The sequence below is a fragment of the Rhinatrema bivittatum genome, chromosome 9, assembly GCF_901001135.1.
Source record: "Rhinatrema bivittatum chromosome 9, aRhiBiv1.1, whole genome shotgun sequence".
In the NCBI taxonomy this organism is placed as follows: Eukaryota; Metazoa; Chordata; class Amphibia; order Gymnophiona; family Rhinatrematidae; genus Rhinatrema; species Rhinatrema bivittatum.
Window position 1 is genome coordinate 46640928 of NC_042623.1, and position 144179 is coordinate 46785106.

Genomic DNA, 144179 nt, shown 5'->3' on the forward strand with positions numbered 1-144179 from the left:
TTTCTATATGGTGATATTTTGTAGGGATTAATACCCCTAACTAGCTAAATGTGCCGGTTGATACCTTGTAGAATTATATATAGTTGTATAATCAAATAAAATTTGTACCGGCCTTAATTACAGTCCCATCTGGTTTTTTGGGTTTTCCTGGCCTGAAGGGAGGGGAATCCTATCTATTAACACCTTCTAACCCAGGTGGAGGCACCAGGTGCCAAGCACACAAAGACTGACAGGGTCCGCCCAAGGTGGGGATCCTGCCAGATCGGTACTGGACCCAGGAACACTCCTGCAAGGTAATTGGGCACAGAGGCGCTACTAAGTGTTTCATCTCCTTTCCTTAGGTTTCCCATCCCTATGCCAGGAAGTTGTGCAAAAGAAAATCTATCCTGCCACTAGGTTAGCATTTTCCCCAGTGGTTGGAGTGAATCCACCACGCTGCCAGATGAGTGCAGCTTTTCAAAAGAAAACAGCAGCAAGAAATCCCACTGCATCCACCAGCATCTAGTGGTGGATGCAGTGGGATATCAGTGACAAATCAAGCAGTTCAAAATTGTACTTTTGCAGTTTTGAGGAAAAACAATAAACTATGTGTAGTCGCGGCACCCAGACCAGTTAAACAGCAAATCTTTTAGTTTCAGTTTGTTCCCATGTCTCAGCACCTCAGTAGAAGAGCTAGGGGAGGGAAAGATAGAGAGCCTTGAGGATTATTTTAATTCTCAGAGAGATAGGGAGGCGGAGGAGTGGAACCAGCTTGGAGTTAATGAGGGGAGGAGAGAGGACAGAGTGTGAGGGGAGGAGAGAGCACAGGTTGAAAGGGGAAGATGAAGTAAAGAGGGGAGGGGAAAGGAAATGAAGAGGGAAGGTAGGATGAGGGAGGGTGAGTGAAGAGAGGAAGGGGGTAGAGGGAATACAACGGGGAAGGACCCTTTTCAGCCACTCCCTCAGCCACATATCCAAACACAAGCCACCCTAGCTACATACACTCAACACATCTCTCATCTCCTCAGCCACATACTTCACCACCTCCTAGCCACACCTATACATATCCACCCCACTGCCATCCCCTTGCCACATATACCTGCACACACTGCTACTCCCTCCAGCCAGATACACACAATCACCCTGTCAACTCCTTTAGTGTTCGACTGTTGGTCGCAGATGGCTGCGCCCTCTATTGCTCACCTTTTTTCTGCCTAACTCAGTTCCTTTTGGGAAGTTGGCTGCCTCCGCTTCTCTACGCTGACCCCTCCGGCGTCCCCGGTCCGGCATGGGCGATTGCGTTCGCCATCTTTCTCCAGGAGTTACCTAGGGCACGCGCGTGCAGCCCCCATCCTTTACGTGCATCATGGCGGGAACCTTGGGGGCGTCCCCACCGCATGACGTCACTAGCGCTGGTATTTAAACTCCCTTCACGATTCCTAATACGAGTTAGCAAGGAATCCTCCATGCTGATCTCTCTACGTTACCAGACGCTCCTGCACTGTGTATTCTCGCTCCAGGAAGACTTAGGTACCCGCTCCTCGGGGGCCTTGCCTCACTCCTCTACGCCCTCCATGGTTATCTGCTACCAACAAGGACACCTAAGGTACCCGCTCCTCGGGGGCCTTATTTCGTCTGGGACCTCTGCTCCTCGGAGTTCTCTCTTACTACAACCTCCAGCATCAGAGTGAGTACTGCCACTCCAGTTCTGACTCTGCATTGTCTCATCTCTCTCTCCATAGATCCTCGGCCTACCCCCCACCACGGACCACTACCGGACCCATCTCCCTCTTGGGACCTGGTGAGACTGTGGAACTGCCTTTTCCACCCAGCAGCCTGCAGACGGAACTTTACCATCTGATATCTCATCTCTCGTTCCTCGGGTTACCGTCTACGCTGCAGTATAATAAAGCTATTTTTCTGTGTCCATCTCTGCTTGGAGCTAGCCTATCGCTGCAAGTCCCCGCAGGGCTCCGCCCTGTGGGAGGTGCCATCTCTTACAGCGACCAAGGGCCCACGACTCAATGTCCAAAGCACAATATTTAGCTATGCAGCTGGGAACCGTTTGGATTTGGCCCACACACTGGGAATTCCAAGGAAATTGCCGGGTCTCCAGGTTAACCCTGAAAATCTCTGGTTACAACAGCAGAAGCAGACCCCATTTGAAAACGTCGGCATAGCCGCATGAATGGGCAGGAAGGAGGAGGAGCCTCAGGCTACCGTGGCTGAAAAAGAGAGGTAGCGTTAGGCCCACACCGGGGAAGGAAGGAGGAAGAGTTCCATCGGGCTGTCCAACCGGAAGGAGGAGGAGGAGCCTGGACCCAGTGCAGCACAAAGAAGGAAGGTGCCTGGGTCTCACAGCTGCAGGAAGAGAGCCGTCAAGTCGAAAGAAGGAAGAGCCTGATTCCCTCCCCCTCCCCCTCCCAGCGTTAAAAGGAAGGAGGAGATCCATCGTCTCACCAGACTGGAGGAGGCGGGCGCTGTCGCTGGTGGGTGCTAGGTGAGGAGAGAGAATGAGTGCGTTGGTGGGTGGGTATGATTGTGAGAGGGAGAGCAGTGAGTGTGTGTGTGGATATGCATATGTGCGGAAGAAGGAAACATCCCTACCACCACCACCCACACTCCCACCCCTTCCCTTCTGACACCCAGGCATCTCACCTCCACCCCAATCCTTGTTTTGTTTTGCATTTGTGGTAGGCTTTTGTATGTTTTCTTTTACTTAACAAAATTGAATCGACTTAAAAATGCCCCAGAGGTATTTTTCATGATGCAAAAGCACCAATAAACACCTGCAACTTCACCCTAGCTGCCTGAGAAATAAGCACTTAAATTTGCAATATTTAAGCACCTAGGATTAGAAACCCTAGTTACAAAATGACTCTCTGGAAGGAAAATTCTGAAAAGCTGTTTACACAGGTAAAAGGGCTATTATGAAAATTGCCCATCCTATGTGTAGACCTGTGTGTGTAAAAGTGTACTCATAGTTCCACAGCGCGTTTAGTTTGGTATTTTCAAAATCACGTTTTAGTTTGAAAAACTTGCCCACAGAAAAAGCAGGTGTGAGTCTTTGTTGGTGTAACTTTTTTTTTCCCCCAAGGCAGTTTTCAAAGGGAATGCATGCAGGTGCCTTCACTTTGAAAACTGGTGCAGGTAAAAATGTCCTTGGGAACTTTGCAGCCATGTGGGGAGCTTGAAAATTTCCCTCTAAATGCAGCGATATATTGGGAGGACAATTTGCACAGGGATCTGAGTGCATAACCACTGAGTTAAGTGTCTAGCTTGGTGGCTTATAAAACTGCCCTGGACACAATGACTAAATCTAGCCGCTTTGCAAGCAGACTGTCACGGTACGGGTTGGGGAGGAGGAGTGAGGTGTTGGGGTCAGGGGAGACCTATGTGCGATAACTGAATTTTCAATTATACGCATGTTTCTCCACCTGAATTCCAGACACAAATAGCAAAGGCAAAATGTGCAGGAACCTTTGTACCCATGTACCAGGTAGCTTCTCTTTGAAGATTGCTGAAGGGCATGCTGGTACAGAAATACCTAAACAATACAACCTTAATACTGAGAAAATTACTAATATCAAAAAATCAAATGAATTTCTCACGAAAAACTTATATAGTGGACAATACAAAATCATATGTGCTACCAAGTGACCATCATAAAGCACTGGGTTGAGTTAGTATGCCTTACCCGCAAATATTTTTATGGGCTTAAAAACTTTTAATCATCAGTCACTTGGCTCCTTTTATTCTTAATTTCTAATATTCTTTTTTACTTTTTTTTATTTAAAAAAAAATATATATATATCTGCTGGTATTCATTAAATATTGCATATGTAGCAAATGTTGCTTTCTGCCTATTCCAACGAATTATGCTCTTAAGCTTTAAGGAACTTGCATGTTACAGTGTTGACACTCACGACACTGCAGCGTTTCGGAGGGTTACTCCTTCCTCAGGGGTTGCAACGGCTCCTCAATTCGTGAAGTGGTGTGCATTCTACACCCTTGGTGAATAAGTCTGGCATTTTCTGCCAGCAGATATATATTAAAAAAAAAAAAAAAGTAAAAAGGAATATTAGAAATTAAGAATAAAAGGAGCCAAGTGACTGATGATTAAAAGTTTTTAAGCCCACAAAAATATTTGCGGGTTATACAATAAGGCATACTAACTCAACCCGGTGCTTTATGATGGTCACTTGGTAACACATATGATTTTGTATTGTCCACTATATTAGTTTTTCGTGAGAAATTCATTTGATTTTTTTGGTACAGAAATACCCGCATACTTTGCCACAGTGTGGCTTACTCAAAATTGCTCCCTTCATGTAGAACTTGCTTTATGCTTATTTTTCTCTCAGTGTCTTTTATTGTCCGTTTCAAATCTCTCTGAAACATAGGTTTCATATTCCCCATTTAGCAGTTTCAGAACATGAATGATTAATTAGATTAGCAACAAATGACTACTAAATAAAAGTTTTGTTGGTTGACCAGGTTGTATGTTTGATTTATAAAAGCTTATATTATTTAAATGCTCCAGAGTATCTGAAGAGATTCAGCCAGTATCATATGCTCTATTGCACCTTTTCAAGATCCACTATGGGGAATCCTTTGGTCATTCTTTGACGCTGGTTGACTTGGATATTCAGCAGAGTTTCATCTCTGTAGCAGATTCTGGAAATCTGTCTCGGGACCTAAGATTGACCATCTCACACAAGGACATGGTATTTAAATACCTCTTTGTTAGGGCTTCAGAAAATTTAGGGAAATGGTGGAGGACACCATCTCAGACTTTGTGGATTTCCATCCAGGGCAGACCATGATACCACCCTTTGATGGGAAACATTAAAAGTCTATTTGCATGGGCGCATTATGCATATTCATAAGCAGCGCATGATAACGTTGCCCGTTCTTGAGATTACAATTAAGGAACTGGGAATGAAGCATAAAGAGGACTGTTTGCCAAAAACTCTGAGAAATCTTGGAAATGTGTGAGCAGAACTGAAGTCTTCAGAGGTAGGAAAGATTGAGATGACCCTTAAATTCACTAGGCTTAAATACTATGAGCATGGGATCAAAGCTGGGGTGTTTCTGGCAAGATCAGTCAAGAAATGTGTAGGTAGTACCCTTATAAAAGATGGAACGGGCAGACTACGGTATCTTTCACAGATATTGAGCCTTTCTTACCTGCCCCTCCAAACAAGTTTGGGATGGGATACAAGAGAAAGCATACATAATGATAAAATCAAATTATTACAAATGAAAAACAAATAAAACAAAATTACAGTCAAACAAAATATAGCAAAATGTGGTTCAAATAATGGCTTATTGGAATGCCTTAGGAAACTGCTTGGAGTCGTGTGTAAGTCAGAGTGGTAAAGAGAGGGAATTCCACAGAATGGGACCGAAAATTGGAAAGGCTAATCTGGCGACCCTGGGGGAGGAGATATCTAGCAGTTGCTGGCTGGAAGAACCAAGGGAACGAGCAGGGGGGTGAATCCAAAGGGTAGAGGTGATCCACGGAGATGAAACATGGTGGAGAAGGAAATGAATAATGGTTGCAGTTTTGTATTTGATGCTTGATGATTTGGGTAACCAGGGTAGTGCTTTCAATAAGGGGCTGATGTGTTCTCTAATGGATGTTCCAGTCAACAGACGAGCAGTGGAGCTCTGGAGTATTTGTACTTGTAGATGCCTGTGCCTAAAAGTTCAATTTGCACTCAGAGAGTTGAACCGATGATTGCGTTGTTACACAGGACATACCGCACACCACGCTACTTTGCTGCAATATATGAAGGAGTGAGTCCCCGCTGTTGGAGGGGGATGTGGTGCATTAGGCATATACTTACACATGTGGTGGGAGTGTCCTGGGTTTATCGATTTTGGTCAGCAATGACACAAGAAATCCCAAATATTCTCGACTGTCCTTTTCACTTGTCAAGAACCCTAGCTCTTTTGGGTAGGTGGATGGGATCCGGGGTGTTGGTCAGACATAGGGCGCTGGTGTCCCAGCTGCTCCTTGGCAGCCTGATTCACAATTACTACCACATGGAAATCCAATCCAAGTATAGATTACTGAAAGGCACAAACCAGAGACATTGCTGATATTGAAAGGCTGCAATACCTCCTGAAGGGTCAGACGTCTAAATACAATGTATCTGCCTGGGTCCACTATTGTAAATACCATCCAGCCTGGCAAGACTGCTGAATATTATATTTGTGTGTTGTTCCATTTTGTTATGCTTTGCCTGTCTTGCCTTCCTACTCCTATCTCATTGTATTACACTCCCTTTTTTATTCGGAGATCAGCTGTGTCAGTTTATGAACACTGATATCTTGGTATGCGACTTGTTAAATAGAAAGTTAAAAAAAAAAAAAAGATTGATGGTCTCACTCTCAAGCTTATATTCATCTTTTAAATTATTTTGCCCACAAAAGCTGCATTGCAGTTTCTGTTTGGTTTTGCCTCCAGTTCGTTTTAATTGAATTGGTGTTAAAAATGATTGTTTTTAATATTGTTCACTGCCTTGGGACATTAGGAAACTGGAGGTAAATAAACATATGCACTAATTAAAGAAATAAGTTTGCACCACTTTAAGTGTTTCTCACTTTCATGAAAGCACAACAAACAAAGTAAATTCTTTTTTTCACTTTACTTTACTTACATGAGCATTTTTTTAAATTTCATCAATGCATTGCCTTGAGGACTAAGATGTTAATTAGTAAATTGATTTATTAAATGATATGGTAATAATTTGAAACATTTTGATTGGCCGCTGTCAAAGACCATCGTTTAGTCTAGACCCTTGGGACTGGTAGACAACATTTGCTCATGAGCTTTGAAAGAATGTGAAGACGTGATCTGATCCCTTGCAGCTTGCTGGAATTGCTGTGATACTGTGACGTGTCTGTCCTCCGCCTCCTGCCTTTTAAATGCCAGGTGAAGAAAATATAGGGGGCCAATTTTCAAAGGCTTTACGCCCCTAACTTTTGGAGCTTGGCCCCTAAGTTGGCCCTTTTGAAAGCAGGGATGCAGTTAGAGTGGGTGTGGCAGTTACTACCTTTAACCAATAAGCCTTCATACTGTTGATGCAACTCCATCATGGCTTCTCTGCTTCAACAGCAAGAGGTAACAGGGAATTGGACTCGGACAGCGACCAACAAGGGCCCTGACTTTGACAGTTTGGGTAACTAAGTATGGGGGAGACCTGTATGGCGTGGCAGATTCTACCATTATGGGGGAGACCTGAATGGCACAGCTGATGCTACCATAAGCTTGCTGGGCAGGACTGGATGGACCATTTGGCCCTTTTCTGCCGTCATTTCTATGAAACAAAGTTAGGAGCTTAGCAGTGATTTTCAGAACTGGGCACCTAACTTAGGAGCCTGAAACTGGGCAAATAAATAGCAGCCCTAAATGTAGGTACATTTTTAGCTGAAAACTCAGGCTCCTAAGTTAAGAAGAAAATAGGTTCCTAACTTAGGGGCCTTAATTTAGGAAGCCAGGTTGTGTTGGAATATCAGCCTCATGGTCTGCAGTTGGCCTGTTTGACAATTGGATTGCACTACTGCTGTGAAGCTGTCTTGAGTGCCGGGATTATAGATTTGGAAAGGTCTGTTGAACAAGATACTTATTCTTATGTGAAAAAGGTCCAATAGCCCAAACAAAGGTAATTGGTGCTATTTAGAACTCACCTCAGTCATTGATAAACTTAATTCAAAGGTCATATGGGGGAGCTCACTATTCCACCCCCGGAGCGGCTAGTTAAGGTAGCCGGATATAGCTATCTGGCTAACTTAACAGGGATATTAGAGGCATGGCCATGCCGCTGGATATACCTGGCTAAATTTAGGGCAGCCCGACGGCATGACCAGAGTGAGCCACAATGGTTAAGGGACTAACTCCGAATAACTTATGCAGCTAACTCTGGCCTGCCCCAAAATGCCTCCTTCCTACCCCCGGCCTGCCCCTGAATTTGACCGCACCCGGCTTCAAATATTGCCGCTTTCAGTTATCCGTCTAAATGGCTTCTGAATATCGGCCTCATGGATTTTATGAAAACTTCAAAAAAGAGCGCAGAAGTAACAGCTCGGCTCCCCTGTTTCACCTGCTGAAGAGTGAGCTGCAGTGGAATTAATTAATTGCTCAGGCCTTCGAGGAAGTCGAATCAGAACGCAACCATGCTACCCTAAAGCCATCAGATCTAATCAACCTATGTATTGTCACATGTGATGCTTTTAAAGTGGCTTTCAGATTTGTCTTGAAACAGTTTCACAAGAAGAGATGCAAATGGACAGTGTCATTTGAAGCAGGAAATTAAATGCCAGAGAGATTAAATGCTCTACCACAGAGCAGAAATGTGTGTCAGTGGCAGAGGCCCCGAGGATATATCAGTCATATTTATTAGGAAAACCTTTCACAGTTTGTACAGGTCATCAAGAATAGCAGTGGATATTAAAAAGGGACGGTGCGTTAAGATGTTTCTGGAGATGGCTGTATAAATTATAAGAACATATACATTCATAATCCACCAATCCATAGCATGGGCATTAGGTGTTTTCTCGGGATATTCTATCACACTAAGGGGTAGATTTTAAAAGGTGCGTGCATCATTCCCGGCGTGCGCATGTTATAAAATTTGGTGGCTGCGTGCACATGTGCGCCTAATTTTACAATCCGCACGCACACGTGCAGGGGGCATGTGCAAGGGGGGGGGTAAACTTTTGCAATTTCCGTGCGGCGACGCAATTGGGCCTTCCCCAGTTCTCTCCCAGTCCGCTCCAATCCCAGAGCCCCTATTTTTTAAAGGGCTTGGCCAATCTCTGAAGTCCCCCCAGTGCCAGGTTGGTTATCCCTGGTGATCCAATGGGCCTCCCCCCCCCTCAGACCTTGTGACCAAAAAATTGAAAAGTACAGAGTCCTTTAAGACTCCTGAGCTGCCTCCTCACCCTAGCCCAATCTCAGAGCCCCCAAAGCTTTCTTTAAGTCTCTAGGGCCTGGAGGGAGGGGGACAGAAGTAATGTCCATGCGCTCCTTCCCCACCAATGCATTTTCCGTAATGACGCCAGTTGACTCTGATCTTCCTTGGCTCCTTGCATAGAGAGGCAAAGGAGCATGAGGGGTGAACCAGCACCGTTTTGGGAAAAGACACCAGCAGGTTAGGAGCAAATGGATATCGCCTCTGCCACCTACTAAACCCCAGGGGCATTGAAGTGAGCTTTAGAGGGGTTCCAGCTGGGATTAGTTAGGGCAGAGCTTTCCAAAGTGAGTGTCGCGACACTTTAGTGTGTCACCTGCAGTGTGCCGGTGTGTCGCGCAAGCCCGGTGCACGTGACACACCGGCAAGTGGGAGCCAATGCGGCCGCCGGTGGACCTCATCCTACTGGCGGCTTAGTACTGAAGTATCGCTGTGCTGTGTGCCGGAGACACGCAGCAGGAAGATCGGCAAAGCCATGGTGGAGCTCACGTCACCACGGCCTGAAGAAAAAGGTGACATCTAAACGTACAGGTACTCTTCCTCCTTCCTGCCCATGCGGCCCCGGAAGAAAAATGTTGAAGGAGCCGCACGGGCAGGAAGGAGGCGGAGCGTCGGCCACGTGCAGAAGAGGAGCAGCGTTGTTGCTGCCAGCTGAGAAGAGGAGGAGGCCCGGTAGCAGGGTCCCCACCGCGGATCGTCCCGAGAAGATCAGGGTCGCCGCTGCCGCGGATCGGCCCGAGAAGATCAGGACAGCCGCTGCCCGGATCGGCCCGAGAAGGTCAGGACTGCCGCTGCCCGGATCGGCCCGAGAAGATCAGTGCCACCGCTGCAGAGCCCATCCTGCAGCGACCCGTGAAGAGGAGGCCCAGAGGTAAGAGAGAAGCTGAGGGCCCGTAGAGTGGTGTATGCGATGAGTTGAGAGATTGTGTGCGTGTATGAGATGAGCTGAGAGATTGTGTGTGGGAGTGAGGACCTGAATGTTTGCAGAGACAGCATGTGAGAGACAGCATGTGACAGTGAGAGCCTGTGCTTGAGCAAGACAGCTTGTGGGAGTGAGAGAGAGCCTGGGTGTGTGAGTCAGACAGCATGTGCAAGAGAGAGACTGTGTATGAATGATTGTATGAGAGAGAGCATGTGACAGTGAGAGCCTGTGTGTATGTGTGTGTGTGTGTGAGAGAGAGAGAAAGCATGTGAGAATGAGAACCTGACTGTATGTTTGAGGGAAGAAGATAGATGGAGAGAAAAGAAATAGAAAAAAAGACAATATGAAGGGAATTGGCAAAACATAATAAAGGGGAGGTGGAACAAAGGTAAAAAAGGGGAGGTGGACAGCAAAGGTAAAAAAAAAAATAATAAATTACTTTTTACTGATTGGCACATGTAATCTTTGATAATGTGCAAGAGTAGCACTTTCTCTATGCGGATCTCACAATGTACGAGATCAACATGGAGGAAGTGGAAACCCTCGGGGCCTGCACAGAGGAGGCAGCAGAATGGGTTTCAGTGCCAATAGCAGCAATCAGCGCCTCCCCAATAGCCATGCGGCATCAGAGACAGTGGCAGCAGAGGAATGAGAGAGGCTCCGAGGTTGCTGGCAAAAGAAAGAGAGGGGGTCTGCCTTTAGTGTGTGCATGTGTATGAATGGGAGTCTGCCTGGGGGTGTATGTGTGTGAATGCATGGGTGCCTGCCTGAGGGTGTGTCTGTGTATGAGAATGTATGGGCATCTTCCTGGGGTTTGTATGTGTGAGAATAGGTGCCTGCCTGTGTGTGGTGTATGTGTGTGTGAGAATGAATTGGTGCCTGCCTGGGGGTCTGTGTGAGAATGAATGTGTGCATCCCTGGGGGATGGTGAGGGATTAGTGTGAAAATGAATGGGAGCCTGCCTGGGGGTCAGTTTCAGTGTGTGAGAATGACTGGGAGCTTGCCTGGGTGTGTGTGTTTGTATGAGAATGATTGGGAGCTTGCCTGGGTATGTGTGTGTGTGTATGTGAGGGAGCCAGAGAGAGTGAGAGCATGAGTGTGTATGAGAAAATCCAGGGGAGTAAGTTTGTGTGGGGGATGTGTGTGGAGGGGAAGAGAGTGTCTTAGAGCCTGAGAGTGTGTCAGTGTTTGTGAGAGCGAGAGGTTATGGTGGATATAAGAGCATGAATGTGTATGTATGTGACAGTGTATGTGTGAGAGAGAATGGACATGTGAGTATGTGTGTGAGAGAGAGAGGATAACCTCCTAATCCTTGACAATATCAGGGTGACTGGAAATCAAGAGCTCCAACATATGGACAGCAGGGGCTTTTTAAAATCCTTATTAGTTTTAATTATTGGGTGTTATTTGATAAATGTGCTGTTTTGAAATATTTTATTGGTGTTTGGGAAATTGTAAAAAATGTATATGATTTTAATTAATAGAAATTCTATTTATCAGTAGTTTTAAAATATTCTTTTATTAGTATGGTTTTACTATTATAACTGATGCTTTATGTTTCTTGATTTTATTTGTTTTTTGAGGAATGGTGGTTCTGTTTTTCCATTGTTAATACACAGAGTCTGGCTTCTTGGGGTTTCCATTTCAGTTTTTGTCTAATTTGTGCTCCTTTATTTTGTATTCTGTATTTGGTGAGGGTCTGTCTCTGCTCTGTGTGTGTGACCATTATGAGAGATTCTGCTAGCATAGGGATCTACTGCAATCTGGTTTGTTTGTTTCCTCAGTAGGTGGTGTGTTGGTATTCTAGGACCCAGTGTAATATTTATCCTTGCTTTTTCACAGGTAGGGTTATTGTTGTTTGAGTCCTTGGTGTTATTACTGTTGTATTACAATGGGATTGCAGTATAGATTTTGAGTGTCTTTTTTGCGAGGCTTTGTGTTAGTTCACAATGTGCCTGGCAGTGGAAGGTGTTTGTGCTGCTGTTACTGTGAGGTGACACCAGAATTTGAAAATATATCTTTTAGTATGATGAGCTGTAAGGGAAACATCCAAGCTCCATTGTTTGGTGGAATTTCAGTGGATGCACAGAGTTACAGAACTGGAGGTGCAGGATTTATATTGACATTCTGTCCCTTCCTATAAATTCCAGACTTCACTCTCATAGCCATATAGAATTAGTTGAATGAGGCTATCAAATAATTATATAGTGTGAAACTGGCCAGCTTTTTAAAATTACGCAGAAGACCCTTTGGACTTTATTAACACCAAATATTCAAAAGCTGTGTTCATCCCATCAAGCTCATATATCTCATTAAAGAGGAAAATTGAATAACACAATAACTTTGTTTTATTATTGTTATTCATAAATTATAATAATATTAATCTTGGAATATTATATATATATTTAATATAAATGAAAGGTTTTCACAACATAGGTTGTGTCGTGAAATATTTTATTATGTATATATTTAAGGAAACATACATAAATTGTCAAAATACATTTCGTTCGTTTAACCTTTAACCTCTGGTTTGCTAGTAGATGAATTACTGTGTCCCGAAATTATGTTTGTCTAAAAAGTGTGTCACCAACATGAAACGTTTGGAAAGCTCTGAGTTAGGGTGAAGAGAGAGGATTCTGGGGGGTTAAAGGGGCAGGGCTTCTACTCTGGGGATAGGGCTTAAGAGGAGAGAGGGTGCCTGGGGGGACCCATTAGATCACTAGAGACAGTGGGTGCTGGAGGAATTCAGGGGCTGTCCAGCACTGGGGGTTTAGAGGCCAGCCAGGCTCTTTAAGGGCCCACCCTGGGAGCATCAAACCATGCGTTTACATTCTGCTGCTTCCTGAAGAAAGTTAATTACACCTTTTGACATGTACTTAACTTCCCCTCAAATCACACAGCTTATCAACTTTAATGCAAGCCATGTTATTTGATTTACATAGTAATGAACTGCTTTATTTTCATTTGCATGCAAATCAGTTCATTAACACACATTGCATTGGGTTTGCAATGTGGAATTTCAAATTCTGACCCAGCTTCATCAAGCCACTCTGTTTTTTACAGGAGGGTCCCACTGTTGCGGGGTGCTGTCACCAAGTTAGTGGAGCCCCTCCCCTGACAACACATTACGGCTCGAAGGTGCATTTCTTTTGCGTTGTGGCCAAACACCATGACACAAAAGAAGGTGGTGAGCGGCCCTTTAATGTAATGGTTGCCTCAACCTCATGGGACTGTCATCGTCTTAAAGGGCCACTGACCCCCCCAAAAATAAACTGCGGCCATACAGGGAGGTTGAGTGGGGGTCAGTGCTGACCACTGTTTCAACCTAGGGCGGCCGGTTGAGGCAGCCAAAACTCCCCCAAAATAAAAAAACAAAAAGCTTTAAATATGCATGTGGCGATGGCGGTGGCTCCCAGATGTCCAAGCCCCCCACCCCCGGCCCCTCAATAGCACAGTAACACCTTCCCTGCCCCCCCAGTCCCCCTATAGCTCAAAACCTCCTCCCCAGCCCCCCAATGCACAATAACCCTGCCCCAAGCCACCCCCCCCCCCCCCCCGAACACTTCAGTATCATCCTCCCCTTGGCCCTCCTGACACATCAATACCCCTGTCTCCCTGCCCCCAGCCCTCCCCTTGCTCACTGGCTTCTGACTCCTGGCCCCCTTGATAGCACAAGCCCCCTCCCCCCCACTCCCCAGCCCCCTATACATCAAGACCCTCCTCTCCCCCTCCTCCAGCCCCCCATAGCTCAAAACCCCATCCCCCTACTCCCCATCCCCTCCAATAGCACAATAACCCCACCCTTGACACTTCAAGAACACCCTCCCCTGCCCTCTGACACGTCAAGACCCCCTCCCCCATCTCTGGAGCCTGATGTGCAAGCCCCCCACCTTCCACACAGCAAAACTCCCCCTCCCCACTCCCCCCGTCTCCCACCCCTGGCCTCTCAAGACCCTCCCCTTACTTCATCCAGGATCCCACGTCAGGGAAGTGTGCACCCTCGCACCCGCTGTATGAAGGGGTAAGGCCCAGGTATCACGTGGCCTGGGGCCGATACCCACACTTTACCCCAGGCAAGGTGCACCCGACCCCAGGGTGGGATTCTGGATAAGGTAAGGGGGCTCTGGAGGAGGCCGGGGTGGGGGTTGGGTTCTTGTGCTATTGGGGGGAAGGGACAGGGAGAGAGTGTTTTCAGCTATCTGGAGCTGGGGAGGAGGGTCTTTATGTGTTGGGGGGCTGGGGAGCGTAAATAAAGACATTTATTTTTGAAGAGCTCAAATATCCGTCAGTGTTTAGCCTCCTTCTCTCTCTCTCATTCTCACCCTCTCTTCCATGGGGTGTGAAAGCTTTCTTTTTTTGTTTTTTATTGGGGAGAGGAAAGAACAATGCGTAATCACTTATCCTGGCGGGGGCTGCTTTTGTGACTAAGTAGGCCTGAGCCTCCCACAAGAACTGCTATTCATGAGCATGCTTCAAGCGCTCACTGGCTAGAGCAACCACAGCAATGATAGCAATGATCCTGATAATCAAGCCAGTCCCTTGGAGAGTGTTTTCATACCACTATGAAACTTCTGGGCTGTGTACACATTGTAAGGTGATCTGCAACTGTCATCCTCAGTTTTGCCCTCTTACGCTAGAATAGAAGTGGCTCAGGCTTGCATCACCTGATCCAAACGTCACAAGAGAGAAGAGAAGCAGCTGGGTGGGGAGTGCTTGAAAGGACTTGAAGCAGAGGAGATTGGGAGAACTCAAAAGATGGGAAGAGAAGGGGATTCAGAGAGGTCTGGAGACCATTCAGAAGGGATAAGAAGGCTCAAGAGAGACAGAGGCGGAGTCGGCTGAGGGTAAGAAGGGGGAAAGAGTGAGGCAGGCTGTGCTAGATCTAAAGAACAAGGATAAATCAAACCAAACACACACAACAAAGACTGGAGACAGATTATTTTATGGTCAAACCTTTATTATTTTCAACAGTAAAATATAACAAATTGCTGGTTCACTGGCATATTCTGCTCCGTGTCCAGCACATTAAATGAACAATGAACAGTAGGTTCCCTGCTCTATTCCTCATGGGCACCCCCATTTAACATCTCCCAGTGCTCAGCAGCAAGAACATAGGATTGGCAGAGAAGATTCTTACTAAATATCTAAAAGTAATTTAAAATCAGACTCCGTGCTCTTGGTGATAGAGGTTGCGTGTATGGACTCCAGATTTGCAAAAAGATGTTCCTTTTTAGAAATGCATCCATTTTCTTCACGTATTTCTCAAAAATGCAAATCTGGTGAAGCTGATTCTTCCATAATGTGATCGTTGGAGGATCCTCTACAAGCCAACATTGTAATATACATTTTTTAGCAATCAAAAGCACTTTACGGACCCACAATCTGTGAAAGCAGTTTGCAAAAGCAATGTCATGAAAGCTATCGAAAAGGAGCATTTTCACTTCAAAAGGTAATGTAACCCCTATTATTGTGCAAATATAGTGCCCTATCCATTTCCAATAGATGATAATTCTTGGACAGTCCCAAAAGTGATGACCCAACGCTCCAGTGGTAATGTGGCATTGATCTGAATGGGAGAGTTTTATAACAAATGCATTGAAAGATATATTAACACATCAAGAATTTAAAATGCAGCTCACAAAGAGTTACATTACACATTATAGAATGGATTCTTTTAAATAGCTTGGAATATTGTTCTTCCGTAAATACTAAGCCCAGTTTGTGCCTCCAAGACTGTAACATGGATCTTAAGTTTTGATTTTTTGATACAGGTATGAAATAGTATGACAAGAAGGATCAGTGATATTATACAGGTCTAAAAATATTCTAGTATCCTGTTGCTAGTTATCTATTTTTAATGAGTTTATATAGTGTCTTGCCTGTAAATATGCATAAAATGTTTGCATATTACCTGCATCATCAAAGAATTGATAAATATAATACAACCCCTTAATGACCCAATGTGAGAAAACAGATATAGCCATCCCAAGAGGAAAAGTCCTATTACTTGTAAAAGGCAAAAATCGGGAAATTGAGCTTTTTAGCCCTAACATCGAGGAAAAATATCTCCATGTTTTAATCCTCTGGTGATCCCATTGATTATCTCTGATCTGAAATGGTAATACAGAGAGCGGTGCATGTAACACATAAATAGGGCTTAAAGGAGACAGGAAAGCTTGTTTCATACCTATAGGTAGCTAGGAGCCAATTTCCTATATGCCAAAGATTGAAGGCTACATTCTATAATTTCAAATTTGCTAATCCTATACCTCCTGTTTCCCATTTACCCATCAGCTTAAACATAGCTAGTCTAGGTTAGGCTTTCTTTCACAAATGTCTAATAAAATCTTCCAGTGTATGTAGGTCCTTTTTCAATATATAACATGGAATAGTTTAAAACAAGTACAGACATTTTGGTAGAATTATCCTTTGGAAAAGACCCACCCTACTGCCAGGGACAATGGAAAATCAGTCAATGCTTGTAATAGAGACTTAGTATTAGTAGATAGGTGCTGGAAATGTACCTTATATAATTGGGAAGGATCTCTATGCATGATAATCCCCAGATATGTAAAAGAATTTGCAGCCCATTTCATTGGAAAATGTGACTCCCCCATACGTGATGAATATGCTCTTGCATGGGTTGCGCTTCAGACTTATTTAAATTGAGTTTATGACCCACCAACCACCCATAAGTTGTAAATTCACCTAAAATGGCCTGCAGAGATGACATTGGACATACAATATGGATCAAAAGATGGCTAACTTAAAAATGCGTATGGTAGAGGCATCCACTGGAACCCCTTTAATTGCCTGGCTATCTCGAATTTTTTTAAGTAAAGGGTCTAAAGACAGTACATATAGGAAGGGTGATAAAGGTCATCCTTGTCTTGTCCCTCTATTCAGATTTATATCTGTAGACAGGAACCCATTGACTAAGATCGTAGCTATTGGGTCTTTATATAGCATTTGCAACATTTGAATAAAGAAGCCTTCAATTCCAAAAGTAGTCAGTGTCTCAAACATAAAAGGCCACTCCAGCCTATCAAAGGCCTTTTCGGTATCTAAGCTTAACAGCATAGATGGCAACTGCTCCCATCTGTTGGCAATGGAGGCTAAAATATGACGCATATTCATTACCACACAGCAGCCTTTTACAAACTCCACCTGATCTACATACATTAAGGTGGGCAAAACCGCTGCCAGCCTATTTGCCATGATTTTGACCAACACCTTAATGTCAAATTTTAACAGCGAGATTGGTCTGTAGGAGTCTGGGAGCAATGGCTCGTCCAGCCTTAGGTAAAACCACTTTTGTGGCTTTGTTAAGTGTCAAAGGGAAATGGCCTAAATCAATTAGCTCTTGAAACATTTGCCCTAAAGGAAGATAAATTTTAGATGCCAAGATTTTATAAAACACTGCTGAAAAAACATCTGGGCCTGGAGCTTTCATTAGTTTAGAACCCTTGATTACTCTCTGAATTTCAGAAGCTTGAACAGGCTGATTTAAAGCCTCAAATTGCAGTGAAGATATTTTGGGGAGTGTGACAGACTGAGGATATTTTGTAATATCACTCAATTCCCCTGGGGTACCCATATAAAGTTTTTGGTAGTAGTCTCAAAATACCTCAGCTATCTCTTTTCCCAAGTGAACCACCTTGCCGGTAGTATTTCGCATAGCTGGGATGTTTTTAGATCCAACCCAGTTTTTGGTCAAATTTGCAAGTGTTTTACCAATCTTATTTTAATAGTGGAAAAACATTTGTAATTTATTTTATTTATTTATTTATTTATTTAAGTTTTTTAGATACCAACATTCAAGACAAAAGTCCCATCATGCTGGTTCACATGAAACAGGAGTGCAAAATAAACTTAAACTTGAACAATAGTGCGGAAAAGCAGTTACATGTAACAAGGAAAAATAGAACTTGGAGTGAGAAGGAAAAAGGAAAGGAAAACCAGCTAATTACATATAATTACATTGTAAGAGGTAGCTAATAGTGATATTGATGGTGATGTGTGTTGATTGTTAGGAGTTAAATAATATTGGAGTTAGGAAAAGCCTGCATGAACAGCCAGGTCTTGAGTCTTTTCTTGAAGGTTGAGAGGCTGGGTTCCATTCTAAGATCTGGGGGGATGGAGTTCCATAAGGTAGGACCGGCTGTGGAGAAGGCCCGATTTCTTAGCGTAATGTGTCTGGTAGTTTTGGCTGGGGGTACTTGAAGTGATCCTTTGTAAGCATCTCTTGTAATATATTTTTCCCTTCTGAGCAGGGGCATAGGATGCCTGTTGAAGTTAGTGGTGCATCTGGAAATTTGCTACTGCCATGTTACCAATCCTCTGAGCTGCCTCCCACAGCCTGACATCATCAATAAAGACCAGGCCCAAAATATCTCTTTTGATATGTTAATGCGAGCAACATTGAGCTGGCTTTTGATGATGTCAGGCTGTGGGAGGCAGCGCAAAGGATTGGTAACATGGCAGTAACAAATTTTCTGATGCACCACTAACTTCAACAGGCACCCTACGGCCCCTGCTCAGAAGGGAAAAATATATTACAAATGTTTTTCCAGTATTAAAATAAGATTGGTAAAACACTTGCAAATTTGACCAAAAACTGGGTTGGATCTAAATACATCCCAGCTATGCGAAATACTACCGGCAAGGTGGTTCACTTGGGAAAGAAGATAGCTGAGGTATTTTGAGACTACTACCAAAAACTATATATGGGTACCCCAGGGGAATGGGTACCCCAGGGGAATCAGAATTTTGGCAGCTCAGAGCAGGAGCATAACTTTACTTTATTGGTAACCAGTGCTAGCAGTCAGGAACGGCTCATGGCAATCTGGTGCTTGAGGTGAAGGATGGGATAGGATGGAATGTTCCCTCCATCGCCCCTGCTAAGGTACCCACCATAGGCCCGCACCAACTCACCATAGGAAAATAAAATTCAGATTCTAGTGTCACCTTGTTAACAGCCACAAAAAAACATCTTTCACTGCCAGAAACATTTTGAAGGAACATAAAATCCTTTAAAAAAGATATTCAAAACCCATATAGAAAGCCTGCCAAACCATAACAAACTTCCAGGACTCCAAGAGCAGCCAGAGGATGTGGTTAGTGCAGTTAGTGTAGCTGTGTTTTAAAAAAGGATTGGATAAGTTCTTGGAGGAGAAGTCCATTACCTGCTATTAATTGAGTTGACTTAGAAAATAGCCACTGCTATTACTAGCAACGGTAACATGGAATAGACTTAGTGTTTGGGTGATTGCCAGGTTCTTATGGCCTGGATTGGCCACTGTTTGAAAAAGGATGCTGGGCTTGATGGACCCTTGGTCTGACCCAGTATGGCAGGTTCTTATGTTCTTAACTGTACCTGGGAAGGGGCAGCGCTGCAAATATTACTATAGGCCCTAGAACACCAATACACCTTCTACCAGAAAAACAGAAAAGCCAGACACACATGCCAGCAGAATCCCTCACCTCAATCACACACAGAATACAAACTGACCCTTACCTAGCACAAATTTAAAAAAGGAAAATGCAGACAAAAGAACCTACAGTACCTAAATGTAATCCACTTTGAAGTGCCCAAAAAGCGGAATACAAATTAAAAAAAAAAATCCTGAAATGGAAACCCCAAGAAAATCAACTCTGCATGCAGTGCAACGCTAGAGAAAAAGAAACAGAAATGCATTTCCTCCTAAACTGAGCAAAATGCAAAGATATAAGAAATGCACATTTCCAAAGCTGACATATTCCACATTCTAAAACTATTTTCTGACTTTGCTGTCTGGGCATTTTATTTTTGTGAGTGAGCCGTCTCCATTCCACTTTCCATTTTTTCTCTCCTTCTGTCTTCTTTCCTTCCTTCCCTACATCTGTCAAGACATTGTTCTATCCCTTTCGTCTTTTTCTCCATTTCTCTCTTCTTTGCCTTTCTATCCACCCATAATTACATTTCGCTAAAAACTGAAAATTAATGCATTTGTTCCTACCTTTTCTGAGCTTTTTATTTTTTGTAATCAGGGTAGTCCTGGTCTTTCTCTTTTTCACTTTCCTCTTGTTGGTCTTTGAAGTCCTTTTCATTTCCTCTCTCCTCTTGTCTTCTCTTCTTTTCCTATATCTGTCTCTGATATTGAGCTTTCCCTTTCATCTGCTTTCTCCATTTCTTTCTTCCTTGCTTCTTTATCCTCTCATAGATAGATTTCACCTCTCCTCCTCCAGTCCCCCATCTCCCTCTTTTCACCTCTTACCTACCACTATCACCCCTCCCCAGTCCTCCCATTCCCCTTCCCTCCTCTCAGCCTTATATTCTCTCTCATTCACCCACTCCCTAGTCCTCTATTTCCTCTGTCTGAACACATCGCCCCTCCCCAGCCCTCATCTACCTACCTCACTCATCCCTTTTCTTCTGTCCCTACCCAGCCTCCTATTCCCGCTTTCACCTCCTCCCCAGTTCCCCCCTTGACAGATCTGTCCCTCTCAAGATAAGCAGTGCCATGCTGGTCAGGCCAATGGTACTGGTTCATCAAGTCCAGGATCCTGCCTCTGATAGTGGACAATCTGGGTCTTTTGGAATTAGCAGGATTATCACTTCCTTCTGCTCGTTCCCAGATTCCCTGTCTCTCATTCCCTCCCTTTCCACTGCCTCTCAAACTTCCCCAGCCCCTCCAGGCTCTTCACATCATTTCTTCACCCTTCCCCACCTTTTCGAACTCTCTCACACCCCTAGCTCATCTAACACCTCTGTACTCAAACCTCCCACCAAATCCCTGAGTCACTGCATCCCTGCGTATCCACTGCAATCCCTGAACCCTAAGTTCCACCTAATCCCTGAGTTTTTCTGCCCTCCCACACAATCCTCTCTCATCTCTCCCCTCATCCTTCCTTTCTTCATTTTAACTCTCCCTCTCATCATTGATCACTCTCCATCCCTCCCACTATGAACCTTCCCCCTCCCATCTCTCCCCTACCTCCTATAGCCATATAATTTCCAATTTATGGCGGTAATAAGAAATATTTAGGAATAATGGGAAGAAGTCGCATCTATGTAGCCATCTTGGTGCCTAGCGCTCAATATGCAGGGTGTCATGTATTGTCAGTACATTTAAGGCCTTAGCTAGTCACGATTCTAGGAATTCTACCAATAGTCGATCCTCTATCGTTTCGGGTAAGCCAATTATTCTTATATCGCTGCAGCATGATCTATTTTCAAGATTGTCCAGTTTCTGCTCAGCATTTTCTGCTGTGGATTTGACCAAAGCCAGCTCAAACTCTGAAACTTGTACCCGATTAACCACATCATAAATTTGTGTTTCAAATCCCTGAACACACTTGGTATTGTCAGCAAATAATGCATGAACCTCAGCAAATTTTTCATACATTTTCTCAAATCTACCATCCAGGGCTGTTACTACCTGCTCTGCAATATCTTTTTCTCCCTCAATAGAAGCACTCAGTGATGGGGGATTACTGGCGCCATCCACCCTTTTAACTGCTGCAGGTTTAGCTTTCTCCCGTCGGTTCAACTTAGACATCATAAATGTTCTTTCTATGTCCATTTTGTTCAAAAATACCAAATTCTCTGGTTGTTTTCTTAGCTGAATAGAGGAAAATTCTTTACCCCAGGATCAAGGTGTGATCAGATTGGAGAGTGGGGCCCCGGAGCTGAGAAGAAATACATCTTCACCCTCACATCACATCATGTGATTTCCTAAACAGATTATTTTGGTTCAGCTCAAGAGGAATCTAAGCAAGAAATCGGATCTGGCCACGATATATTACACCACTTTTGATGACAGCTTTTGAGACTAATCTAAAGTAGGGATTTAAGAACATTTATATGATCTTTTGCAGTCTGTTACTTAATAAGATTTATTCTCTTTAAAATAAAGGGGGTGGATGGTGTAATGGAGAACCTTTCTCTGTGTTCAGAGTTTATAATTTATAGGTTCGGTTCTTGTTCATGCAGAGTACTGTTGCTCATGTGACATGTTGTTAGTTCTCTCCATGTTAATAAAGTAATCTCGTGGCATGATCCTGGACTTTGATTACAATTCAGGGCCTGAGATAGATTGTTTTCCGTGGTGAAATACAATTTGTTGTTGTTCTGCATGCTTCTCTGAGCTATCACAGATATCTGAAGATGGGACCTAATTTATCTTAAAAGATCATATGTAGCAACATCTTTGGATGATTCTTCTATTGCAACAAAACCTGCAAAAAGCCCAATCACTGCAAAGTGCCCTGATGTGAGTAATCTGAAAAGAGCTGAATCCAGTCTACTCAAGTCTTTGCTACATATGCATGCAGGTATAGAATCCAGTTTTCTTCAAGAAAAGCAAAAGCAGAAGCTTCACTTGCCAGTCATCATCATCATCATCGTTTTTCTATTACACACTTTTCCGACTCAGGAGGTCAAAGTAGGTTACAACAAGTTGGAATCCAATGATGATGGAAGCAGGTGTCCTGCCAATGGGCGGTTCTGATGAAGGAATTCAGGCAAGGTACGGAAACCTGGCACCGAGTATAGGCTATGTGGCATACGCATTTACTATGAAGACTCAATGCAGAAAGCAATCTCTCTCTAAACTTCCAAAGGTTTGTCTATTTTCTTCACCCTGTAGCTGTTGGTGGGGCTTTCCTTGCTGGAATATTCTGTACGCATCCTTTTAAAGAGTACAGTTTTCTATGTTTAATGAAGTGTCTTTGATTTAGGTTGCTAGCAAACTGCTTCATTTTGCTTCAAAATAAAACATTTATTCCCTTGTTGAAAATTCAGAAAGCTACCCAGAATCTAGCTGTTTTTAATTGTGTATTCCTGCTTGAATTTCAGATAAATAGTGGAGCTTGAAGCCAGAAGCCACTGTTTGCTACTCTTACATTGTTATAGCTTAGTATCTGATTATATTAGCTTACCTAAAGGTTTGGAGTAAGGGTGCACAGAACTGATTTAAATCTAGCATAGATGGCCACATCCAGAAGCTGCTAACCTTTCCTTTTAAAGAGGGCAATTTTCAAATTGTCTGCCCAGTTGCAGAGTCCGCGGATACTTTGTAACGGCTGAGCTTGTATCTAGTTGTCAAAGATGCATGTACTCTCCCTGTGAAGATTGCCATAGGTGCAAAGTACCTACAGATTTTTGCCCCTGCCGTTTATGTGGGTCAAGTTTCCATGGACAATAGCATGCATAGATTTGAAAAGTACAATCTGTGTGCATTATTTTCTGATCCTCCTGCTCCAAATGCCCCCGATAACGTCTCCACTCGGTCGGGATAAGAGTGAGTGTGCTGAGGAGCACTGCATGCACTTGTAGCTGGATTGAGGGAAGCCAGTTTTTGGAATTCAGATTTACCTGGATAAATGGCTTTGACAAATGCCCCCCCCCCCCCCCCCGAATGATGTAGCCAGTTCTAACCAAGGAATGCTATTGCTAATTCTTAATATTAACTAAGCTAAAACAATATATTACTTCTCCAAATAAACTGTAACTATATTATTTATCTTTTTATTTGCTTGAACTTGTTTTATGGATTATAGAAAAATAAATACCCATTTTCAGTCCTACTGTATGTATCTTGTTTTAGATTTTTATAGTGCTGGGAGAAGAGCAGTGTGCTAATTTGTAGATAATATAAAAGTAATAGTAAGTCAAAAATCAGTGGCAAGCCCATTTGTATACATTTAACTATACAGGTGATCATTCAGTTATGGATTGAGTTTCTGCTGCTCATCATTTAGATACTCTGAATTAATCAAACTTGCTATATAAAGGAACTTGTCTAATATCAAGCGACCTTCATATAGCGCCGCATACAGCTTATGGCTTTTATCATGTGATAAGCCCTGAAAAAGCACTAGGGCTTTATAATCATAAGGTCACTTGAAATGCGATTTTTTTTTTGTGATTCTTCAACATGAAGTTATCAGTTGCACTTATCTGAGAATAGTCCATTGGTACTTTCTTTACGTTGCGTAGTCAGGCCGACACTGCAATGTTTCAGAGCTCGGTAGCTCCTTCTTCAGGGTGACTCGGCGTCTGTATACATGGACAATAGTGGACTGGTCTGTGCAAGAAAAGTATGAGGAAGTCCTTAAGTATTGTTTACACAATTTACAAATGTGGCTAGTAGATATGGAAGGAACACCTACTTTCTGTACATGATGCTGGTGAATGAATCGTTATGCATCTAATGAAAAAGTCTTTTGGCGGTGCGGTCAGCTAACGCTAAGCATAAATTACTGCAACATAATTAAGTGAAGTTGTTACAAAACTGTATGTTACATTTCTATGCAAAACAGTATCAAGTGGAGCCAACTTTGGAATATGCTGTTCTTACATTGTCGGTGCTGTGAGCTACCGGTCACGGCTAGGGTGCTGTGTCCTTAACTGACAAGCGGCTGCTCTCTGAGCGCCATTTTTAAAGGGAATTCCTCCAACTGACTGCATTGACAGCCGGATGTGATGTCATGTTACGTCACCAGTGGACTATTCTCAGAGAAGTGCAACTGATAACGTCATGTTGAAGAATCACAAAAAAATCACATTTCAAGCGACCTTATGATTATAAAGCCCTAGTGCTTTTTCAGGGCTTATCACATGATAAAAACCATAAGCTGTATGCGGCGCTATATGAAGGTCGCTTGATATTAGACAAGTTCCTTTATATAACAAGTTTGATTAATTCAGAGTTTTCTAGTTCATGCTATTTTTGGGGTGTTCTACTTTAAAGCATCATTTAGATACAGCATGAAACCAACTTTATTTAGTTATTCTGAAATTTGGTGCTGTATTTGTTCTGATAGTGATAACCATGTTGGTTATTTATTTATTTGTTGATTTTTATATACCGACATTCGTCGGAACATCATGCCGGTTTACATTGTAACAAAATAACGGTTGTGACATTTCTCATTGGACTTACCTGAAATTTATCCAAAAGAGTAAAAGTGCAACATTTTTCATGGATAATTTTTCCATCTGTCCAATAAAAGGTAAAAGAACCCACTGTACCAAAGAGATGAAGACATGGCAGAAAATTACATTTCACTTACTCTCCTTTTGTCAGCATGCATGGATGATGGTGGAAAGGTAGAGTCTCACAGACAGCTTCTCATTCCAGGCACATGCCATGGGAATGAATATTGTATTGCTGAACTTTCTTAGCTGTGCAGGATAGATATGCATTATTGTGTGACTGCAGTATGATACATTTTGGAGTGAATTTTCAAAAGCGCATGTTTGCATAAAACACCATTGTATACACGTGCATAAGTGTTATGATGCTGCTCCTGTGCGACCTGACGCCGCTGTACATGGCAGAAGGGGCCGCTGCCATTCCTCTTCGTGGCAAGAGCCGCCTCCTGGATGCCTCTTCATGCGGCAGGGGAAGCCGCCGCCGATGCCCTGATGCTGCCACTGCTGTCCATCTCCATGTGGCAGGGATGCTGCTGCCTGCTTCCTCCACTTCCTGGGCTCTTCTAGGCATAGGCGCCCGCCTTTCCACTTTATTTAAAGGGCCAGCGGTGGAAAAGCCCGCAGCCCCAACAGATGACATCATCAGCTGGTGCCATATCCAGCCCTATAAAAGGGCTTAGCCTTCATCAGATCTCCATAGTTGTCCATGCATCTCTTCTCCAGTCAAGGCCTTCCGTAGTCTTTGCTTGTCTAGATGGCTCTTCGTTTGATGTTCTAGATGTTCCTGGTCTCCTTCGTTCTGATGTTCCTGGTCCTGTTCTTTGTTGGAGCTCCTTCGTTGTCTCTTCGGTGTCCTGATGTCCCATGTCCTGAAGTTCCGATGTCCCATGTCCTGAAGTTCCTGATGTTCCGTGTTCCAGTCCTGGTCCTGATGTCTTTGTCTCTGGTTCCTCATCCTGCTTCCAGTTTTCCTGCTTGTCCACCCTTCCTGGCGTGCCACCGTCGTGGTCTGTGACCAGCCCATGGAGGGCTGTGTAGGGCGCTTCATGGGACAAGGCCTGTCTTCATGTCTGCAGCGCAAGTCTCCGGAAGGCCCTTGTTTTTAATGCCGAGGTCTGTTCCTGAATCTGAGTTCCAAGTCTTGAATCCTGTTCCTGGTCTTTGTTCCTGCTTCCGTCCATGCCCAAGACTCAATCCAGACTGCTCCATTTCAGTGTGGTCCATGATCAGACACGGCCAGCTGTGTAGGGCACGTTGCAGTGCAGTACTCACCCTGTACTAGTGCCTGAATCTTGAATCCCTGCCTGGGTCTTCCAAGTATCCTGGATCCTTGTCCGAGTCTTCCAAGTTCCTCGAATCCTTGTCTGAGTCTTCCAGGTTTCCTGAGTTCCATGTCTCATCTTGTTCCTGCCCTCAGCCTCCGTCTGACCTCACACACTCGTCGTTCCCAAGCAGCGGGTCTGGAAGGGCTACCGAATGGCCGGAAGGCTACTCTTGAGACCAGCATTGCATTGCTGGGTCTCACCGGTGTGTGCAGATCCAGTGGAGGGCTGAGCCTGTTTTGTTCCAGTGCCTGATGTTCCAGCGTTGTTCCAGCTCCAGCCCGTGTCTGAACACTCTCACCTCCCACGGTGTGTCTTGGGGCTCATCCCTGAGCCGTGCCTTGGCCCAAGGGCTCACAATCTCTCTGAGCAAGCAACCACCCCTCCGCGCTTGCAACAATAAGGCCTTTTGAGAATTACTCGGGGGGGGGGGGGGGGGTTATACACATAAAAGTTTAAATGGAAGCCATTTCATGCTTTACTTTTACACTGACTTGAAAGAGGCAGTCCCCGGGGGCAAAGTAAGGATGGGCCAAGCATTTCTGCACACGCTCTCTAAAATAAAAAATAAAAAAACGCAACTTAAATGTACACATGAACATGTACCCCAGCTCCCAGGCAGGCGTGAATGTGCGCATCTGTGCCGCACAAGGGTTTGTGGGCACCCCGCTAATTTTCAAAGCGGACTTATGCACATATGTCCACTTTCAAAATTATGGCTGAAGTCCAAATGTACTTTGTTCATGTGGACTTCCTTCCTAAGTGCTATGTTATAAAATTAGGCATATTAATAATATTAATATCTATAGGGCTGTACTTCATTTTTCTTTGAGTATGGTTTATATGTTTGGTTAGTATTAGTTAGCCTGGGTAAACCATTACTTTTTCACGTTATGTATGAATATGAATAGGTTCAGTATGTCATTACTGAATTTGTTTGTGTTACTATAACGATTTCTCATAGCTGATATGGAAACATTATGCAAGACGTACAGTAGAGAACATTGTATGCGTGCTGTTCAGGAATCAATAGGATTTTTTTGAATATTGCTGGCATCCCCTCCAACTGGGAACGGTAAATTACAATCTTGAAGCATGTTTTATGATTCTTGTATTATCAGCTTGGAGATGATTTCTTTATTTAGTTACATTTTATTACATGCTCTATTTCCAGAGCCTCAAACTCATACCAGGGAGTACTGAAAGCAGAAGATGATTTTGCTGGTGATTGAAGAGGATTTGTAAGTATAAGTGTTGCTTTGCTGGAAAATGTAGTAACTTAAAGCCTAGGGCAGAAAGGATATTGTGGGGCAAATTAATATTCTGTGTGTTGATTTAGTAGGGAAAGCTAGGTAAATTCTTATAGGTAGATTTTAAAAGCATTGCTCGCGCAAAAACAGTCACATACATGCATTTGTGGGCAGCGCGCGAGCAACACAAGTTTTAAGAAGCTGGGAAGGGTGCGCATAAATGCATGCACCCATGCCCAGAATAAGGAGGCAGGTCCAAAACTGACATGCATAATCACAAAGTTTGCACAGATTGCCTGTGGAACTTTGCTACTGCTCTGAGAGAGAGAGAGAGAGAGAGAGAGACTATATAGAGTCAGTCTGACATTCTATATATAGGTACCACCCTAGAGGGGCACTGAATCAGGGTGGGTTTTCGGGAGGTGGATTAGGATTAGGGGGGGTGTTGTTGCAGACACATTCAGAGATATACATAGTAAAATTGACACCAGTAAAGAATTATAGCTCTTATAAGTGATGAAAAGTCTAACAAGAGGAATTGATTTGTACACTGCAGTGCTAACTACATTGTACAAATCTACTCCTTTTCATCCTTTTCAACCCCAACCCACCTCCTGAAAACCCACCTCGATTCAAAGTGCCCTCTAGAGTGGGACCTATATATAGAGTGTCAGACTGACTCTCTCTCTCTCCTGCATGTAAAGGTTGTAGAAGTACATGCAGCATATTTTTGCTCAAGGGTGCACACAGGTTCCTTTTAAAATTTACCTAAATGTGTCTTTTCCTCCCACCCATGCCAAGCATTATCTTTGACTTATAGACCGTTATCACAATTAAGAGGACAGGAAGGACATTTTTCACAAAAAGAATCAATCAGGAAATTATATAAACAAGTAAGTAACCCAGCCCTTATCAACAGATTAACTGCTGTCCCCTTGTAGGTCATTACCAACCTAAAATAAGGAGCTATCTACTAGTATGTGAAAACCAAAAACAAAATAACCCAGATCCAAAACCTCAAATTTGTGTGCAAATTCAATTAATTTTTTTTAAAAAGGAGAAAAGACTTCATATAGAACACTGTGACAATCACATATTATGTTCTTAAAGTACAATCATCATAAATCTGATATCTCCTTAGTGTAACATATAATATTGTAGCAGATAATTAGTTGCCTACGAAAAGTGGTTGGGTGTGACTCAGACATTGTAGGAGTTTACCCTAATGCAGCTGGTAATGATGGATGAAACGTGTTTCACGTTGGGCTCCATGAAATTCTAAGAGCATTAAATGTATGGAACTCCAGAATTCAGTTAAGATCTTTCAGAACCTTGCCACCTCAATATGATGAATTATGTTAAGTTTTTTAATGTATTTATTCCCGTTAACAAAATACTTTGATTTGTTTTCACAATCAAAATAGAGACAAATATAGTAGACATCAGACATGATTATACTTTAAGCACTTGATTGTCACATTGTGCTATATGAAGTCTTCTCTCCCTTTTAAAAAAAACAATTGAATTTGTATACAAATTTGAGGTTTTTTGGATGTTATTTTTTTTTGTTATTATTAAACTAAGATTAAATATACCAAATAAATTTCAAGAACTTACATTAGATTAGGTATCCCTACTCCCATAGCAACCTTAACTAACACCTCAACAATATTAAGTTGTGGACAGCAGTCCAGCAGCAAGATAAGGGCCTTCCAGTCTTTTGCACTGAGTGCCACATGTAAGATTATCTACCCATGGATGAGAGGTTTCATGTGTGCAAAAGGGCTTTTGGCTCTCAGAGAACAAACCCAATCTCTGAAGGCTAGACAGAGGTATATAGTGGAGATTTTCAGAGACATAGTAGTCAAGACCCCACTCCAGTCTGGCAGTCTCTGTGCTATTTTGAAGAAATAAGATCATCTGGAAGGAAAGCATCACCTTGGTGCTCTCCAAGTGATATATTATCCTCTTGAACTGAGATGGGTCTCTAAGACCTTGTGCCCAAGCTGGAAGGGTTAGGATAGCCATCATAGTTGGTGATTCTATCATTAGGAATGTAGATAGAGGGGAGTGGATGGTGAATGTAAGAATTGTTTAGTAACTTGCCTGCCTGGTAGAAAAGTGGTCGATCTCACGTGCCATCTAGATAGGATTTTAGACAGTGCTGGGGAGGAACTGGCTGTCATGGTACTTGTAAGAACAAATAATAAAGGAAGGTGTGTGAGGAGGTTCTGGAAGACAAATATGGGCTTTTAGGTATAAAGCTGAAATCCAGAGCCTGCAAGGTAGTATTTTCAGAACTGTTCATCATATAGGACCCCAGAGTCAGGCAGAGCTCCCGAGTCTCTCAATGGATGGATGATGTAGGGAAGAATGGCTTACATTTGTTAGGAACTAGGGAACATTCTGGGGAATGGGGAGCATATTTCGAAAGGATGGGCTCCATCTTAATCAGGGTGGAACCAGGCTGCTGGCGCTAATGTTTAAAATGAAATAGAGCCGCTTTTAAACTAGAACATGGGGGAAAGCCAACAGTCATTCAGCAGTGCATAGTTTAAGGGTGGTGTCCTTGAAAGACACTAACAAAACAGGAAAGTCAGAGCATCCCAACAGAGGATCCAATAAAGGTGAGGTTCCTTTAAGTAAAGAGCAGATTGAGTTAAGATTCCAAATGATCCCTGTCAATTGGAAAGAAGGCTGTATTGTAAGCAGCATAAGGGGATCATGTAGCCTGTGGGATATAGCCCGCTTCCCTCCCTGTCCCTCTGGGGAGGGACAGTGCTATGCAGTTTACAATTTACTTACCTTATATGCAATCAGAGAGGCCCAAGAAAGATAACTGTTTATCTCAGACTCAGCCATTTATTTTCAGGCTTACTGCTCAGAATAATGCACACTTATACCTCTTATGTCAGAAACTTATATTACAATTCTTATCACAGCCTATACTTATAACAAATAAAGCTTAGCATTTATAGCTGAATACTGGCTCCCATGTCAGAATAACTTTGACTTGCTTAGGGTACTATTAATAAAATAACCTCATGACTTTAGAAGATACTTCCAGTCTTACCCTGGAGTGGTTTCTGAGGCTGAGATGTGGAAGATGCTGTAGTTTATGGTCCATGCAGTACTCTCCAGAATGCTGAAGCTTGTCTGCTGGGCTGTAGGAATCATCTTCAGATGTTAATGCATCATCTTCTGCTACCACCTGAGCCCCTCTCACATGCAGTTTTTAAAAGCCATTATATGCATATGCAAGAGCTCGTATATAGTCAAATAGGAGCACGAAATGGGGACTCTCCTTCACATCAGACTGCTGGAGCCCCCTCTCTGGTGCGTGACAACTCCTGCTACATGAGATCTCCTGACTAGGTGTGCGATCTCTGGTCTTGTGACATTTTGACCAGCGAGCTGACCTGGCTGTGGCAGAGCTCCCCTGTGAGCTGACCTGCCTGATAAGTCTGCCTTTCAGGATTGGCGAATCCTGTTTCTAGGCAGATCTGAGCTCTGCTGTGGGTCTTGGAACTGTCATGAAAAACACACCTGACCTGTTTGTCTCAGGACCTCTGTTTACGGAGAGAAGCTGCTATTCCTCAGAGAGACCTAGCTAATCAGGCAGATTAATTCATTCCTTCATTCATTCAGTCATGTCTTGCCATTCTGGCCAAAGTGCATCATCTCTCTATTTCTGCTGAAATATAGGTCAGTGACCAGTTGTGAAGTCAGAATTCATTTTTTTTCTGTATAGTAATGAAACTTCTGATAACTCCTTATAATATATACAAACAAAAAAACATACCTTGAAATGTGTGAAATACCAGAAGTCTAAAAATTAAAATGAGAGAGTTAGAATGTATAGCACTGAATGAAAAGGTAGACATAATTAGCATCTCAGAGAACTGGTGGAAGGAGGATTTCCAATGGGAAAGTGCAATACCAGGGTCCAAATTATTTCACAATGATAGGATGGATCCAATTTGGTGGGGGAATGGCATAGAGTCTAACAGGATAAAGATCCTGCAAGAGACTAAATGCACTGTGGAATCTGTATGAATAGAAATTCCATGTGTGATCGGAAAGAGTAAAGCGGTGGGTGTAGCCAGAATGAACAGATGGATGATAAAATGCTAACAGAAATTCGGGAAGCTAACAAATTTGGCAGCACAATAATAATGGGAGATTCCAATTAGGAGTATGCATTGAATTAATTTTTGTTTTGTTTTTGTTTTATATCATTTTGTGCTTGTTTTTGTTTTTAAAACGCTTCATTTGTCATTTTTTCTTTTTCCTAAATTTCGTAGTTAGGGCACAAAAGCTAATTCATTTTGTGCTCATGAATAGCATTAGTGTGTTCACGAACGGTGTTTATACGCACCTCACATGTACAGCATTGTGGACACCCTTTTGCAGCTGTAGTTTGAACATCAGCGTCAGCAGCATGCCACCAGTAATAGCAGAAGCTGCCAGCGTGCAGTGACTGGGCCATTTGGTGCCTTAATAGCTATGTGATATTACCTCCAATAACACAATGACAGCAAAAGCAGCAGTGAGAGTAAGTGGCTGACTGCCTGCCACTTGTGCGCTTCTATGTTGTATATATGTAAAAGGACTGCTCACTGTTCAATGCTGCTCTTAAATTTATATTTTAGAAATGAGAAAAACCAATATTGTGCAGTGTGTGGCTGTGTGAAGAACCCGTCACCAGCACTACAACTGAGATATTATACTGCTGGAGCACTCAATAAGGTCAGTGGGCTACTGGCCAGAGGGCAGAGGCCAGGCCACCCGACAGAGGACAAACACACATACTGTGATAACTACCAATTTTTGTATGGTTCTCTGATAGCAAAACAGAAACCTAGAATATTAAAATCTCACACTAAGGGCAATACAGCCAGTGAGATTTAGGATAGTCAGATTATAATGACAAAGCAGCAGTCAGGGTAAATCCCTCACTGCTACTAGGTTGCATAGTACAGAACCTGCACTAATGCCCTACGTTGCAGGCCTAGTGCCTCAGAAGATTGACACTAAATGAGATCAGTCTCTAGTTAATGCAATGATGATTAATATGAAATCTCAAAAAAGTATTAACTATCTCTCTCAAAAGAACAATGAGCTATAATGTAATTGTCCCCTTAATATATCTGCATTCAAGAGTCAAATTAGTGTAAGCCCTGTGCCAGCCCTGGGGAGCATTGGATGTACTCACCCAGGGTGGGGTAAGTACTGTCTTTCAGGGGGCAGGCTGGGGACTGGGCATCCTGTTAGGCCAAGCTGACGGAAGCCACATTTATAAAAATCCTCTTGTGCTCCGAAAATAACTAACTTTATTAGTACAATAAAAAGAGGTAACCAAAACAGATTTGCAGTTATTCTTCAGTCCAGAATCTTAATTGTATCACTTGCCATTTTGTTCAAACCACAAAAAATCAGTCCAGACTCTTACTCTTTCTCAAAAGTATTCTTTGATTTCTGAAGCACTTTTCTAAATCCAAGAGAGCAGATGGTATGCTCATGTGATCCACTTGCACATGTCCAGCAGCACTTCTGGGTGAAGGACTCGTTGTTCTCCTTTCTCTCTCTCAGAGGCCTGGACCCTCCAGGCACTCACAACCCTTGAGCTCTTTCCTCATTTCACAGGCCACACACACAGATTTGTACCAGACCCAAAACTTCAATCCTTGGTCCAACTTCAGGTTTGCCACCCACACACAATGCACACACACCTCCCCCCAGGGGCTGTCCTTTATTTAAAAAAAGCAAAACACTTTGAACATCCCCTTAGAGGAAGGGGTACCCCAAAGTGTCCTCCCACAAACATCCATTGCCCTGGCTTGCCCGGACCACAACTGATATCCCTGCACTTTTGCACTTTTAAACTTCCAAACACTGTACCAGAATAAATTTGTGTAAACATGTAGCCCCATAAAAATACAGGACTAGCGCACATTTAGTGGCACCCGTGCCACATTAGCAAAAAAAAAAAAAATCACCATATAATTGGCAGATTCAAAATACACTTTTGCCAGTTATCATGTACCTCTTAAAAAAAATGAAACAGGATTGGGGGATTCTAAATATGCATATCCCAAAATGCCTGGGCCCTTTTCTCAAAATGAACATGGATTGGTAAATTCAAAATATGCATTTTCATTGGATGCTGCCTACTAGAACTTGTTGCAATTACTTGCTTGTTTACACTTGTTACCAGGCAGATGGCAACTCCTCCCCCCCCCCCCCCCCCCACACACACACACTTACCACCTTGAAACCTTGGCAACACAAACAAGTAACTAAAGAGGCAGCCAATGTGAATGGAAAAATATAGCTACAGCTAACGAACTGCTCCCACATTTGACACTTTTAAACCTATTTTTTAACATATACTAGATCCTGTTAGTGTACATTAAAAGGAAACAGTGCACACTAAAGGGAAATAGTCTGCACTAAAATAAAATTTGAAAAAACAAAATTTGGGCAAAACTTCCATCATTTCGCACTGTATATAAAATGAAACAAAATTGTCTATTTCATTAAAAACAAAAGCACCTCCTTAATTTCAATTACCCCAATATTGACTGGGTAGATTTCATATCAGGATATACCAGTGAGTTAAAATTTCTAGATGAAATAAATGGCTGCTTCATGGAGCAACTGGTCCAGGAACCAACCAGAGGGGGAGCTATTAACATTAACCGAGATAATAGGACTGAGATACGCAGCAATGGTGAAAGGATCAAGCCCCTGAGGCACACCCCTTGCTCCCAGGACCCAAACTGGCTTGATCCTTTCCCCATCATATGTCTGTGTGTGTGTGTGTGTGTGTGTGTGAAAGAGAGAAAGAATGGGGCTACAGATGGATACCAACCTGCTAGCGCACACACACACACACACTTCTTCCATCCCAGGAAGACTCACATGCATGCATATGCACACACATACACATACACCACACACACATCCCAAGCAGGCTCCCATTCATACACACCATACACCTATCCCAGGTAGGCTCCCATTCACACACACACATCCACCCATCCCAGGCAGCCTCCCAGTCACACACACCCACTCATCCCAGTCAGCCTTCCATTCACACTCCCACTCATCCCAGGCAACCTCCCATTCATATACACACACATGCAGAAACTAGAGATGTGAATTGGAACCGGTATCGGTTCGGATTCTGGTTTGGATTCACATCGTGAAATTTTTATCTTGCAGTCCGATCGGGTTTTTTTTTATCGGCTGCACCCGAGCCGATAACCAAAAAATACAGCCGACTCTTTAAAATGAGTTTGTTAGTATCCCCCCACCCTCCGGACCCCCCCAAAATTTTTTAAATACCTGGTGGTCCAGCAGGGGTCCCGGGAGCATTCTCCCGTGCTCGGGCCGTCGGCTGCCAGTAAACAAAATGGCGCCGATGGCCTTTTGCCCTTAGCATGTGACAGGGTATCCGTGCCATTGGCCGGTCCCTGTCACATGGTAGGAGCAATGGACGGCCGGCGCCATCTTTAAAAATGGCGCGGGCCATCCAGTTTCTTATGTTTTTTTGGATGAGCAAAGTTGTTCCTCCTCCTTTAGGCTGGGTTCTGGCACTATAACCCTTCATTCATAATTGTAAACCGGCATGATGCGATTCCTATCGCGAATGCCGGTATAGAAAAACTGAAAATAAATAAATAAATAAATAAATAACTACCTAGGCGAATTGTTCCCCTTTTTTTAAATCTCCTTATCGATTCATTTTTGTCTGCTCATAGCAATGAGAGTTCTCAGCTGGGGGTCATGAGCAGCTCCTTCCAGAACCCTGAAATCTTGGGCCCCCAAGTTATTGGAACTTCTCTGTTGAGATGTCCTGTCTCTAATGCTTCATTAGTATCTTTCGAAGGTCCCTTCTCCAAACCATGCACTGCTGAGCGACTGTTGGTTTTCCCCTTTGATTTAGTTTAAATGCTGCTCTATCTCCTTTTAAAGGTTAGCGCCAGGACCCTGGTTCCACTCTGGTTGAGGTGGAGCCCAGCCCTTTGGAAAAGACTCCCCCTTCCCCAAAAGGTTCCCCAGTTCCTTACAAAACTGAATCCCTCTTCCTTGCACCATCGTCTCATCCTCGCATTGAGACTCCGGAACTCTGCCTGCCTCTGGGCATCTGTACATGGAACAGGGAGCATTTCAGAGAATGCTATCTGGAGATTCTGGATTTCAGCGTTCTACCTAAGAGCCTAAATTTGTCTTCCAGAATCTCCCTCCCACATTCTCCTATGTCATTGGTGCCCACATGTATCCTGACAGCTGGCTCCTCCCCAGCACTGTCTAAAATCCTGTATAGATGATGCATGAGTTCTGCCACCTTCACACCAAGTAGGCATTTTACCAGTTGATCCTCACACCCACCCAGTCCTCTAAATTCCTAATAATTGAATCACCAACTTTAACAGCTGACTTAACCCTTCCCTCTTGGACAGTAGCTCTGGGAGACACATCCTCAGTGCGAGAGGACAATGCACTACCTGGAAAACAGATCTTTGCTACAGGATCATTTTCTGCTGCACCAAGTTGATGCTCTCTGATCAAGAGGCCTTCCTCCTCCAAGGCAGCACCAGGGCTGTCAGACTGGAGTTGGGACTTGGTTACTATGTCCCTGAAGGTCTCATCTATATATCTCTCTGTCTGCCTCACCTCCTCCAGGTCTTCCACTCTAGCCTCCAGATCTCAGACTCATTCTCTGAGAGCCAGGAGCTCTTTGCTCTGGGTGCACGCATACTTGTTCTCATCGGCGGGTAAAAAATCAAACATATGACACTTGATGCAAAAGACTGGGAGAAATCCGCCCCCCCCCCCCTCCCCTCTTGCTGCTGGATTGCTTTCTTCATCTTAAATTTGTTCAGTTCTTAGTTAAGTTTAGGTTGCTAGGGGAGTAAGAATGCATAATTAGGGTCCTTTAAATGTATTAGTGTATTCACTATTTCTCTGGTAGTGACTTACAAAGGAATGATTAAACTCTTGATAAGGGTTGGGGAATTCCTGAATTTAAGTTAAAAGGCTGATTCTTTTTTTTTTTAGTATGAAAGTATCACCTGCCTATAAATTACCTATAAATTAAAGGATGAGCTAAGGGTGGGTGAGAGGGAAAGAAACACACTCCTGGTTTTTGCCTGCCCTCTGACTAGCTATTTAATACAAACACACAAAACTCCTGGTTATTTTGCCTGCCTTCTAACTATTTAATGGAGGCACAAAAACACTCTAAAGAATATACCCCATTAGTTTACTTTTCCCCAAAACTTTTAAGTTCCAAAATTTCCCCAAGCAGTACTTACCGATTCCTTTCAGCCACCAGCATGGAGGATCCTCTCCTCTCAGTGCTCACCCAGGGAGGAGAGCACTGAGAGGTTGCTCTATTATGTATTTAGTGAGGGTCTGTTTATGTTCTGCATGTATGACTGAGGTGAGGTATTCTCCTAATAGGAAGTGTTTTAGTGTTTTACGACTTTTGTAGGGTCAAGCTCACACACAGCATACGTTACAATAGGCCAAATACCATATGGGTTCCAAGAGTGTTTTTACAGGATTTCTGGTTAGCAACTCAGTAGTGTTGATGTTACCCAGGTAGAGAGTCCATCAAGCTAGGTTGAGAGAACATTGCACAAATCTCATCTTTGGGTGAGTTTCCTCACTCCGAAGGTTATCAAATCTTCACAAGAGAGTACTGTTCTGTTCGTATGTCTCACTTTGAATGTCAAAGTGGCCCCTAACCCCTACACTAATACCTAAACCTCACCTCGAGTTACTAGGTGGGCCTACCATAGAGATATAAATACCTATCTAGTGTGAGGACATTACAGCTAGGCCCTCTCTCTCTATCTCCCCCCTTGATAGCTAGGCTGGCTCTCCAAGAGCTTAGACCTACTAAACATGGTCCCCCCCCACCCCTGGTTGTATGCAGGAAACATAACAATTCTTGGCACTTCGTGCAAAAAAGTTATCACAATTTGCTCTAAGGTAACACTTCACATAGGTTTTAGCACAAATTGCAATAAACTGCCTATTTCCATAAAACACACCCCTTTTCCTATTACATGCGATATTTAGTGCATTTTGATAAATCCAGGCCAAAGCTTGCACCAGCCCTGGCCTTGTAATTAGACATTCAGTTATATTTAGTAATCCCGGATGTTATGAAAGCCCTGTTACGTAGTTTCTTTATCATTTTTCACCTGCCTTGTTTTCACTCCTCCTTTATTAATATTTTTCTGTCACTTTTTCTAATTTGTTTTCAGGAAATGAGAGAACCCAGGCCCTGAAGGTAGCAGGATGGCGGCTTGTGGGATATTGATTTTTAGAGGTGAGGCATCCGAAGAAGGGTGATGTGAGTTATCCTTCTGGCTCTGTGTTTGTATGTAAGGCTCTGACTGTGTTAACTTCTTTTGCACAGCCATCTGCTTTGGCCCACCAAGGATTTTACTAAGTGCATATATGGACCCCCCCCCCTGAAAGCACACTTTCTCCATGTGAATAAACCTGGAGGCTTTCTGCCCCATGTGGCATCAACTGCCTGGCATCAGCTCCGTGGGCTTTCTGGTGGGTGCTATGGCCGCAGTGTCCAGAGCTCCTGGTGGAGTCTCAGTCTTTGCTCAATGCTGACACCCGTTGGCTAGATTTAGGGTCCATGTTAACCAGGTTTCGTAGGAAACAGCAATTTGTGGGCCTTGGCTGAAGACTGTCACCATGATGGCTGGGAGGGAGATTTAAAAATAGGGGTAAAAATGCTGGTTACTATGCAAATGAAGGCTCGTGGCATCCTGGCCCAAAAGAGGCTGGTTCTGAGTGAGCGGGAAGCCCAAAACAGCAGGAGAAAACTGCCAAGACAAAAAAGTGAGCCACGGAAAGAATTGCACTGTGGGATGAGAAACGGTGCAGGGAAGCTCTGGATAGAATACTCCATGCAAGGCTAAAACAGAGCTGGAGCTGCATGAATGCATCAGCACTCAGCAAGATTTGCTTCACAAGATACAAGCTGGCTAGCAGCCAGAGTTATAAAAGCCATAAACTCTTTTTAAAAACCCATAAAATCAACTAAGAATCAGGAGTTCAGAAGTTCATTTCAGTGCAGTATATTGTCCTAGGAAGTAGTGATCAGTTTTTCTAGTTTCCTACTGCTAATTTCTGGTATTCGCTATTTTTCCCATTTTAAATGGATTTTTCTAAAAAAAAATAAAAAATTATCACTGTACAATGATTTCCTTTATTTTTTCCTCAGTATCTGGTAACTCACTAATTATGCTGTTGGCAAACCTGTAAAACTCACTTTGAACGCGCACACACACATTTCAAAGTTTCCGGTATAAATAAAGGAAGTCTTGTGTAGCCCACGTAAACTACGCCAGCAGATGAGTGAGTGAGGAAAAACCTTTATGCAGTCATTTGTAAAAGATCTTTTCTCTACCCCTTCATTGGTTTTTCTTGTAACTAATTTTATCTAAGATTCAGCCTGGCTTTTTGGTAATTCCTTTGGTCTGATAAACATTTGAGGAATGGGATGGGTGAGGAGAGAGACAGAGTTCAAAAGAGGATGAAGACTGTATCTGGAAGTTCAAGGAGGTAGTGAGGCTGCTCTGTTAGTCCACTGAGATAGGTAGAAATTAGGAAGGCTTTGATTGTAGACTGGATAATTTATTATTGACTAACTTTAATACATCTATTGACCAGCTTTTGAGAAATGTGTTCCCTTCATTATGGGCCGATTCAGTATTGTGCGCTCGGCCGAGCGCACCATTAGCCCCCTGGTTGGACGCGCGTTTTCGACGCGCTATTTTTACCCCTTATACAGTAAGGGGTAATAGCACGTCAAAAACGCGTGGCCAACCCCCCCGAAACTAATAGCGCCCGCAACATGCAAATGCATGTTGATGGCCCTATTAGTTATTCCCGCATGATACAGAAAGTAAAATGTGCAGCCAAGCCGCACATTTTACTCTCAGAAATTAATGCCTACCCAAAGACAGGAGTTAATTTCAGCCGGTACTGGGAAAGTGTACAGAAAAGCAGAAAAAACTGCTTTTCTGTATGCCCTCCGACTTAATATCATATTAAGTCGGAGGCCCCAAAAATAAAAAATAAAAAAATTCTTTAAAAAAACCTGCCAGCGGCCCGCAGGTTGGAAAACAGACGATCAATTTTTCCGACATCTATTTTCTGAACCCGTGGCTGTCAGCGGGTTCGACAACTAACTCCGGTAAAATTAAGCATCGGCTGTCAAACCCGCTGGCAGCCTCCTTTTTACCGCGGGCCCTAATTTGCATACCTTTCCTTAGTGAATCACGTGCCCAGGAGAGTGGCCTGGGTGAACGTCGGGAGAGCGGGCGCTCGCCCGCGCCTCCTGCGCGGTTTACTGTATGGGCCTGTTAGTTTGGTGCAAAAAAAAAACAAAAACAACCCAAAATAAAAACAAAAAAACAAAAACAAAGGTTAAAGAAAGTATTATTTGTACCTGATGAGGGGAACCATTTCTGGGAAACCGAGTGGGTCAACCAGGCAGTCAAAGTAAGTAGTTCCTGAAGTGCAAACAAACCATGCAAATTTACTACAGCTGTTATTATGGCTGTTAGTGGTTATTTCTGCTATGCAGACTGTATGTTTAAGGACATTCAAGGTGCATCACAAAAAAAAAAATTCTAGTCTTAGGACAGGAGAGCAGTGATGTACGTTACAGGACATCAGACTCACAAACAGTAGCTGATCCCCCCATACTCTTCGCCATGACCAACAGGATTGGTCTTCCTAGGCAAGGAGTGCGAAATCCAGTGCTAGGGTCTCAGATGAGTCCTGTGGTAGACTAGAATGGTGAGAGAAGGGGCAGGGGTCAAAGGTAACAGTTTAACAGAGTTATCATCGTTTCTTACACACATTTGTGGATGGCTCTTAGTTTATGGCAATTCCCTTAATAATAAGTGATGTATCAGCCAATCAAGTAACCGAAGACTTCTGGCAGTGTATTGTCAACATACCATATCTGTACAGATACAGTATTTGAAAGTTTTTGACCCTGGAGATTCGGTAAGAGGTCTTAATCGACAGTTGAAGAAATGCACAAGAGTGACGAAATCATTTTAGGTAAGAGGGAGTCTCATACCAAGGGAATTGGCAGCTCTCTGGGCGGTGAACCAACTTAAGGTCTATCATTAGGAGGAAGGAAGGGCATAAGCATATATTTATTTTTTTTTAGTTGAATTTGTGGGCAAAGATCACGGAAAATCTGCAGCAATGGAAGCAATCAGCTGTTTTACCTGTGATATGGCTATGCAGTGCAATAACAGTCATTTAGTAAGTTTGCAGACATTGAAGATTAAGAAAGCAAATTGTATTTGGAGAAAAATCCAGGAAGAAAAAGAGAAAAGGACGGGATGATAAGGGTTATAATTGAGGTTTACATTTAAGAGAGGCACACACTCTGCCATTTACCTTACATTTATGGGAGTGTGACTTTGTAACAATCAGAAAACTGTTTCATATCATTGGACAGCCAAGTGGAAAGAATAGCTTTGGCTTTTGGGTATTCATGAGTTAGGAGTCAAAATAAGCAAACAAAAACTGATGGGTTCTGCTGTCCAGGTAGCAGATTGCCTGGAAGTGAATGGCAAGCCTTGCTGTTTGAGTTCACATAAATAAATAAGGACCTGAGTCTTCATCTGTTGGCTGCATGAAAACATCTTTAGAAAGAAAAAAAAATGCAAAGCAGCAGCCCAACAGCTTCCCTTTAAAAAGTTAGCAAATGTATTACCTTGTGGTGTTGTAGAATTGTAAGAAGTTGTTATCAACGAATGGCAGAGATACTAAAGCAATAAATATGTATGGTTAACTATACTTGGGGGAGAAAAATGCAATGCAGTGGGTTAAGGCGAATGTTTAGAGAAATATTAATCAAGGTTAGCTATTTAAGAGCCATCAGATATCTTTTTGCACGATTTCTGCAGGGACGCGGAGCCACCCGTCTGTAGCCATGAGATCGCTAAGTCACGTCTGGATGTACCGCAGACTGTTTGTCATTCTCCTCACTCCACTGCTTTTGCTTCCTTTGCCTCTCCTCGTCAGGACAAAAGTAAGTGGACCTGCCACCTTTGAGCACGAGGTCTTTGAATCCTGCTTTGGCTGAGTTTAATAATTCCAGAAGTAATAAAATGGACATACTTCAGGAGTTATTTTGGGTGACCTTACTTTTCATGATTGCTTTTTTTTTTAATTGAATTTTTGAATTTTTTTAAAGTAGATACTAAAACAATTTTTTTTTTTTTTAGAAATTTCTGTTCCTTCCTTTGAGTCTAGTTAGCAGTAGAATAATAGGCAGTCCATATTTCCATCTGAGCCAGTCTGTAAAAAAAAAAAAAAAAAATTAACTCAGGGCAAAAATGTTATTTTGTAATGTTTTATTAAACTGTACTGTGTTTTTAGTAAAAGTACTATGCAAGTGGATACATAATTATGGACAGAAAAAGAACAAGAAATTCTAGCTTTTTTTTTTTTTTTTTTGCCTCAGCAATTGCTTCTTTTGACCTCCAGCTTAATCAGAACCAGGGCTGGAATCTTGCATTCACAACTACCCTACGGATTTTACCCTATTGTATATCCTCTCCCAACTTTAGTCAATAATTGCAGTGGCCATTCTCCAGGGCTTATTCCGGCCCTAAATCCAGTCACCAGGTGTTACCATTGCGCAATGGCTATGACAACTTCCCCCAGGGGCTGTGAGCATTGCTTGTGCAGTGTCCCCAGCCTTGGCAGACCTGGAGAGCAAAAACCCCACATTTTGATAAAATATTGAAAAGAAGTATTTGGTGTATGCTCACCATGTAGAATTGCATGAGGAAAACATCACTGTGAATGCTCAGTGTGACTACAATATAATCAAATGCACTTACTGTGCTTCTCATCTGAAAGCTGCAAAGCCTCACTTTGGAAAACATTTTAGCAAAATTGTAGGATGCAATCATGTACTTAGCTGTTAAAAGGTTTTAACAATTCTTTATGTGAATTTCATTGCTCTTTTAGCATCTTGAACTAATATAAATATGTACAGTTTTTAATCCATTCACACACTAGCAAATAACTCTAGTCATGCAGTGACAGAGCTAATTAGCAGCTGGGTCTGTCTGGCAGTCTGCAGGTCCAGTAATATCCATGAGCCCTGGTGGAACTTCCATAGTTGAGTCTGTTTGGGAGGTTACACAGGGGACCTAATAGGTCAGGTGTTCAGACTACAGCTGCGTTAGCATTGGTAGATATTTAGATTATTGCAAAGCTTGAGACGGGAGGGTTGCCGAGTGTGAACTAGGACATCTTGTTTGCCTATCTAACCCAGAATGGTAGAGTACAAAGGGGGAAGATGGCAAAAAAAATCTGGCCTGGATAAGAAGAGGTATCTAACAAGCAGTCACAGGATATATCCTTAGCAGGGTGAACAGGAATAACTGGGCCAACAGTTGAACTTTTTCTGCCATCATCTACTTTGTTACATACACACAAAACCCATTTAGTTATGCCCTAGTAATCTTTCAGCCTCGTTTCACTGACACTGGTTAACCTTTACTACCCTCTTGGCATAGCCACAAATGCACTGGATGCCACTCGTCAGCTGAAAATAAAGCTTACCTTTGTCCCATATCAACTTGCCAGTAAAGCTGGCAGAAGAATGCAATTTCTTTACAGACGATCCTAGCTATAGTTTACCATAGATTCTTTGCAGAAGGTTGAGTTTCAGTAGTATTAGGCACATGGCATGAGGAAGTGCCTAGTCAGGCAATCCTTTCAAATATTGCAAAATTCCCTATAGATTTCTTCCAATTCCTATTATGGATTAATTCTTTATATGCAGAAATAAAGGTAAAAAAATAATTTGTAGGTAATATATTTATTGGACCAGCTTAATGCATTTGTGACTAACTTATGAAAGCTATACTAGTATCCAACATTCCGAGAATAAAACCAACCTAATACAGCGTCCCCTTCAGTGCTCAGGGCCAGTTATTGCATTTTAATGAAGGTGCAGTGGAACAGAGAAACAATGCAAGGAATTGCAAACATTACCTAGTCATCTCCTTAGAAATTAAACCAACATTTGATTTTTCTAGGTCAAAGCTGGATTCAAATAAAGCAGGTCAATGTATATATGAATTGCTAAAAATTAACTATTAGTTATCCCATGTTAATTGAGAGTATAATGACTCTCTGGAATGGTGAAGATTTTGTTTGGAGATCATAGGAGCAGTTGCATAAACTATTAACTCATGCTTAAAAATTTACTTTAGCTCCAAGGAGTTAAGTTACATTTTAATTTTTTGGAAGTCAAAAAATTGTATTTATGAAAATCTGAAAGCAATCTCATGATAATTTTTAATAGAAAAAGGAAACTTTTTTGGACATCATGTCTTCCCACCCTGCTGTTTCTGGAGGTTTTCAAACTAAAAAAAAAGATCACCTCAAGTTGAGGTTAACTGAAGTTCTGCTCGTTCTATCAGTGTCACTGAGAATGATGAATTCAGTTCTGAATATGGTAGGAAGAATGTTGGGGTTAGGTCACACAGGGAAGGTAGCAACATGACTGGTAAAACAATCTGGGATATGGCATTTATAGAAGAGAGTGGCTGAAAACATTGTGGCCAATGGAGAGAGTGAATGTGGATAACGTGTGAGGAAATGAAGGATAAGAGTTAATAATTCAGAGAGTGGTGGAGAGGCTCAGACACCCATCTAGATACCTAACTCTGCAGAGGTAGGCAGCTAGGTCTCCAGGTCTCTCTGCTGAACAGCTAAAGCTAGCCACCCAGTGAAATTAGGCAGCTAGATTTTGGCCACTCAGATTGTGGATAGTGCCAAGGTTGAGGGAAGAATTTAGCAGGTTATCCTTGCAGTGCCAACAGTTCAGCCAGATTTTGCTGGCTTGAGTTAAGCCTCATTTAAGCGGCAACCTAAATGGATAGATTGCGGCTGGAATTGAACCTAAGAGAGTTAGCTAAAACCTAGCCAGCTATCTTGGCTGGGCAGCCTCTGGCTGAATTATGGGCACCTTAGAGATATAAAAGGAAGGAATTTCTCTCTCTTTGTTCCCTTCTGTCAGCCAAAATGCCTCTCAGGGATTCTGCTGTTTACTGCGCGTTCTCCCTTCCTGCAGGATTCCTTAAGGGTACAGTGTATTAACCAACAAAAACCTTTGTATTCCTTCAGCATCCCCTGTGTAGCAATTATAGACTGAGGATGAACTTGCAGTAAAAAGAAACTCAGCAGCTAAATATACAAACTAAAGACAAGGCACACCTGACAGACATAGCTGCATATCACACACTGTATTTGTTTCTTGCATATATATATATTTTTTTTCTTGTCTATTTAAAAATATGTGCAATCTGCCAACACTGCAGCATGCAGGAAAATAAAATGTAGTCTATCCAAATCTAAATTCTCAGAAGAAAACACAAACTCTTTTACCTGAAACTCCATGCCATTTTTCTCCCAATTTCATATCCTCTCCCAGCTTACTTGTGAAGGTCCATCTAGAACTGTGACATCATGGACTTCAATTAAGATGTCCCCGATGCATAATCATTGGCTCCCTCCATCCCAGTGATTGTGAGCGCTGCCTCAGTGGCTCCCCCAGACTTGGCCAACCCAGGGAGCAGATGACTGGTGCTGGGAATTGAACTCGGGTTCCTCTGCATGGCAGTGCCCAGCACCACCCCTGAGTCATGCTTCTCTGTGCACTTTTGATTTTGATAAGAATAATAGTAGGTTGCCATTTCTATTAATAGAAAAGTACTGTGGTGTCTACATTTGTACATAACACTGTGTTTTTGTTTCACACCAATTTGTTCATCTGCTTTTAATGATGACCTAGGGTTGTTTTGTTTTTTTTCACTAGGAAGCAGAATGTGCGTATGTGCTGTTTATAGTTGGCATCTTCTGGCTTTCCGAAGCCCTGCCTCTGGCCGTGACAGCGTTTTTACCTGCTCTTATGTTCCCGTTATTTGGTATCATGAAATCCAAGGAGGTGAGCCTGTCCTCTTCTATGGGTACTCATCTCTTTTGCTTTGCCTGTACAGTAGGTAGTTACTGGCATTACTGCTCTTTCGTTTGCAAAGGAATTCAGCTGGAATTATAGTTATAAACCTCTCTGATCAAAGAGGACCACTTGTGTGCATATTTTGCCAATGCTGGCTTTTTCTTTTACAAAAGGGATGATTTACAGATTTAGTGGGATGGAGGGGCATAGGGGATGTAAAAGTATACTGTAAATGGAAGGAGTGTTGGGGCCCTCTATGGGATGCTACCGTTTAGATTTTTTCTTATGCTCGGTTGTTGTGAGTATCCTTGTTGCACACAAAATCCAAAAAATGAATGCACTTTATTTATGGCCCATCCCTTTTTTCCTTCCTTCCGAACTGGATGGCCTTGCTTTGGAAACTTCTTGAGGCTGGCTTCCAGGGAGGCTGTTTTGCCATGAGCCTTCATTTGAAAGTTCCTGTATTTTCCCCCCTCCCCAGCCTTTCCTGCCTACCCCCCTGGGAAGCCGAAGCCAGAGTCAGGAATTGACCCTGGATCCCCCAAAAGGAAGCATGTAACCCCCTTCACCGAGTCCTAAAACTGGGCCCTGGTCTGGTTGTGTTTAGGAACGCTGCAGTCAAGTGGCTTCTGCAGACAATTTCGGGTTGGATCCTGAGGCGGTGGGTGCACAGTTCAGCTCTAAAACAGCATCATGGCTTAGCAAACTTTCTGCAAAACTCACATGTTGGTGAAAACATTTAACTGTGACTTTAATGGGAGAGTTTCATGAGAAAAGGAAAAATGTGATGACATTTGACAGCTCCATAGTATTTCATAATTAAAAAAAGGAATAAACAAAGAAAGGGGGTGTTAGAAAACGCAGAAAGAGAATACAGATATTCCCATGGCTCTACCTATTTTGCTCTAAGAATTTCCCAATACGAGTTGGCCTGGTTTGACCACACATGGACCAGTCCTGTGACTGTAGTGCCTCTTTCCTGTCTCATGCTGCCTGTCCTCAGTTCTACTCATTTAATAACTCCTCCTTCTTTCATATGACTGCAGTGCACAACTCCTACTCTGAAAATCTGAAAACACTTGATATCATAGCTCTTTAGCATATTCCTTTAACTCTTCTCCCTGTGATAGTCTGCCCTATAAACTTTTATCCTGATTTGTTTTTTCATAGTTATTTTGAATTTTTAAAATGTGTATATACCATTTTCTGCTTTGACACTGGCTGCCCCTGGGTAGGTTTTTTGTATTACTTAGGCATCTATGTACTAAAGAGTGTTAGGGTTAATATCCACATTTAATGCATGCAACATGTTAACGTTGGCTTTACCCATCGCCCTTGTCCAACATGCAATATTATCATGTACGTTATTGTTACCGCATGGTAACGCAAAGCAAATGCAAATAAGAACATTAAAATCTACACTATTTTTAATGGGCTCATTGGGTAGTAAGGCTAGTTAGTACATGCGGTGTTAATACCCGTCAAAGAAGGCCTATTAACACAAAAAGTTAACTACGCTTCAAGAGGCATACTTACCTTTCCCGCCACTAATACGTGGTCTCCCTCCACATATTACTGATGGGAAACACTGCTGCTGAATCACTCAGGGCTTTCCTTCCTCACCCCTTGGCACCTGTGCACCATGATTGGGCCTTTAGACGCAGGACATCGCAGAGGCCATGGTTGTCTTCAGAGGAATGGGGGTTGGGGGTGTTGTGGAGGCTGCGATTGTTTTGGGGGGGGGGGGGGGGGAAGGGGGACCCTAACTGACCATTTCACTTTGGGTTGTTTAGCACCGGAAAACCTGATGTGCAGATTGCAGCCTGAGTTATCGTGGCAGCGCCGACTTTAATGAGGCTATGGTACGATTGCTGAATTCTGCATACGATTAGTTGTGTGCATATCAGGTGTTACAGCCGGATATAACATTGGTGTTAAAACCAGCAAGTTACTCACATTACTATGCTGGTTTTAACGGTGGTTGGTACATAGGCCCACTGGTTTGTACAAGACTGTTAAAAGCACTTTGCATCTGTTATATAGATGGGCGGCTGAGCAGGAGTAAAATAGCATGTTGACCATTGCTTGGAAATCCCATATGCAGGTGCTATTTTATTCGTCCATCCTAACCCCCCCCCCCTTCTTCATCCTCCCCCCTCTCCGGAACGCCTCTTTTTATCTGAAAGTACGCGCACTATGGAAGCCCATGTGTACTTTCAGCCAGATTCGAGGGCAATTTTACGACAGCCCAGCTTGCCTGGGTAAATTGCTATCAACTGAGTAAGTCGCCACGAAAACCATCCACCTCGAATGCAAGTTGATGACATATTTTTTTTTAAATGAAATAAAGATTGAAAATAGCATGTCGTTTATGATGTCAACGTCTCGATTGCAGGTGGCCAGTGCTTATTTCAAGGATTTTCACCTCTTGCTAACTGGAGTTATTTGCTTGGCAACCTCAATAGAAAAATGGAACCTGCACAAAAGAATTGCCTTAAAGATGGTGATGCTGGTGGGGGTGAACCCAGCCTGGTAAGCATGGGATAGCTTGGACTTGGAAGAACATCATTGTGAAGGCTAATTTTGTAATAAACCCCGGTTGTATGCAGCTTTACTTGGCATGTGATGAAGCCCAACTTTCAACCTGATATATCAATAGCTTGCTTTCCATTCTGTGCCTATGGAGGGGGGGGGGAGGGGAGGTAAAAGGAATCCACTCCCCCCACCCGTTATACTTTAAACTCATCCTCGCTTAGAAATCAATTTTCCCAAACTCTTCAATGTTCTAACAGAAATCACAGTAGCTCCTCTGTCAGCAGATACAGATTATGAATGAATAACAAAGTGCTGGCATCAGGATCACGGTCGTCATCAAGCTAAAACATGCTCCTGGCCCACCCCCCCCCCCCCTCTGAATTTTTCAGGAAAACCGCCACCCACGTCTTTCAAAAGGAGAGTTATTATGTGTAAGAGAAAACAGTGATTCATTACTTTCTCAGTCCTATAGAGAAACCCAGTGGGTATAATAAGGATTGATCATAAACACATTAAAAATCTAACTAATGCTGTAAAGACAAATTCAATAAAAATCTGGATTGTTAAGTCAGGACTGACAAAAGTTTGACAAATCCTTTAATGAGTGCCTTTTCACAATAAGCCCACTTGTTAAATTTGATATTCTTCATAAGTAAAACATCCTGCCAGACCTCAGATGCGCACACACACAGAAATAATATCAGTGAAGTGCCTGAAAGGCAGAATATAAATTAAATTAAATAAATACTTATCCTGTGCAGTTTGCTTCCTAATATGATATGTGAAAAATCAAACTCATACACAAAAAGGATTTCATCATGATTTTTTCCATGCTCAGATTATAAATATATAAGATGAATAATACCTGTGTTTAGTATTGTTAAAGTCATAGTTATATTTCCTCATTATTCTGCAACACTCTTGCTTCATTTACGTAGCAACATAGTAATGACAGCAGAAAAAGACCAAATGGTCCATCCAGTCTGCCCAGCAAGCTTCGCAAGGTAGTAACTGCAATTCTATGCAGGTTACCCCCAAGCCTTATGTTAAGGGCAGTAATATTAACAATCAAACACATAACAAAATTACTGCTAGCAACATTTTTACGGGGTGAGCAGCCTTCTTGATAATTCAGACAGTGCTGCTTGAACGCGCTTTGCTTTTGGATTTGGCCATAGAAGCAGTCCTGTGCTTTTTCCCTAATGTCTGCGTATCGGTAACCTGGACCGTAATAGTCAAGGCCCAGCACTGGATCTAAATCTGAATCCAATTCCCCTCAAAGTGGAGAGCAATGCTGCAGTCGTGTCAAAATTGTAAGCTAATTGGTTAAAGGTAGTAGTGATGTGCAATCGTTTTTGCCAAATTGGACTATTTCAAAGAAATAGTCCAATTCGGCATGGGACGGAGGACCCGAATCCCGAGACAGATTTTCCCCGAACTTCATGGAAAATTTGTTGTTTGGGTTAGCGTGGGGGGGGAGGGGCACCTTTATTTAAAAAACAAAAACAAAAACACCCAATCCTTAAAATTTAGTTATTTACACACACCCCCCCCCCCACCCTCCAGACTCTCCCAAAACTTGTCTAAAATCCATGTGATCCAGCGGAGGTCCTGGGAGCGATCTCCTGCTCTCGGGCCATCGGCAGCCAGTAAACAAAATGGTGCCACTGTCTCTTTGCCCTTACCATGTGACAGGGATTACCGATGCCATTGTTCGGCCCCTGTCACATGGAAGGAGCAATGGATGGCCCGTGCCATTTTCTAAGATGGCGCCGGCCGTCCATTGCTCCTACCATGTGACAGGGGCCGACCAATGGCTGGCGCGAACCATCCATTGCTCCTTCCATGTGACAGGGGCTGACCAATGACACTGGTAGCCCCTGTCACATGGTAAGGGCAAAGGGCCACTGGCACTATTTTGATTACTGGCTGTCGACGGCCCGAGAGCGGGAGATCACTCCCGGGCCCCCGCTGGACCACCACGGATTTTAGGAAAGTTTTGGGGGGGTCCGGAGGGTGGGGGGGTTGTAAATAACTAAATTTTAAGGGTTGGGTGGTTTGTTTGTTTTTCGGCGAAAATTGCTGAGAAAAAAAATTAACGACCCTATGGAAAACAAAGTTTTCCATGTGTGGGCCAACCCATAGCTCGACCCGGGATAAAAACACAAAGCACATCTCTAAAAGGTAGTAATCCCAATGCCTTCTGTTAGGGGTAGTAGCTGCCGCTTCATGCTGGTTACCCCCCATGCACCCTTTTCATAATTTCCAACTCTAGCCTTTAGGGATCCACAGTGTTTATCCCATGCCTTTTTAAATTCGTTTACTGTTTTTGTGCTCACCACTTCTTCCAGTAGGGCATTCCAGGCATCCAGCACCCTTTCTGTGAAGAAGTATTTCCTGATTTTGGATCCGTGTCGTTCCCCTTGAAGTTTCATCTTGTGACCCTCTAGTTCTACTGTTTCCTTTCTTCCGGAAAAGGTTTGCGGAACCATGCACCATTAAAACCATTCAGGGTATCTGAAGGTCTGCATCGTATCTCTCCTGCACCTCCTCTCTTCCAGGGTATACATAGAATGTGCAGGGGAGATACAATGCAGTCCTTCCGATGCTTGCATGGTTTTAATGATGCACAAACTTTGAACCCTTTCCACTGGAAAGCAAAGAGTAGAACTAGGGGAATTTGGGAATTCGCTCTTTTTAATGACTGTAATCTAGTGATGGCCCCCCCTAAGTCTAACACCTCACCCTCAGAGGTGGGAGACAGAAACAGGACAAGTAGGGGGATTGCTGGGACTGGAGGAAATACGGTGTGAGTTTTCCCATGAGACCACTGCAGTAAGTCATGAAGGGCAACCTCGGTCACCCCACAAATGTCACTGGCTAACAGGGCTCTGATGAACTTGCGGCAGACCCAGAAAGATGGTGGCGGATTTAAATCACTAAACATAAAGAAAGGACGTGCAAATGGACGGATGAAGCTAGACTAAGCTAGAGAGCTCATCCAGGGTCCCAAAACAGGAAACGGATTTCAAGAATCGCAACAAAGCAGAAAACATCTCTGACATTTTGGAAAAGCTAGACTTCAGAGGGGGCCTAATGGGAAAGACCAAAAAAAAACCACAGAAAAATTACGTGAAGAGCAAAACCTGGAGCAGCTTTTATCGTGAACCCGAGAAGGGCAATGAATATCTTAGAAATAAAATATGTCTCTGTGACAATGAATGAGTTGCTAAACCCAACCACGAGCAAAGAAGAAACAGACCATAAGGTGACTGAGCTTGAACCAATTTTCTCTTTTCAGAGATGGAAATCGCCACTAAATGAGCACCAAAAATGCAAAAATAGACCATCTGGCAAAGAGAGTGTAAACCCCCCGCCCCCCACCAACCCGTTCTTCCAACACCACATAGAGGAGGGAAAGCACTGGCGACCCTCCCGCCACACAGCACTTATTTGTGACCACTAAAGTGTGACAACGCAGCCATGTGTCACTTGTTCCCAGAGCTAGGGAAGAGAGGAGAAGTTACTAGCACCAAGAATGCAGGCAAAACAGCGCATTCACTGCTTACACTGCACGTTCAAACGCTTCGTACTCGCCTGGAAAGCAAGGGCACTTTTCCTTACAGCAGAAGAAAATGTTATCACAGGAACAATTCTTCCGCATTCACTGAAAGGCAACAGAAATCTATCCCACAAATTATTACGAGAGGAAAGACAAGGTTCACATAACAATTTTGTCTGCAGAAAAAAACAAATGTTAGAAAAGGTTTGGTGTCTGCAAATCATGACCTCCTCTCACTCCCTCTTTTTAGTTAGCAGATCAATAGAACTGAATGTGTGTCCCTTAAATTCCCAGCCAGAATTAGGTAAAGGTTTTGTTTCGTTCGGGCTCATGTGATCAGCAGAAGGCTTTTGACAAATCTCATGCGATCCTTGGGGTGACGAATGAGGGAGCAGACACTTGGGGATCTTCTTTAAACCCCGAGCAGCGAAATCAGCCTGACACACGTAGGAATGCAACTCTAATTCTATCTAGCACCATAAACACATTTCCTCTCTATTTCCGCCTAACACCATAACTCCTGTTCTGATTACTCCCCATGAAAGTACGTGAATCTTAATCGGGACTCTCTCACCAAACTGGGAGGAAAAAAAGTAAGCAAATGTTATTTTATAGATCACTTTGACGCGTCCTGCAAAACAACAGAGCACAATACTGAGTTCTCTTCGCTTTTACTAACAGCTAATTTCTTTCCTTAACCAACTACTCAAAACACCTTTCTAGGTCAAGAATCTTCCGTCGGATTTAAAACCTCTTGGACACGCAATTCCCTTTTTTTTTTTTTTCGGCCTAACCAGGCTGCTTCTCTTTAACCTTCGTCATAGCCTTCTCTGCCTGCTGGTAAGGACCCAACTCTCTTTTTAATGGAGACTTCCAAAGAGGAAGCTGCTATTGGTTAATTCAGATCACATAGGACTCAGCCCCCTGCCTGTCATTGACTAACAGGTATGAATAGGTAATGTATCACTTAATCAAGTGACGTAAGCCATATGTTTGTTCTGAGGCAAAAATTGGCCATTTGCTAGATCCAAAGGGAGGATGGAATCGCTTATCTTTCGGTTTCCTTTTTAAGCCAACCTTTGCTAATATTATTGTAGTAACCCAGCCATAAACAGGGGCAATTACCTGAAATATTTGTGTTTTCCAAAAGAGCATTGTAACAAAATGTACTTTCTCTATACCCTCAAACAGGCACTACAACAGCCCAGCGTCCAGATTATTATTGTACAGTAAGCACGACTTCTCGAAATTAACTTTGCGGCATGGGGGCTGTGGCAAATCACAACTTCAGGGCAGGGTGGGGGGGGGGGGGGTTCTCTTTTTCAAAATACACATCTGAAGTCCTTATACAAAGAACCAGCGGAGATAACTGCACAAGAAAGCAAATGTTTCTCACATCAAAAGAAAGGGGTCATTTGATCTCCTCGTTCATTGTATCAGGGCTCAGTGACTATGGTTAGCATTGCTATGGCATGAACCAGAAGAATAAATTGCCTTAAAGTGTGTGTGTGTGTGTGTGCGTGCGTGTGTGTGTAGGAAATAAAACCATATGACCTTCTTGAAACAGCAGCCAAACTGAAACAACTGACTAAATAAATAATGTTAAGTCTCTTGACTTGCAATAGATTATCAGCAGAATCGATGCCACAGGTCAAAGCCGGCTTTATAGAGTATTTCAAGCTGTTTGGATTCACCAGGAAACGCCAAAAGACAGGCAGATTGCCCTCATTGACTCAGTAGATGAGACTTGCACCAATTATAGAAGGTTTTTTCTTTTTCATTAAACCACCCAGACAGAACGCCAGCTGAATAAAATTGCAGTTGTACTAATGCCATCTTTTCGCTTAAACTAGTGGAAAGGCACATCAAACACCATGAAAGCCTGAAGGTGGCCTTAGTAGGTCAGGGGAAGGCTTTTGGATGAATCAACAGGGACATATTGTGCTAATGCTGGTAGAATATGCAGTTATTGCACATCTTATTAAGTTATGTCAGAGTTTATAAAAGAGTAGCAACTGCCTTACGAGGGCTCAGTCAGTTATTTAGCAGCTTTTTCATATAAGGTCAGGCTTGTGCCAGGACCGTGTGCTATCATCTCTTTTCTTTGTTACGTTCCTTGATAATATGTGTAAAAAAGCAAGCCCTCTTGGAGGACAATGCCATTAATAGAATGGTTTGTAGATGACCCGGTTCTGATAGCAGAAAAGGAACAACTTCAGACCCACTAAAAACATAAAATATGTGATAGTACACAGAAATGCAAACGCTTTTGCTTGTTTTTGTTTTGTTTTTTTTTTATTTTCGAATACAGTTTCCTGGCCCCGAGTTTCACAATTCCCGTAACCCCATGCCTCCCAAAAATGCTTGGCCACCCAGGCCCACTGTGATTATAAATGATGTGATGGTGGTGAGAAAAGAAAGCAGGAAAAACAAGAGGGGAGAATTTCTAGGCAGCAGCTAAAACTCTCCTTGAAACGGTGATAGGTTGAGGCCCAGTTTCTAAGCAATCCATCAGTTTTCTGTCTGGGAGAAGGCACAGTTCCGGGTGGAGGGGGATGGGGCAGTGTTCCTCCGTTTCCTCTTTATTTCTGTAATGCCTCATGACGTTGAATAATCCTCTGTGACTTGCTCCACCAAATGCCTGCTTAAAATCAATAAAATCTTGTTTAGTGCAGCTGCCAAGGAGCAAATATCTGTCCATTTATACGGCATGTCTGCAGGGGTGATCCTTCCACGTATCCGTTTGAAGTTGTTTCTAAATTTGTAACTTGATTCAGCATGATATTTTCGAAAACCTATTTTTATTCAAATTTCTACTTTGGTATCCTTTCAAATTGTATGTTTTAGCTATCTTTTGCCTTTTTACAGGGAAATCATGGAATGCCAATGACCCTTGGTTCAAAAAAAGAGCTACCTCAATATTTCTCTCTCTAAAATCAATAGAAACCCAAGCAAATGAAGACACAGTGATATAATGTGCCAAAGAAAGAGTAGGCTTTTGATTAATAACATTTTCTTCTATTCTGAACCATATTGGAACAGAAAGATTACATTACAGTGTAATTATCTTTTCATGAAAAGATTTAGCAATTTTATAATTAAACTATATCAGCAAACTATATAATAATAGAAAGTCATATGCATACAGTGAAAACATGTTTTATTAAACTTGCTTCCTGTTCATCAATTCTGGAACAAAAGGAAATACAATTGCAGTCATGCATTGCCTCTGAGTTTCTGGTTAAGTTCATACCACAGAACTTCAGTTGCCTAACCATACCCATGTTATTTCACAACTAGGGTAAGTGATTCAAGACCTTGATGTGTAAGTGCAATAGGTCAACAGTAGGGATGTGCGCACTGATTTATTTTGTCTTTGTTTCAGTTTTTCATTTTTTGGACATTTTCTATTTTCATTTTTTCATGTTGTATTACTTTTGGAAAATAGTGCAAGCTATTAGAAAATAGTACATACTATTAGCAAATAATGCACGCTATTTGAAAATAGTAAGCACTACATCCTAAAAATGTAAAAGTCAAGAATTTTTGTTTTTTATTTTATGGTTTGAAATGAAACACTTTTGTTTCAAACAAATGTGCATCCCTAGTCAACAGTGACTCATTGTCAGGCTGATACAGTACTGTATCAGCGGGTGAAACTAGGAAACTCAACCCCTACCTTATTGAAGGAACCTGAAATTTTCTGGTTCTTTTACCTCTTTGTCTGAAGATTCATGTTAACCCATGATTTGCCGCGTGTTTTTGACACGCTATTCTTACCCCTTAATCAGTAAGGGGTAATAGTGCGTCGAAAACGCGTGGCCAAACCCCCGAAAATAATAGCGCCTGCAACATGCAAATGTATGTTGATGGGCCTATTAGTTATTCCCGTGCCATACAGAAAGTAACGCCTGCCGGCACCGGGAAAGTGTACAGAAAAGCAGAAAAAAACTGCTTTTTTGTATACCCTCCGACTTAATATCATAGCGATATTAAGTCAGAGGCCCCAAAATGTAAAAAAAATTAAAAATTTAAAAAAAATAATTTTAAATCGGCCGGCGGCCCATAGGTTGGAAGATGGATGCTCAATTATGCCGGTGTCCGTTTTCCGAACCCGTGGCTGTCAGAGGGTTTGAGAACTGACGCCGGCAAAATTGAGCGTCGGCTGTCAAACCCGCTGACAGCCGCCGCTCCTGTCAAAAAGGAGGTGCTAGGGACACACAAGTGTCCCTAGCACCTCCTTTTACTGCGGGTCCTCATTTAAATACTGGATAGCGCGCCCAGGAGAGTGGCCTGGGCGCACGTTGGGAGAGCGGTCGCTCACCTCGGAGTGCCGGCTCTCCCGCCGATTTTACTGTATCGGTCTGGGTGAAACTAGGAAACTCCACCCCTACCTTATTGAAGGAACCTGAAATTTTCTGGTCCTTTTACCTCTTTGTCTGAAGATTCATATTAATTCTTAGATCTGAATTCCACTAACCAGTGTGTGGATCATAGGAGCAGTAAGGAAACAATGCTTTCTTGCTCCTCCTCAGCCTTCTTCCCCAGAATTACTTGTCTTCTACTTCCAGAAGTTTCTTGATGCTGCTTCCGAAAAGTACCAATTTGCCTGCTGCAAATTGTACAAAGCATTTTTGGAATACTCACATCAGAAAGTACCTAAAGAAGCTATTCATGAAATAGAGCTCACATTTTAGTAACAGAGGTACAGTTACAGTTGCAGAACTAGAGAAGTCAGCAGGCTGGCATTTTCTATTCACTGAATCACTGTCACACCCCCCAGAAATCCATTAGATAGAATGGAATAATGAACCTTGCATCCAGAAGAGTATTCTCACCCCAGGCCTCTGAACACATGTGGAAGTGGCATCTCCAACCAGGAATTTTAGCATGACAAAACAGTCATAGTGCTGTATGCAGAGGTGCAGGAGACTCGGGTTCAAGTCTGCTGTCCATCCAGGTGCACCTCAGAGTCACTAAGTTAGAGCTCAAGGAGGGAAGGAAGGTGGCTGCCATTCCAAGAGCGACTCCTGCTTAGGGTAAATCTCACGGATGACTTCGCTCCAGGCCAAAGCTGGCAAGGGCAGATATTTTACCTGGGTGCACTATCTAGAGTGAGGGCTTCAGAAAAATTGAGGGGAACATGGTAGATAAAAGAAACACTAAAAATGGAAGCTGAAAGGAGAGAAGAGAATATTCATAGGCTGCTCCAGATCTGCAATAGCTGTTCACAATGAGGGGAATTTATTTGCATCTTATTGGATTTTTTACAGTAGTGCAAATGAGTAGTACTGAACTATTGAGCATGCCCTTAAAGAGTTTTTCAATTTTTGCTTTGGTATTTAAGGAAAAGCTGCCATCTGTTCAGACTGAAATCATGTGTGTTAGGATGTTCAGCGAAAACAACATTGCAAACAAATTCAAATATTTTCCATCTTCAGGGTTTTGTGTGCAATTCAGCTAACAAGAGAGGGAGCCATCTTGTTCAGTAGTGATGTCCATTGCATACATTATATTTAATTTCAGAATAAGCAATTTTTTACTTAATTTTCAAAGAAAAAAATAAGTGCCTGACAGGAGTCTAAATTTTAGATACCTAGTCAGATTTTTAGTGTAACTTAGGTGCCTAAATTGTAAGCTGAAAAAATGTTCCTAAGTTAGGGGTTTAAATCTGAGGTCCCTAAATATATGCCTGCTATTGAAATCCTAAATTTAGGCTCCTAAGTTGGGCACCTTTCTCTGGAACTGAATGCCAGCTTTCCTGGATCTGACTCTGCCCCAGCCCCACTCATTTTTAGATGCCTGAATTTAAATATCTAATTTAAAAAAAAAAAAAAAAAAAGGCACCTAAATGTAGGCAATGAGCAAGGGGAAATTTTCAGTCAGGCACCTAAAGTTCAATATTCAGATGATTTGTCTGGCTAGGTTTGGGATTTAGCTGAACAAACCAAGGTTTTTAAATTTTCTGCTATTCTGAATGCCTGACTTATCTGGCTAATTGTAGAGCCAGAAAACAGCCAAATAAGTTAGAGGCATTCGGGGGGCATTTTGAGACAGAGTTAAGCTAGCCAGCTAAATGATCCAGCTAACTCCAGTATTCAGAGTTATCTGTATGACTTATCTAATCACGCAGCAAAGTGATCCTAAAGTTAGCAGTAAAAATGTATCCGGCTAACTATGAATTTATCTGGGTATATTCAGTGGAGCACCTAATTGACAATACACTGTTGAATATTCATGACAATTTATCCATATAACGTTTTTTGGATGAATTGTCCACTTGCCACACTGCTGAATATTGACCTCCTAACTCCATAAATGAGGTGCCTAAGTTTATTGAATGTCTTTTACCATAGCAACATGAGCAAGAATAAAAAGTATAGCTGCCATTTTATTGACATACTGAAATTAACCATTATATATACATTAGTAATGTCACTATTAAACAAAAAGTTTAGCAGGATCATTTGCAATAATGTTTTATAAAATCTTGAAAACAGAAACTGGTCCTCTAATTTCATGACACTTCTTCTCAAATTCGGTGGTCAAAACCATTTCTGAATGTCTAGCATGTGCTTATTGGCATCAGATGGATTGTTGATAGCCACAGTCAGTCTATGAGTTATGAACTGAAGGATTTCTCATTTGTAGGTTGATGCTGGGGTTTATGGTTAGCACCGGCTTCTTGTCAATGTGGCTTAGCAACACCTCCACTGCTGCCATGGTGATGCCAATTGTAGAGGCCGTGGCACAGCAGATCATGAATGCAGAAGCAGAGGTCGATGCGATACAGATGAGTGATGGCATCCTCAATGAAGGCCTGGAACTCGACGGTACATGTCTTTCCTTCTTTGTACACTTATGCATTTCTCCTCTCCGCTCTTGCCGACTGTAAAATTCAAAGAATGATGTTCTGTCGAATTTTAAGTGTCTATTCTTATTTTAATGTATTACAGAAAACATTAAGGAATGTGAAGCTAATGGCTTGAAAGAGAAAGCAATACATGTTACTGGGTAAAAATCACAGCTTTATACAAGTTCATGCAATCATAAGGACTTCTAACAAAACAAAAAAAAAGATAATTTACTAACTTTGGTTATTTTCCTTTGTTTGTTTCAGATACATCAATGGTCATGCAACATGCAGCATTGACTTAGAAAAGGTGCTATATTTTTAATGCATGAGTTTGTCTCTTGTACTCGTCACTCTACTCCCACCATCACCAAAAAACCTCAAAATATAATCTACATGATTGAAACTTTGCACTTAAAAACTGAACTGCTTCAGAATAATTTTAGTCAGATTTGAAAACAGTCATTTGCCTCTAAAGGGGGCAATTTCCAAATTGTTTCCCCATGTAAAAGCTCTTGGTTTGAGAATTGTACCCCCCTCCCCTTCGTGAAGGTGAACGTGGATGGGATTAGGTCGGGAGGGAATGTAAGCTCTGAGATTTATTTATTTATTTATTGGTTTTTTATATACCGAAGTATTGGTGGAGGCCTTCACTCCGGAACTTTAACCTGTGTCCTTCCACCTCATGCAATGCAGTGATAGTTGATGAAATTCTTTTTCACTCATTGCGCAATAAAGCTCTAGAATTTGTTGCCAGAGGATGTGGTTAGTGCAGTTAGTGTAGCTGGGTTCAAAAAAGGTTTGGATAAATTCTTGGAAGAGAAGTCCATTAACGGCTATTAATCAAGTTTACTTAGGTGCGTAACCTCCGAAAACCTACCCCTGCGCGTGCCAAGCCTATTTTGCATAGGCTCGGCGGCGCATGCAAGCCCAGGGACGCACTTATGTCCTGGGGCTTTCCAAAACGGGTGGTCTGGGGGCGGGTCTGGAGGGCGGTCCAGGGGCGGGAACGAGGCCTCTTTCGTTGTGGCTATGCTGGGGGATGGTGCGCCGGCCAAGTGGCCGGCGCGCGCAAGTTACGCCTGCAACAAAGGTCAGGATGGGGGTTTAGGTAGGATTGGGGGGCGGGTTAGGTAGGGGAAGGGAGGAGAAGGTGAGGGGTGGCGGAAGGAAAGTTCCCTCCGAGGCCGCTCTGATTTCGGAGCGGCCTCGGAGGGAACTGGGAAAGCCATCAGGGCTCCCTTAGGGCTCGGTACGCGCAAGGTGCACAAGTGTGCATCTTGCGCGCGCCGACCCCGGATTTTATAACATGCGCATAGTAGCACGCGCATGTTATAAAATCGGGAGTAGATTTGTTCATGCTGGTTGCTGGGAAAGGTGGCGCTATTGGGCTCGCTACTGGCAACGATAACGGTCCTTACCTTATCGCTACCAGCGAAGATACCGCTGCGTCCGCCTCCTTGCCACCCCGACTCCTCCCCTCACCACCCTGACTCCGCCCCGGCAAGCTATCGCTATGCGATACCGTTAGAAAATGACCCCCTTGGTGTTTTAATTTTAAGTATCACTTTGGGTAATTTATTGAATTCCGTAAAGTGATTAATAAATATGTTTAAATAAATACAATATTCTATATTTTATTATAGTGAGTATTCAAGAAAAAATATTTCTCTACTGTTCATCCATTCATAAAATTGATAATCTCTCTCTTTTACTTTCTATTTTGGGTTCTCTTCACAGACTAAGGACAGTCTCTCTATCACCTCTGAACATACAAAGGTAAGGGCCAGTATCCAGAAATCAAGCTGCCATAACAGATCCTGGGTTCCAGTTATACTTGCCTCAGGCTAGTTAATGCACAATCCCCAGAAAGTCCACCCAGTTCTCTGCTCGAAAGCCTATGGCCTTTTCCTTCAAACTGTTTTAATAGCTCACCTTGCTTACTCTCTTCCTGCTTCTTCTCTGTGCCCTCTCCAGAACCTGCAAAATTCTGCTACATGTCCTCTTTTCCAGCTAGCCGGCTCTTTGCATGCTTCTCCCCTTCCTGCCTCCCCAAATAGAAAGTCCTTGCTCTTGTTTTCAAATGTCTTCAGGGGCTGCACCCTCCCTCATAGTACTCACCCAACAATTCTTCTTCTCTTCACTCTCTCCTCAGTATCCTCCTGCTGTCATGCACTTCCCTTCCTAGCTCCCATCCTGTGGGATAAACGTTCTCTTGGCATAGAGAATTTAGGGTATATTTCTCTTCAAATTAGCTTTTTCTTTTTTTTTTTTTTTCAGTTTACCTCAGTCCTTTAATTTTCCTCTGGTCCAGCTTACTATTGCTGTATACCTGCCCAGTTTGCTCTGCTCCACTTTATTCCTGGGTAACCTGTGCCATAAATATAGTAAATAAGTACATTAAACAAATGGCCTGTCCTGTTGCAAAAACTCTTTTTTATATTCTTCAACAGGAGCATTTTAAATTCCCAAGGTTAACAGAAAAGACAATTTCCTTGTATCAGAAACCTTTCAACTCCAACCTTTCCAACTCTGCTTACTTCAGTTGCAGAAAAAAGTCAAATCCAGGCCTCCTCCTAATGGCATGACATGCCAACGCGAGGCTAATAATGGCTGTTTTTGTTACCGACGCCTGGCCGATGTTTCTTGACGAGAATACAGCATTTATTTCAGCACAGGCACCAACCACTTGCAAGCTACCATTTACCGATCAAGTTAAAAGATCATTTTCAGCCAAGACTGTTCTAGAGGGGGCCAACATTTGTCCTATAGCCTTTGAAAATCGATCCTTGAGAGGTTCCTACTCAGAGAGCTTGTCCAGGTAACCTTTTGCGGTTAGCCGGACAAAACCTGAGATTTGAATCACACTCACACTGTCCAACTAAATATGTCTGGGTAGCTTATTAACCTGCACAAAATTCAGCCAGATAAAAGAAGGTGGCAATGGAATCATTCTTTGGATGTGGCTATTTATTTATTTTTAAAATATTTGTATGCCACTTCAGCAAACCTAGTACTAGGCGATTTACAGGAAAACATAGAGCATCAAAAATAAGCATTAGAAACATAAAAACAACAAATTAAAACCTTTACAGAATAAACCTTAAAACATAAAATAAAGTTAAATAAAAACAGATGTGCATTAAAAAAAAAAATAATATCACCAAATGCTTCAACAAATAGTGGGGCCTTTTAGCTGCTGAGTACTGCTTTTCAGCACTACCCAGCCGGGTAAGTCTGGCCAGGAAAATCCCTGTCCTAAAGTTATCCAGATGACTTTATCCAGGTACATTTGGCAGAACACTTATCTGTGTATGCACTGTTGAATATATAAGTAAAGTTATTAGCGTGACTTTAGCCTGATAACTTTCCTGTTCACCAGCTTTCTCAATACAGAGTGTCTGGTAGTGAAATGGTTACTATTGTTGTTATTATTATTTTCTTGTTTAAAATGTGTTTTGAACAAGAAAAGGGAGCAGGCCTAATAACTGTGAATGATGTCTTAAAGAAGATAAAATGGTAAACGCAGAAAGCACAAGCCAGCAGGGTTGGCCTGGTAGTTCAGTAGCAATTATGATGAAATTCCATGCAGAAAGTTCCTGGATTGGGCCTTTCACACCTTGGGTCAGCTAGAACTGGAGAGGCTACAGAGGCAGCATTTGCTGCAGTGGCCAGACTAGGAATTGTCAGGCTGATGCAGTAAAGCGCGTTCAGGCTGAGCGCACTGTTAGCCCCCATTTGGCCGCGCGTTTTCCAAGCGCTATTTTTACCCCTTGAAATAGCGCGTGGAAAACACGCGGCCAACACCCCCCCCCCCCCCCCCCCCCCGAAACTAATAGTGCCCGCAACATGCAAATGCATGTTGATGGGCCTATTAGTCATTCCGCACGATACAGAAAGTAGCGTTTTCCAAGCGCTATTTTTACCCCTTGAAATAGCGCGTGGAAAACACGCGGCCAAACACCCCCCCCCCCCCCCCCCCCCCCGAAACTAATAGTGCCCGCAACATGCAAATGCATGTTGATGGGCCTATTAGTCATTCCGCACGATACAGAAAGTAACGGCTGCCAAAGGCAGGCGTTAATTTCGGCCAGCACCAGGAAAGTGTACAGAAAAGCAGAAAAAACTGCTTTTCTGTACACCTTCTGACTTAATATCATGGCGATATTAAGTCGGAGGCCCCAAAATAAAAACAAATTTTAAATTTTAAAAAAAAATTTAAAAATCTGCCCGCGGGTTGGAAGACGGACGCTCAATTTTGCCGGCGTCCGTTTTCTGAACCCGTGGCTGTCAGCGGGTTCGAGAACCGATGCCGGTAAAATTGAGCGTCAGCTGTCAAACCCGCTGACAGCCACCACTTCTGTCAAAAAGGAGGCGCTAGGGACACGCTAGTGTCCCTAGCGCCTCCTTTTACCGCAGACCCTAATTTGCATACGGGCCGATACTGAATCGCGCGCCCAGGACACTGGCCTGTGCGAGCGTCGGGAGAACGGGCACTCGCTGGCTCTCCCGCGACTTTTACTGTATCAGCCCGAGTGAGAGGGAGGATCCGTTAGAATAAGAAAAGAAATCCCCAGGTGGTCACGAATGAAAGCTCATGGTGCCAGGAACCAAGCAAGGGTTCCAAATGAGCTGAAGACAAAAGGAACTACTAGGCCAAAAAAAAAAAAAGAGGTCCATCAGAAAAAGGCTCACCTAAAGAAACAAAAAGCAGAATGGATAGAGCTTCCTTAGAAAAGGAATGATTTAATAAAGTGTAACCCCATCCCCAGGTGCAGACTGCACTCCAATGGGGCCATAAAAGAAATGATAATCTCTTCCGAGCTGGAACCACTGTGGGCCTGGATTCTTTGCTGGATGGGGGAAAGGGTTCTCTTTCAAGACCCAGAGTGCTAGGGGTGACTCTGTTGTTATCCTCTTCTCCCTGGCAGAGGGGGATTTTTCCTTCCCTCTGTGTGCTCTGGAACCTCTGGATTAGTGTCCAAAATCAAAGCCTTTTCTGTTGCACAAGTCAGATGAAGTATGGCACAAACCTAGCCCTCAGCGCCACAGGCTCTCTCTCTTGCTACAGTTCTTTCCCTCTATCTGTCTCTTTTGCCAGGCCAAGGGAGACATCCACCCTCCAGGGCTTGGCTAAGTGGAGCTCCCCTTCCAAAACCGGTAAAAAAGGTAAAACGACTGTCTCTGCACCCAGTCCCCAGACCTCTCTCCCCAGGGTGAAGACTCCTGATGGGTATCCTCAGTGTTGCCATAGGTTTATACTCGCAGTTAGTTGATCTTCATTATTCTTTATCTCAGAAGATGGGAAGGGTCCTCTCTGGAAGAAGCAGCTCTAGCTGTTCCTTCTGATGGGCAGGAAAAGAGGCAGCTAAATGCTTCCTCCCCGAAATAATGTCTTCTTTTCTCCAAGCTGAGCTAAAACACTGGAAGACCCCGGCGCCGGATCCCCACCGTCCTCTGTCCTCGCGGAGGTGCAGAAGGGCAGGCCTGAGAGGGCTCCCCGTGCCCTCTCCCCAAGCAGTGTCCAAGGGGTTCCCACCAGGCTTCCTACAAACTAAAATCCTTCAGAAGCCCAAATCATCCCGGGATACAAACTCTACCCGCCAGGGAGCGGACAGGCAGACTCCGTAGCAGGGTGTGCTCGAGTCCCGGCCCAGAAATCCGAAATAAGAAGGGCTCCAACACATCTCCTAAACCTTCAGAAACAATCTACACTGCCCCCAGAGCTCTCACTAGAGAGCTGCTTATAAAATCTCCTAATGGGGAGGGCCATTCCAGCACCCTCGGAAGGAACGGTAACCTCCCCATTCACTACCCTATACTGCTCTCTCCAAACCAAGGGCTCACCCAGAGCTATCTGGTAATGCGCCCGGAGGGGCCATTACCAACGTGCAGGGCTGAAAGGGTGCTCAAGCGTTTGGAACAGATTGCACTTCCGTTCTCTGCTGCGGCCCCTTAACGAGCGATTCTGGATTGCTTTGGATTTATCCTCGGATTTTGCCAGGATCCCTGGAAAATAAAACCAATGAACTAGGAGGAAATCCACATCCCTAACGGACAGTATGGCAGAGGCTAGGGAGCGAATGCCCCACGTGAAACAGGTTTGAATGTTATTGAGTTGGGCGAGCCAGTTCTGCACCTCTGTCTGTCTTCTATGAATCCCCATTACAGAGATTTGGCATGTGCCCAAATTTCCAGCATTATAAAGCTGTGCATATCTTGTGGGTAATCTCTGAATCACTTTATGAATAGTAATGGGCTTTCCTCTACGTGCCCAGAGGCTGTCTGTGGGAATCTGAAGCTTTTTAGCAGTCTGTTTGGTAGGCTTGCCAAATGAACACATTTTAACAGGGACAAATGTCTTCCTTTGACAGAATCCAGTAAACGCACCAGAAAGAACATATAGAAGTCGGAAAGACCACATGATGTGCAAAGCGATGTGTCTATGTATTGCTTACTCTTCCACCATTGGAGGACTGACTACTATTACAGGAACATCAACTAATCTGATTTTTGCTGAACAATTCAATATGTAAGAATGTAGTTGGCATATTATCTGTGCTAGCAGATTAATACTTCCAGAGATCCACGTTTATCCTGCAGATGTTGAACAGATTGCCACCACAATCTGCCAAGGCTCCACTGGCTGCATTGGAGACAGTCTCAGTTTGCCAAATTATTGCTAGCAGTGACTCTGTACTGCTTTTGGTGCAGACTTCATGGACTCTTTGAGGATCGCAGTAAAGCAGAGTAGTTGACGTAGATTTTTGTGAACCCTAGAATTCCTGATTCGAGTTGAATGCTGTTTAAATTTGTGACCCTCAGCAAGTCCTTTAATTTCCCTATGATCAACTAGCATTCTTTTAATCTGTTTTCTCTTGATTTGTAATGTGCTAGAACACATAAGCCTATATTTTCTAAAAAGCTTGTGCATTAGTCAGATGAGTAAAATAAGAATATAGACAACCAACTAGATGCCTAGTTAAATGTCTAAGGCTAGAGGTCTGTAAAAGTGGGTGGTTTAGAGTGTCATTGTGATTGGATACACTAAGATAATTTTCACTATTTTAGACAATAGACATCTAAATTGGCTGTCGGGTACAGAATGCAAAGCAGCTCATTCACTATTGGCATGTACTAAAACTACATGTGAAATTTGTTTTGTAGAATTATTGCAAAAAAAATAACCACACCTCAATGCAAGTTCTTAAAGCAGGATAAAAAAAAGAGGCATTCCTGGCACTGCAAATAGATTGGAGCAGAAAACTATGAGCATATAATTGGATTTTCAGTTAAATGCCCCTAGTTTTTCCCTATTCCTCTGCATGCAAAAGCAGCAGGGGCAGAGTACACAGGTGCTTTTGTCCATACATACATTTTTATGCAAATTCTTAAAAAGTAACAACCCAGATAGATTCTCTCTGTAAATTTGGTAACATTACCCATATCAGGTGCTCTTCACAACTAATATTTTATCATACAGTAGTTAATTGATTCACCAAATTTGGGGCTTAGAAAATTTCTAGAAAGATAGTCCTCAACCTTTGGCAAATAAAAATCGTTCTTGTGTGTCTCAGAAAGAAAGCCATGTGAAATCTCTGAGGAACATACTCAAAGGGATTTATCAACTAAGTTCAGAATTTAGCCAGACAAACCTGGGGATTAAATATCCCCCCCCCCCCCCTACAAGTTCAGTTTTAGCCAAGCAAGTCATCACCCAGCTAAAACCTAGCTGGACAGACGTGAGGCAGTGTGGGGGCGAGCACTGAATATCAGCGCTCCCTGGCTCAGGATAGCTGAATACATTGAGTTGTGCTGGAGAGCAGTCCTAAAGTTATCCGAGTATCTGGGTACCTGGATAACCTTAGATTATACCAGACTGTATTAAGCACAAAGCTAGTTAGGTGTAAAAAAAAAAAAACAACCCCAAAAAACCTTGGAGGACAGCAGCTCAATCACCCCCCCCCCTCCCCCAACTATAATTGTAAAAATGTGTGGGCTTAGCACCCAATCCTGCAGCCCATTCTCCCCCTCCCTTAAAATAGTTAGAAAAAGTCATGGGCCTTACCTGCCCGAAGCCGTCTTCTCCCACCCCCAAGATAGAAAAAATTTAAATCCTGGCTCCAGGCCCCCTCCTGTCCACAACTCCACCCTCTCCACGAACACCATGGATGAGCCGATAGAGAGTCTAAGTGCAGTCCTGCGTTAAGCTGACAGCAACACTAGTAATGCTCGCCACTAACGCGTCGCTGTCCGAGAGTCTTACCTCAGGCAAGCTCCACTGTGGTCCAGACCTTCACCTATGAGCAGATTTCACTGGATTACAATCTCAGAGATCTTATTTATTTTTTGAATTAAGACATCTTATCATTTATTCCCCCGTTTCCTGGGTTCTTAATTTGAAATGTACAGGAAATTCAACATAGAATTCAAAGCAAATGCATTTCAGTCTGATTCTAGATCAATGTAATTATTTTTATTTTCCCTAGATTTGCTAGGCAAATTCATTCAGATTTTCCCAGCAACTCTGGAGAAAGTCCAACCGGATTTGACACGGATTTGCCGAATCAGGCAAATCTGCTTGAATTCCGATGCAGATTTTACCAACTGAATCATGCTCCCAGGATGTTTTAAAACTAAGCTTGTTGAATTAGTTTAATGACCCCATGAACTCCTTGTTGGTTCATCAAAGTAATTCATGAACCTTTTTTTTTTGTAAAAAAGGTCACACATCCCTGTTCTTACCATCACTTTTTAAGTCTGTGACCTAAGAAACTATGCCCACAGGTGGACTTTCAACATTTTATTCTATAAAACAACATACTGAAAAAAAAAATGCTGCGGTTTGCTTTAAAAACTGTATTCTATGGCTCTAGGTTTGCTCTTTCTGCATTCGGTTTCCTTCAGTAAGTTCAAAGAGCTTGTAGTCAAATAGGTAAATGAGAAACATCAGGCTCGGTGCTTGATACAGCTGTAATGCCATCACTTTGGCCCCCTTGATACAACAAGAGCAAAAACAATGATCATTTTGCCAGCTTCACTTTTTGTCTCAAAGGGCTTACGTGAGCTGCATGTTCTAGAATGCAATATTTGACTGCCACCTACATTTTGTACTCTCTCATTTGACAGGAAACAGACTTTCTGCATGACACGAGGGAATTCAGAGAAACTGCAGCTCTTTCACTTAACTCCTGTCAATTGCACCATTCGTACATTAACATCCTGACATAGATAAACAGACGGGTAATGGGGAGCAATTTTTAATAACCCTGCATAGTTAGAAAGTGCGTGCACACTTTTAGTGTGTATATTATTTTAGCTATTTTTATTTGTTAAGGGCGTACTTAAACCTTTAATCTTTGTACCTTGTAAGAAACTGCATTGCAATTATATGGAGGTAGATGATATTTTCGGTGATGCTGCCATCTGCAAAGGGTCCATTCAGTCATTTTGGCCGTTGACATATCTGTAACGTGGTGCCTTAGCTCACAAAAAAATAGCAGGGGAACCGCCACAGACCAGGTCAGCGTGCACCTGTGCCCAAGCTGAACCTATTTGTCGTTTGTACCGATTAAGTCAAGTGATTCCAATAATGTGAGATTAGGGTCCTGTCGTTCCCAAGAGGACCATACAGTCATGCAGAAGATAGAACTACAGAACCTTCTGCCCTATCTTAGCTGCACAGAGGCTGTCCTGCATTCCATTGTGTAATGTGATAAGTGACGCATCTAGCTGAAAGCTAATCCAAAAACTGTAAGATAAATTTGTATTTCAGTACACCATGCGGTGGTGCTCTATGTAAGATTTCTTTCTTTCTTTTTTTTTTAATTCAGGCGTTATCCAAATTGCACGAGTATCAATTTCGGATCCTGGTTTGGACTTTCCTTTCCCATAACTGTTATTCTTATGGTGCTCTCCTGGGCTTGGATCCAGTGGCTTTTCCTTGGCTTCAAGTGAGAATACTTTGCCTTTTATTCAAAAGTGAAAGTAATTAACAGCCATGTGAGTCTTTGCAATGATACTGTACCTCAGACTGATTGACGGGATATATACCTATATATAAACTGTATGTCATGGTGTGTGCATAGCTTTATCCTCAGTTTCTAAAAAGGAACACTATATTTAGCTGTAAAATACTGCAAGTAGAATTTTCACTTAATTTACTGCAAATGTCTGAAACTTGTTTAATCTGAAAATTCAGCTGTCTTTAGTTATTTTGGAATTCAACTAAAGATGATCAGAAACTTGTTATGAATGAATTTGTGGGTATGGTCAAAGGCAGACTGTATGTAAGGTTTATTGATTTATAGGACCAAAAGAAGAATTTTACATGTATCAGAGCACACGTCCATGGTTCACCTTCATTCTCTACTTGGACACCTACCATAGAGTCGTCTAAAATTCTTAGGGGCAGATGTACTAAGACCCGCGCTGAAAACGGTGTTATTTTTCTGCGTATATTTTTTTCAGTGTGCGGCAAAAGCAGGTGTCTCCGCAGGATTTAAGAGAGGATGGGTTGCAAATGAGATACGCGCAAAAAAAACCCAAACAAACCCGCGGAATACCTAATACATGCGCCATTACCTGCATAAAAGCCCCAATGCAGAAAACCGCGGGAAAAACAGGCACTGAAATAAGCGCTTATGGAAAAATGTTGCAGGCTGATTTCTAAATATTTTAAGTTACTACTATTCAAAAATAAATTGTGTCAGCTCCTACCACTTTGGCCATTTTAGTCTATTGCTGCATTAGTATGTTTGTGTGTCCATGCAGCCTTTTCCTTGCCAGGTGCTCGAGGTTGCTTGGCATGGTTCAGCCCCACCGAGAGATAGCAGGAGCTGGGACAGACAGAATGACGGGAGATCTCCAGGAGCTTCAGATAGGCACCGACACTGCCCGGAGCCTCTTCACAGGCGCTAAAAAACCTGCTTTAAAAAACCCGCACTAACTGTATTCCCTGCTAGCATGGCTCCTTGCATAGCTCGTGAATTGATAATTGCCTCCTTACATGCTATATGCAATTATGCATACACTCGCATAAAACCTGCCGCAAGCTTTCTGCCCAGGTCTGTGCATGTGCTTTTTCCATGCTGAACTCGTTATTACATAATGCGCGTAAGATCTGTATCGGAAAACACACACAATTACGTGCAAAAAAACCACGGAAAATCTACCGCATCTTAATAGATCAGCTTCCTAGGATGAAACCTTATTTATCTATTTTAATATCCTGCCTTTTGAAATATATTAAAGCAGTAAACAATTAATAAACACCATAACAAAACCCAATCCATCTTACCCATACACCATAATCTCCATGATCATAAAAAATATAAGAAACTACAATACTATCCCACAACCATACAAAACACAACTCCCCACCACTCGCCATATATATATATATATATATATATATATAATACCCCTCCCAACAAACAAATTTCCCACCCTAAGCCATTTCTATCATCTATAAGCTCCTCATATCTATCACAATCACTAATCCAGCTGACTTAAAAAAAAAATCATAATTAAAAGCTGCTTAGGTCACATCTGTTGCATCACCAATCTAACCAAATTGAAAACTCACTACTTAACAGCTGCCTAGCAACGCTGTGTTATTACCATTGTCCTGTATGTAAGAAAATTAGTTTTGAGGCGTGCCTGCAATGGCAAACTCCGCCACAGAATAGCAGCAATAATTCCACGAGTCACAGCCAGGTGGACAGAAGCCAAAAGAGGACTAGTCAGAAGTCTCCTGCATACACCTCAAACCTTCCCTTGTCTCATATAATGATAGCTGGTAGGCACGATACTCTGGGACACCAGTTCCTAGTTGTTGAAAATTCAACAAGTTTGACCTCAACTCAACCAATTACCAATACGATTCCTTCAAGACAGAAGTAATTGGTCAAATTTCTTTTCTCCTGGCAAACATCCTACAGTGGCGTTTTGAAGGTGTCGAAGCCGCTTTCATTTCATAGAAGCAATGCCCTGATACAATGCATTGCATTGCATTGTGTGGCAGAATTATTAAAATATTGCAGGCTGGTGTATTACCTATGTCCCCCCCCCCATCATCAACTCAGGCCCTTGGAAGCAGAACTCTGGTCAGCACTGAAGGCCCCACTTCTTTCAGTTTGGGTCAACATATTATACTAAACCCCCAACTCCTCTAGCCATATGACTATTTTTGGGCCAGCAGAGTTTATGGTCTGCGGTCCAGGCCTCCCACTACACCTGCTTTTGCACTGGCGAGGTTTAGGCTCCCTGCAAGTCCCCTTCTGATGATGTCATCCGGCCACTGCTCTGATGCCTTTTCTTGACTCACTCAAGGGCAGCATTTGGATGACATCATTGGGGCCCTCCTGGTGTTCCAGCAGATGCTAGGTGGGCAGGAGGGTTAGAGTTGGGGTGGGTGGGAGGAGACTTTTTTAAATGTTATTTACCAGGGAGGGAGTGGGGCAAGGGGAGGGCCAGAGCCCAGAGTCTTTTTTCAAGGGAGGGCTTGAGGGTGCAGGATTGGCCTCAGGACAGTTAAAATTTATGGAGGGGGAAGGTTGGAGGCCTGCATTCAAGTTTGTTTGTTTTTTAAGTATAAGAGTGCCATGTAACTGTCTATCTTTTGACATTATCCAGTTAAGTGGAGGGTTACTTGGCCACACAAGGCCAGATAACTTTAAACCGAACCAGCCATATTTAAAAGGTGGCCAGTTAGGTTTAAAGTTAGGCTACACTTAGCTGGACAACTTTAATCAGGGGTATTCAGTGGCACGTTCATCCCGCTGAAAATCCGGGACAGATAATTCAGCTAAGTATATAGCCAGACAACTTGTCCACTGGCCACTTTAGAGAATATTTATCCCCCACGGTGCTTTGCATTCAAACTGTCAGCTTGATATCATCAAAAGAATGAATGCTGAAATAGAAGCAGCTTCCACTTAAGACACATGCGTCACCTGAAAGCGGTAACACTGGGTGCAGTGACGGAGAATTAATGTTTCATAGGAGGAGCTTGCAGATCATTCTTACATACGCTGTCATCTGAAACGATTTATTGTTCTAAATTTCAGCTTCACAGAAATGTTCAAATGTGGCAAAGAGAGGACAGCCAGAGAGAAAGCCTCAGCGCAGGTGATTGAAGAGGAATACAAAAAACTTGGCCTTCTAAGGTAATGCTTCCTACAGGCAGGAAACGTGAAGCCGACCTGAATCGGTAAAAGGCAGTGACTCTGATAATAACAGAAAAAAAACTTTGTGTCACAGCTATGAAGAAATCATGACCCTTATCCTGTTTGTCATAATGGCCTTGCTCTGGTTTACAAGGGATCCTGGATTTTTTCCTGGATGGGCCTCGCTTTTTCCAAAGTAAGTACACATGTTCTGAATGTAGGGCACGCTTAGCTTACTCTGTGGGCCGGGCAGTCACCTGTCCTCTCTCTGAAATCCTGCTTCAAAAATAATAATAATTAAAAAAAAAATCAACAAAAGCGTTATTTTTGGTTAGCTCAGATTACATCATGGGAAATAGACACGAAACTTCTTGTTCAACAGCCCACCAGGGGGCGTCTCGGGCATCACCCGGTGGGGGGAAGGAGGGGAGAGAGAGGCAAAGGTCGAGGGTGGGGAAGCAACTGCAAACTTTTAAATGCTTCTTTCCCCAGCAACTGTTCCAGTGGGGACCCGCGACGGCAGTCGGGGCACTGCCTATGGATCCTCTTCGCCCCCATGTCCTTGTTTTTCTGCCTTGTACTGCTCGCCTCGAATGTTTCTGAAATGCAAACAGAAAGACGTCTGAAAACACATTCAAGGCAAAGCAGAATGAGGTTTAAACCGGAATGTGGATGACATCCAAACCCAATCTGAATTTCAGAAAGTAGCCGAACTCCTGCGGATCCCGATCTGTGACTGCTGCCGTAAGCGGTGCTGCAGTCCTGAGCCACAGCAGAACAGGAAGTTTAACGCTAAACGAATTGTTCCCTGGAAGGGTGCGTCCATGATGCGTGCGCTTTTAGCCGCGTTCAGAGTAGGCGTTCCCGGGGGGGCGGGGAGAGTGTTTTAGTCGGGGGGAGGAAAGTAGACTGCATATATTGCATTTTCAATTCTACACACGTTATCTTCACTGAAGGGGGGAAAAGCTACCCACGGAAGAAGCAAGCACAAAATGCCCACGGATACACTGTCAAAGCGAAAGTCCGCGCGTATTTTGGTTTTGAAAATTGGTGTAATGTGCGCGGGTTAACAGTACCTGATGTAGACAGTTTGAAAATCGCTCCCAAGATAGTACTGCAGCTGGGTAAAGAAAGTTCAGATGTACCCTTTGACATTGTTTTGCTTGCATTTACTTGTTTTCAAACATGTGCATAATCATTGAGGGATTTGACTCCCCTAGGCACTGTTGCCTCTTGCCCGCCCCTGACAGAGAACAATAGAGCAGAAGGAATAAGGCACAAGATTTTTTTCTCTGCTCTATTTGCTTCAGGCTTAACTCCACCCCTCATATTCCCAAACGAAAAGGGGGAGGGGGAGGTATTAGGGAGCAGAGTGGCTTTTTTTTTTGTTTTGTTCCCTGCTCTCTACACTGGCCTCACCCATCTCTTCCTGTTTGCTGTAGGTTGTCTTTGCTCTGACCCTTCCAGGCTTAACCCCCTCCTCTCCAGTTCTCTGCGCTGGGGGGGGGGGGGAACTACAGCAGGAAGCAGACATGAGTGCCATTCAGCACAGCTGGGAGGCAGGCAATCTGAGGAGGCCTGCCCCTCCCCCCACCCCAGTGTGCCCATTGGGGAATCCAGGCCTGAGCATAATCATTTCATAAGATCTTAAACAGAGCCCTGTGCACTTAAAAAAAAACAAAACCAAAAAAGTACCTTTTGTTAATAATGTACATTGCCTTGAGTAGATTCCCAGAAAGATGATTCTAAACCCAAATAAACACATACTTTGACAAACCCCCAGAGTTTCACCTGTTCACTGAATTAATTTGCCAGTCTTTTTCTTTTGTAAAAGCCTAATATGGATATCTGTGAATCAGCAAATCCTCCTTGAACTTGCTGAGTCAATTGTGGTTGTCGCCAGGGTTATTATATCTGTTGGATCTAGGGGGGAAAAAAAATCCATCAAATTCAAACCAGACTGAAATTCACCTGAAATTGAACTCCAATGCTTTGTGCATCTCAAATCTTGAGCGTTGCACAAGTATTTATTACATTTCTTTTGCAATCCTCCACAGGTACTTTGGTTATGCCAATGATTCAACTGCTGCCTTGCTTTTGGGTCTTCTCTTTTTCATTATTCCTGCAAAGAAGATGCCCGTCTCTTCATCTGGAGAAAGCAGTTGAGTGATTTGTTCATTATAGGGGAGGATAACTAAGAATAACTCTAAATCTATTAGAATTGACTGCATCCTTCTGTCCCTCTAAGCAGACACATCAAGTTCCAGGGTTGGCTCAAGGGCAAATGGTGCCTCAGACAAAAATTGTTTATGGAGCCTTCCCCAGACAGTCTCTTCCCCTTCTCCCCCTCCTTTGCATTATTCTTTCTCCCCCCTCCATCCTCTTTCTTGGCTTATCCCCCCCCCCCTTCTCCCAAAATTAATTTTTCCCTCTCTCCAGGCATTCTCTCCCCTATTCCCTACTCCTCCCTCTATCCATGTCTCTCCTCCCTGTAGGCACTGTCTCCTCCTCCCTCCCAGCAATCTCCCAACCATTTTTCTCCTCTCTCCCTCCCTCAACATTCATTCACTCTTCTCCCCCTCCCTCCAGGCATTCTCTCCCACTCCCTCTCTCCCTCCCTTCAAGCATTATCTTCCTCCTTCCCCCACTTCCCCTCCCTCTCCTCACTCCTGCCTCACTCCTCCTCTCTTGTGGCTGGTACTCCTCCTGTCCGGGATCCAGTGCTGCTTTAACCACTTTTGGAGCTCTGAACAAACTTTTGTGGATGACCCCATTTTTACTTTTTCCAGAATGACTCCCCCCAGCTCCCCATCTCACACCACCCACTCATACCCTCAGTCAATCTAACACTCCCCACCCAAATGGCTGAGTCTCTCCAGCTCACTGCCTGCTCGATCTCCAAGTCCCCACTCTCCCCACCCATCCCTAAGTCCCAGCTCTTCCTCCTCCCAATCTCTGTATCCCCTCACTCTCCCCTCTTCTCCCACAATCCAAGAACTGTTCTCCCCCCACACCCACTCTCCCAGGCCCAGCTGCCTATCAGTCTCCCTTCCCCTCCCGCGCCCCCACCAAGAGCTTCAAGCAAGCCTCTTCCTCACCAAACAAATCCCCACAACAGATAACTGTGCATTTTAACAGGGTTTTCATGTTCATGTGGCAATTTCTTTAAAGAACTTAACTCACTCGGAAAATCTGAAGAACTCCGAGGTCAATATACAATTTGCCTAACTTTTAGAGATAGAAGGACAAACTCAAGCGTTACCTATTTCACCTGATCCCTGGCTAAATTTTATCTGAGCCGATTGTTGCCATGACAAAATTTACCAGCGCTGGAGGCATCCCCGGGGCATGCTTTCACTGTGTCCACGCAGCGCTGCTCAAAGTTACCCAAGTAACTTTGGATAAAAAGCAGTCCTAAAGTGATCCGGACAGCTTTACACCAGATATTCAGCTGGCGCAGTTTCGGGCTGAATATCCAGATAAAGTTAGCCAGACAAGGTTCTCAGGTTACCCATACACAGCTGCTTGAATATTGACCTCTATGAAATTGTACCTACACATACAGACACAGACAAGACACACACAACAGAGCAACCCAAAAACTGTTTGCAGCAAACCTGGACCCAGCAGTATATCCAGTTATCCACTCTCCTGCTGCTCAACCAGCTTACGCAGAGCTACAGACATCAGCAAGGTGTAACAATGTGCTCCGTAGACAGTCAGGCTCACAAGTTTGGAAGATACCACCCCCACTTTCGTGCCCTGGCCATCACTTCGAAAGCGGCTGCTCCCTCCTCCGTGGAGCCGGCGTCTCCTCTCTCTGTTCTGTGCCCATGCAAGCCAAACACCTCATCAGTGAAGTGGATAAAGAAGAGAGGCGCCAGCACCAGTAAAGGGAAATGTTCAAGTCCACCATATTAAAGGTGCAGGGGGCGCATGGCAATTTCAGTGCTTCCAATCCTGAGATCCCCTGCTCTTTTCGGGGGGGAGTGGACGGGGTGGACTCTCTGCAGCTAGCTTTTGTCTGAGTTGGATCTTTTGCATGCCCATGTCTGGCCAGCACCGCTGCTGCCTAGCCCACTAGCTGACCAGCCCAACGGGTGATACCAGTGATGCCTAGGGCGCCCCTTCTTCCCTGGCACCCCGGGCACCTGCCCAGCTCAACCTACCCAAAGGCCGGCCCGGTCAAAGTCTTTTCCCCCTTTTTTCTTCCTTATTCCAAAACCAATCTCTATGGGGAAGAGCTGACTAACCCCCATGGCTGCCCAAATATCTTTTTAGCAGCCTGAGACTACAAAAGATTAATGCTATAGTCATTCCAAGGCTCAAACATTAAACACAATTTTAGATTGTATTTTTCATGCTAGAATATGCCAAAATTCATAGTCATATAAAATGCATATGAGACACGATAAAATGCAATACCTCACTACACTTTAATAGGTCAGGATTACACTGAGATCACTCATAGTTATAAAAAGGTAACTCTTTAGAAAGGCTATGAAGGGCGTTGGTGAGGTGATCAGACCTTGGTAGGTCACTTCAGACCGAGGGCTATGGTGAATATAGTTCATATAACTCAGTGACCCCCATGGCCACCTACCCCTAAACAGGTTTTTAGGGTAACTACCATGTCTGTCTAAGAGACTGATTTGCAAGATTTGTATTTAATGATACACAAAACATATAATATTTTGTTTTCATTTTTAAAAAAACCCTGCCATATCATGTCACTTTTTCTGGAGTCAGAATAACATTTTATACAGTATGATAGAGCTTTGCTTCAGTAGAGACAATTACTGACCTTTTGCCTATTTTCTCTGTGGGTGCAGAAATCCACTAATTGCAAGCTTTTAATGATTTATGTAGCAGAATTATTGCAGTTTAATGAAACGTTAGAAAACGCTGGAACCCGTGAGGCCTTCCTTGCTTATTATGCACTGGCTCTGGTGTCTTCGTCCCCTTGGTATCTGCAGGTTTCTGGGCAGTGTGTGCTACTGCTGGAAACTGATTAAGAGCAGGCTCCTGAAGGGCTGTGTGTTTTTTTTGGTTTTTTTTCCTGGCACCAACAGCGGTGTGAAATTGACAGGAACGGCGATCCATACCGCAGCTGTGCACCGTTATCCATGAGAAATCCTAATAATTGCAGGGCACTTAAAACCGGGTCCCTCAAGTTACACAAACGCGGGATAAGCAGAAGGGAGGGATCAGACCATGCACCAGCGATTATCCAGCAGGAATCTGGAAAGTCCGTCTTTTCTGGCACATCTTAATAATAAACTATTTGTCTGAAAAAGAGCTGTAGTCCAAAATAGGGGAAAGGCTCAGCGCTCTTCACTCACTCAGTATAGATTCAGTACCCCCATACAAGAAGACTAATATTATATCGGATTCTGTTATGGCTGAAAGTAAATACCATACTAGCATCCGATAATGTTTATTAAGACGAGTGGGGCTCGAGTCACTCAAAATCAGGTCTTTGAGAATTTAACTTCACATCGAGTTTCCTACATAAAAAAAAAATCATTCTGAGTATAAAAAGAAACATACAAAACAGTGGCGTCTCAGGAAAAACACATCAACCAGAGGTATTTGAGTTTTTAGACAGGTTCCTGCTCTGACACACAGAGAAGGCAATTTCCAGATTCCCCAGGCGCAGCTTACAGACACTTTGCGGTAAATTACTTATAGGTACAATGAATCCCTGCCCCAGAGAGCTTATAGTCCAAGTGGGTCAATGGAAGAAAAAGTCACTGTTAAAATCAGGATTTGAAGCTACATCTCCCAGCTCACCAGTTCATTCTTTTAACTCCTAGAACATAAATGCAATATCTCGCATGTCAGAAAAGGAATTTGCGTGTGAGGTGTGCAAGAAAACAAAATGGAAGAAAGTTGATCCTTGGAACCTGAATTAGAGGGAAAGGTCTTCATTCCAAAGTGGTGCCAGTCCAATACTCATCAAAAACATAAGAAGTGCATTCTGAAAAGCGCCATCCTTTTTTTGTTATGCTTGGAAAAGTTTGTCTTCATTACCTTTTCTCTCACTAGCTTGACTTTTTCTTTTCAGATTCCTTTGATTACATGCCGCTGATTACGTGGAAAGAGTTTCAGAAATGCATGCCTTGGGAAATTGCCATCCTTGTTGGAGGTGGCTTTGCCCTGGCGCAAGGCTGCGAGGTACTGTGATCTCTGGGGGCGGTGAAGTGGGACAGGCGGGCACATGCTTTGCTTGAAGCCAGGAGGCGCTAGTGCAACAGTTACCAGTGCGCCCAGAGCTCTGATATGGATGAACTACATTCCTCTGTGAAACATCCACTGGTACAAAGCACCCAGGAACCTAATTTTCAAAGTGAAAGTGCATGCTTGCTCTCTCTTTAAAAAGTGCCTGTGGGTACAAAGGACTTTATGTCCACTTCTTGTGCGGGTGAAATCCCCATGGAAAAATAACATGCACAGATTTAAGTGCGTTGTTTTCCTCACCCCGTCCCATACGTGGATCTGGGAACACCTCCTTGCAGGCCGGCTAATAATACCCATATCTGGAAGGTTGCTGTAGTTTTTACCAGGCTGGGGGGAGGAAATTGTCAGATTGCCAGTTTAATTAAGGAAATTTGCAATTTACCTGTGTTCTGGATTCAGGCCATACACTTATACTCTCACTCTCACACCCACATCCACACACACAGAATATACCGAGGGGCACTGCCTGTACTCCCATAGCCCAAAAAACAAAGAGGTAGGCGATATATGATACCGTCAGGTGAACACAAAAGAATAGATGCCTGAATCTTTTCCAACACTTTATTGATGCAGAGACGTGCCAATGAAATTGCCCGACTCAGGCCGAGTTTCGCAGCTTTGCAGCCGCTGCCTCAGGGGCTCCACTATTCCAATCAGTGATGCTGTTTTATCCAATCAATTGTATAAGAACAACTTATACTCAAAGGTTCATATTGTAAGCCAGCATAACCGCAGTCTCCGCTTTCATCCCATAGGCCTACCTCGGGTCTAATTCCCAGGTAAGAGGGAGATAGCTCGGGGCTTCTCCGATACTCAAACAAACATGCACACATAACCTGAGTCAGTACACCAGGAAACAGGTATTGATGGTAAGTTTATTTGAGCACCTGCTAAGCAAAAAGATAACAACACAAAAGATGAATAACAGCAAGCACTAGAGAGTTGATTGCAAGCAAATAATAATAATAACAACTAAAAAAGTATTAAAACAGGAGTGGGCAAACTTTTTTGTGTTGGGGCCACATTACAAGTTATTGCGCGCAATGAAGGCTGAGTGTGTGTGATGGGGTGGAGCAGGGGTCACCCTTGGAGCACCTCAACACGACAACCAAACCCTCAGCACTTGCTGTAGGCATTTCAGTATCCAGCAGGCTTACGCACAATCATTTTCGGCACCCAAGGAGCCCCTTCAGTCATGGATCCCAGCCTCTAACAAAATCAGCAAGACTTTCAACCCACGAGGTACAAGACATTTTCCCGGCTAGCAGACTGCCTCACCTTGGTTACAAATGCAGAACACAGACATATCCTCACCAAATAAGAATAAAAAGGCCATAACGAATAAATAGAAAGGTGCAGACAAAAACAAACAAACTGGAAACTACTAAAAGCCAGACTCTTATGCCGTACAATAATGCAAAAACAGAAATATCACAATTCCTCATAAAATAAAGTCAAGAAATAAACAACAGTCATACATAACAGTGAGTAAACCATACTAATAAAAAGAATATTTCAAAACAGATGAAGAATTGAACATATAATAATCAAGAAGAATAAGGATAAAAAAAACCCATTACATGTTTCCCAAAAATCAGTTAAATATTTCAAAACAGCAGTCATATTACCATGTTATTATTACCATGTTATAATGTAAAATACTCTTATATCCATTTATTACCATGTTATAATGTAAAATAGGGCTGTTACCACCCTATTCCTTTAGTTATCTGGAAACCGATGTGATATCTCGATCGAATGTCGGTATATAAAAGAAATAAATAAATAAATATCAAACACCCAATAATTAAAACTAATAAGGAGAAAACTTTTCCTCTCTCCATACCTATGAACTTTTGATTTCCAGTTATGGAATGAGTTCCCTGACTTTCATAAGGCCGAGAAAGATCTATTACATTTCACGAAACTTTTGAAAAGCCATCTGTTTCTACTAGAGTTTCCTCCCTAGCTCCTGCAATAAGCAGGGATATGACATTTCAGGTTAAATGAAAAGGCTTTTATGTTTTATTTTTTTGCTTTGTTTGTTTTTGCTTTGTTTGTTTTTGCTTTGTTTGTTGGTTTTATTTTGATTTTTGTTCTAACTGTAATTGTTGTATTTTGTCTATTATGTATGTTTGTTGTAACCCACTGAGGTCTGTGGATCAGCGGACTATAATTTTATAAGTAAATAAAATAAATACCCTGAGATTGGACGGTTGGTGGGGAAAACACACACTTTTTCCTTTCTCTCTCATATACACATAAGAACATAAGAAATTGCCATGCTGGGTCAGACCAAGGGTCCATCAAGCCCAGCATCCTGTTTCCAACTGAGGCCAAACCAGGCCACAAGAACCTGGCAATTACCCAAACACTAAGAAGATCCCATGCCACTGATGCAATTAATAGCAGTGGCTATTCCCTAAGTAAACTTGATTAATAGCCGTTAATGGACTTCTCCAAAAACTTATCCAAACCTTTTTTGAACCCAGCTACACTAACTACACATACATATACTCACCCTCACAAATTCTTCTACCTTCTCTTCTCATTCCCCATTTACACTTCCTCTCTCCCCTTTCCCTCTCACTCACCTTTCAGTCATTCATCCCGTTCTCTCCCCTGTCAGTCACTCACCTCCCACTCAATCTCCTCACTCCAACTCACCATCTTCCTTTACATCTCATTCACCCTTCACTCCCATCCATCTCAGTCAGCTCCCTCCTTCCCTCGCACTCCCTTCCCTCTCAGTCATTCACTCCCTTCCCAATCAGTTACTCGCCCACGTTCCCACTCACTCATTCTCCCTCCTTCCCACTCACTCCCTTCTGTCACTCTTCCTCCTTCCCACTCATTCATGCTCCCTCCTTTCCACTCACTCCCTTCCCTTTCTGCCATGCATCTTCTCATCTCCCCTCATTCACTCCCTTCCCTGTTACACACCCTCCCCCTCCGTCCATTCAGTCCCTTCCCTTCTCTCCCCTCTCAGGCTCTCCCCACCCTCGCCCCCTTCCCTTCCCAACCCACCATGTGACTCATCCTTCCTGCCATGGTTCTGACATCTTCTTCCGGCTGGCTGGGTGCTGGAAGCCTGCCGGCAGGTCAGCTTTTGACCCACCACGCTGCATGGCCTCTTGCTGGTGGGGAGTGCGAGCCTTGCCAGCACATGATGCCACAGGGCCTGTTCTTGCTGGCAAGTGGTGGGAACCTCGCCAGCGAGCCATGCCACGGTGCCGGTTCTCTTCCTGCTGCCAGGGGTGGGAACCCCACCAGCGCATAATTTAATTTGCTGCAAGGCAGCCAGATCCTCTTACTGCTGATGTGGGTGGAAACCCTGTCAGCACATAGTTTCATTCGCCATGAGGCAGCTGGGTCCTCTTCCTGCAGGTGAGGGTGGGAACCCCACCAGCACATAATTTCATACCCCAGGAGGCAGCTGGGTCCTCTTCCTGCTGGTGAGGGTGGGAACCCCACCAGCACATAATTTCATACCCCACTAGGCAGCCTGGTCCTCTTCCTGCACCATTCAGGCAGGGCCCAAAGACACGTGGGAAACGTATCATATACATTTTAAATTGATAGATGGGCCAGAAGAAAGCTGATAATAAGCTGGATTTGGCCCACAGGCCGTAGTTTGCCCACCCCTGTATTAAAAAATACATATAAAGATAGCAAAAATCTTACATTCCTAATGACAGTTGAAATGGGCTCAAGAAATCCATCTGCTCTCTCAGCTCCAGAAGTCTGACAAGTAACAATGACGCTGAGATGATCCTTACAGCTTTGCTCATTTTTATAGGACTCTCCTAACACTGCTTGAAGCAGGAGTAAGTCCGCTTGCTCTTATCACAGTTCAGCACCTCTTTTTCTCAAATCTTGGTACTATTTGGTGTTTCCTTCTGTGCCCTTCTGTTCCTCGTTTCTGTCTGACCTTGACCTACGGTTCTCTTGGGATCACCGCATAAGCATTTCTGAGTATAAACATCTGCATGGCCCTTAGTTCCCAGAGACATCTAGAGAGGACGCTCTAATCATAACAGCATTTGAAGCAGGTGTCATAGACGTCTTCCTTCTCTATGACCCTTTTTTTTTTACCTGATAGTTCTTTTACTAAGGTTGGCTAAGTGTGGCAACTAGACAAACCCCCATTACAACCCGTGTGGATGGCTTTGAAAATTGCCTGCCCCCCCCCTCCCCCATCCATATAAAAAAAATGCTCACTTTAAGCCCTGTCTACTATTCTGTACATAAAGGAGCTGAGATTGGGGTTGCAGCATAGAAGTGTGCGCGTGAGCTAGAGACCCTGGCTCAATTGCCTTATCTGTCACTGGATACTTGGCCTTGAATAAGTCATTGAAACTCCCTCAGTCCACCTGCTGTTTGGGTCAAGGGCATTGGAGTTGAGTGAATGATTGTGTGCAGGGCAGTGCAACGTTCTTTATGCTATTTGGTTGCATTTGCTGTGCCCTGGGGAGAAAAAAAATATTCTTATATTTTCAGTTATTTTCCTTGGTGATAACTGGCCTTGCCCTGCTGTTAGGGAGGGACTCCAGCAAAATGGGCCCCTGATAGGCTTTGCAGGGGGGTCCACGGTCCCTTCAGAGAGGCAAAAGTGACTTGGAATGGAACGGTAATGTAATTTATCACTTAATATACTGCAATTCAGATCACCATAGTGCCCCAGGATTACAGAGAAAACAATATTCTTAAAGTTATTTTTGTACTGAACGTGCATGGATACTTTGGCGGTAATGTTATAACATTGCACACACGTTAGCCAGCAAACATGTGCATAAGTTGCATCAATTTTCAAAGCGGGCTTACATGCGTAAATCCACTTTGAAAATGATCCTGGAAAAACAATGCACACACAATTACGTGTGCGCTATTTGGTGCATGTAGTTTTGCTGAGAGAATTTTATGCACATACTTTTTGACATCAAAACTTAGGCACATACGTCCTAACCCTGCCCAGACTCCATCCCCTAGAACACTTCTCCCCATGCATGTAAAAGTGCAGCATGTATAGGCTTACTTTTAAAGGGCCGTTTCTACGGGTAAAGCACTACTTTATCCGCAGGAGGTGCCTTTGAAAATTCCCCTTCTTTATGCACAGCTGCTTTTCATAAATGCTACACTAAAATGCTAAAATGGTATATTAGTATTCACCAATCGGAAGTGTAACCCTGACCAGGGCTCTCTTTCAGGTAATGGTGCATACGCTCACACAATAGTGGAGCTAAGTCTTAATCTTCTCTCTATCTGCCCCGAATGCAGGTCCTCTGCTGGGGTGGGGGAAGGGTAAACCTGGGATGTTTTGCATTTTCTGATCTTTCAAATGCCAGTAAAGAAGTTGTACGCTGCGATGGAGTTCCCACATAAAACCTTACTGGAGAAGTTATTCAACAGGACTAACATGGCACTTGATCCAAATTTCTCTGCAGTAGTCCTTCAATCTCTTTGTCAGAGTCGTTTCGTTTTCCTTAAATGGATACGTGAAGCTGCCCTGGGCAAACTGGAACGGGTCCTCATATCTCCTTAAGGATTCCCTTGAAATACCTGGGATTCACTGCCCGCTCTTGGACTCTCCAGTTTTTCCTTCTCCCTCCTCACTTGTACCTTGTGGGCAGCTGCTGAGCAGGTTGATTTTAGGGAGAACCAGTGTGGTGGTTTTTTCCTCCTCTCACTTATGGTCCCGCTGGGTATCCACTCCTCCTTCACTCAGTTTCTGCATTGGCAAAGGAATCCTTCAGGCTGAGGGGCACCCAGATGACTTGAAAAAAAAAAAAAGATCAACTCCTCACTCCTTTCTCTAGGGTAGGAAGGGTGAATACAATTCCCTTCCATCACAAATCACACAACCAGTAAACCACTCAAAAAAACAAAAGATAAGTTACAAACCACCGGATGTGAACTGAAAATACATCTCTTATTTACCTGGCTGCAGTAATTTCCCCGGAAAGGAAAATACCACAGGATTCACCAACCTGTGGTACCAAATGCTGCAGTTTAGTGAATCCCGCAGTATTTCTCCCTGTGGTAAAGTCACCGCCGGGAAATGCTATGGCTTAGCTAACCCATCTCAGAGCCACAACCATGGTCGCCAACTTTTAAAGGACCCGATTCAGCCTCAGTCCTCGGTGTTCCCCTCGAGTAGGATATGAAAATTGGAGGGGGTCTATTGAGACCCCCCTCCCTTCTCCTCAGCTGCTCCCTGAGGTGGCCAAAAGTAAAAGGTCCCACTCCCTCCCTCCCAGAACCCCTCCTGTTGTCAAAAAATTACAGCAGCCCCACTGGTCCTCTTCGGCCCTCCTAATCACCCAAGTTGCCCAGTGTACTTGTAATGATCCCTTGTGCTCTAGAGTTGAAGGCCAAAGCATCCACTGTGCTCTGGGGTCGACACCATATTCAAAATGGTGCCAGCTGCCCTCAAGCACTGTCAGGAGAAGGGAGCGGGGCTAAGTTATAGACCTTTTTTTTGTTACACTTGGTGGTGTGTGGAGTGGGAAAGGGGATCTGAGTAGACCCACTCCGGTTTTCACACCTGGCTGGGGAAGACCCTCCGAAGCCATATTGGCCCCTTTAATGCCTCAGGCTGGGAGCATCAGGACGTGCATTAATGTCCCAGTGCTCCTGGGGAAAGGTAGCTACACCACTTGAGGTCTAATTAATTTTTAATCAAGTAATGCTGCTTGGAAATTTTGAGGTAAGCTGTGTTATGTGATTTGCATTAATTTAACTTGCCGTAAGCTGATGTACATGCGTTTGCATGCATTTGCTACCAGAGGAGTATGAGTCTTGAATACAAAGACATCTGATGAAAGGTATTATAAACTGGGAATTTAATATGATCCACCATCCTACTAGTGTAGAACATCCCCTAGCAGAAGGCCTTTTTTTTCAGGGGGTACTTGTGAGTACTTTTTCCTCCATCTGCTTGATTTGCCCTATGGTCCCTCAAGGAAAACATGCATCCTGCGTGTGAGTACCAGCACCTTTTTTTCCAGCATTGCCAAGGAGGAAGGCGATAAAACTGCTCCTTAAGCCGGGAGGGAATCCAGTTGGGAAGCATATTGAGTAGGAAACTGTAGGGTCCCAGATTGGGAAGGAATGAAGTTGTGTTATGAACTGTGTGGAGAAGGACTTGTGAAAAGTATTATATTCCATTTCACAACAACCCTATCAGTAAAGTTATGTTGGAACCTTATCCTTGAGTCCAGCATGAATTTTACTACTTGCTATGGAGACTGCAGAAGAATGGGCAGGGCCAAGGAAAGTATTCTCCCCCCATCTCCCCCCTCTCCTCCCATGGGGGATCCTGGAGAAACCTGGGGCAAGTGGACAGTGGAGTGGAAGGTAACTTAAGCCCCAGGATTTACTGTCTGCTCATGGACTCTTATTAGGAACTCAGATTGGAGTTTACACATATAGACCCTTAATGTAGTTATCTGTCGTCTCATAAATATTTTATGCTTTATGCATGCAAAAAAAGAAAAAAAACCTGTTTTAGAACATTTGTTAATAGCATCAATAACTATTATCTTTTGTATAGGATTCAAATCTTTCTGCCTGGATCGGAAGCAAATTGACCCCTCTTGGATCCCTCCCAGTATGGCTGATTATTCTGATATCCTCACTGATTGTTACCTCAGTAACAGAAGTGGCCAGCAATCCAGCTACCATCACTATATTCTTGCCCATACTTGCCCCTCTGGTGAGTGCCATCACTGAACCTCGTTTCCATTCTGTCCTGCATAAAACGCATCAGTTTGAGCTACCTTGCATGGACAGTGGTTGCTCTGCCTCAGTGAAAGTTAATGACAGGGTTCTTGATGGGTGGCTGGAGAAAACCATTATCTTTCCTCACTGTGGCCAGGTATCACACTAATGATTAGATTGATTCAGTACTTAATTTTAAAAAAGAATGAAATACAGGATTCCATGTTATTAAACAGTTGTCACAAATTGACTTTGACCAGAGCCTTCTAAGGAGGTGCTATAGAAAAAAAGATCTTAAAAACATTGTGATTTCCTCTAAGCTAAATATTGGCAAAGAACATGGGGGCTTTTATATCAAGTAAGTATAAGTCAGTTTTCTGACTAGCCAGGCACAGGGCTGACTTTAGGAGGGTGCAGGATCCGGGATGAATCAGCCGCAGTAGGGATTGGAATCCTGACATGTGTGGCTCCGCCCCCTCACACTGTCTGGAAATTGATCATCCTGGGGGGGGGGGGAGGCCTAGGAGGAGGCCTACTATGGCTGTGTGGGGCCCTGCAAAGCCCAGGGTTTTGGGCAGCCCATCCCGAATCGTCATTCCCCTTAAGGACAGCCCTGCCTGGGTAGTAGCTTCGTCAAAACTGGTTTACGAGTAATGCAGGTAGAAAAAGTACCCACCTACTCTGCACCTGCAGGCGAAGTACATGGGGGAAACTACGCAAGTATGTTTCTAAAACTCAATTATTTGCATGCAGCTTCCTTCCTTGACCTAAACCACCCACTCCCTCTTTTTAATGTGTCTATAAGTACGTGCATTGTGAAATGCTTTTATAGCCTTTTGGCTGGTTATGCTGTATATAAATTTATTAAATAAATACGCAAATACGTCGTAGCCACTACACAGGGAACAATTTTTAGTCCTGTGTCTAGCCGGCTAACTCTCTAGCTAGCTGGCTAGACCTTTCTGAAAACTGTCCTTATTGGTGCTAGATTATTTGGACTGGCGCCTTTGAAAGTCACTGTTTTGACAGTTTAGGATCTAGTTTACCGGGATGAATCACAAAGCACGGCTGAGACCTGGTTGTCTTTACTCCGTTTACAGGCAGAAGCAATTCATGTGAATCCACTCTATATTTTGATTCCTACCACTCTGTGCACGTCATTTGCATTCTTGTTACCGGTAGCGAATCCACCCAACGCCATTGTGTTTGCTTACGGACATCTGCAAGTAATGGACATGGTGAGTCACTGGCAAAAAAAAAAAAGATTCCCTGACCACTATCCACGACTGTACACCATTGCTTATCGCCTTCGTGATAAGCATAGTCCTGTGCATATCAATGCTCTTGTGCGCACTCCTGCTTTATATTCCTATTCCAAAGCATTTCAGATTACCCTACATTATTATAGAGCTAGCAGGATTACAAGTCCCAAAATGGAGTTTGAAAAACAAAACCATGGGATTACCAGTTGTCTCAAGTTATTTTATTTTACAGTAGTAAATTGAATGACACTGTTTTAAAATGTTGTTGGTAAAGGGTTTTTTTTCCTATTATTAATTTTTTTTTTTTTTTTTTTCTGTTCTTCTTTTAGGTAAAAGCTGGCTTGGGCATTAACCTAATTGGGGTTGCAGTAGTTATGCTTGGAATAACAACCTGGGCAGTCCCCATGTTTGACCTCCTCACATATCCTTCATGGGCACCAAACAGTCTTGCTACAAATACAACAGGATTATAGATGCTGGCCTGGATGTATTTGTACCATCACCTCTGGGACAGATTTATAGAAATATGAAGAACGTCAAGCAGCTGTAGTTTATTCAAAATATGCTGAACTTGCAGAAGAATCAATGACTCAAAGAGCCACGGGATCAGCTGACGATATTATCTTTGATACTGGTGATGCCTTAATATGGTAAAAACAAATACCATTGTGCCTTGACAATAATGCATATCTGTCCAGACAATTTGAGATTGTCCTGGTTGTACCATACCTCCCTGGGTCACGTGGACTGTAGAGCAAAGTGCAGTGGAAGATATTTAACATACAGCAAACTTTTTTTTAAAGACTTAATATTCATTTTGGCCATGAAGCTGATTATATTTGGGCTTTCCCAGATTTACTTCTAATTTTGAAATATTGTATGGGACAATTACTGTTTTAGCCCACTTTCTGAAGGAAAAGAAGGTTTATGGGATCGCTTTGTCTGTGTGTGTGTGTGTGTGTGTGTGTGCGCTTCACCTTAACTTTTTTGCTTGGTGCCTTATCCACACCAAAGTTTCAGGACATGCCCGGGAGAACATGAGAACTCTGATAGGTGTGAGTTTTATTTCGCACCCGCGCATATGCGTGGACCGCAGACACATGCGTGTCCCAGAATGTAGGCGCCTTTAATTCTGGGTGGAGCTTCTTGTTTTCGTTCAGATGATATGACAGATATTATACAATGTTAACACTTCTGCTATAGTGTATTCTTACATTTTAGAATAACAATTATTAATATATATTCTTTTAGAATGACAATTTTGACCCTTTTCTCAGGGTTGTAAGACACAGTGAGGTATGGTTGGCAATAGATTGAAAGAAGGCCTAAAGATGCTGCGTTATAAAGTATCTGTGGCACTTTTGTCACATGAACAGGATACCCTGCACTTCAGTTACCAAACTGGCACAATCAGAGATTTCCTGTGCTAATAATCGTGTTCATGTTCAAAGAACCATTTAAACATTGTTTAGAATCACCTTCGATGATTTATAAAGAACAGTAAGCTCAGAGAACAGTGGCAACCAAAGATAAACTTTTGTTTCATTCAGCATCACTAGGTAATAATTGCACTGAATTGTCCATCATAACCACTCTTAAAGGAGGTCCTTATCATGTACATAATGGACTTGTTTCATGAAATGCATTAGTTGATAAGTTGGTTATTACTTCCTACAAAATATCATTTTACAATTTTTACAGTTGTCTTAAGTAATTAGAAAATAATGAACAGTGACTGAGCTGGAAAGGCTGTTTTTATGAAGAACCTACAGGGTGAGGGCAAGTTAGCTGTATTCATTCACTTTTCTATGAACACTAATTACAAGGACCTTTACAGGTCCATAAACGATTATCAGCCAGACAGACTTGGGTGTCCACGCTTCATACGTCTGGAGTGAGCAATCGGACCTGGACTTTTCCTATTAGGATCTGCTAAGTTCTTGCAAGTAATGCAGACTGGTTACTTTCAGAAACAGGATGCTGGGCGTGGTGGACCATTGGTCGGTGTGCTATGTGCTTACTGTAGTAAAGTAGCTTTCAAGACCACGTTGACCCCTCTTCACAAAGGTCCCATCTAACAGGACTAGCAGCAGAGTTATAATGCCCACAAATAATAAACATCACCATGGCTTACTTGCAAATTTTGGATTTGTAAGATCCTTCAGGGAGGTGAAAATTGCAGTCAGTTTTCAGACGCTTAAGTCCTTTGTTGTTGCTCTTATTGTTCTTATCTGTTTGGCTCAGTGAACTCGTTCCTTTGCAATGGTTCGGCCGTTGCAGTGATGGCACTGTTTTTATGGAAGGGGGTCCCACCGCTGGCACCTGAGAGCAATGGAAGTGCCAGGAGTCCATTTGAAGTGTTAATGTTTTTTTGTTAATATTTCTTTATTGTATTTGAAAAATAGATCATACTATTACGTCAATAAACATTCATCTCAAAGGACAAAATGCCATAAACAAATTACAATATGCCAACTGGGCCTCAACATCATCAAACTGCCCCCCTCCCCCCCTTTTTTTTTGTTAATATTTCTTTATTGTATTTGAAAAATAGATCATACTATTATGTCAATAAACATTCATCTCAAAGGACAAAATGCCACAAACAAATTACAATATGCCAACTGGGCCTCAACATCATCAAACTGCCCCCCTCCCCCCCCTTTGAAGTATTAATGTTTTATGGTTTACAGCTACACATATACAAATTCTCTTCACTGTCCTATCGTGTGGCATGTCTTAGTTGCCAACATTGCTTTTTGTGTGTGTTTTGGAAACTACTGGAACTGAGTTTAAAAAAAAAAATTTGCTTGATCACTAAAGTCAGATTAAGGCATGCATCTTATTTTCGACTGGGTCCGAGAAGCACAGGAATAAAAAAAAGAACCTGCCTTCTTTCACACCGAGAGTTTGCTGGAGAGTGGACTCTTCAATTCCTGGGCCATTACCACTCTAGTCTAATCTTCCCCACTTCTTCTTTCTCCTTTCCTCACAGCTCCTGAGTTTTGATAGATAATCTTCTTTGTGCCATGTCTCTTGCCATTGTCTCCCGCAGAAAACGCTGCCATCAGATTGGGTTTTAGATAGTATAAATCTATTACTTATTAATATAGCAATACTTGGCCTTCTTTAATTCCACAGTTGCCAAATATATATGCTTTTGTCTAGCATCCCCAGTTTTCAGTCATATAGGTAAACATGTCGAACATATAGGTAAAAGGCTTGGTACAGTCTATTGTACATTTTGATTTCTTTGGTGCTATAAATCATTTAAGAGTGAAAAAATTGTCTAACCAGTTTTGTCACTGAAGAACTAATACCGGTGGTATATTATTATCATATCTCCTGTATATTTCCCAAAATTAAGCTCCTAAAATTCTGATATTTTTATGTAAAAAATAATTTATGGGACACAGTTTTGCAATCTAGAAAACTGCGGTAGTCACTAAGGGAGTAATTTTCAAAAGGATTTAGAATCATAAAACTGGGTCTTATGTATATGAAAATACCATTGAATTGTCCATAGGTTATATGTGTGAAAGTGCACTTTCTGTACGTAAATGGCTTTTGAAAATTGCTACAACAGTATGTTACATTTACATGTGTAACTCCTTTGAAGGTCATTACAAACATTACTACAAACAGTACTACTTGTTAGGTTTGATAGCAATGACTGTATAACATCTGTTTTCAGATGGTCAAACAATTATCCAACATAGTTTAGCATAATGAACTAATATAGTGACGAAATATCGGTAATTACAACATACTGTATATAAATATGTAAACCCCCCCATTATCTGGCATGGGGAATAATCCATGCTGGTTAATTGAATGTACCAGTTATCTTAGAATTTTTTACTCAAGTACTTTTCAAGAAAGAAAAATGAAGTTCATATTATTTACAACTTTGCACAATGTGTATTTATTGAAATCCAACAATTAGCAGCATAGGAGCACCCAGATCACTCAATGCTCATCCCCTCCTACTCACCCTTCCACACTGCTCAACCCTGCTCCCCCCCCCCCTCACTACTACTTAGCCCCACTCCTCATTCCACACTGCCCCGTACACTACTTAACCCCTCTCCCCCTCCACACACACACACTGCTCACCCCTTTATATTGTTTCATCATCAATGTCAATACAAAGCAGCCATCCAGCTAGTTAAGAAGGACTACACTTCCAAACAACTAGAACTATCCATGAACCACCCAGGTAAACTAATCAAACTAACTAATCAAGCTAGATATTTCAATGGTGGGGGTGGAAGGTAAATAGAACCAAGAGCTAAGAGAAACAGATAAGTATGAGAGAAAAAATGTGTGAAGCTTGCTGGACAGACTGGATGGGCCGTTTGGTCTTCTTCTGCCGTCATTTCTATGTTTCTATATGTTTCTATGTAAACTGATCTGGTATGGAAGATTTCTAAAACTAAAACCCAAACTTTTACAATTTCAGAGGGTCATACAGCCAAAGACTTCGCCAATAAAGAAAAAAATACAAGCTAATCATTTTATCCTTCTATCCCTCCACATCCTCTACTTCACTCATCCCTGACTTTAACCATCCCATGAATGCAACAACATTCCTTTGACATAGGCAAATTAATTGCAACTGCCCCCAAACTTAATCCCATTATCTGACTTCAGGACAATCACTCCACAAGAGGTGGAAAAGATCCTTCAGCAAATTAGCCAATCAATGAGCCTGTTAGACTTAATTTCCCTAAAACTTATCTGTAACTTGTAACAGGACCTAGGCTCCTGGCTAACCAATATAAAAAAATGCCATCCTAATCCAAGACCTACTACCCAACTTGCTCAAAAAGGCTGTTAGCAAACCCATCCTAAAAAAAACCCTAGCACTGATCCAAAAATAATTGACAAGTATGGTCCAGTCTTCAGCCTTCCCTTATTCAAGGTGGTGGAAAAAGTAGTCTACTTTCAACTCATGGACTTCCTAGATGAGAACACTATTTTTCACCAATACCAATCAGGCTTCTGGAAAGGTCACAGACAGAATGAGTCATAGTTGCCATTGCAAACAGTATCCACAATCATGCGGACTAAGGTGGTGACTCCCTCATTGTTCTACTTGTTCAATACTTGTTCAACTCTTGACTCAATGCCTAAAGACATAGCCCTGAAATGATTTGAATCATTCTTTACCAACAGAACACATTCCTTACCAACAGTTACGTGGACCAACAAACAATCCAGCTCTAGAGAGCTCACCAGTGAAGTGACTCAGGGTTCAGTCCTCTCCCCAGTCCTATTTAATATCTATATGCATCCTATGCAACCTCATCCAGACTTTCAGCATTGAATGCCACCTATTTGCATATGACATACAACTCTGCATCAAATAGGATCTGATAAACTTCATCCATTATCAATCTCAATAACTGCCTTACAGCAGTAGCTCAATAGCTTAGAAAGCACAAACTTAGACTAAACCCACAAAATCAGAACTTCTCTGCCTCCATTGCCAAGGTCACCTTTCTACAATCCCTAAGAAATCAATTGACAGCTTAAAAGTCCAACTCAACCGAAACCTCATAATGGAATCTTAAATCTCTAAAGTGGTTTCTATGTCAAATCCACTAACTCCATAATTTCCTTGATAGACACAATCTAGCTACTGTAATCCACACACTAATCGCCAGCAGAATTGATTACTGCAACTCCATACATAACAGCATCTCACAATACAACACAAAGTACTGTCATGAGACTTTTGGTAGTTGCAGAAGCAACTGATCATATAAAACTTTTCTACAACACCTTCAACATCTCCCAGTGGAAAGCTGGATTCAATTCAAAACTCTTGTGCAATATCTTCAACTGCTTGAATGGACCAGCCCCTGAATATCTCTCCCAACTTTCTTACTCTTACACATCTTGAGAGAGCTCCAAATGGCCCCTCCTTTCCTCTCCTCTGCCACGCCATGCAGGTTATCCACATGCCTTCTGTTAAGGGTAATGGTTGAATGTTGGTTAATTGGGCTTTTACTGTAGTGGTAAACGTAATGCATAAATATCCATGAATATGTATTGAGATTTAAGAAATGTAGATTTATATCGTACGGTGGTTAATGCAAATCTGATTATTAATAATTGATTCTTTTAATTTATTTATTTTCCATGGATTCCGTATGTTTGTATATATAGATATAGATACTGTATAAATAGATATTTCAGAGCACTTGTATTGTTTCCGGATGGTCATTTTTGTCACTTGTAACAAGAATTTGAACTCTTGTACAACCTCACACTGTTTATGAGCTTTGCAGACAAATGTCCTATCTCTGGGGGACAGCTGAACTCCTTCCTATCCAGGATTTCAATCTTTGCTATGTCACTTACGGCACCAAAAGGATTGGAGTCTGATTCGAACCATTGCCCAGGACAGTCGAAGACTGAATCGACTAATCTGATGGGAAAGATCGATCTTTTCTGGCATGTACCTCCCTCTTATTTATTTTTTTTTGGGGGTGGGGGGGCTGAGATGTTCACAGCAAATCTTTGCATCGGTGTGTCTAGAGGTGTTCCCTCCTGTACCTGAAGTGCACACCTAACACCTTTTTAACTCCAAGCAGTTTCACAGCATCACCTTTAAGCAGTTTGATGCACTTAGAAGCTGAAATAGTCGCCTTCCAATCAACATTTCATTGTTATTTCAAAACATTTTATTTATTTATTTATTTTTGCGCAATGAGTTATCAGAAAATTGTTAAAGTATATAGGAGATTTGAGATTTAAAAAAAAAAAAAAAAAAAAGAGCATGAGGTTTTGCATTCCTGTGTTCTGCAGGCTTTGTATCTTCCCTTTTAATGGATTGCAAGGGAAAATAATGGCCTCAGTTTCCTATTATTGTCTACAGCTTTCCGTGGTGCTAACAGAGCAGCGGCATATTCAAAAGAATGGCTGGATCACCAGAACGAGCCATCTGATCTCAGCAAAGTGGTGTTCTTTCTGCATACAGCCACTTAGTAAAAAATTGATGAAAGGAACAGCTATGAAATGCACTGGAGCAGCGCAGCCGCAGGCTGACCTGGTGGCTCGGTGGCAGTGCTATGTGCCACTATGCTGACGGAACTGGGCTCAAGTCCTGCCTCAGGTCCTCTGCTTCCTTGTTCTGCCAGGGCTGGGGGAGGCTGCATTCCCAGCCATCTTGCAAGAGTGATCCCTACTGGCTGAATTCAGGGACAATGAATTGCAGGGTTCTGGAAGGAGCCCTGGTGCATGATCCCTCTGAATTGCTTGGACTAAAGCAAGGTGGAAGGGAATATAAAACAGCAGAAAATATCCCCCAGGCAGTTGCAAATGAAGGTTTATAGTGGCAGATACCAGCCCTGGTTCCGATTGAGCCGGAAGCCCAAAGGAGCAAAAAGGAAAATGCCAGGTTAACCAAAAATTCCTGGCAGCTTGACTTTGTTATAAAACGCATGTTACAGAGTGACGCTGCACTGCCCATGTCACATATATTGCCTTTGTTTGGATTTAACCTAAAAAAAATAGAACAAGAGAAAGCTTTTCAAAAGCACAAGTTTATATGGCACAATGTATTATGAACTATTAAATATATATGCAATATTTTATTAAAAGCCTCTGTTTTGCATGTGTTAATGAAATGAAAGCTGTTTTATGTCCAGGCCGTACAGCGTGTGCAGGGTAGCACCTCACCGCATGGCATCTGTAGGTGTTGTGGGCAATAAAGGCTTTATTGGCTGCTGAAACATTTCATACAAGGTAACCCGCCACACTGAGGCCTTCCTGAAATAGAGAACAGATTACTTCATACCCCCTTATCCCTGGCACTCTGTGGACAGAGCTGGGGGAAGGGAAAGGGCTGGAGGCCAGAGTGGTGTTTGTTTTAAGTTATTCATTTGCCTAAAATAAAATAACAAGTGTTTAGGACTGGAGAGCTGTCTCCTGTGCTTTAAGACTGAGCATCATCGCCTAGCATGGTTTGAGGATGACGAGACTGCTCAGTTTCACTTCGTAGTTCTGTTCCGTAAACTATGTGACAGGGTGGCACTCGTGGCCTTTTACCGGGAGAGGGCAAGCAATGGTTTTCACACTTGTTAGCTCAATATAATTGGTCTGGTTTATAACTCCCGCTAGTGCTTATCGTTTCTATTGCTCTACTAGAAGAACATGGCGCTGCAGGGGAACACATAAGAGATGGTCCCTGCCACGTGGAGCTTACAATCTAGAGCAAGACACACAAACAAGAGGCCTCAGAATAGGTATTTATTATAGAAAATATATTTCAAATCAAGAAGGCTGTGTGACCAGAGAGCCAAGGGGATTAAAATGGAAAAGTTTATAAAGAGTCAGAGTGAAGTTTCAGAAAAGGACCAGATGATGTGAGAAAAGGGCAGTGAAGAGAAAATAAAACATTGAATTGAAGGTTACAGAAAAAGAATACCATCAGGGAGTAAGGAAGGAAGGATGTGAGGTATATATGTGTGTGGGGAGGGGGGGGGGGGGAAACGGGTGTCAAGGAGCAGTTATTTATAGAAAATCTGTCTCATTTATAGATCACAGTGTGCCTGCAGTGAAAGTGACCCAAATCCTGTCTGAGATCATATATATATATATTATATTTTTTTTTTCTTTGGGAATGAACAGATAGTGTTATCATTCCGCATGCAGCACTAGAGGAGAGATACACTGACAGTGATCGGTATGTACCAGCAGTAACAGCATATCCATACCAGGGAGACAGTGTGCCGGCCCAGCGTACCTGCAGGCACAGTGACCCAGTTCCTCTGTGACTACTGATGGGGCAGTTGCTGGACAAAGGAATGCCCCCGGCGAGGGTTGCTGTCAGCACCCCCTTTCCTTCCGGGCCTGTTTGCTCACAGCTTCGCAGAGGGACTCAGAATGGTGGCACGTCGCCGTCCCTTCCCACCTCCTCAGCTTGGTGTCATCCTTCTTGCCCACCTCTTGTGACAGCCCCCTGACCCCTGATAATTGTCTCTCTGACTTGTTGAGGTTACGGAAAAGAGATCTAGATCTAGCACAGAAGCAGAGGCTGGCACTATGAGGGTAAACTTCCCGAAAACAGTATTGCTGGCAATTGAGAAAAGCAGCAGCAGCCACAAGGAAAAATCTAGGCTCTAGGGCCTAAAGTAGAAAAATCATTAGTTTTTCATCAGATCCTATATCTGAACAATGGTTTTCCAGACACAAGCGCACCCAGATCATCTTCAGACACTTCCACCAAAACCACTGGTATACCAGGCCATCCAAAAACATTGTCACCAACAGAAACTCCCCTTCCTGCCCCCCGCCCCCCAATCTTGATTTTTTTCACAGGCAGCGAGCCTGCTATTCGTGCCATCCCACCCCACAAACATGAGAAAACACGAAAAGCAGCCACGCAGGCAAAAGTATCCTTATCACCCGTTTTGGAAAGCAGACACTCCTTCATCATCTACTCATTCTGTGTCCAATTTGCAAAGCCATTTGTGAAGGTAAAATGCAAGTTACTAGAGTAAATTGTCTTTCTGAAAACTGACCTCCCTCGGTGTGCTTTTACCTGCCTTTAAAGGAGGTGTTCTTGGGAGCGTGATTTTGAGTGGGATCAGGATTAAAAAAAAACACACACACACAGGTGGAATGCATTTTCGAGTTAACATGAAGTAGTTCATATTCAAGTTCTACCCCCGCTTACAAAGCGAGTGCAAAACCCAGGGGTGTATTGTACCTATGGCAATTTTCAAAGGGACAACATGAGGCTACTTTCCCTTGGGAATTTAGTGCAAAATTTATGGGTAAAACATACTTATAGACTCTACACCAAAGCAGACGTTCTGATTATTTCCACCCCTCTGCTTCAGGAGAGAAGATTGAATTAATTAAGGAAGTCTGAGAATAATTACAGTATTGAGAAGGAAGCATCAGAGTTCGAGCGGCAAAATCACCACCTTTCTTCATTTAAATATCCACTGAGACACTTGCAGAGTCCCATGTCAGGGGAAGTCATGGGGACAGGTGGGCGAATGATTAAAAGACAAATTAGAAATCTATCATTTTTGGTAAGAAATACAATTTGTATACGTAGAGAAAACTTACAGAGAGAGTTAGCAAAAGCTGATGACTATATAGAAGGGGAGAAAGGGTCTCATTCTTATTGCACAGTTTGCCTTGCCCTCAGTCCCTTAGCAGTAGCACAACACATGCTTTTTCTTTCTTCTCTGCTCTGAGATTTCATTTTCCACTCCACACCACCTAGTGTTGCGGTCTCTACCGCTTCCCTCCGGTTAGGGCCCAAACCCGCCTACCTCCGCTTCAGGGATCTCTGCATTCCGCACGCTCCGGACCCCGGGGGCATCTCTCACTCCACGTGGCAGCCGCCATTACGTGCCTGCTTCCCTTCAGTCTCGCGCGCGCGCGAGGATGTCCATCTTGAGCGCTCAGCTCCTGGAAGCCTGGCCCCGCCCATGCTGCTGACGTCACGCCCAAGTCCCGATATAACCGGCGCTCAAACTCTCTCTCATCGCCTTGCAACGAGGTTCACAACTCCATAGTTGTTCTTAGTTGCGTTCCTGGTGATCTCCACGTTGCCTGCTTCTGACTCCGGTTTGCTTCTGACTTCCGCTTCAGCCTGCTGCCTGTCCCGACTCCGGTTTGCCTCTGACTCCGCTTCTGCCTGCTGCCTGCCTCTGACTCTGGTTTGCCTCTGACTCCGGCCTGCTTCCGACTCTGCTTCAGCCTACAGCCTGCTTCAGCCTCTGGTTTGCTACCGACTCTGCTTCAGCCTACAGCCTGCTTCAGCCTCCGGTTTGCTACAGACTCCGCAGCCGCCTGCTGCCCTGCCTTGAGCCGGCCCTCGGCCCTGTACAGCCGGTTCCCTGCCTCCCAGGTACCTTGGACTTCCTATCCTCCTTGCTTGCTCTGGTCCCAGTCTAGCCTATCTCAGCCCCTGGACTTTCTGTCTCAATTCCGAGTCCCGGGGACCCGGTGCCCTACGGGCTCCTCCCGGGGGGTCCCTGGTTCCTGGGTGAACACCTCCTGCTTGTGGCTCCGCCCCCCGGCCTACCCTGTCTCCCTAGGTAGGCCGGCCCAAGGGTCCACTATCTCTCCAGCAGCGTCCAACTGCAACACCTAGGGTAGCATGCAGTCAAATCTATAGAATATACTGCAGTAGTGGCTAGCTTATCAAATAACACCACCTGCAATGAGCACGCCATGGTCTATACCCTTCCCCCTATCCAGCCCTTTCCCATTCTGGATCCCTTCACTTCCCTTCTATTACCCTCATCATCTTGCTCTATTAGTTTTTATTTTCTGGTTTGACTTATATTTTGTCTTTTTCTCGCTCCTTCCTTTCTTGATTTTCTTCATCTTGGTCTTCTTATTTACTCTTCTCTTTTCAAACTTTTCTCATCGTCCATTTCTATACTTTCTCATTATTGTCTTCTTTCTTCCATCTCTGTATATCTTTTTTTATCTTTACCTTGCCCCAGCTCTATCACTTTGCACTCCTGTTTCCAGGCCAAGGGGAACATCTACCCACCAAGGCTTGGCTAAGTGGAGCTCTCAGGTGGGCAGGGTATCCTTTAATTGGGCAGGGGAAAACCCTTCCAAAACTGGCAAAAAGGTAAAATTACTGTCTCTGCACCGAGTCCCCAAACCTCTCTCTCCCCAGGGTGGAGACTCCTGATGACTATTCTCAAAGGTTGCAATTGTTCTTTACTCACAGATAGTTGATCTTCAGGGCTCTCTTTATCTCAGATGATTCCCTGATGGGAGGGATCCCCTCTGGAACAAGCAGCTCTAGCTGTTCCTTCTGATGGGCAGGAAGAGGGGCAGCCAAACATTTCCTCCCAGATCTCCATTCCATAACTTTCCCCTCCCTGCTCCTTCCTTCACTTCTCTTTCTTCTCTTTCACCATCCTTGATCTCTTCCCTTCCACTCTCTCTTCACATCCTCCTTTCAATATTTCCTGCAATCTCCTTTTTTATTCCCTCCTCCTTGCCTCCTCTTCCCTCTCTCTCACCTCCTTTCCCCTTTCCTCCTACGCCAAAACAACTCTGTTGCTCTCATCACTGCCGCCACTTCTACTCACTTGGCTCCATACAACTCTTTGAGCAAGGCTGAGCCATGCGGTTCCTGTATGCTCATGGGGCCATCTGAGGTCCCTGAGATGAGAGCGAGGGTGTGGTCACTGCATGACTCAAAGTTACTTAAATAGCGATGCAGAGCCCAGATAATAGAAGTTGCCACAGCAGTTACAAACAGAAGGAACAGGAGGAAGAGCACTGGATCGGGAGTTGGGAATTGGAGGACAGATCATGAGCATCAGGAAGTGAGAGGACAAAGATCCAAAGATAGAAGAATACTAAGGAGTAAGGGTGGTGTTTCTGGAGGAAAATGAAAGCACTTTATGAGTTGGAGTTTTAAGAGAGTACGAGTGGTGTGGATGGGAAGAGAGCAAGCACCTGAACAGAGACTGGGGACCAAAGAACAAAAACCACTCTAGTTGCGAGGCAAAGAAACTTTAGAAGAAAGAGCATTGGAGACAGGATGGGAAGTGGGTACTGAGAAGGAATGAAGAGGTTAGGGCCAGGAGGAGCCATTTTGTATATTCACACACAGGGTTGTCAATTGTCCTGATTTTCTTTTGGGATAGGACCGATTTTGGGGGTAATTTACAGAAAAATGAAGGAGAGATAAAATGTTCGGAAATGTCTTGATTTTAGCCCTCCAGCTGCAGGTTAGCATCTAATTGTCCCTGCAATTATACAAACAGTGTGCGCTTTGGAACCTAATCTATGTTTAATATGTGCTGGATATGTGTCACTTACATAGATTTCCGTCCATGATTTAATCAGAGGCCTAAAAATATTTACAAAACACTAGTTTGGCCCTTAGACTGGAAAAAGGCAAACCTTTTTTGGGTAAAGACGTTCAAGAACTAGTGGTCAGGATATGAGGCTCTAAAGAGGGTAGACTCAGGAGTCACATCCGAAAATATTTCTTCACAGAAAAGGTGGTGGATCATCCTCTCAGTAGAGATGACAGAGGCAAAAGTAATAATAGTTCAAGAAAGCACGGGACAAATACAGAGGATCATTATTTGCAATGAAGTGAAATGAAGTGCAATCACCCTGTCATACCTACACACAAGTTGCCAGTGATACATTGAATAATGCTGAGCAAACCATCCATAATGGAGAGCCGTTAGGATAGTGGAACTGGACATGAGTGACCATCTAGATGAGACACAGCAGTCATGCTCCGGTTTCATCTCATGAAAGAAGAATGGCACTTCTTTTCTCTAATGTACCCAACAGTCCTATCGGATGTACTGGGGGATACTAAGTAACCATGGCATCCACAAAAGAGCTGACGCGTCTGCATGCAGAAGGCAGGCTAATCTATTTGTGCCTCACGTCACCCTTTGGTAGAAGCTATAAACTATACTGCTGAAAGTTAGAATAAATAGTACTATAATTAGAAATGTACTTACCAGGGGTAGAAAGAGGACTCTGTAAAGTACCTGCTCTTGGTCTCAGAACTGCTCTGGCAGGATTTGCTGAAGAAATATGGCAGCCATTCCTCATAGTGTAATGGGGTAGACAGCTCCAGCTGCTGCTTTAACGCTCTGCCAGACAGTGATGGAAAGTAACCCACATGGCAGTACATTTCACAGAGCGGTTACGGATGATGGAATTCAAAACGTAGTCTCTTTCCGGAAGAGAAAAGAGAAAGGGGGGGCTTATGGCAGGAACATTTGAATACCTATCAGGCTTTGGTAAAGCAGGAGGAGTCATTTTCCAATTGAAAAGTAAATTCAGGGACAAGGAGGGGTGATGTGAAGTTGAAAAGAGGAAGATTCAGAGGAGACAGAAAGAATTAATGGGAGAAGAGAAGAAGCAAAGGGCAGAGTAACAGAAGAGGTAAGTGGAAACCAAAAAACAGTGATCAGTTTTAGACATGCTTGAGAAAGTTATTGAGAGAAATAGGAAGGGAGAGCAGTAAATACAATAAACGTGTGGGTGGTGAGGTAGAGAGGGAGGTCCTGGTGTTAAAGTAATTATAGAAACGTACATGATTAATTGCTGTGGAACAGCAGAGGAACACAGCACAAAGGCTAAAAGACAAAGCCAAGTTGCAGAGAACGGCACTATTGTCTGCATCAAGCTCCCAAGAGGAGTTGGCAGGGTCAAACAACACAAAGCAGCAGTGAGGCTTGATACATTTTTTGGATATAATGGTGGAAAGTGGCCGCTTTCCCTAGCATGGGCTGCAGGATCATTTGGATACACTTCCCAACTAGGGAGAACAAGCAATATCATTCAAACGGTCAAGTTTGGCAGACAGCCGAGAGATATCCTTAGCGTAGTTGGGGCGGAGAGGGGAGAGAAGATTCACTTAAGGGTAAGGAAGGGTGATGGTCACAGCTAGAACAATGAAGGCAGTCAAGCTTGTCCGGTTAAAGTAGTGTAGGCAAGGGCAACCAGGTATTTTGGATGGGCAAAATATTCCTTATCTGCCGTCATCTACCATGTTACTACAGGCCCTGTGTACTAAACATTTTTCCCATAGACACAATAAGTAAATTTCCAAAAACTTAGGTACCTATCACACAGAGTTAACCTTCTAAATCAGCCTTATCTGGCTAAGTGAATTTTTAGTAGCAGAAAGTATATTTTTGGCCACATAGGAAAAAGGCATTCTGGGTGAGGTATGCTTTGGAGGCACAGATGGAAATTATGTGTGACTTCTTTTCAGTTTAAAAAATGTACATATGTAGAGGTATGCTATTAATGCACAGAATGTTAGGAATTATTAGGAAGGGAATAGTGAACAAAACGGAAAATGTCATAATGCCTCTGTATCGCTCCATGGTGAGACCTTATTGTGTACAGTTCTGGTCGCCACATCTCAAAAAAGATATAGTTGCGATGGAGAAGGTACAGAGAAGGGTGACCAAAATGATAAAGGGGATGGAACAGCTCCCCTATGAGGAAAGGCTAAAGAGGTTAGGGCTGTTCAGCTTGGAGAAGAGACGGCTGAGGGGGATATGTAGAGGTCTTTAAAATTATGAGAGGTCTAGAAAGGGTAAATGTAAATCAGTTATTTATCTTTCGGATAATAAAAGGACTAGGAGGCACTCTATGAAGTTAGCAAGTATCACATTTAAGACTAATCGGAGAAAATTCATTTTCACTCAACGCACAATTAAGCTCTGGAATGTGGTTAGTGCAGTTAGTGTAGCTGGGTTCAAAAAAAGGTTTGGATAAGTTCTTGGAGGAGAAGTCCATTAACTGCTTTTAATCAAGTTGACTTAGGGAATGGCCTCTGCTATTACTGGCATCAGTAGCATGGGATCTTCTTAGTGTTTGGTTACTTGCCAGGTTCTTGTGGCCTAGTTTGGCCTCTGTTGGAAACAGGTTGCTGTGCTTGATGGACCCTTGGTCTGACCCAGCATGGCAATTTCTTATGTTCCCTGTAAGTGTGCATATGGACTTTTAGCCACACAAGAAGCCAATCTTCAAACATAATGTAAATTAGTACTTGTGTTTGAAAATCGACTGGGCATTGAATAGGTGTCTTATTGAAAAATTATCCCACAATGAAATAAACATTTTAAAACATAGGTGCCTTATGTTACTATGTTAAAAATCAGTCACATTTTTAAATAGTAGTTTTCACTAAAATAGTCTGAATCTCTGTGAACTAAAGCAAGATTTATTAACCTCATGAATTTTTAAGCAGTTACCAATTTCTGATGCCCCTCCTTATTTACTTGCATTATTATATCTTTAATTTTATGTATTTTGAGTTTTAACATGGGTTTATTGTATATGTTTTTTGCTTATCTGTTATTTGTGAATAAGATATACTTTTTCTAACAATTTATCTTTTAGTTGCATATTTTATGTGCTATTTGTTTTGTGAACCGCTTCGATGATTTTGAATGGACCTGTGGTATGTAAAATAAATAATAATAGTGCTAATGTCGTCCATTGCTATACAAACAGCAAAAAGTCAATTGCGAGACTCCTGTGAACCACAATAGCATGCATGCTGAGTTCATAATTAAAATTCCACACTAGGAAGCAGCGGTCGGGCCAATTCTTTCTTCTCACTGCTGCTATGGCCGTGAGTTCTATGCGTTTTAGGAAATGCCATCTGTTGACTTCTAGCAGGCTGCTGCCCTTTGGACCTGAGAAGATTCTCTTCTGTATAATGCCTTCAGGTGACTCTGAATATAATACATGCCAAGGCTAGATAGCAAGTGCAATGCCAATATCAGGACGTAGTAATGATGGTCTCCACATTTCAGAGAACACTTAAACAAATGGGTAATTCAATTCTAAAATACATTTGTGGCCATCCTGGTGGCTCAATGGCTATCTTGATTCCTGGATTGGGTCTTCCACCTCCTGTGTTGGCTGGGGCTGCAGAGGCAGCATTCACAGCCCCCGAGGGGAAGGAGTCGTGATCTGAATAAAGGCAGCACACCAGTGACCGGATCTACAGCCCTTGATACGGAGTTCCAGAGGGAGTCCTGGCAAATGGGCTCCCATCCTCTGTGTAAAAACCTGCCCACAGCAACCTACGATTAGGGCCTGATTTTCAAAAGCATTCACATGTGTAAAACTGTGTTTTACACGGGTAAATGCACGTTACCCATGTAAATAGGCTTTTGAAAATTGCTACAATTTATGCCATTGAATTGTCCATAGGATGTGCGCATTTAAGTGCAATTTATGCACGTAAATGGCTTTTGAAAATTGCTACAATTGTATGTTACATTTACACAAGCAATTCCTTTGAAAATTCACCTGTTAGAAAAGCACAAGTCACAATTCAATGCCCAAAGCAGATAACACACAGTAGCAAGAAAAATCAGTTAAGAAATAACAGAACTCAAATTACAAGTTACAGAGGTTTAGATACCACAACAGCACCAATGCAACCCAGAGAACGCTGTCACGTGTCCAGGTCCACCAGGGCCCATGAAAGGGCACACAAAGGGGCAAGCGTGTTCTGTTTCCCCCTTCAGTAGCAATCCACTGGTTAGTTCCCGGGGCACGGCCAGTGATGGCAAGGTTCCCAGAGGCAGCAGGAGAGGAGCTCAGGCACTGGGAGTTGCTGTCCTCTTGCTGGGCTTTAAATTCTCCTGCTCCTGCCCCCGGCTTCTCCTCTACAGTGCGCTTGTACGTGAGCTCCCGCAGTGATGATGATGATGATGTCAATGGGAGCAAGGCTCCCAGAGGCAGCTGGGGTCAGCGGCAGACTGGCTGGGGCACTGGGAGTTTCCTGTCAGCCCTCCTCTCACTGAGGCAGTCTGGTGACTGAGGCGTCGATTAGGGTTTCTAGCATTTTGTCTTCAGCCCAAGCTGCCATCGTGAGCGGAGCCTACTCGTTTTGCTTCCTCTGCCCAGTTCCAGATGGTGATGACAGGAGAGCAACTGTATAATCTGAAAAAGAAAAAGGCATAATGAAGCTCATATATACTGTACTGAGGTTATTAACCCATGTGATTCTCAGCAGGGGATGACCCCAAATCCCAATTAATGCGCTTTGTTTCCACCTGAGACACGATATTTTAACAAAGGATATAATCATTTTTATTTACCAGTCTCAGCAAATATCTTTCTGCCAGGAGAATCCTATTTCTATATTTTCATTTTAAAAAGAGGGAGGGGAGGTTTTTAATGACCAGTGACTGAAACAATTGTGGATGACTTTTGAATTTCACTAGTTTCTGAGGTCTTTTCTTCCCTGTAAAAAGAATATTATTATTAATAATAGAAAATCATTGATTATAAAATTCAACAAAATTGGAATATTTTTCAGTGTCTATTGGAAGAATTGTCAAATGGTGAAATCCCTTCGTATTTGTGAGGCATGTTTTACTTTTTCTTTTGTGTTTCCTCGAGCCACATTTTTTTAACAAAGGGTATGATCCGTTTTATTTAACAAACTCAGTAAATTATCTTTCTGCCAGACATTTTTCCAAGTTCCAAATCTGAGTAAATTGAGTCCATTAATTAGAATTTTTACTGGTTGTCAATAATGCGCCTTATTTCCCGCATTCCTTACCAGTAATAGAGTTTCACACCTGTGGTCCTTATAAATGTTAACTCAATTTAAGCATATATGCAACAACGAACCTTCTGATTATGAACAATTTTTTTTTTTACTCTCTTATACTCTCCACGCATCTCAAATTGCTATTTCTTTCAAACATACTACCACAAAGGAGATTGTTTTTTGCTAGGGGTGTGCAGCCAAAATGTTTTGGTTTGGTTCATTTTTTTCATTTTGATTTTCTTTTTTTCATTTATAATCAATATGTTAAATGATATTTTTCAGTTTAGTTCATGTTCCAAACTGAAAAAAACATTGAATAAACACTCCCCAAAACAAAAAACAACCTAACCAACAAAAGAAAATAGGCCTCTGGAGATCCTTGCTGGCCCTACCAGGCCAAATAACTGCCCTGAGCTGGGCCTAGTACTGAGGCCTAGCCCTGGACTAGTCCCAATGCAGAGATCTAGGTAGCACTGGTGCCAAGGCCAAATCACAGGCTTGGCCCTGTGCCAAGGCCTAGCTCCAGATTAGGCCCACTGCTGAGGCCTATCCCTGGTACTGATGCCTAGGCCTGGGCTGTGGCCTAGACCCAAGAACTACCTGGAGCAGAACCAGGTCTTTGAATAGTGCAATTCTGGGGAGCTTGCACCCTTGCCCTCTCTTACCCCATCCAAGCTCCAGTGGTAAGGGCAATAGCATTGCCTAGGCACTGCTGATTGTGTCCCAGGTCTTGAATAATGGCACCATCCAGCTGGGTATGGTGCCAAAGTGCCATCACATTGGCGTTTTCCTCCAGTGCAGCCAGTGTCATTTTGTTGTACAGTTGTACATTTCTATAACTGTACATCAAAATGTCGCCATCCATTCCAGCAGATAGTGTTGAAGTGACATTACTCTGGCACCATCCCCTAGGTGGATGGCATCATTTTTCATGTGCTGGAACACAAGGAGAAGCACTGAAGGCTCTGGCTCTTCCCAGCGTAGCCCAGACCTAGGTCTAGGCCTTGGTGCTGGGATCAGGCCTCTGTGCTAGGCCCTGACTTTGGGCCTAGGCTTCAATGCTAGGACCAAACCCCCAGTGCCAGGCTGGGGGTCTAGGTTTTGGCACCAGGCCCTACCCAGGCCTAGGGCCTCAGCACTCGAACCAAGGACCAGGCCTCGATGTTGGACAAGGACCTAGGCCTTTGTGCCAGGCATAGACTGGGGCTAGGTCTTAGCACTGAGCCTAGGACTCAGCGTTGACCCCAGGCTAGAACTAGATCATGATGCCGGGCCCAGCCCAGGGCAAGGCCACTGGGCCATGTGAGGTCTTTTTTTTTTTTTTTTTTTTTAATTAAAAATGTAACAAACATACAAATTCTCAAACATTTGTGAGTATTTTCACCAGAGGTTGACCAGGAATAGTTTCAGCCCCAGGTCCAGCCCAGGGCTACGCCTCAGCACCAGGCACAGCCCTGGGCCATTGGAGACCTGTTTTTGTTTTGTTTTTTAATTAAAAATATGTCAACCTACCTAGGGTCACTAAATGCTTCTACAAGGTTTCTGGAGGGTTCCTGCTCTTTAGGTTAAAGAGAGTTCACCCAATGTTCAGTTCCTGTGCATCATGCAGGACTCTTGCACTTTGCAAGCTTCCTCAGTAAGGAGGGCCACTAAGGGGGATAAGGTCATGCTTCAGAGGTCATGCAAATTACAGAGTTGTATGTTTTTCAGTCATCCTGTCTATTAGAGAAGGGTGCAAAAAGGGATGTAGAGCATTGGTGCTGTAAAAGATGTGTAATAGAGGAAGTAATTTCTTGCCAAGGGGAATGCACAAGGGGGGTGAGAGTCTATATAAAATGCTCCATGGCAGCTGTTAGGTGTTGCCATGTGGTTCCTGAGAGGAGACAGGGCTTGTGAGACATCCAAAGATTTCTGAAGCAAAGAAAAGGAAAGTTTCTAAGCTGAAGAAAAGCGTTTTAGATGGCCTACTAGAGAGAGGACACCATATCAACCAAAAGGGTAACTCTTTGACCTGAACGTAGGAAGAGCAGGTAACAAATGCTTTCAAATAAATAAATAAACAAATACATTGCTTTGTTCATTAATTAATTTATTCTGCTCAGAGAAGAGTGAGAGAATGTTGAACCTGTTTCATTTTTTAGGACAGTATCCAGTTGTTCAAATTAAGATTTCTAATAATGTTTCCTGCTGTCTTGTCATTTGGATATACAAATAAGCTTCATCTTTTTTGGAACTGACTAACGGTGTGGACCTTGGACTTTTTTGTGTGGTAAGTCTTTCTTTGGGCCTCCCAGAAACAGTCTGGTCCCAAACTGGTGATCCCTGGTGGACTTTTACTGGTTTCCAGGGCTGCAGCAGTGGCACTCACATCCTTCTACGGTTCTGAAGGTAATCTCTGAGGAAAGGGGGTTACAAATACAACAAATACAAAAAAACCAAAAAATCTTTAGGTATTTTCATTGGAGGCTGTTTTCACTTTGTTCCATTCAGAACAAACCAATAATAGGCTCATTCATTGCATGTATTGCATTAGTTAAAAATGAATGCGTGTCTCCATTTCTTACACAATAAAAGGAGAAACAGTATCTAGCACAAATTGTATAAATTATCTCTATGCTTGAGGTGGAAAGTACCACATGAGAAATTATATTTATTAATATAATTTATCTTCAGGTTCATAGCCTGAGTGGGGGGATGAGACAGGGTCCTAGTCACCCCGATACAACAATTATGTGCCCTTCCCAAAAAACTCCTCACTTGTGGCATCACAGACTAGATAAAATCACCACACCAGAATAAACAGTAATTAACCTTTCAACTAGTATTATGTAAGTAGACAGCAAATCCAACCATAACATTAAATGAGAAAAGTATAGTAGTGAGGTATAATATAAATGTTATGTTCGTGGACCCTTGGGCCGGCTGAGACTGCAGGTGTCATGCTGTGGATACCCACAGTGGGCGTCGCCACCGGGAGGTGGCGCTGAGGAGAGACTTCGAAGACGGCTTCACCACTGGAAGCCCGAGGTCCCCCCAGGAGGAGCCTGTAGGGACCCGGGCCTCTTGGTCTTAGGTGGATCCTATGCGACCAAGGATCAGAAGGGCAGCCTGCCGAGGTAATCCAACGATGTGAAGATGCCCAGGAGGTCAGAAGAGACTTCACCCTTGGAAGCCTGCAGTCCCCCAGGGAGGAGGCCGTGAGGACCCGAGCCACTGGGGCTTAAGAGTACCCTCCGGGCGGTGATGAACAAGTACCTGCGGCAGTGGGAAGAGATGAAACCGAAGTCCAGGAACAAGCCAAGGTCGGGAGCCAGAAGTCAGATATCGAATGCCAAAACCAGGGATGGAAGCAGAAGCTGGAGTCGAAGAACGAAGCAAGGTCAGGAGCCAGGAATCAGACGAGAAGAACAAGCAGGAACCAGAAAGCAGGAAGCACAACTAGCTACTCCGAAGAGTCAACCTCATTGCAAGGCACTGGCTAGCTGTGGCTGCCGGGTTTAAATAACCTGGCAGCGTCTGACGTCAGTAGGGAGGCATCCTCTGTCTTCCTGTGCTGGCCCCTTTAAACAGAGAGCCCCTGCGTGCGTGCATGCCTAGGGGGCGGGGCCAGTGGCAGATCGCCGGCTGCGTCTCCCTCGCAGGGGGGACGCCGTAGTAGGCCGCGTCTCAGGCCTGGGCAGCCGCGTCTCGAGTTCGGCGGACTGGAGGTGAGTGGAGATCCCGGGGCAAGACCCGGGATCGCAACAATAAACTTGCAGTTGTCTTACTTTAAATCAAGCAATGCAAAAATATCACTGGGTATAGCCTGTTAGTCAGGACAACCAAAATACTCATGGATAGTAAAAAAGAAATAAGGAATAAGGAAAAATACTCCACAACGCAATTTGAGATCATCAAATAAAGGTTTATTGGCAATTCCATCACTATCATCTGCTAGATTAACAGCAGTAAGAGAAAGAGCACTATCCCTAGCAGCCCCCAAGATTTGGAATACGCTACCAGTGGAACTAAGGTTAGAATCCAGACAGACAGAATTCAAAAAACTTCTAAAAACATGGCTATTCAAGCAAGCCTATGGTGAGAATAACAACTGACCAGTCACGATAAAGTGTTGAAGAAGTAAATTATGATTACTGGGAATGTGTTTTTTGGTAGATGCAAGATTTGTTGTAAGAAATTCTGTAGTTTACTTGCTATTGTCATTTATTATTGTTTTATGTATGATATGGTTTTTATGTTTTTTTAAAAGATTGTAAACCGATGTAAAGGCTAGGTCCATACACTGGTATAGAAAAATTTGTTAAATAAAATAAAAAAAAATAAATAATAGAAGAAGGTTGGGGGGGGGGGGGGGGGAAGCAGTGAAATACTCAGCTTTCAAAAATTGCCTTTACTCTGAGTACTCAAAAAAGGGGGAGGCGAACAGAGCCACCCCAATGTCACCAGTTTGTAAAAGGTGTATCCTGACCTAAAAACAAAATTGTGTAGAAAAAAAAACAATCAATAAGCCCTTCTTGATGGTGGAGCTGGCTAGATGACAAATAGATGAGCACTGCAGTGTGTGGAAGGTCTCTCTCTCCTGGGGAGCTTCCCCAAATGGTTTACTTGGTACTAAACAGAAAGCTAGCCTTGTTTCAGTCTCTTATAGAAAGACCATGGTCCATCAGCTTCTCTTTCCCTGCCCTATCTCGTATGGCTGTAGCAAGGGTTTATGCTTGACTTCTGCTGAAAGGCTGAAGTAGTTAAGATGAGATACTGAATTTGTGACAAAAGGCAAGGAAATAAACCTTCACCCTCCTCTGCTAAGATACTCTCTGTGCAAAGATTAGATTAATTAATTCAGTCTCTCTGGAGGGTGATCTAGCCATGTGCTCTTGGGCTTGGATATCTCTGAAAAGGAAGTCTCTCAGTCTCGTAGTTCCTGGCTCCTCTGTCCCTTTTTGTGATTTTACATGTAGCTCAACTGTCTCTCTATTTTCTCTGAGTGCAGACTTCTGTATTTCCCTTTTGATAATTCATTCTTCAGGAGAAGAACTGATTGCAGAGCTGCCAGATACACTCATCTCTTCTTGGCTCCTGGCTCCAACTACTGGCCAGCCCTACTCCTCACACACAGATAGAGCCAGCCAAATTGCACCTTTTCTTCTTAAAATGGTCTCCCAGCATTCCTTTTGCTTCCTCATCTGCTGATTTTGTAGTGCTGTTCTATGTGCTGGTTAAACAGTACAACCCTTTTCCCAACTTTTTAACACTGTGAGTGTTGGTTGCTGGTTCTTGCAGGTCAATTATCATTCACAGGAAAGCACACAAGGGTCTTGATGTATTTTTATATTCCTTCACCTTGGCTGTGGCAATTTGCAGTTTCTGCGGGATTGAAAAACCTTTTTGGCAGGTCTAAAACACATCACTCAGATCCAGATGCAACTCGGTCCACATTGTGAGGCTCCAACACATGGTAAGGTTGTGGGGGCAGGAAACTGGTTTACAGTAGCTTGCTACATGTACTGTAAGTGATTCAGCAAAGGTTTGATTTTTAAACAATTTGCACAGCCAACATGCAGCTGTATATCTCAGTTTTGTCAGTTGCTTATCTCAGCTTTTGTCACCACAGAAGAACAAATCATCCAATCAGATTGATGGATTTGACCTGCTCATCACTCAGACCAAGAAACATGGCTCACATCACCTGAATGAATCTTTAACACAAGTTCTTTGAAAGATGATTTATGTTCTCTCTGTCGGGTTTTGGATGTGGAACAACAAGTAACAAGTTTTCATTGCACTCACTGGTGTGTGTATATGCATTCTTGGTGAATAGTAAATGATTTGCTTTATGCACATAGAATGAATGATCTGTGGTGCACAGCTTGTATGAGTTGATTTAGTTTCTAGTCTACTAAGATCCACTAAAAAATAACTATTGACCACAGAATGCCTGTGGGAGGAGATGGGGGCCATTACTTCTATTGGTAAGGTCTAAATGTTACTTGAGATAGCCAGGCTGGTACCAGCAGCAGGCTACAACTCCTCAGAAGATAACTGGGTTTGTACCAGAAAGGAAGGGAGATCATGCAGTTTTACTAGGCAGAGGCAACTGAGTAGACTGGGTGCTCAAAGGGTCCTTATTTACTGATGGTTACCAAGTTACTAGGCTTGTAGGGTTTTCCCATTTTGCGTCTATGGAAAAAATGCATCCCTACATAGGCCTCCTAGTAAAAAGATTTTTCATGTTATTTAGTGCTAGAATAAACTTAACAGTCTATATGTCAGTAGGCTATGGTTATATGGATATTGGTAATTACCTATGAGTTAAAAATAATTTCAAACAGCTAATCCCCTTCTGCCTGTGGTTTTGTATAATCTTTTTAAGGAGATAAATGTGGGGGCCATTGCTCTAAAATGAAAGTAAAAAAAAAAAATCCAGCCCTTTTAATTTAAAATTTTACAATATATAATAAGAAGATCCAAACTTACATTGAGAAAATAACTGAGTTAACTATGTTGAATGTAAATTGATAATGGGCAATTAATGTACAAATGAAGACCATCATTGCAATATATACTGAAATATAAGGATGTGTAGCCATAAAACTTTTCAGGTTTTTTTTTTTTTCATTTTTGTTTTTTCTCTGTTTCATTAAAGGTCCATATTCACACACAGTCTGGATAGCAAAGTTAGGGGGTCATTTTCTATGTGATTAGCACGCGAAAAGTCCCTATTCGCATGTGATAGCTAAATCAGGGCGGGTTCTGGGAGGCATCCGCACTGGAAGGGGAGGAGTCGGGGCGGCACCAAGGTGGATGCTGCGAAGACACTGCTGACGGCGAAAAGGTAAGGACCCTTTTTGCCGCCAGTTTCATGCCCAATAGCACCACCTTTTACAATTTATTTATTTATTTAACATTTTTTATATACCGAGGTTCTGGTAACAATGTTACCAAATACTCCGGTTTACATATAACTTAGGGATGACATAATACAAGTGTCTTACATATAACAAGGAAAAGAAGAACTGGGTGAATAATTAAATAAATTAGATTAAATTGCTTAAAGCATTAAGAGAAACAACATTTTAACTTAATGAAATCTAACATACTAGCGATTCGGATCGGTAGAGTGACAAGTAGTCAGTCTTAGGCAGGAGGAGATTGTATTTGTTTCTGGGGATATTAAGTGGTAGGATACATGATGTGTTGCCCAAGACGGGAGAGTGATAGTGAAGTCGAAATCAGTCGTATGCTTGGGTGGCGCTATTGGGTGCGAAAGCCGGCAGCGATTGCACCGCGGAGGTGCAATCGCTTTTGCCACCCTGCCCCCGGTTACCACTGGATTTTCTAAGGTCTGTGACCTTAGAAAATCCAGGTCCTAGTGCCTAATTCATCAAGGGTTTTTCCCATAGATACACAATGGGATAAAAGCTTTAGTGAATCAGCCCATTATCCAGCTAACTTTGGAGGTATAGTCAGTAGTGCAGCCTCACTATTGAATGAAGCTGGTTATCTTAAAGTTAGCGGCTACCTATAGCTGTTAACTTTAGGACACACTTTGGCCCACCCAGACTTAAAGGGTCATTCTTTAAAATGTGATGTGGCTTTATCACATGCGTTAGGGCCTTATCACGTGCGATAATGCCCTAACACTCGCTATGGGGGTGATAATGTGCGCTGTGCCACAACCGTGGCAGGCGAAAACACACCGCCGCAATGCGGCTGGGTGCACACTATCATTCTGCTCATCATTCCGCCATATTTATATATATTTATAACGGAATGATGAATCTAGGCCTTAGCCGGCTAAGTCATCCAGCTAACTCTGAATACTGGAGTTAGCAGGTTAACTTCACCGGCTAACTCAACTCCTCACAGTTAAGCCCCTGGAATGCCCTTAACTTATCCAGCTAAATTCTAGCCTCCTAAATTATTCGTTGGCTAGAATTTGGCCAGATAAGTGCCCAAATATTCATTTAGCTGGCTAATTTTTGAGTTAATCCTATTACTATCAACACCACCTAACTGAGATATATAATTTATACATCAATCAAAAAAGAGAACAATGCTGTTCAATCGCTGTACTGAAAAATACTCTTTAGATTCCAATTGATCAACTTATTACTTATATTGTGAGATATTTTAACTTTTTATAAATAAGAGAACTTTAAAGCCTACACATCTGTGGTATAAAATTAATTTTTATGCTCGCTTCTCATAAGGCAACACAATGTTTTTTTATGTGTATATAGGTTCACTGGTGAAATTTTTGTAGGGATTGGTTGACCCCCTGACCTGCCCCTGGACCTGCCCCTGGACTGCTGTCATGCCCCTAGACCCACCCCCCTTCCCGCCCCTTTTTCAAAGCCCCGGGAGCAAGATAGGCTCGGGGTGTGCAGGGGCAGGCAGGGGTAGCTTTTCAGGGGTTACGCACGTATCTTACGTGCATAATCCTTTGAAAATCTGCCCTATATTATTAATACACATATATATCTATTACCAATTAATTGAGCATTGTCAATAGAATGAACTCAGTTATCTACTTAGTTACTTAGTGCAAATTTGGATCTCCTCATTATTGTAAGTAGTAATTAAAAATAAAAGGCAAGGGTTTTAAATCCAGGTACCCTGTGTCTCCCTTAACAATGACATTGATTTCCAGGGGCTGTGAGCACTGCTTCCAAAGCATTTTCCCAGTTCTAGCACCCAGAGGACGTGATCTGAGAATTAAACTGGGGATCTTCTGCATGGTAGGGCAGCCAGCAAGGTGGCTACAATTGTTTTTGATATAGAATTAATTACACCAGTAGAAGGAAAAGAAGAGGCCAATTGTGTCTTGTGTTTTTTCTCAAATACTGGTATTTTTTTTATTGATAACTAAGGAGCAATTTTTTTTCAATGGAGCAAAATTTGATAAGTTATCCCCTATAATATACTGAAGACCTTGCTCATGCTTCAGGACTTCCTGTGTTCTGCATGGAGATTGTAGTTTATAAAGATGTGACTTCAGGAATTCTTCCATGGCTCTACCACAGGTAAGAAAACCTTCACTTGCAGCCTTGAGAAATGCCACATCAGACAGTACACTGCTAATTCATTTAACCATCAATAAAAAATAGATTTTTGAACCAAGGTGCAATTCTTTTTGTTCTTAATTAAAAAAAACAAAACAAAACTTAAATTCATAAACATCTGACAATTTTTTCTTTACACAAACTTCTTAAATGTAACAATCCATTTCTGTAGGTTTTAACTCTTTTAACATGCAAAAACAAAATACCAGAATCTGTATGAGTAGCAGAAATATTCTCGTTCATGGCATTAAGATACACTGGGGCAGATTTTTAAAAAGTACGCGCGCATCTTTTAAAATCCAGGGTCGGCGCGCGCAAGGCTGCGCAAAATCGGCAGCCTGCACGCACCAAGCCGCACAGCCTGTCTCCGTTCCCTCCGAGGCCGCTCCGAAATCCCCCTCCCACCTTTCCCTCCCTTCCCCTATCTAACCCACCCCCCAGCCCTAACTAAATCCCCCTCCCTTACCTTATTTCATCGAGTTACGCCTGCCTCTGGCAGGCGTAACTTGCGCAAGTCGCCGGCTTCTTGCCCCGGCACAGGCCGATATGCCGGAGCACTCGGCCCCGCCCCCGGACCGCCGTCACGCCCTGGACATGCCCCCAGGCATGCTCCGAACGCCGCATCACCCCCCGACATGCCCCCCGACACGCCCCCGACACGCCCCCAAGCAAAGCCCCGGGGCTTTGTGCGCGCCGGCGGCCAATGCAAAATAGGCGCGCCGGCGCGCAGGGCTTTTAAAATCTACCCTACTATGCACGGCTGATCCTCATGGATATCAAAAAGATGGCTCTGGTAAACAAATACTGCTTTATTGCACTTCATCTTGGTTTTCAAAACTATTATTCTGTTCTCAAATTTTTTTTGGCATTTTAGATCATAGAGCACCACCTGTCAAAGTGCAGTGGGTAATATAAACCTGAAAATAATGAAATCATTTATTTCCTAATGTTATTTCCAGCGTGTAACATTTTTACAGCTAAAGGTGCTGTCAAAGCATCACTTTTAACTTGCATGAATGAAACTGAAAGGAAAGCTACGGCAAACTCTGAATGCACATTTATGCTACATTAGTAACCCCTTATGCCCCAGCCTCTGCAGATCTCATCGGCCACTGTTTTATAACAGTAAAACTGAATTATTCTGTCTGGAGCCCACCACCATCAAAAAATGCATTTGATTTCTGAATATTCCCATAAGAAACCAAAATCCAAAGTAGCAGGCAAGTAGACGCAATGTCTATAAAAGTTGTAAAGATCTCTGAGCAGAAAGAAAGGTCAACAAACAAAAATATATATAAGGTGATACTTTTCTATTGGACTAATGAAGTAACTTTGAGTGGTTAACACTCCCTTCCTTAGGTCTAAACTGAATGAGCACATTAGAGTGCTGTTCATTCTGTTAGAACCTGAGGAAGAAAGTGTTACGCTCCTAAAAGCTACTCAAAAAAAGTATTCTTAGTCCAATAGAAAGGAATCAACTCCACTGTTTCTTCTAAGCTATGCATGTGCGCACAGGTCATGAACCCGGCACACTTGGCAAAACGTAAAGGGCTCAATATTGAAAGATATCTGGGTATATAATTTAGCTGGATAAGTAGTAGTATTTGAGACTTCTCCGGCTTATCTTACTTAGGCCTGGATTTATCAAAATGCACTAAATATCACATGTGAAATGAAAAGGGGGAGAGAGAGAGAGAGAAAGAGAAAACCCAGCCATAATGCTCTCACACTAGATAGGTATTTATATCTCTATGGGAAGCCCACCTAGTAACTCAAGGTGAGGTTTAGGTATTAGTGTAGGGGTTAGGGGACTCTTTGACATTCAAAGTGAGACGTACGAACAGCACAGTGCTCTCTTGTGAAGATTTGATGACCTTCGGAGTGAGGAACTCAGCCAAAGATGAGATTTGTGCAATAACCTAACTTGATGGACTCTCTACCTGGGTAACATCAAGCTAGGCTGAGAGAACATTGCACAAATCTCATCTTTGGCTGAGTTTTCTCACTCCAAAGGTCATTAAATCTTCACAAGGGAGCACTGTGCTGTTCGTACGTCTTTCTAGGACGGGCCCTGATAGCTAGGCTGGCTCTCCAGGAGCTTCAAAACAACTAAAACCGGCATGGGCAAAAACATCACAATGTGCAATAAAGCCCTAGCACTAATGAAAAAGGTGTAGTTAAAATCAGCATTAAAACTGTGCGATAGGGCTTCGCAAAACTATGAGCCCAGCCCACTCCTGCCCCTAACTCTCCTTTTTTTCAGATTTGCATCGCACCATGCGTTATGATGCTATCGCAGGCATTAAAGGCATTTTCACATGCGTTAAGGGGTTTTTGCATGCATTTCGCATGTGAAAACGCCTTAACACATGCGAAATCGCCTTTAACGCAATTTGATAAATGACCCTATTAGCTGAATAGGTAGCACTTTTTTTTAGACTTATTTGTCTAAGTTAATTGTATATTCTTTATGATACACACAGGTTATAAAATACTAGGTAGATCTGCGCATGGCCATATAAGCACGTATATGGGCTCTCTCACAGTTCTTTAAAACTTATCCTCCCTGTGCGCAGAAATGTTCTGTTCTGTAACTTTTTATAAGCTGAGTTCAAATTTGTGCGCTATAAGCCAAGTGTGCCTGAGAAATGCAAATAATATCGGGATTTCGAAAGTGTTATTTAAATATTGTTTTAATGAACATAATTCTTGATTAAGGGGATCATTTTCATATCAGTGTTTTCAAATTCAAGGTATTAAAAATATTTTGTTTTTTTGAATAATTTATATATATAGGTCTCTTATGAATATTTACGATGTTACTCATATGCTCCTTTCCCAACATAAGTGATCTGTTTTATGGTATATCTGTTCTATCATTGTGTTTCTATGTGAGGTTCTTAATCTTTGTTTTTATTTAATTATTTTTAATTGTATGTAAGTAATTAGTCTGTTTTTTAGTTATCATTTTAATCATTTTATGATTTTTTATGTATTTATGATTTATTCTATTTATATATGTTTACTTGTAGCCCCTGAGGCAGCCACTGGAATGTGGCGAAACTCGGCCTGAGTTGGGCATTTTTAATGAACACGTCTCCACCCAATAAAGATTTGGCAAAGATTTTCTTGGGCATCTATTTCTTTGTTGTTTCCTCACGCTATAAATTACTGACCATCCTTCTTGATACTGGGATTTTCCCGTGTTTGGTTTGGTCCTCCACCTTCTGGGCGTGCAATAAAAAAATGTGTGCACATAAAGTAATGAAACAAAGCAGAACAAATTCACCTCCCTACAGGAAAGCTAAGATGAGTATATTTTTATATTATTGGCTGTTCTCTTGCTCTTTGAAGATTCACTCAGAACTGTAACCTAAGCACCGACGATCTACGTTTGTTTTTCTTTTTTTTTTTTTAGATTCAGCATTTTCCTTCTGCTCCTTTCAGACTTCTGGTTCAGTCAGAACCAGGGCTGGAATACATCCCCAAGAATCTTCATTCAAAACTATCCCCTCCCAATGTACTTTTTGTCCAGTCTTTGTAGCGATGATTGGTCCTCAGCCGGGCCCTGCAATCATGGGTCCTGCCCACAAGGGCTGTTAGCCCTGCATCTGGAGCATCCCAAGAGCCAAGTAGCCCACTCAGGGAGAGGCAGACCTGAACCAGACCAGGTCCACCCCATGGCCGCGTGCAGCCCTGCCACCATTGCTGGCTCAGGAAGATCCAGGTTTCATTCAGTACTACCTCCACCTCTAACTGGGTGGCTTCAATCACACGCATACACTTTCCTGCCCTCACATTGAGTTTTCAAGGTCAATGAAACAGGGATTTTGCAGCCATTTGATTTATTCTCTACAAGCAATGTAACCACTAGTGTTGCTTTAATTAGTAAATGTTATAAATTGGTTTCTGATAAGACATATGCCTAAGGCTTCTAAATAACTCTTTCTGCCCTAATAGAGAAAAACATGGTTTGGAAAGTACCTCCTCCTACTTCATGTACAGAAAGGGCTAATGCGCTACAGTGTGTTGGAGCCAATGCAGCTTTAATGCACGTTAAACGTGTTAATACTGCATTAACCCTAGTCCTCTTTAACGTTAACTTTTGTAGTAATGTGGACATATGTAATTAAAATGTTTATGAGCGGCACCATACCCACATGTATGCAAAACAACTCATTGATATTAAAATACGGTTAGCACGAAAAGAAGCACATTTTGTCAGCTGGCTCTATTTTGCATGGTGGAACAAGAAGCAGGAGAGCTCTTCTCAATCACGAATGGTTTAACTGCTGAGGATGGTGTAGGCAGGGGGGATCCTGGCAAGGGGTGGGGGTGGCAGAGAGGGGTTTTGGAGTGCTCTGGGATCGGAAACCTTACTTCAATGTCATGGGCCTTGCAATAGCCAGCAGTGGTAATGCCGATATATTACCAGCGATAGTAAAACATCTGTGCGATCTCACTCAAAACATTAGGATTAATGCCCACTAAATCATTGGGCATTTAATGCAATGTTTTTTGGGAGATAATGCCCACATTAAAACCAGTCATTACATTACTGCATGTTAATGACCATTTTTAATGCAGCTTAGTATATTGGTCCCTAAGTCTAATCAATATTAACCTTTTTTTTTAATATTAAAAAAATATATATATAAAAAATCCCTGCCTGTGTACTTTTAAGAAAGAACGCATAAAATAAAAAATAACAGCAAGCAGTTCAAATGATAAAAGTGTTCAGCTTAGGAATCTGTGAAGTTCTGACCGGATTTGACCTGATATAACTGAATCATGCCTTTGTACTAACAAAAAAAAAACAAAAAACCCTTGCATGCCTCTATTCCTCTGCTTAAAAAGTTTCAGAGGTAAGTCTATTTCAGATTGTATTGACTTTTCCAATTTTGTATTGCTCTGCTCAAAGCTGCCTTCCAGCTTTAGATGCATTCCTTTTAAAGGCACCCAATAAGGGATTAAAGCTGAAGGTAAGGTCCAACTTTTGTCAGTGCTCTATTAGGAGCACTGAACCTCAAGCAATTATGTCTAAGAACCGAGGTGAAGCAACAATATGAGGTAAAAAGGAAGCAGTGGCTTGTTTCTTACATCCTGGGTGACTTCAATTTACATGTTGACAAAGTTCCCCTCTCTACAAACTGTGAAGCCCTCCTCACCGCACTGTCAGCGATGGGATTCAGACAACTAATCAATAAACCCACCCACAAAGCAGGCCACACGCTCGATCTACTCTTTACAAACACTGGTATTTCTCTTACAAAACAACCAAATTGCAAAAAAGTCCCATGGTCAGATCACTCTCTAATCTCCACCAGCTTTTCCTTACCTCGATCAGACTCCAAACTCAACTCAAGACCCTCTTTCCTATACAGAAAACCTTGCAACTCGGAACATCTAAGTAAAGCTCTAACCTCGGATCTACCACTCATTGAAGTATCTACCCCTAACGCTGCCCTCCAATCCTGGTCCAAAATAACAAAATCTATAGCAAACACTCTCTGCCCACTGACAACCAAAACAAGGTCTGCTAATACATCCAAACGACATCCCTGGTATAATGATGAACTACGAAAACTCAAACAATTACTTCGGCAAAAAGAAAGAAAATGGCGCAAAGCCCCTTCACCAGCCTCACTCTCTGATTACAAACGATCACTCCATCTTTACAAAAGTACCACGTTGAAAATCAAAAGAGACTACTATGCCCGAAAGGTTCATCATCTCAGCTTTGACTCAAAAGCTCTATTCGCCTTCGTTTCCAGCCTCACTAAACCTATCACTCCAGATATACCACCCGAACAAGCCCAGACTAAAGCAGACGAATTGGCTCTTCATTTTAACAAAAAAATATCGGATCTCCTTAATCAGCTGATTCCAAACACTACGTCTCCAGATAACACATATCTTCCCCAAAATAAAGACATCCAGCTTAATGCCTTTGAACCCATCACAATCACAGAGATACAAAATGTATTAAAAAGAATGAAACTGTCATCACACCCATTTGATCAAATCCCTACCAAAATGCTTCTTCTTATCCCGGACACAATAGCAAAAACCCTAGCAGATATTATAAACTGCTCCTTATCACATGGCATCTACCCAGATGACCTAAAAACTGCCTCAATCAAGCCACTGCTAAAAAAACCAAATCTAAATGCATGTGATCCCAACAACTTCCGCCCTATTTCCAACCTACCATTTATAGCTAAAATCATGGAAAAACTGGTAAACACCCAACTATCCAACTATCTAGAGGACCACAGCATTCTGTCCCCAAACCAATATGGTTTTTGCAAAGCCGCAAGCACCGAAACGCTACTAATTTCACTCATGGACTACCTACTCTCTGGTATTGATAAAGGCCAAGCATATTTACTAATCCTCCTTGACTTCTCGGCGGCCTTTGACACCGTCAACCACGCCCTTCTTCTAAAACAGCTGGCAAACATTGGGTTAACAGGTGCCACACTAAACTGGTTCAAAACATTTCTAGAAAACAGAGGATACAGAGTAAAAATTCATAATAAAGAATCCCAATACCACCCTTCTAATAGAGGAGTGCCGCAAGGATCATCACTTTCACCCACCCTTTTCAATGTCTACCTGCTACCACTCTGCCAACTACTTACAAAATTAAGCCTGAAACATTTCCTTTTTGCAGACGACGTACAGATCGTAATCCCTATAAAAGAATCAATCTCAAAAACAATGGAATACTGGGACAGTTGCCTATTAGAAATTAAACTTCTCCTCAACAGTCTAAACCTTGTACTCAATGCTTCGAAAACAGAATTCCTGCTCATATCACCGGAAAACAATAACACACTTCCTAAACCACCCACACTCCTTCAAACAACCCACGTAAGAGACTTAGGAGCCATCCTAGACAATCGTCTCAACCTCAAAACATTCATTAACCAAACCACCAAAGATTGCTTCTACAAATTACATATCCTGAAAAGAATAAAACCGCTGTTTCACACTCAGGACTTCAGAACAATCTTGCAAGCAATAATCTTTTCCAAACTAGATTATTGCAACTCATTACTATTAGGCCTCCCAGCTTCTTACACCAAACCTTTACAAATGGTTCAGAACTCTGCAGCCAGAGTCCTTACAAATTCCAGGAAAATTGACCACATTTCACCTATTCTCAAAAACCTCCATTGGCTTCCGATCCACTATAGAATCCATTAACATCATTTACAAAACTATCAACCAACACACGCAACTCGACCTACAAATACCACTTAAAAAATTCACCTCCGCCAGGCCTATCAGGGAACACTACAAAGAGTCACTCCAAATTCCAAAGGCCAAAACCTACCAACATAAATCCTTGAGTCTCAGAGCCTTCTCATCAGCAGGTCCAGCTCTCTGGAACTCGATCCCACCTGATTTGAGACAAGAGCCATGCTCTTTAACATTTAGGAAAACACTAAAACTTGGCTTTTCAAAAAAGCATTTCCAAGCCTTGAATAAAACCTCCTCTCACTAGCACTAACTCGTATGCAATAATGGAATGTAAACACGAATCAACCAACCTCAAACCCTCTCTCACTAATTCCTGCTGAATATTTATCATACTATTACCATTCACAACTGTGTCATATTTATTCATTTGATTACCTATGTACCGTTTTATAGTCTTATTTTTTCACTTGCTATTCTAATGTATCAATAGGCTGAAATGTAAATATTGTGCTGTTCAATTTCTCCCCTTCCATCCCAAGTTTATTTTCCTTGTTTTTTGTAACTTTCCCTCTCCCTTTTTCTGATTCACTGTATTTAAAGTTCAAGGTTCTTATTGAAAATATTGTTTTTTACGTTACGTTATGCTTTACACTCCTTGTTATTTGTAAACCGGGTTGATGAGATTCCTATCATGAAACTCGGTATAACAAAAACAATAAATAAATAAATAAATAAATAAATAAAATCTTCAGCCACCCATGTATAAATTGTACAACTATCTCCTACTATACAGTTATTGTTTGGCTGCACAATGATCATCAACAGAAACAATATCCAAATATATGCTAGAGGTGCAACAGCAGCTGAGTACTTGAATACAGATATGAGCAGCACAAAATCCTGCTTTTAGAATATTTAAAGGAGAAGTTCTTACATAAGGGCCTGTGCAGAGAAACCTTGCTAGAAGTTTTACCTGCATGTTAAAGCAAAAGGCAAAACTTTTACCACATTCTCAGTAAAACTCGCTCTGTGCGCCATGGCCTCAGTACTAACATGGACATGAGCACAAAAAAAGTTTAACATCCACGTTAGCTGCGACCCAAAATCCCTCATGCTAGTTCACCCTGTCACTTTGGTCAGGTTATCTCAGAGGATTTTCTCTTCTCTGAATCCTGGTGAAAAAAGGTTTCCTTCGCCTCAACCTCACAGCACAGGCATCCCCCCAAGGAGGCATCTTGTTCTTGAAAGGCATTACCCAAAGGGGAGGGAGGAAGATCCCTTGTAAGGCATGCTTCCCTTGATCTCTCCACAGGCATCCCCCTGGCATGGCAACCCTGCAATGGCAAAGGACACCTCACGCATACATGTGATAGTGGTGAAGTGCCCCTAGTGGTGCAACGGCAGTGGCACGGGCAGGAGAGTTCTGAAGATCCTCTGGTCCGTGAAGCCCCAGCCCCTCCTTAATGGTTAGACATGTTTCCAGAAGAGGGTAGAGGAAGGATGACTATCATCTGGGGGGGGGGGGGGGGGGCTGATGATGCTCATGGGAGGAGGGGTTGGGAACAGGGGAACAAGTAAGACCCATTTTAACCACACTCATTATCAGAAGATTACTAATCATGTACCATTAATAGAGAGCATAAGATGTCAAAACTATTCAAAGTTTGCCTTTTTAACATGTTCAGTTGCTTTTAATTTGTACTTGAGACCTCTTCCTACAGTAACTCACTAAGAAGGTTTCATAAAGCCCAGCCATCTCTCATAAGAACAGAAGAAATTGCCATATTGGGTCAGACCAAAGGTCCAACAAGTAGTTTATGGACTTTTCCTCCATGATGTTGTTTAAATACATTTAATAGGCTTCATCTGTGATTGATTTTCTGATTATAACATATGTAATGGTCTTTAATTCTGAGCACTAAAGCCCAAGGTTATTGCTGGTTGAACGGCAGAGAAATCCCTGATACAGTGCTGCTGTTATAACTGCGGTCAATATCCCCTTAGTATCTGAAGGAAGTTAGTGACTTCTATAGAAGGTTGTGCCCCCAGTAAAGAAATAAAACTCCTAAATATATTGTTTCTCTCTATACTAAAAATCCAATGCCCTTAAAACTGGCTTGCAAAGTACAGTTTATGCACAAATTTCTTTAATGTATTTATTTGGTTGATCTTGATTACACACCTTGTCATCTATAAAACTGAGTCACAAAATTAGAATTACAGATCATAAGCACTTAATACAAATTGAAATCAAGTAATATAATCCAAATCTCCTATAATTATTGAGGTTGATATTCATAAGCCATTTAGATGGATAACTGAAAAGTTATTCGTCTAAATGGCTAGCCGTCTATATTCAAAGCCATATGCAGCTAAATTCTAGCCCCATGCTGACTAATATGGCTAGAATTTAGTAGCATAAGGGGCAGACGGGAGGCGTTTGCAGGCGGAGCAGAGTTAGCTGCACAAGTTATTTGGAATTAACCGCTTAACTTATGCGGCTAACTCTGGTCGCGCCATAGGGCTGTCCTAAAATTGGCCAAAATATCCCCATTAAGTTAGCCAGATGGCTATATCTGACTAACTCAACTAGCTGCTCCACGGCTGAGTATTGGCCCCATTATTGCTATTATAAATATAATTAGTTTCCTAAAACTAAAACCTGTAAAATAAAAGCAAAGTAAAAGAACATCCCTGTTGGAACAGCTTAAAGCATATTCTCTTCATTTACAAAGAGAAACTAACTAGAAAGGATTACAAACCAGGAAGATAACAAGTGGTCCTTACCGAGGAGGCTAACCATTCAAAGTCGCCCCCCTATCTACCCTGGAAAAGCTTGTGCACAGAGCCAAGATTTGAAATGCTTCCTAAAGGAAAGGTGGTCTGTCTCTTGCTCCAAGCAAATCTCCAAAGGAACTGGGCATCATAAATAGGAGCTATAAGCTAGACACCGAATTTTGGGTGGATGCTGCAGAAATGTTGCAGGTGCCAATAGTCGGAAGAGGATACATTTCTTGCTCACATCTTCACTCTGATTTTCAGTCTCTTCACCAGACTGCTTCTTTTTCACAGTTCTGCATGTGGAAACCTATTTATCCAAATGATCCTCAAAATGGTCTGCTATATTTTATAGTTTCTGGAAATATCTCTTGTTGGCAAATTAAAAAAAAAAAAAAGGAACAGCATTAAAGCCACCCATGAGGTCAAATAATCCAAACATGCTGGTTAACCTCAAGTCAGCTTCAAAAAGTGATTGAAAACTACATGTGCATATATTAAAAAAAATAAACTCCTAAAAATACAAATAATCCATAGAAAACATACACAAGCAAGACAAAAATAGAAAATATAAATAGGCTACACTACATAATCAGAATAAATATTATTGCCATTCACAAATGAAATCATATATTCCTACAAAAAAATGTCTTTTATTTAATACTCAAAAATTCAGAAAAGGAACTAAATCCATGCTGTGAAACCAAACCCAACATGTAACGAACTAAAATGGGTGAAACAATGTACAAATATCCACACATTACCTTCATCAATGGCTGAGATATTTTCATGTGCACTCATAAACAGAGTTAATGTAGTCTTTAAAAAGACTGCATTTTAGATATCATGATCTTGCTTTTGTATAAGGTTTTTTGATACGCAAGTAAAAATCACTTAGCTTTCTTATAGTAAGTGTTCACTTCTTCAAGGAATGCCACCTGATACTATGGCAGTGTTTCATGTACCTGCATCAGGGGCACAAAAATAGAACCAAGCGTTCATATTCTCAAACTTAAGTTCAAATGGCATTAAAGCTTGCAATAACTATTTTCCTCACTTAATCTATGTCTCTCAAAACACATCTTGACATAATAACTGTTCATCAATGAATCACACATCTAGTCTACATGGTATTGTAAGAAAATGATATATCCTTTCAGAGTCCACAGTCTTTGTTGGCGTCTCTATCTGGTAGAAACTGGTATAGAGGAACCGAAAGGAGAAACGATGGGAATGAATACTTCCCTATCACTCTAAATGCTGTAACAGGTTACCAACTCATATGTCTATTATATATCAATGAAAAAAAAGTATGTATATTGGGCCATTGAATATCTTCATTTAATCCGTGAGATGCAATGGTGTTTAATTCAAAGATAAATTTTTGTTCTTGGTAATTAAGTAGCATGGTTGTATCCCTGCCTCACATGGAGACTCACAATTGTTGCAGTACTGTCCACCGTAAAAATCCAAAAGTGTGCTGATGTTCAATACAGTGCTTAATCAACGGAGCATTCACTGTAAGGGTGTGTAGCATATTCAGGTCAGCTGCAGCTGCAGAAACAGTTTCAGGAATATCACAAGATTTGACTAACTTGGTTTGGGTGCAGTTATTTATTTACAGTGCATCAAAAAGTACATAAATCAAAATAATAGCTCACTTTGCATCAGGCACACATATTACGTAGATATACAGCATAAGGATATCCCGTGATGTCCTACCAGCTCCCCTCAGGCCCTCTCAAGCTCTCTAGGCCTGGGCTCTAATGCCAGGGTGAAGGAAACCTCCCTTCAACCAGAATCTCTTGTGGCCTTCTGCATTAAGGAGGCCTGGATTGAAAGCCTCAACCAGGCTCCTTAATGTAGAATGAGGGAGTTGTTGGTATACTCCGTCATATACTCTCCCCACTCAACATGGCTTTGTCAGAGTGAGCATCCAGACGTGCCTGGGTACACCCCGGCTCGGCTTCAAATACACTCCCCCTCCGGTCATACTGACCCACTACCCATGAGTTGTCTCTATACAGATGCAAAATGGGGATAATCTCGACCAGGATTACTGGGTACAAGAGTTTGAGGAGGACACCTGCTTCTAGTACGACTTGCCCTGAGGCAGTCGCCAAGAGGACATGGAGGTTGAACACTTCTGTTCAGCCCATGTATACATGTTAATATCTCTTTCCTCTTATAGTTGATGTGTCCTTGACACAATAAATCCTGGAAAATGAGCATTTTGATACAGCCAGAGTCCACCAAGGCCTGGATAGAAGCTCCCTCCAGTTCTACTTGGATTATAAAGTCTTTAAGTCATGAATACGGGAAACCAAAAAATTGCAGCTTCGGAGTTTTGACAACTTGTGATCCCAAGCATGTTCCCATGTGTCATTATCATTCTAGGGCTCTGTCCCCTTTCTTTGCTCCTTCTCTCGCTGCTCCGCTAACTAGCGTTTGCACTCCAGATCATCAAGCCAAGGACATTCTTCCTATGCATGATCTTCCATTTTACAGAAAGCACATTCCTGTAGGGCCGATCAGGTTTCTGCCCTACCAGGTTCATTTAAAGACTCTTCAGTTTCCAGCTGCCTATATGGACAGCAGTCTTCTTCATGCCCATTCTTTGCACAAAGGGCATAAAAAGAGATGACTTGCAAAGCCCCATTTCTCTCCAGATACCCCTTTTTATTTTGGGTTGTGGGTCGTCACTGCTTCAGTGTGTTATTTTTAAGTATGCATACTTCTTCCTCGTGCATTGGCTGGGTCACCAGGCTAATGTCCATAGGTTCGCTTCAGCCATATCGACAGTCCTTTGCCAGGTGTCCTTTCTGTCCACAGTTAAAACATGTGGACAAGATCGGCACCCAATACCCAGATACAGAAGCTGAGCCCCCTATTGCGGAGATTTGTTGCTGACATCTTCTGTCTTCTGTACCATGCCAGGGCACTGTTATGGGTTGTCTCTCCAAACCCTTTATGCCAGCAGGCATTGATTGTGCCTGGTGGAAGTTTTCTGGCACTTCCAGGACTCTCTCCAGGGTGAGCCTGGTATGTTGGCAGACCCAGTTCTGCATAGGATGGTCCAGACCATCTAGGAATTGCTCCAGGAGTTTTTGATGAGTTACTTCCAGTCCCAACCTTGCCTCCAGCTGGAGCCACTTATATCTGGCATCTTTCAAACAATGAAAGAGGTTTCTGGGGCTTTTCCCGGGCTGTAGGGCCGCCCATTGGAACTGCTGCTGATAGTATTCTGGGGAGTACCCCAATCTCTGTAGTATAGAGTCCTTGATGTTCTCCTGGAAGTCCCCCCATCTGCTTTAGCATCCTGGAACGCTGCTTGACTTTTGTTTTTGAACAAATTAACCAAGTAATTTGTCCAGCTGGTAACTGGCCAGGCCGACAGGTAGGTGATCCATTCAAAGTTCTTTAGAAAGACCTCTGGGTCCTTTCCTCCCTTCATCTTAAATAGGATATGTAAAGGTAAAGGTACCTGAGGTATTCTGGACATAGTCACTATCAGGGCCTCAGCTAGCTGAGTTAAGACTGTACTTTGTTGCTTTAATTGGTCTTGTACCTGCTGCTGTTTATTTGTGTTTGTACAGCATTTTGCAGCTGTTGCTGTCCTGTGACCAGGACCTGTATTATCTGCTCCATTTTATCTGCCTTTGGGGGCCAGCTCCCAAATGAATAACTCACACAAGGCAGAGAAAACAAAAAATACCTGTTGGCCTGTCTGGCCCTAACTTACTACTTGATCCCTGACTGATCAGGCAAGGATAGCCCCCTTGGTCTGTTGTAGTAGAAGTTGAAGTCAGAAGGCCCCAGGAAAAAACTCTACAAGCAGTTTTTTTGTTTCTTCTTGGAGGCTATGGGTTTTTACTTATGCTTCCCACTTAAGCAAAAAAAAAAAAAAATCCCCGAACTGACATCATGTGTAGCATATACGAGCTGGCTGCAGCTACAGGAACAATTTCAGAAATACCACAAGACTTGACTAACTTGGATCAAGTGCAATTATTTATTTACAGTGCATCAATATGCATAAACCAAAGTAATAGCTCACCTTGCATCAGGCACACATATTAGGTAGGAATTCAGCTTATGGAGATCCCATGAAACCCTACCAGCTCCCCTGAGGCCCTCTAACTCTCTAGGCTTGGGCTCTTATGGGAGGGTGAAGGGAACCTGCCTTCACCCAGAATCCCTTGCAGCCTTCTACCTTAAGGAGACTTGGATTAAAAGCCTGAACCAGGCTCCTTAAGGTAGAATGAGGGAGTTGTTGGTATACTCTGTTACAGGATGTTAATGCAACTTTTGTGTTCTCTGAGATGGACCCGAATGCTGCGGCTAGTGCATCCTATATATAGTTGTGCTTATAAATTTACATACCCCTGTCAGAATTTGTAAGATGTCGAACATTTAAGAAAACATGAGTGATCAGACAAAATACTGTCTGTTATTTTTAATGTGTTTCAAATTATACTATTATGCATCACAGAATAGCACATTCATTAAATAAGGGAAATAATAAAATGGTCCTGATCAAAAGTTTGTATATCCTTGAATGTTTGAGCTGATAATATATATTCAGGTTGACACACACAGGTTGAGATGGCAATGAAGGGTTGATATCCATACCTGTGTCTTGTTTGATTGTAATTAGTATCTGTGTGTAAATAGTCAATTAGTTTCTTAGCTCTTGAGAAACCCTTGTGCATTTCATCCAAGGCTGCATTGACTTTGGTATTACTGAAGCATGGGGAAAGCAAAGGAATTGTCAAAAGATCTGCAAGCAAAAGTAGTTCAACTTTATAAATCAGGAAAAGGATATTAAAGATATCCAAATATTTGAAAATGCCAATCTGTACTGTTCAAACTCTAATCAAGAAGCAGAAAATTATGGGTTCTGTTAGAACTGAGAAAGTTGGGATGCAAAGAAAAACACACAAGCAACTCCTACTGAAATACAGGCTTCTCTGAAACAAAGTGGTGTGGGTGTTTCAGCACGCACAATAAGGAGATACTTGAACAAAAATGGGCTGCATAGTAGAGCTGCCACAAAAAAGCCATTCCTGCACCAATGCCAAAAAACAGCCCGCTTACAATACACCGAACAGCACCTAGAAAAGCCTCAAAACTTCTGGAACAAAATAATTTGTAAGGATGAGACCAAAATTAAACTTTATGGTCAGACTCATAAACACTATGAAGAGTAGCACACCATCCCTTTAGGGAGAACTCAAACGTGCACTTCATGCTAGACAACCAAATAATTTACAGGATCTGGAGCCTTTTTGCCAAGAGAATGGGCAGCTTTGCCACATGAGAAAATAAAGGGCCTCATTCACAACTATCACAAAAGACTGCAAGACCTCATTGGTGCAAAAGGGAGCAATACACGATATTAAGAATTAAGGGTATGCAGGCCTTTGAACAGGACCATTTTATTATTTCCCTACTGCTATGGTTTGTTTAATGATTGTGCTATTTTGTGATACATAATAGTTTTCATTTGAAACACATTAAAAATAATAGATGTGTGTTGTGTTCTGCTCCCGCGGCCCCCTACCTTGTGTCCTGACCGGGCCGGCAGCAGCATTGGGTCTGACGGCCCTGCGTCCGAGCCCGGTGCCCCCGCGCGTTGGCGCTAGCCTCCGAGTCAGCCGCTGGCTCCGGAGCCGTCCTGCTCCTCCCTTGCGGTCGCCTGCTGCTCTCCTCCGCAGCCCAGATCCAAGATGGCCGCCGCCATCTTAGGCGTGAGGCCTCGCCCCTTCACCAGAATTAAAGGGACCTCGTTCCTTTAATTGTCCTCAGCTGATTCCTATCCACAGGGCCAGAGGAAGTATAAAAGGAGTCTTCCTCTGACCATTCCTTGACTTGGCAACGTCTCCTGTGAGTGTTGTTTGAGTCTGCTTGCTTCGGTGAGTTCCAGCGTCTTGACTCCTTGTTCCAGTTCCATCTTGATATTCCTGGTTCCTGACTTCGGCTTGGCTAGTGGTGATTCCTGGTATTGACTTCGGATTGGCTAGCAGCAATTCCTGGTATTGACTTCGGATTGGCAAGCGGTGATTCTCTGGTGTGTGACTTCGGACTGGCAAGTGGTGATCCCTCGGTGTGTGACCTCGGACTGGTAAGCGACGACCCTCTGGCACTTGACCTTGGACTTCTTCTGACCATCGTCTCCAAGGGCCCACCTAAGTCCCAGCGGCCCGGGTCCCTACGTGCTCCTCCCGGGGGGACTGCGGGCTTCCAGGGGTGAAGTTCCAGTCAGCCCTTGCACCGTCATCTGTCCCTTGACCTCTCAAAGGTCCACCTAAATCCCAGGGGTCCGGGTCCCTACGGGCTCCTCCTGGGGGGACCGCGGGCTTCCAGCGATGAAGACACTGTCATTCCTCGATGTCACGACTCTTGCTCCACCTTCAGTCACTCCTGCCTACAGTGGCGAGGGTCAGCTGGTCACATCTTCTGTTTCTGCCTCGCCTCCCGACGGGAGAGCCTACGGATCTTCCGCCAAGGTATACCATCCTCCCGTCGGCCCAAGGGTTCACTAGCCTGAGCATAACAATGTGTTTTGTCTGACCACTCATGTTATCTGTCTGCAGGGCTATGTAAACTTATGAACACAACTGTTTGTCAAAGGGCACAGGCACTGTATTACACATACTGCATTTCTTGTAGTGCAGTAGGAATGAAAATGACAGTGGATCCTTACTCCCTGGTTTGGATGAATCCAAGTGGGACCTATACGGGTGCTCTCGCACATGTCACACTCTCCACGGCTGTTATGGCCTGCTGGTTCTACCATCAATTCCATATTGCTTGGGAGTGCTGCATGTACTATGCACTCTTTAATACTGTGCCCCCATTTAAATGAAAACTGGGGCAGGGGCTCCATAAAGGGGTGTGCAAAGCCAACATTGGCCAGTGCCATCTGATGATGTTCATAATTTCTTGGGGTCGATTTGTATACTTCAAAGCACATGTGAGGTGCTCTGAAGATACTTTATCTGCTCTGTTCTCAAACAATTATAATCTATCTGAATACCTAGCCCATTTGTATGCCTGTTTAACTGCTTTCATAGCGTAACCACATTCCAAATCCAGAACAATACCAACAGTGGCAGTTGTTTTGGCACCCATTATGGCGCCTGTTTCATAGGTCCATTTGCAGGCCACATACCACATGAAACAAAAACAGGGCAAAATCCAACCCCCACCCCCTCTCAGAAAAAATGGCATCTGACTGAAATTTCAGAGAAACATTCCTGAGCTGTTATATCAAGAAAATAAGACCCTGTTGTTTATGACATCTTTATTTTCATTATTTTTACAAATACATCAAGAAAGAATTGTTGGCTAGAAATAATAAACAGAAAGTGAAGACAACAGATGAGAAAGGAAAAATAAATACAAAATACATAAAAGCTTTAGAGTCTTACTTGACTTGGCACTTACAATGCTCCTACAGATCCAGGCAACAGTAAAGGTCTGCCATTTTCAATTACAGAACTTATGAAGACTGCGGCCACTCGTCAAGAAGTCCCACCTACTCACTGTTGTTCAGGCCATGGAAACCACGACTGGATTACTGAAAAGCACTTTGCAAGGTCCCACATGACCACATTACACCCATCCTACTCAAACTACACTGGCTACCAATACCATACAGAATGAAATTCAAAACTCTGACACTGATATCCAAGGCTGTAGGAGGAGACACACTTATTTATTTGAGCAAAAGGCTAACCACATACTTGCTTTCCGGACCACTGAGATCCTCACTTGGAGCTTCCATAACTACTCCATTGATAAAAGAAATCAAAAGAACAGATACCCACAATGGATCCTTCATGGAAGCAGCACCTGATGGAACTCTGTCCTAGAAGAACTCCAACAAAAACGTGACTTCTCTTACTTAAGAAAGCAAATACAAGCCCAGGGGCAGACTGGCCTATCAGGGGATCTGACATTCACTGGTGGGACAGTCGAATTGGTCACATGGTAATAGGAAGTAGAGTGACCATTATTATGTCCTTGCAGTCTGCTGAATGGCCCAGAAACGTCACTGCTGGAACCCAGCCAGAGGTGCCCAAACTGCAGAAGAGAAACAGCAAACCACCACCGGAGCCCAGGCCGGTGGTAGCCAAAAAAGAAAATGAGAGGCTGTGGGCTGCTGTTGAAGCCCAGGCTCTTGGCAGCCAAAAAGGAAAATGAGAGGCTGCGGGCCGCCATCAGAGCCCAGGCCAGTGTGGGTGAGTGGGTAAGAGTGAGAAGGAACCTGATTGGTGTGAGAGTGAGAAGGAGCCTGTTTGTGTGAGAATGAAAGTGAGAAGAAACCAGCCTGTGTGTGTGAGAGAGTTAGTAGGAACTTGCTTGTGTGTATGAGAAGGCACATGCTTGCGTGTATGTGTGTGTGTGTGAGAGAGAAGGGGCTTGCTTGTGTTTGTGAGAATGAGAAGGAACCTGTGAGAGAGAGAGAGAGAGAAAGATAAAGATAAGGAACCTGCCTGTGTGTATGTGTGTGAGAGAGAGGGAGAGAGAGAGAGAGAGAAGAAGCATGTGTGTGTGTGTGTGTGTGTGTGTGAGTATGTGTGTGTGAGAAGAGAGAGAGAAGGATCCTGCTTGTGTGTCTGAGAGTGGGAGTGAGAAGAAACCTGCTTGTGTGTGTGAGAGAGAGAGAGAGAGATAGAGGGAGCTTGTTTATGTATGAGTGTAAGAAAAATGAAAGCTTGTACATCTTCTTTCTCATGACAATTTTAGCATGACTGGAAATCAAACATTCTCAGGTATGCAGAGCATGGGATATTTTTTATTATTTATTTATTTATTTATTTATTTATTTATTTATTTAATATATTTTTTTTAAATTATTGGGTATTATGTAATGTGTCTCCCAATCAAAAAAATTTCAAAACAATCTTTTAAAATTTTGAGTTTTTGTTTATTGGATATTCCATTCATCAGTTGTTTTTAAATATTTGTTCTTTTTTAATGTATAGTTTTACTATTACATTTTGTTTGATGTTTTATGAGGAGTAGTAATGTTTTGTTTTTTGTATATGGTGTCTAGCTTGTTGCTGTTTCCGGTTCAGTTTTTATCTGCACATTTCTGTTTATACATTATGATCTCTTTTTATTCTGTATATGGTGAGGGTCTGTCTGTGTTCTGCCTGACTCAGACAGAGGTGAAGTATTCTGTTATGGTATTGCTATGCAGCTTGACTTGTTCTGTTTTCTTAATAGGAAGTGTACTCCCCTTTGTGCACCCCTTCGTGCAATCCGTAGTGCAATATCTAGTTTAAAAATTTTACAAACGGTCGCCTCTTGCTGTTAACTATCATCTTAATATGCTTGTAACCTTCACATGTTTGTAATCCATTATGATAGCTTTATTATGAAGCTTCCTTCCCCCTCTCCCTTGAACCCTCCCATTATTTCATTGATTAGCAAATGTTAAATTAGCTTTAATGTTTGATTCTTGTCAACAGTTGTGATGGCTTTACCGAACAATGGTATATAAAACTCAACAAATAAATAAATAATAAATATTGATATTCTAGAACTTGCAGTGCTGAATTTTCATAAGTAGAGTTGTTAGTGTTTGAGTGTTGGCAGTTAGTATTGTTTCATATGGGAGGTTTACTATACTGTAATTGTAATTTAGTTTACTCATGGCTTTCAGAGAGCTAAGCCCACACTCACTGTGCATTAAAATAGGCTTAATGCCATATGAGTTCCAAGTGTCTTTTTTAATTTTTTGCAGGATTGTCTGGTTGATACCACAGCAATGCTTGCAAATAGGGATGTGAATTGTTTTCATAATGAATTGAAATATTGTACGATATTTCTTAATTTGTTATATATCAGTTAAAATAAGAAATGAACACTTTTTCCCCCAAATTTTCATGAAAAGCGTTTTTCGGGTTAGTGCACGCTAACGGGAGTTAGCACGCACTAAGGGGTAGATTTTCAGACGAGCGCGAACAGCCTACTTTTGTTTGCGCTCCAGGCGCAAACAAAAGTACGCTGGATTTTAGTAGATACGCGCGTAGTCGCGCGTATCGGCTAAAATCCTGGATCGGCGCGCGCAAGGCTATCGATTTCGTATAGCCTGCGCGCGCCGAGCCGCGCAGCCTACCCCCGTTCCCTCCTAGGCCGCTCCGAAATCGGAGCGGCCTAGAAGGGAACTTTCCTTTGCCCTCCCCTCACCTTCCCCTCCCTTCCCCTACCTAACCCACCCGCCCGGCCCTGTCTAAACCCCCATCCTACCTTTGTCGGGGGATTTACGCCTCCCGGAGGGAGGCGTAAATCCCCGCGCGCCAGCGGGCCTCCTGCGCGCCGGGCCGCGACCTGGGGGCGGGTACGGAGGGCGCGGCCACGCCCCCGGGCCGTAGCCACGCCCCGTACCCGCCCCCAAAACGCTGCCGACACGCCCCCGCAACGCCGCGCGCTCCGGCCCCGCCCCCCGACACGCCCACTCCGAAAACCCCGGGACTTACGCGAGTCCCGGGGTTCTGCGCGCGCCGGTGAGCCTATGTAAAATAGGCTCACCGGCGCGCAGGGCCCTGCTCGCGTAAATCCGCCCGGTTTTGGGCGGATTTACGCGAGCAGGGCTCTGAAAATCCGCCCCTAAGCCAAAAACTGATTTTTCACGAAAAAAAAAGTCGATCCGCAGGAAAACGAGATTTTCCCGCGGCCAGACGAACCCAAAAGCGGAAACGATCGGGCACCTGATTCACATCCCTACTTGCAAATATAGTATACATGCTGTGATATTTTTACTTCAGAAGACTGTACTTTTTTACTTTTTTCATGCTAAGGGTGCAAGTTATTTAACAAATCAAGTTCAGAAGTATATACAATGATGGAATTTGCGTTCAGCTGAAGGACCGCTGTTTGTGATACCTGGTCTGACGAGGATTAAAAGTGAGGGGTTTCGAAAGAGAATGCTTTCAGTATATGGCCCGGCGCTTTGGAATTCAGCTTTGAATATTGACATCTAAAGTCTTTAGCAGTCTTGTTCAAATCTTACTACATGCCAACTCCAGCTTCCAACGCCAACCCCAAAGGGGCAGGAGGAGTTAGATCAGTCAAATCAATGTTGAGGAGTGGCAAGAGTTTGGGGGATCATTCCCTGGAACTAGCCGAAGCCTCCATAGGAGGAGATCTGCCTGCAATGCCCAGCAGCTGCACCTCTCTTGAGTCAGGGAGACCAAACGCACTGCCTGTGATATTTATCATTCTAGTTTTAGCTTGGGTAAACAAGCAGAAACCTTGGTGTTGGGTCAGCATACAGAGATCCCCAGAAAGTGTCAGGCAGCATCAATCATCTTTGCCTCCCTAGTTCCAGTTGTGACATCTTTAAGGGACATAAAACCCAATTGTTTTTTATAATAATGTCAGCCGTTGAACTTCATTCATATATGACCTTTGTTCATAAAGGTCCTCCTAGAACTGTCAAAAGTTTTTAGAGCTTTAGTTACGTTTATATAATTTTCATTTTTTAAAACTAGTATTTAAATAGCAATTGTTAATTTAACTGCATTATGTTTGGGAGAAGCATATACCTCATATTGAAGCTGAATTGAAATGTACCTTCTAGTTTGGATTGCCACTCCTTGTGATCTCGGACAAGTCACTTTAGCTTTCAATGCCTCAGGTACAAACTTGGAGCTGACTCCAACAGACACAAAATAGAAGAAAAGCCTTAGTAAATCTGGCTTTTAGATAGTCAGCCCTCTGGGGATAGGGAAACACCTACAGTAGTAGAATGTAATATGTTTAGAAGTGCTGAAACCCAGAATATAGATAAATAAATATTATATCGGATTGTTTATTTGTGATCTGTTCATATTTCTATTTTTCTTGATCTGATCTCCTGGGTAACAGTAATTTATTGCATATCAGTGCTGAAGGTTTTAAAGGAAGTGCTCTGGCTCACTGCCAGTTCATAAGGAACACTACACGGACAGGTATTTGCAGTAAAGTAATACTTTTAATTTCTCACATAATCTGTTCCTCCATAGCCAAAAGCACATCCTTAAGCCCCTGATGCACCAGGATAACTCCAGACTTGCACAGCAAATGCTTAAACAAAGGCTGGCATAAACTCTATGCATGCCTGGATTTGCCCATAGGCAAATGCCTGGGCCTAGGGTGGCAAAATACAAGGAGGGGGGAGGGGTGACAATATTGCTACCTCTCAGCTGTGCTGCATCTTATTCAGCAGGGAACATTCCTCTGCATCCTGCTCCATCATCTCCCCTCCCAAGCAGTGTGCGGGGAACAAGAAGGGATGGTGAGTCTGAAGGGGACAGAGGAGAGCACAGAAAAGCTGCCTTTCTTCCTAATCCATCCCCTCCCCTCTTGTCTTATTATTGCCATTGCTCTCCTGCTGGCCGGGATGAGTTGCAATGATAGAGGTATGAACTGGGGTGGAGTGGAGGTAGGGAGCTGGAGAGAAGGAAATGAGAGGGGGGATTATGATGGGGGCAGAAGAGGGCTTAAGAGAGATCATGAGGGGGGGTTGAGAAGGGCATCAGATGGGGGTTGGGAAGTGCTGGTGGAACACAGGGGAATCATTTTACAGACATTAGGAAGGGATGAGAGGGGGAACATTGAGGGGTGAGAGGATTGGCCCGTGTGTGAGAGAAGGGAACAAGAAGGGGGCAGTGTTTATATGTGTAAGACAGAAGGCACCTGTGCCGAGTGTATGCGTGTGTGTGTGTCAGATTGGGTGGGAGCTTAGAGAGGAGACAGAGGTGCAAGCAGGAGCAGGACCGGAACAGGATAGCGACATCTCCCTCCACCCCTCCTCCCTTCCCACCACCACCACCATAATTTGGATCCTTCCTCTCTTCCTCTCTGATACTATCTCCCAGATCATTCGTTCCTACCTCCCCAGATCCCGGGATACCACCCCCAACCTCTGATCCAAGATGCTTACTCCTCTGATCCCCTCCTACGCCTTACTCTTCTTTCTCAATCCCAGAACTTCCTGCCCTTTCCATCTCTTCCCTGATCTTTCCCATCCCCGGTCCCCTCTGCCTCTTCTCCCCCCTAGCCTTCTTCTCACTCTCCTCCCCCATCCCCAGTTCTCTCAGTTTCCCAGCCCAATTGTGGTCCTCCCTCTCCTGTCATCATCCCTGGTTCTCGCCCCTTCTCCTTCTCCTCTCCCCATCCTTTAGATCTCTTTCCTGTGCTGATACTTTTCCTCACCTAATAAAAATAATATTTATTATACAGACACAAGCAAAGTTGGAAAACTACTTCGAGGTTGATATTCAAAGAGTCTCCTATGACCAGCCTCTGTTTCTCTTGAAGCTCGCCTCTGTCTTTCTGGCAGTCTCCTGCCCCGGCAGTCTCCTCCTACAAGATGGACTTGCTCTATGTACATCCTGTGCTTCCCAATTAGCATCATATTTCTATGCTATGAGTCTCTCTCCTTTAATTAGTTCTAGGTTAAGACTTCCTGGAACTACATTTCCCATCAGCCTGCTGCTTTCTGTTCTTCCTGGGACCACAATTTCCAAATAACCTTCTGTTGTTGCTTCTTCATCTTCTTCCACAACCATCAGCCTCTTGTTCTGATTCTCTCTTTCTTAAAGTGGCTTGCCCTCGTTGTCCCTGGCTGGCTGCTTCCTCCCCATCACCAGACTGTTCCTGCTTGTGTGAGGTGTCCACCTCATTACACCAGGAATGACATACAATTTGCATTTTTCTCCTTGGAAAATTCCAGACAAGTTACCAAGTGCTAAGAACAATCTTATTCAGCAACAGTGATCTCTTAATGACCTGAAAAGCAGATTATATCCACTCACTGTTCTTACATGAAATCTATTGTATCTGACAACTTTCATTATTTTGTACCATCACATCCTCTCCAATGTGAAGAGATACATATTTGCTTCTCATCTCTGAAATGGTTTGTCCATTTTATGATTTCATGCTCAGGCAGATTCCCATCATGGAACTTGTTTTACAATAATTGCTGTGGATGGGGATGCTGTAAGCTAATTCTTCACTTCAGGAGAACCCCATTTCTATTTGATTTTAACATGTTCTAATCTTTTCAATGGTAACTACAGAAACCAGTAGAAGGAAATGCTGTCAAAGCAGTATTTTTGGCAACTAGCATGGAAAAAGCTTCTCCCTTCCTCTCCTCCCTACCCCCCCCCCCCCAAAAAAAAAGAAATAATGGGGGCACAACTGGTAATGAGATTCAAGAGAGGATGAGGCAAGAACAGAGGATCCTTAGTTATTGAGAAGCAAGGGAAAGCCAGAGATCCAAGTACGGGATGTGGTTTGACAATAAGAGTGGAAAGTGAACCGATGAAACGGGCCCTGCAGTCATCAGCTGCCATCATGTTTAATGTTCCTACGTACCAAGTACTGAAGATACTGCACAACAGCTTTTAAGACCATGCATATCATATTCATAATTTAGGCCTCTGGATAATAATCATCCAGGTGCAATACAAAGCATCACAGCTTGCAAAGTATCACGTTTCTTCAGGATCAGTGCAGCTGCAGGAAAGAATCATTCTTCTTTACCGTTTTCTGCTAAGAAAATGTTGCCATTATTTCAGAGCCATCTTTGGACTGTCATGTTTCCATGGGTACAAAGTCTATGTCTTCCCCCTCCCCCCAATCCTTGCTTGTCCTGGTTCCATGATCTAAGCTCATCAATGTTCAATTACTACAGCCTGTTGTAGTCAGTTTCTTTCAGGTTTTTTTTATAATAATCAGTTCAGAAATGAAAAGTTTCTACCCTGCCAATGTCATTTCCACACAGTACCGTTGCAATATTTTCCATTAATCGTTGTGCTAGTTAGTTTCCTACAGCGGAGGATGGTATCTGTCCTAATAATAATGTGGTAAAAACAAAGTGCTTGGTGCGTACAGGGTGGATAACTTTAAAATGTTCATGTGCGTGCCCTTACACGTAGATATACAGGCATGCACAAAATTGCTCCAGTATTTTAATTCCTGTGCTTATACGTATACGGATTATTACTCTTCTTTTACGGCACCTTTGTGGGCCAGGGGTGGATGATTGAGTCGACCGGGTAATCTCCCTTTTTAAAGGGAGGTCTTACACTTGCACCTGGCTTGCTGATACCCCAATTTTGGATTTTGCTTATTTCTAATATTTTGGTATTTATTGGGATCACTTTTTTTTAGTTCTTTTGGATACTGTGCCTTTTCAGTTGCAGATTATAAAATACATTTAAATGTACCTGTAAATGGACACACAAATTTAAAAAAAATGCACAAATATATTTTTACACTTATCTGGATAAATTCTGAATTATCAGGCTATGTAGTGGCTTTTATGTGGATAAATATCGATTTATCTGGCTATGTAGTGTCAAAGCCGCTACATAACTGGATAAGTCTTTTTTTTGGGGGGGGGGAAACAATTTTTATTGAGTGTAAAACATTGAATTTGGTAAAGATGGATTGCATCAAAACAGTAAGATATATAACAGAATACTGAGAGTGACAGTGAACTACATTGAACAAGAGGAAACACTCATTTCATTTTACCTCATGTATCCTCAGCCACCCGGGATTACAACGACAAGGTCCATCATCCCAAAAACTAGTATTTGAAGGCATCTGGGATGCTGAACTCTGATACATCCCCCATACCAGTTCACTGATTGACAGCAGTAGGATGAGACCCATTAAGAACCTCCAGTGGCGAGGAACTCCTTGCCATCCATCCCCCCCCCCCCCCCCCCCCGTTTCTCCACCCCAACCCTCCCCTTCTTCCCACCTCCCCCCCCCCCCCCCCCCCCCTTCCACAGGTCTCGGCAATAAGGGTTTGCAAAAACACAACTGTAAAATTAGTGGTCAAAGCAAATCAGAATCACAGGAACCCATATCTGGTCCATATATGCAGTCAATGTTCAATAATCAGTCATTGAGAATCAAGCTCCGAGCATGATGCGGCAAAGCCTGAAGATACACGTCCCAAGTTCCCAAGAAAACTCGGCGTTGGGAAGGTGAAAGTCTAGAAGTGAGACAGTCCATTTGCATCATGCGATGGAAATGTATTCGCCAGGTCCAGTAGGAGGGTGCTGTCGGCTCCATCCAGTTGAGCAGAATGACTTTTTTCCCCGCCAGCCAAGCCTTTTTAACTAGAGTACGTAAACCCACTGTTCGAAGAACAAACTGGCTAAAAGACAGGAAACAAAGAGTAGGATTACATGGACAATTTTCTCAGTGGAAGGGAGTGGGCAGTGGAGTGCCTCAGGGATCTGTACTGGGACCCTTACTTTTCAATATATTTATAAATGATCTGGAAAGAAATACGACAAGTGAGGTAATCAAATTTGCAGATGATACAAAATTGTTCAGAGTAGTTAAATCAGAAGCAAATTGTGATAAATTGCAGGAAGACCTTGTGAGGCTGGAAAATTGGGCATCTAAATGGCAGATGAAATTTAATGTGGACAAGTGCAAGGTGATGCATATAGGGAAAAATAACCCATGCTATAGTTACACAATGTTAGGTTCCATATTAGGTGCTACTACCCAAGAAAGAGATCTAGGCATCATAGTGGATAACACATTGAAATTATCGGTTCAATGTGCTGCGGCAGTCCAAAAAGCAAACAGAATGTTGAGAATTATTAGAAAGGGAATGGTGAATAAAACGGAGAATGTCATAATGCCTCTGTATCGCTCCATGGTGAGACCGCACCTTGACTATTGTGTACAATTCTGGTCGCCGCATCTCAAAAAAGATATAATTGCGATGGAGAAGGTACAGAGAAGGGCTACCAAATGATAAAGGTAATGGAACAGCTCCCCTATGAGGAAAGACTAAAGAGGTTAGGACTTTTCAGCTTGGAGAAGAGACGGCTGAGGGGGGGATATGATAGAGGTATTTAAAATCATGAGAGGTCTAGAACGGGTAGATGTGAATTGTTTTTTTACTCTTTTGGATAATAGAAAGACTAGGGGGCACTCCATGAAGTTAGCATGTGGCACATTTAAAACTAATCAGAGAAAGTTCTTTTTCACTCAACGCACAATTAAACTCTGGAATTTGTTGCCAGAGGATGTGGTTAGTGCAGTTAGTATAGCTGTGTTTAAAAAAGGATTGGATAAGTTCTTGGACGAGAAGTCCATTACCTACTATTAATTCAGTTGACTTAGATAATAACCACCGCTATTACTAGCAACGGTAACATGGAATAGACTTAGTTTTTGGGTACTTGCCAGGTTCTTATGGGCTGTATTGGCCACTGTTGGAAACAGGATGCTGGGCTTGATGGACCCTTGGTCTGATCCAGTATGGCATGTTCTTATGTTCTTATGTTCTTAAGAACGGACTGGGGAATGCAATCAAATAAAATCAACTGCGGAGTAACCGAAAAACGCCCATGTAATAAATGTTGTAAGTAAGTTACAATTTTCCCCAGAAGATCTGTATGAGAGGGCAATCCCAAAAAACATAAGATAGCATTCCCACAGCAAGGTGGCAATGTGGGCAGGTAGAATCTGGGAGTAAATGTGCTCGCCAAGCAAACTGTGGGGAAATAAAGGCTCTCCTCAAGAATTTATATTGCATTTCCATGTAATACATGTTGCCCGTGATTCTGATTAAATTCGTCATACAAGCAGAAAAAGCGGCAACAGATATCTTGAACACTCCATCTTTTTCCACCGCTCAACTGAGATAGCATATGTGCCCTGTGCCATATCCCTTTGAAGTCCCCTATAGTACATAGAAAGTGAAAGGGGGATCTGCTTCTCCAAACAAAAGAAGGATTCTACAGCCAAAAAATGAGCTGGGCTTTGAGGATCCAACTGTAGAGACCTCACATAATGCCGAAGTTGTAGGTAACCAAAAACCTGGGCCGGATTTAGACCATAAATCCCCCGTAAGGTGGGAAACAATATAAGAGCCCCCTCCGGATCCAACAGGTGCCCCAAGTGAGTAATACCATTCTGTGCCCAACCTCGCATACTGGCAACTTGAGAACCCGGGAGAAACTCTGGATTCCCCTGCACTGGAAGCAAATAGGAACAGAGTTGGGGGAGTCCCAATCGCCTGGTAAGGTATTGCCAAACCTTCCTAATGGGAACAATTAACGGGCTTTGGGAGAGTGCAGTCGGTAATTCCGCGCTCGGCCCCATCAATACATATTTGAGATTCAGTGGGCCACCAACGTACGCTTTGCCAAGATATTTATGTAAAAGGCTGTCCCCAGTATCCATTCGCGGATAAGTTGGAGATTAGCTGCCACACAATAGGAGCTTATGTTAGGGACTCCCATGCCACCAACACCCCAGCACAGGGAGAGCCAGGAAAGTGATATGCAAGCTCTCTTCCCCTGCCAAATATATAGGTGCAACATTTTATGCAAGGCAATAACGTCACGGCACTTGAGCGACAATGGTAGATTCTGCAACACATATAAACATTTTGGCAAAAGGGTCATTTTGAACAAATTGATACGCCCTCCCATGGAAATTGGCAAATTTTTCCAAAGGCTCAATTTTTCCCTAGTGTGTGTGAGCAAGCTCGGGATATTAAGATCATACATAGCCGACAGGTCCAAGGAGAGACGTATCCCCAATATCTGATATTATTGTCCACCCAGTGTAGAGGAAAGGAGGCCCCCCAGCTCGCTCTAAGATCCGCCGGGAACCCCAAAGCCTTGGATTTATCCCAGTTAATCCGCAGGCTGGAAAACGTGCCATAGTCCTGGACCACTCCTAACAGAGCGGGCAGGGAGTGTCGGGGACTAGTGAGAAAAACCAAAATGTCATCCGCAAAGGCGGCATATTTAAAAAACTCTTTCTGGTCCTGTGAGTGAAAAAGGAGCCCTCGGATTTCAGACGAGGCCTCAATAGCCAGTAGAAGGGGCTCCAGAATCAGTAAGAAAAGAAGAGGGGACAGAGGACATCCCTGCCACATGCCATGAAACACGGGAAAGGGGGAGGAGCATTGACCATTTACCAGTAATGAAGCAACCGGGGTTTTGTACAGAAGTTGTATAATCTGATTAAAAAAAACCCCAAATCCCATCTCCCCTAGTAAGCAGAACATGAACCCCCATTCCACTCGGTCAAAACCTTTTCTGCATCCAAACTGGCAATGAGAAAAGGGGCATTATGTCGGGTGCTTAAGTCTATAGCCACTGCCAGGCGTCTAATATTGGTCAAAGCGTAACGTTTTTTAACAAATCCCACATGACCCTGTTGAATCAGCTGGGGGAGAATGACACCCAGTCTATCCACCAAAATCTTGGCCAAAAACTTTTGGTCCACATTTAGCAGGGAGATGGGGCGATAGGAAGCAGGTAGTAAGGGAATTAGAGTGATGTGAGCCACATTTCCAAGAACCGGGAAAGAGCCCTCCGAAATCAAAACATTGAATACTAAAGAAAGAAGCGGGGTGAGAGGTTCCCTAAGGCACTGGTAGAATTCGGAACTATAACTGCCTGGCCCTAGAGATTTGAACCCTGGTGCACCCTGTATGACCATCCGAACCTCCTCTTCTGAAATGGGTCTATTGAGCTACTCGGTCTGAGTCAGAGTGAGAGATGGAAGCTGCAACCGAACACAAAAGTCTTCCCATCTATCCAGGTTCCATCCGCCAGCCTGATAGAGAATGGTATAGAAATCTTTAAAGGCCTTCATAATGTTGGGGGTGTCAGTAACTATACCTCCGCTTAGGGTTTTGAGAGCAGTGATATGTCGAGATCCCCTAGTTGATTTTCCCTGTTTTGTTACCATATCTATATAGCCGATGTTGATGAAATAATAGACTACGCTTGGCCCTTTGATGGAGGAGAGAGTTAAGCGCAGCCTGAGTGGTCAGGAATGTTTCCTTGTGTGCTTGCGCATGTGACCCCAATAATGCCGATTTGGCCTACTGGAGCTTCTTAGTGAGCGCCAACAGTCACCTATCCAGTACTTTGTTCCGGTGAGCTATGTAGGAAATGATATCACCCCGGATCACAGCCTTAGCTGTATCCCAAAATAAAATGGGATCCCCACTATGTTGGGCATTAAGTGTTGCATAATCTTTCCAGTGCTCAAGTAAAAATGCCTGAAACGCGCTATCGGTTGCCAGATAATAAGGGAAGTGCCAATGACGTTTGGCACCGGCTGGGAGAAGCACTGCCAACTCAACCCAAATGGGAGCATGATCTGAAAAAGCAATGTCTCCAATGCCGCCATAGAAACTCTGGAAAAAGAGTGCGTACTGAGCGGCAAGTAGTCTATACGTGAGTGGGTAGCGTGCGCTCTAGAGAGATGCGTGAAATCTCGGTCAA

General features: G+C 43.0%; 1 protein-coding gene across 2 annotated transcripts; it reads left to right on the forward strand.

Moving 5' to 3' along the window:
- The first annotated feature begins 27121 nt into the window (after positions 1-27121).
- On the forward strand, positions 27122-94365 carry SLC13A1 (solute carrier family 13 member 1). 2 transcript variants are annotated; one of them, XM_029616235.1, is made up of 20 exons: positions 27122-27199; positions 27299-27365; positions 32027-32123; positions 37658-37722; positions 41351-41475; positions 45286-45414; positions 47822-47958; positions 58175-58356; positions 58480-58537; positions 58644-58686; positions 60117-60155; positions 64751-64908; positions 68210-68329; positions 71447-71545; positions 71640-71741; positions 73603-73706; positions 77613-77722; positions 85338-85499; positions 86605-86742; positions 87096-94365. In XM_029616235.1, exons 4-20 carry the CDS (start codon positions 37692-37694, stop codon positions 87237-87239), a joined length of 1881 nt encoding a protein of 626 aa, XP_029472095.1. In that variant the 5' UTR covers positions 27122-27199; positions 27299-27365; positions 32027-32123; positions 37658-37691; the 3' UTR covers positions 87240-94365. The 2 variants fall into 2 exon arrangements, with proteins under 2 accessions (XP_029472095.1, XP_029472096.1); XM_029616236.1 differs by lacking the exon at positions 32027-32123.
- Positions 94366-144179: the final 49814 nt, after the last annotated feature.

What these genes read in the sequence shown, in the direction of transcription:
- SLC13A1 (XM_029616235.1), top strand. Translation starts at nt 37,692, where the DNA reads ATGGCGGCTTGTGGGATATTGATTTTTAGAG. An exon ending in AAAGCAATACATGTTACTGG is followed by an intron (nt 58,538 to 58,643) that starts GTAAAAATCACA and finishes TGTTTGTTTCAG; the next exon opens with ATACATCAATGGTCATGCAA. An exon ending in AAAAAACTTGGCCTTCTAAG is followed by an intron (nt 71,546 to 71,639) that starts GTAATGCTTCCT and finishes TTTGTGTCACAG; the next exon opens with CTATGAAGAAATCATGACCC.